At 42.8% G+C, this 144,179-nt stretch overlaps 1 protein-coding gene across 2 annotated transcripts; it reads left to right on the plus strand.

Moving 5' to 3' along the window:
* Nucleotides 1–550: 550 nt before the first annotated feature.
* On the plus strand, nucleotides 551–85,116 carry TTC21B (tetratricopeptide repeat domain 21B). 2 transcript variants are annotated; one of them, XM_075529507.1, is made up of 29 exons: nucleotides 551–670; nucleotides 4,885–5,014; nucleotides 5,107–5,217; nucleotides 7,212–7,381; nucleotides 16,104–16,226; nucleotides 20,860–21,017; nucleotides 25,153–25,237; nucleotides 26,431–26,529; nucleotides 27,852–28,044; nucleotides 28,948–29,045; nucleotides 29,341–29,541; nucleotides 38,297–38,426; nucleotides 39,802–39,959; nucleotides 40,741–40,965; nucleotides 42,462–42,700; nucleotides 44,173–44,245; nucleotides 44,842–44,952; nucleotides 46,360–46,498; nucleotides 53,804–53,910; nucleotides 55,526–55,714; nucleotides 57,717–57,827; nucleotides 59,185–59,266; nucleotides 64,397–64,547; nucleotides 64,754–64,915; nucleotides 67,992–68,187; nucleotides 72,988–73,212; nucleotides 77,990–78,110; nucleotides 81,708–81,775; nucleotides 84,481–85,116. In XM_075529507.1, the coding sequence occupies exons 1-29, from the start codon at nucleotides 650–652 to the stop codon at nucleotides 84,556–84,558; spliced, it is 3,954 nt and encodes a 1,317-aa protein (XP_075385622.1). In that variant the 5' UTR covers nucleotides 551–649; the 3' UTR covers nucleotides 84,559–85,116. The 2 variants fall into 2 exon arrangements, with proteins under 2 accessions (XP_075385622.1, XP_075385623.1); XM_075529508.1 differs by having other exon boundaries at nucleotides 67,995–68,187.
* The last annotated feature ends 59,063 nt before the right edge of the window (nucleotides 85,117–144,179 follow it).

A 144,179-nucleotide genomic window follows, 5' to 3' on the forward strand; every position in this document is an offset into this window, starting at 1 on the left:
TATCAGAACTGGCCACTCCGTACTACGTCAACACGTATCCTAACAACAAACGTTAGGTTGCAGCGATTTCGGCAAAGACCGGGCCCTCCAAGCTTTCCTGTGAAGAACTCGTGCTTTTTCAGCGCCGCCCTGCGGCCTCACAGCAGGGCTTCCGGGCGGACGTGGCCGGGCCGTCCGTGCGCTGGTCCTCCTCAGACACCGCACTGCGGGACTCCGTCTCCACGCCGACGGGCGGGAAACGGTGCCTTTCTTTTAGTGCGAGATCCGTCCTTTTCCTACTGCCTATTCCACTTCTTTTGTTCCTTAGCCGCGTGCAGGGCCACCGTTGATCTCCCCGTCCATCCTCACTACCTGGGCGCACCCGTCCGCCACGCTCTGTCCTCCGGGGGGCGCCCTCGCCTCTCTCCCACCTCAACCTCCGCCCCGCGGGCTCCTCCTGCGCGCCTCCTGCAATCCGGCCACGAGGGCCCGCCCCCCGCCGAGTAGCCAATGGCAGCGCGGCTAGGCCCCGCCCCGCCCGCGGGAGGGGCGTGTCCCCCGCGGGAGGCGGGCCTGGGCTCGAGAGCGGGGCGCTGTGCCCCCGGCTCTTCCGCCGCGCTGCGGGCGCGCACGCCCACTGACCCCGCGGCTCGGAGCTCTCGCGGGAGCCATGGACGCGCTAGGACTGAAGGTGAGCCGGGCGGCCGGCACCCGCGGCCTGGGTGCTGTTTGCGCCGGGAGGCGCCAGCGTGGGCCGTGCGGCGGGCGCGAGTGGGATTCACGAGGCCGTTATTACTCGGCTGTGCTCGTGGCACCCCGGCGCGTTAGGAGCCACCCCGCCTGGCTTGCGAGCCGGCCGCCTGGCTGGGGGATCCTGGGGACCGAAACGCGCCTAGGGTGCTGGGCCTCCAGCTGGTCGTGCTTGCTTTGATTTGCGCTGGATTTGTTGGAACACCTCATTAACGTTGGACCTCCTTGTCGGCTCCTCTTTCCATGGTCAAAACCAAAACCAAGCCCGGCCCACCGAGGCTTGGCGACCCCATAGAATAGAGTAGAAGTGCTCCCGTGGGTTTTGCCAGAATGTAAATCTGTACAGGAATAGAAAACCTTTCGCCCGTGTAGCAACTGGTAGTTTCGAACTGCTGACTTGTAGGTAGTAGCTCAACTCGTAACTACTACAACACCAAGGTTCCTAGGTGTAACCCACAAGTCTCCCAGAACACTTTTTTTCTCTCCATATATATATGAAAACAAAACAATGAAACCTGAAAAAGCAGCGCTGGATCATACATTAAGATAACCACAGACATCCTTGTGCCTACTTCCTAAAATTTATTTAATCGTTTTATTAGGGGCTCATACAACTTATCACAATCCATACATCCATCATTTGTTTAAAGCATATTTTTTACATTCATTGTCCTCATCATTCTCAAAACATTTGCTCTCCACTTAAGCTTCTGGCGTCAGCTCCTCATTTCCCCCCTCCCCCCTCAACCCCCTAACTCATGAACCCTTGCTAATTTATAAATTATTATTATTTTGTCATGTCTTACACCATCTGATATTTCCCTTAACCCACTTTTCTGTTGTCTGACCCCCAGGGAGGAGGCCAAATGTAGATCCTTATAATTGGTTCCCCCTTGCCAACCCACCCTCCCTCTGCTCTCCTAATATCGCCACTCACACCACTGGTCCTGAAGGGATCATCCGCCTTGAATTCCCTGTGTTTTCAATTCCTATCTGTACCAGTGTACATCCTCTGGTCTAGCCAGACTTGCAAGGTAGAATTGGGATCATGATAGTGGGGTGGGGGCATGGGGGAGAGGAAGCATTTAGGAATTAGAGCAAAGTTGTATGTTTCCTCATTGCTACATCGCACCCTGACTGGCTCATCTCCTCCCCAAGACCCTTCTGTAAGGGGATGTCCAGTAGCCGACAAATTGCTTTGGGTCTCCACTCCGCACTCCCAGCCCCTCATTCACTATAAGATTTTCTAGTAAATCAAAGACACACACACACCCCCAAAGGTCTGTATTTTATTGTAAATGACATTTTTATTCTTTTATCACTGATTCCTGCATTCAGCATCTAGGGATGAGAGTCTACTTAATAAATGGTGATATCGAAACAAAGACGTGATTTTTGAAAATAATAATGGCCTTCTCTCATTTGCTCGCTGGTTCACCTATTCATCAAGTATTTACTGCGCATTCCATTCGCTGAAAGCTGGGAGATCCAGTGAAGAGCACAACAGTTTCTGCCTTCACAGAGTGTACAACCCAAGGGCTGTGAAACACCAGTCTTCCTTAAATGCCTACCATCTGGCACTGGCCTAGGCACTGAAGACACTACACTGATGAAACTACGAAAAGCCCCTCCAATCTGAGCGTGCATGTTCGAATAAAGGGAGGCAGCAACAGTTTGAAACGACCACTCACTCCGCGGGAGAAAGATGGGACCTTTGGCTCCCATGAAATTTAGTCTCAGAAACCCAGACTGTCGTGTAGGGTCCTATGAGTCAGAATTGCCTCAGTGGCAGTGAGTATGACTGGTTTCAGGCTATGGAAATTATACAACCAGGTAGAGTGATTGTGACCCAGAAAGAGTGGTTATTCCACAAACCCTGAACTATTGGCTGTCTAGCCCTACAGCCCGCTACTGCTAACAAGCTCTGAAGTTTGAACCCACCAGTGTCTCCATAGGACAAAGAGGTGGCAGTCTGCTTATGTAACGTTTTACGCTCTGAGAAGTGCTTTAGGTCAGTTATACTCAATCTTGTAGGGTCTTTCTGAGCTAGGGTCAATTTGGAGACAATGAATTTGGTTGACTTTGTTTCTTCTATTTAGTCCTTTATAGAAGAAATTAGCTGAGCTTCTAAGCTAGGAAAAAAAGATGGAATCTGGAGCAGACAGGCAAATCTGAACCCAGGAAGCGATGACTACTTCATCCCTCTTTCTCACACCAGCTGTAGAATCCAACAAGGCTGATATAGGCTGACTCTCACTGGTTTGTGAGGTGACTCAGATGTCTCACAGTGAAGGCATTACCCTGATTTCTTTCTTTGATTATAAATTAGCCACCGAGTCTGAGTCACTTTCCTATGAAAAATGGCGTCAAACACAAGTCCACATAAAAAAGCATAGTCCTTTTGCATATCCACTCACTGCCACCCAGCCAATTCTGACTCAAAGCTATCCTATAGATCAGAGTAGAACTGTCCTTGTGGGTTACCAAGAATAGGCTCTACGAGAGTAGAAAACCTTGTCTTTCTCCCTCAGAGTGGCTGGTGGTTTTGAACTGCTGACCTTGAGCTTAGCAGCCCAACATGTCACCTCTATGCCACCAGGGAACCTCTCTGGATATTAATTTTCTGCATTGAAAATCTTAATACCATGAAAGGGCTTCAAAAAGTTTGTGGGAAAGTGGAATTAAAAAATTAGTATAATTTTTCCAGGAACCTTATGAAACTCCCTCATATAGTTTTCTATAAGATTAAAGACAAAGTTTCATGACCACAAACCAGGGATGTAAATAGCCTTACTGTCATCTAGAATGCAGTGGTCTTGTTTTTGTTATTTTTTTTCTGTATTTTGTTTTCTATGTTGTCTGTGCATAAAATGCAGAATGGGTAGAGTTATAGACTGACTGCATTGATGGTTTCTTGGAGGGTATGCCTGGGGATTTTGGGGGGCGATGGACAGGTGATGACAATGAATACAAGAAAGAAGTAAATGTTCTAAATGTGACTGTGGAGAAGACAGTACAACTCTAATATGATTAAACTATTGAATTGTATGATATGTGAAATGTATGCCAATAAACGGTGAGAATCCGGTGTGCAGAAGACGATGGATGATTCATTGTGGCACTACATAGGAAATAAGCCTCTGGTAAACTCCTACAATTGAGGGGTAGGAGGAGAATGGTTACTAAACAGAGATGAATATAGAGGATCAAAGGCATAAGTCTGACTTGAACAGTTACAATTTTGTCAGTTGATCCCCCTCTGATGCTTGCTGGACTTGATCTGGTTTTCAAAATCTATGTTTTTGGTTTATATTGTCTTGTTTGGTTTTTGTTTGTTCAGATTAGGGTGGATCTCGGAGGTGCTGTCATTGGAGGTCATCCTCTTGACCCTGTGTTATATGTTTTTTCCTGTTTTTCAGTATGTGACACCCAGGATTGCTGAATCTATAGGGACAGTAAATAGAATAAGGGATTCGAGGATAGGGGAGGCACAGTGGTAGTGGTGGGGTAAACGGGAGAAAATTTCAAGGAGTCCAGGAAGAGAAAGAAGGTTTGGGAATCTAATAGTACAATTCTACTTGATGTGATCGAACTGTGGACTGATAAGATGTATGTATCAACTCCCAATTAATAATAAATTAATAATTTTAAAAAACCTTTTTAACAAAAAGATTATACTATCATTTCAATTGGAAATGTTTTGATTATTCTTATTGCTAACCACTTGTGGCTGAACTCAGGAAATAATTAAGATAGTAGCAAATTGCTAATGACTTTTAATTTATTGTTATAAAATGAATATTTAAAAAGCTTGATTGTTTTTCTTAAAGCTACAGTCTAGTATTGATAGCCTCTTTGTTTGAGAATTTATTTTACTTTATTTTTCCCAAGAGTTTTGATAAGATATCACTCACATGTCCAATACTTTCATTGTTCATTCATATTTAAATGGGAGCCTATTTTTAAAATCCTTTTTCATTTCATTTTTCTAAAATTGATTAAAAATGTGGGCAAAAGAAGCATTTTGATTTAAACAAATTTGAAAGAAAACTCATACTTCCTGTAGATCATTCAGTATTTTGGATTAATATCTGTCTCCCAAGTACAGCAAATCATTGCAGGCTTTTTAAGCTTTTCGTTCTTATTTTCTCCCAGACTTTGATTAATTACTATTGTCAAGAGAGCTTGTTCCATCATGTGCTCATTGTTGCCAGTGAAGGCATGCGGCGATACGCCAGTGACCCCGTCTTCAGGTTTTACCACGCCTATGCTACACTGATGGAAGGTACGGGATCATCACCTAGCATCTTCCCCAAATGTCATCTCGTGCCTTGCACTTTGAACTCTTTTTCACGTCATAATCTGTTTGATTTTCAGGTAAAATTCAAGAAGCTCTTCGGGAATTTGAAGCTATTAAAAATAAACAAGATGTGTCACTTTGTTCTCTGATTGCCCTGATATATGCCCATAAAATGAGTCCTAACCCAGGTACAGTATGTTTAAGAACAAGCTTAGGACAGTGTGCCCTACTCAGTTTGATTTTACTTTAAAAATCAGTATAGCATTCATTGTGATCGTACGGTATTGCATGTTGGCTGTCGGTACTGTTTCTATTATACATATATATCATCTTCCTGGTTAGGCTTAAGAACTTGGCAAGTTTGTCCAGCACCAAGAACGTATGTCTTGCACTTCTATAATATTTCTTAGGGACTGTAGTTTATTAATTAGTACCTCGGGGTAGTGGGTTAAGTGTTGGGCAGTTCAGTAAACCACTCAGAATGAGAAGGATGAGGCTTGTTAGGCTTGTAAAGATTTTTAGCCTCAGAAAACCACAGGGGCAGTTAGTTCTCCTATGTGCTGGGGAGGGGGTGTCTCTCTGAGTCAGAATGGTCTCAATGACAGTGGGTTGGTTTTTTTTTTTTTAGAAAGAACATTATGTGTTAGCAATTGTTATGCAAAAGAGACCAGCCAAAACCAGATATATGCATACATTACTCTGCAGCTACTGACTTTACCACTTACAAATATTTACATATGGTAATTTCCCATTATCTTTTAATTCTATTTTCCACAAACTTTTTGATGCCCTTTTGTTTGCAACTATATATAGTTTACCCTTTCCATTATATTTTAAAGCTTTTAGCACCTAGACTATATTCAGCAGATTTTTAGCCAATAATTGAGAAATATGACTAATTATAGAAGGAATATTATGCATAAGTAAGGAATTATTTAAAATTATGTGAACTGCCTGAGTTTTTTAATGAGAAAGAAGAGTCAAAATATAAATAAAGGAAATAGATTTATATTCTTCCAAATATATACAGTAATAGCTAGTAGTATTGTAGATATAGAGCCTATTTTAAATTACTAAAATTATAATCAATTATTGTGGGATAGTTTCTTAATATTAGAAACAGTGTTTCCTAAGCAGAGAATTTTGTACCTCCTTCAACCTAACAAATGAGAGGCCTTCAAAAAGTTTATGGAAAAATTCCCTTATCTCTTAAGTCCATTTTTCAATGAGCTTTTTGAAGCCCTCAAAAATCTATACAAATCTCTGCATAAATCTATAAAAATTTATATATAAAGCCATGCTTTGAAAGTAAACAAATACAATGAGGTTTAGGGCCAAGAGAACCTAAAAGATATAGAAAGAAGGGTAAGAAGTGGTTCATTATGTCCAGCTTATAATAGTTGAGTAAAATATAAAATCTAAAATGATTAAATTTCAAGGTTGCAATTATTTAACTGTAATGTTATTTAACATTTTAAGAAGTAAAACCAGTGAATCCATAGTTAACTGAAAGTGACATGTACTGCTAATCCATATAAGTAATGGGTAGGGCTTCAGGTATGACGGGATTTACTATGGTCTTTGAAGGACAGATAGTATTGGAACAGGAGGACTTATTTTCTAGACCACAGAAAATTACCTGTGCAGTCAGGTGGCAGTGGTTCAGGATTAGGCTCTTGTTGATCCTCTTTCCTGTGCTCTAGGGAGCATATATTTAGTGGGAGCAGAGAATTTGTGTAAGAGAGTGGCAGTAAATCTAGAAAAACAAGATAGTACAACATAGTTGTTTTTGCACTGATTGGAATATTTACTAATGTTATAGACATATGTGTTGGTTCTGTTAGGCCTAAAAAGGTGGAGACAGAAATACTGGTTAGGGGCATCTGAGCACTGATTCTGCTTTCCACCATGAGTGGTGTTGAATGAACTTAAATTCTAGCAAGGTTCCGATATCTATAAATATTGCTATTAAAGGTCTAGGTTGTTAGTGTGTATTCTTCTGGAAAGCTGAGTTAAGTCCTGATTGTAAATGGGCTGGATGCTGTAATGATTTATGATCCGGCAAGAACCAGTTTTGTGTTGGCAGTGTCACTGCATCGCCCTGCCTGCTATTCATCTGTCTGACGTATTAGAAACATTGCTCTAGAGTTTGGTTTTTATTTGTTCCCGTTTCTCTTTGCAGATAGAGAAGCTATTCTGGAAGCAGAAGCCAGAATGAAGGAGCAACGGAAAGTGGCTGGACAGGACACGCTATACTATGCAGGCTTGTTTCTGTGGCACATGGGTCGGCATGAAAAAGCGAGAGAATATATTGACAGAATGATCAAAACATCAAGCTGCGGTACCAGAGAGGTACCTGATTTTCTCCAATTGAAATAGTAGAGTTAAAGGCAGCTTACCTTATTTATATGTTCAGTAGCATCAGCTGCTTAATGCTTTCTTATTCTCTTCTCATTCTATGCATAATAGTTTTATTTGAATATTTCACTATATTGAAAATTGTGATCCCTCCAGCATTTTATCAAATTCAACCTGGTGCCGGTGGGTTTGGTTTTTGACCTTAGAAGGTTGTTGATTTTTGTGCTGTTGATTAACTCTTGGAAAGACACCTCCCTCCTTTGATTACCCCTTCTCTCTCCACCCCCCCCATTTCTCTTTATTGAATAGTTCTAAGTACAAGTCACCATTATTTGTACTGTTAATGATGTAAAGTTGCCACCCCAAACAAACGCACTATCATTGAGTCAATTTTGATGCCTCTGACCCAATATGAAGGTTTCTGAGACCATAACTGTGCAGGACCAGACAGCCTCATCTTTCTTTCTCCGTCGGGATGGAAGGTTTGAAGCACTGACCTGATTAGGAGCCCAGTGCTTAGCCAAACTCAAAACTCAAACTTACTGCTGTTGAGTCCATTCTAACTCAGGGTGAGGTAGTTAGTTTATTGTGCCAGCCTGGCGGATAATTAAGTATTTAATTCATGTGAGTCCGTCGCATTAAGTCAGCCCTTGTTAGTCTGAACTGAACCCTGGCAGACGTGATCCACGTCAGCACAGGAAAGTAGAGCAAGGAAGAAGACAGGTCTTCTGTGCCAGGAGGTTCCTACTGTGTTAACTTGACCCCCAAGTACGGGCGTTTCTCTCAGTGTCTCTGCGACAGAGGCTAAGAGAGGATCTAAATCTTTATTTGGTTGGTTCAATGAAGCATGGACTGCCAGATGGCCTAGATTAGACCAACTTGAAGTACCCGACCTACCTGGGTACACTGTAGAGGAAGGCATCCAAAAGCCTAGAGAAATTGGTATGTTGGAATGATCTATCAGGATATTCCCATAGACCCAAAAATGGGGTGTCCTGAGGACATACCCTTTACCACAACCATAAGGAACAAGTTTGTGAAGTGGGCCCCAGCATCTCTGAAGGTTCCTGTGATTGCTATTTTATGTGCACCAGGATTAACAGTGGGCACTGCCCTAAGCGAACTCCGACATTTGCCCCCAGTGGGGCTGATTGGTCCGCGTGATGGTAGAGGGCAGGTGTCAGCCCTGAATCAACAGAGACAGGGTGAGTGTGGTTATAATAGACAACTAGGTTTCCATAGTAATCAAAGCAATCTGTCCCGTGTGGAATTATGGCACTGGCTACTTAGCCACGGTGTCCCTAGGAATGAAATAGATGGGAAACCTACTAAATATTTACGTGATCTGTACAGGCGAAAGAATGGTAGATCAGGTGAACAGCAGAATAGACAGTCACGATCGCTCAATCAATTCCCAGACCTGAGCCAGTTTACAAACCCACAACCCTTGAATGAGGGGGAGGCCGGGTCCCTTGGAAGAAGGATCCTGCTACATCACCGAAGGTCTATACTGTTAGTCTTTCTTCTAGCCTTCCCCAAAAGAACCTGCGGCCTTTCACAAGAGTGACTGTTCATTGGGGGAAAGGAAATAATCAAACTTTTCAGGGATTACTGGACATTGGCTCGGAACTGACACTCATTGCAGGAGACTCAACGTGTTTCAAAGGTCCACCAGTCAGAGTGGGGGCTTATGGAGGTCAAGTTATCAATGGAGTTTTAGCTCAGGTACACCTCACGGTGGGCCCTTGGACCCATCCTGTGGTTATTTCCCCAGTTCCAGATGCCTCATTGGAATAGACATACTTAATAACTGGCAGAACCCCCATATTGGATCCCTGAAATGTGGAATAAGGGCTATCATGGTAGGAAAATCAAGTGAACTGCCATTAACTAGGAAAATAGTAAACCAAAAGCAGTACCGCATTCCTGGAGGGATTGTAGAGATCAGTGCCACCATCAAAGACTTGAAAGATGCAGGGGTGGTGAGTCCTACTACATCCCCATTTAACTCACCTATCGCCTCCTGGGGGGTTCTTTACTATACTTTAACTGAAGACCAAAAAACTCATGCTTGGTTTACGGATGACTCTGCACGACATGCAGGTACCACTAGTAAGTGGACAGCAGCAGCACTACAGCCCCTTTCTGGGATCTCCCTAAAGGACAGTGTTGAAGGGAAATCTTCCCAGTAGGCAAAACTTTGAGCAGTGCACCTGGCCGTTCAGTTTGCATATAAGGTAAAATGGCCAGATGTGACTAATGGCTTGGAAAATTGGTGACAAGGAGGACCAATTTTGGAAGGATCATGATTGGAAAATTGGTGATAAGGAAGTGTGGGGAAGAGGTATGTGGATAGACCTCTGAATGGGCCAAGAAAGTAAAGATAATTGTATCTCACGTGAACCCTCACCAAAGGAGTACCTCTGAAGAGGAGGACTTTAATAATCAAGTGGATAAGATGACATGCGCTGTGGAGACTGGTCCTCCTCTTTCCTCTGCCACCCTGTTAACGCCTAATAGACACACGAACAAAGTGGACATGATGGCAGGGATGGAGGTTATGCTTGGGCACAGCAACATGGACTTCCACTCACCAAGGCTGACTTGGCCACTGCCACTGCTGAGTGCCCCATTTGCCAGCAGCAGAAATCAACATTAAGTCCAAGATATGGGACCATTCCTCGGGGAGATCAGCCAGCAACTTGGTGGCAGGTTCATTACATAGGACCACTTCCATTTTGGAGGGGACAGTGTTTTGTTCTTACTGGAATAGACACCTACTCTGGATATGGATTTGCCTTCCCTGTACGCATTGCTTCTACCCAAACTACTATTCGTGGACTCACAGAATGCCTCATCCACTGGCATGGCATCCCACATAGCATTGCTTCAGATTAAGGAACTCACTTCACAGCAAATGCAGTGCGGCAATGGGCCCATTCCCATGGAATCCACTGGTCGTATCATGTTCCTCATCATCCTGAAGCTGCCGACTTGATAGAACGATGGAATGGGCTCCTAAAGACACAATTACGGCGCCAACTAAGTGGCAACAACTTGCGGGGCTGGGGCAATGTTCTCCAGGAAGCTATATATACTCTAAACCAGCGGCCAATATATGGTGCTGTGTCTCTAATAGCCAGAATTCATGGGTCCTGGAACCAAGGGGTGGAAGCTGGAGTGGCACCATTCACTATTACTCCTAATGATCCACTTGCAGCATTTTTGCTTCCTGTCCCAGAAACCCTGGCTCCTCAGGCCTGGAGGTCCTGGTCCCGAAGAAAGGAACTCTCTCACCCGGAAACACAGCACGATTCCACTGAACTGGCAGCTGAGAATGCCCCCAGGCCACTTTGGGCTTCTCATGCCTTTGGATCAACAGGTCAGGAAGGGTGTCACTGTAATGAGTGGTGTGATTGATCCTAATTACCAAGGAGAAATTGGACTGGTGTTACATAATGGAGGTAAAGAGGAATATGTCTGGAATCCAGGAGATCCCATAGGCCGACTCTTAGTGTTACCATGCCCTGTGATTAAAGTAAATGGTAAGCTGCAGCAACCCAATCCTGACAGGACTTATAATGACCCAGACCCCTCAGGAATGAAGGTCTGGGTCACCCCACCATGCAGAAAATCACAGCCAGCTGAGGTGCTTGCTGAGGGCAAAGGTAATACAGAATGGGTAATAGAAGAAGGTAGTTATACTTATCAGCTGCGACCATGTGATCAATTCCAAAAGCGAGGTGTGTAATTGTCAGTGTGTTTTCTTTTTATGTGCTTATTGCATATCTTTCTTTGTTCAGGTATGATATATCAGATATAATTGGACTCTGTGTTTTCATTTATATGTATGATTGATGATAAGCATAAGTGTGATTTCATCAATGTCTGGAAATTATATGTGGCTAAAGAATTGTGTACAGGTGGTAGGTTGGCAAGGGGTAGATTGAAGTAGTTAGCTTATTGTGCCAGCCTGGCCAATAAACACATGTGGGATTAATTGAAGGGCGGAGCTATAAATGGCTCAGCGAGCCTCCCCTTTCTTGTCTCTCGCTCGTTGATCATCAGACCAGTGTGTGGCTGCCTTGCTTGTTCTGTGCCTCAATTTGCAAGCTACCCTACCTTTGGGACACCTAACCTGTGGACTGTGTCGCCGTAATATGAGGTTCCTTCAAGACCTGCTTCGCCACACAATTGGAATTTACATCTCTTGAACTGGGGACTGACTGTTGGTGACCTGACTGACTGTTGGTGACCTGTCTTGCTGTTTGCTGCTGTGCCTGGATAGCCTGAATTTCTCTACAGAAGTCTCTACAAGACTTGAGAGACAGCCAGTGTCTCACAATTGTCTCACAGGAGTGAGTTGTACTGAGCCATTTGTACTGCTTTATAATTTAACTTTTTATATCTTGTGTTATGTATCTATCTGTGTGTGTGTGTGTATATATATAATTATTAGCAGTCTGGATTTGTCTCTAGAGAACCTTGTCTAACACACAGGGTGACCCTCCGTGACAGAGTAGAACCCTGGGTTTTTGAGACTGTAACTCGTTACAGAAGTAGAAAGACTCATCTTTCTCCCACTGCTTAGCCAAATGTAACTATGGAGTCACTTCTGACTCACAGCAGCTCTGTGTAGGGTGACTGGGGCTGTACTCTTTTCAAGAGCAAGTGAGCTTCTTTTTTTGAGGAGCAGCTAGTGGGTTTGAACTGCCAACCTAGTAGTCCTACACTTACCCAACAGTAGTACCAGGGCACCCTAGATTAATAAATTCATGACCTTATTGCTGTCGAGCCGATGCTGACTCAGCGAGACCCTGTAGGACAGGGTAGAACTGCTCCTGTGGGTTTCCCAGACTGTATCTTTAAAGGAGTAGAAAGCCTTGTTCTCCTGTGGAGCGGCCATTGGTTTCAAAGTGCTGACCTTGTGGTTAGCAACATAACTCCTAACCCACTGTGCCCCCAGGGCTCCTTCGTTCATGAGAGCAGAGTGCCAACACTCCCTAGTCAAAGACATGTGACACGTAAACTCTACTCTGGAATACAAAACTTAACAGTGTCATAGAGCACACAAACAGCTAATATTGTACCGAATGAATTATAAAAGGCAAGAGAGAAGTGTTATTAAAGTGCTTGGGATAATAACATTTATTGTTCTCTTTGTGCTATTTTAAGTATTTAGGAAGGGATCATATCTTCAAGTGTTAGGAAGATGAAGAAGAATTTCTTTTTTAAAATAGTTTTATAATTCACATACCACACAATTTAATCCTATTAAGGTTTGTGTAATCACCACAATCAATTTCGGAACTTTTTTTCTTTTTAAAATTTTTCTTTATTTTTTTAATAAATCATTTTTTAGGGGGCTTGTACAACTCTTATCACAATCGATCCACACATACATTCATTGTGTCAACCACATTTGTACATTTGTTACCATCATCATTTTCGAAACATTTTCTTTCTACTTGAGCCCTTGGTAGCAGCTTCTCATTTTTCCCCCTCCCTCTCCTCCCCTCCCTCATGATAATTTATAATTTATAAAACTTTTTTCATGTCTTACACTGTCCAGTGTCTCCTTTCACCCACTTTTCTGTTGTCCGCCCCCCTGGGAGGGGGTTATATGTAGATTATTGTGATTGGCTCCCCCATTCTCCCCCTCCTTCCCTTTACCCTCCTGGTGTGGCTACTTTAATTATTGGTCCTGAGGGGTTTATCTGTCCTGGACTCCCTCTGTTTTCAGCTCTTATCTGTACCTGTGTACATGCTCTGTTCTAACCAGATTTGTAAGGTAGAATTGGAGCCATGATAGTGGGGTAGGGAGGAAGCATTAAAGAACTAGGAGAAAGTTGTATGTTTCATTGGTGCTGTCCTGCATCCTGACTGGCTCATCTCCTCCTTGTGACCCTTCTGTAAAGGGATGTCCAATTCCTATAGATGGGTTCCAGTCTCCACTGCGCTCCTCCTCATTCACATTGATATGATTTTTTGTTCTGGGTCTTTAATGCCTGATACCTCATCCTATCAACAACTCGTGATCACACCACCTGGTGTGCTTCTTCCATGTGGCCTTTGTTGCTTGTCAGCTAGATGGCCACTTGTTTATCTTCAAGCCTTTAAGACACCAGATGCTATATCTTTTGATAGCCGGACATCATAAGCTTTTCTCACAACAGTTGCTTATGCACCCGCTTTGTCTTCAGCGGTCGTGTCGGGAAGGGGAGCATCATGGAATGCCAGATTATTAGAACAAAGTGTTCTTGCATTGAAGGAATTCTTGTGTGGAGGCCCAATATCCATCTGCTACCTCAATACTAAACCTATAAATATATGCACATAGGTCTATTTCCCTATTATAATATATAAATATACTTACATATGTACATACCTGTATTTAGACCTCTATAAATGCCCTTTGCCTCCTAGTTCTTTCCTCTATTTCATTTTACTTTCTTCTTGTCCCACTATTATGTTCAGTCTTCATTTGGGTTTTAGTAATTCCTCCCGGTTACATTGCCCTTGATAAAGCCATGCCAGGCCTCTTACACCTTCCTTAACACTGATGTTGGATCACTTGTTGTTCCCTTGTCCCTGGGTTTGTTAACACCCACTGCTATTCCCCAGCCTCCTCGTCCCCGGGTCCCCCCAAAATTGTAGGTTCCATTGTTTTATCCGTATTGTTTATCTTCCCTATTTTATCTAGATAGACATGCAGAGACAATTATAAGCACAAAAACAAGACAGAGCAAAACAAAGCAACAAAACAACAACTTGACGAGAAAAAAAAGCCTATAAATAGTTCAAGGGCCGTTGACCTTTAGGAGTGTTTTCCGGTGGGGTCTAATGGGGTGCCATGCCCTGGCCCCACAGTCTATTTTTGGTGTTCCCCGGGATTTCAGAACATTTTCTTCTTGTACTCATTGTTGCTAGTTCCCTATTTTTCCTCAGTTTTCCCAGCCAGCCCCCCCAGTAATTATTAATCCTGTTGTCTCTATAGATTTACCTACCCTGGATTTAATATACAGAAAACATACAGAACATAAACAAGAAGCAAAAAAAGAAAAAAAGACAAAGCAAAACAAAAATCTCAATTGAAATAAAAGCAGAAAATATTAAAAGCTGAAACAACTTAAAAATGGATCAAAAGGGAAATCAAATGATAAGAAGTTACATCTTAACTGCAGTAGAGCCCCTACCTCAATGTTAATCTGTTCCAGAAGAAGCATCGAGAGGCGATGCAGTCAAGCTCCGAATCAATTTTTCACATAAGAAATAACTGAAAACCGATTCATCTGTTCTCAGCCAAGTTTTCACCCTAACCTTACCTTTTTATACAAAACATTACACAGGCATTTCATAGTAAATAAGTTCAGAGTTAAATATTAAAATTTAAGCACAATATTTAAGAAGTTCTTAACAACTACAGTATGGCCCCATACCTTGAGACGGATGAGGATCTGGATCTGTGGACACGGATGTGGAGAGGAGGATGGAGAGAGTCATTGTTTGGAAGAGGGATCCCTTCCATCACATCAACTGGTAGCTGCTCTTCGGAAGTTTTTCCTTCTTTGCCTTTTCTCAGTAGGACCTGGCTGGCTTTCTCGTAAAAGAAACCTGTCTAATGTGATCTGCTGTTGGCATTTCCTTAACTGTTTTCTAAAAGGGTTTACGAAATTATCATTAACAATATCGATAAATATGGTAACCATTTTCATATCATGATTCTTTTCAAAAAAAACTCTTTCTTAGGACCCATGTTTTTAATAAAAAAAACAGTACAAAAAGCCACAAAGCTAGGGAAATAATAGCAAAGTGCTTGGAACACAGCTGCAAAAGATTTAAACAACACGTACTAACAACGCCAACTAACGCCGAGTGATCGAAATGTGGACGCTTTTGTTTACAAAAATTATGTGCATCGGGTTGAATTCTGATGTTTTGTTTGAGCTCTGATGCAAAATTTTCTCGACATTTTGCGTCAAAACCCGAGTATTTTGAGTTCTAATGCGGCCGAGTACCAGGATTCTACGGTGCGTCTGCCAGAATGGACTTTACAGCACTCTCTACCTTACAGCAAGGCTGTTCACTCTTAGAGTGTGGTCAGAGCGATTCCCCAGGGCATCCTTCATGTGGGGATCCTGCAAATCCACCTTGGGCTTCCACTGTCATCCATAGCGTGGAAGGATGTCTCGAAGGAAGCAGCTTTTAAACTCGAGCCTGAGAGAAAGGCAAAGATTTTAGAGAAGTGGGTATTCCTAAGGTAGATAATAATAGATGGGAATAAGAAAAACAGATATGAAATAGTTCTGAGATAAGAACCTAAAATTTTACTGGAACACGGTACATCAATGAAGAGGTTAGGGAAGTGTGGAGGGGACAGGTTAGGACTAATTGAAGGTATGAATGTTTGTGTCTAATTTGATAGGCAACTGTTAACCTTCATTCAGTGGCTTAATGGAATATGTAACCTACTTCTTAATTAATATTGAACAAGGAAGTTGCCTTTAATGCTACATTTAAGAATGAGGCTGACAAAGGTTCAAAGGCTATTTTACTGTGTTCTGTTGTTCCTAAATCTGATAGAGTACTTTTTGTTACTTATATAAGAATATTATTTTTATTTAATTATGTAAGAGTAACATCAAAGTATCCTGTTTCATCATTTATTTTTTTCATTAAAAAATGGAACTGTGATTGGAAATCATTCCTTTTACAGGGACAGGTTTTGCGAGCATGGCTTGAAATTACAAGAGGAAAAGAACCTAATATTAAAAAAGCACTGAAGTGTTTTGAAGAGGCATTACAAGAAGGAAATGACATTTTTGCTCTGCTGGGTAAGGTAAGTTGGAGGTTACGGTAAATGAATCACGTATTGAAATTTACTCATCATGTAGCTAAAACCCAACCATACTAAGTAGAGATGATACTAATTTTCACGTAACTGCTGTCATCTCTTGGGAGCCCTGGTGACATAGAGAGTTAAGTTATAAGTTTGGATACTAACCTCAAGGTCTGCAGTTTGAAACCAGCAGCTGCTTCTCTAGAGTTTTACAGCTTTGGAAACTCAGAGGGGCGGTTCTACTCTGTCCAGTAGGGTTGCAGTGAGTCATGATTTACTCCATGTCAGTGAGTTTAGTTTGCTTGTCACTGTCTGAAGTGAAAGGGGGACTTGGATTTTGAAGGATGGTGAACAATGAACTAGGGAAATGTATATTCCCTACCAAAATAGCTCTGAGCTTTGGGATTGGTTTTGTTTCTTTCTTCTGTTCATCCATTCACTCTTTCCTTAATAAAAATGTGTAGGGTGATGTGTAAGACATAACTCTAGGCACTTGGGAAACCGCAAACAAAGCAAAACCTCTGTGGTGGAGTGAAATTTTGCAATCAGGCTCTTCTACTCATGTCTCCGTAACTCTCACTTTTACAGAGCTGGTATTCTATTGGTCGAAGCAGACAGTGCCTACGTGCAGTTGACCCCTGAGCAGCATGGTGTAAGGTACATCAACCTTTCACACTGTCAGAAATCCACGATAATTTAGAGTTGACCATTGGTCAGCACAGATTTACACTGTGCTATGGCAGTGAGCCCAAGTGTTTGGGTACCCGCTGAAACACCTGCAGAGGGGACTGCTCACACAGTGATTAAGGCCGCACAGCATTTTCAGCAGAACTTGCAACACCCCAGCTCATCAGGATGCCAACCAGAGGAAGATCCACGTGTACGTTGTTCTGTGCCATTCAAACACATGGCATTTGAGGGCCAACTGTAAATTACATATCAGAAGGTCAGAAGTGCAGTGGAAAAATAAAGCAGGGAAAAGGAAGAGGAGATCAGCTTAGTGTCAAGCTTGTAATATTTATATTTTAATTTTCTTGTGAATTGGGTGAAAGTTTACAGAGCAGATCAGTTTTCCATTCACACACTATTTAAAAAATATATTGACTACAATCTCCAAAATGAAATATTTCTCTTCCCATTCTCTTCTTTGGTCACATGCGCCATTTCATCTCAAAACCCAAACCCATCAAATCAATTCCAAGTCATAGTAACCCTGTTTAGGGTTTCTAAGACCATCAGTCTGTATAAGCATAGCCTCATTCCTGCTCCACTCCACATATCCCCTGGCAGAGTGGCTGATTGTTTTGAACCGATGACCTTGTGGTTAACAGCCCAGCACCTAACCTGCTAGGGCTCATAAACATGTGATTATAGTAAACAGTGCAAACCTCCTTAGTGTTACTGTTCGCCGTATAGACCTGTCAATTGCTTGGCTGAAAACTGAACCCTAGAGTCCCATTCTTGAAACCCGGCCCAAAGCCATCATCTGAGGGATTCCACCGGTCTCTATCTGACCAGTAATTATCATTTTACTCTGCTCAGAATCATTTCCCCCTCAGTTCAGGGATGTCTGTTGTGACTGCTTTGAGAGCCGCTTGTGGAAGGGAGCTGGTCACCGTCTAGTCCTTTCCTCTCAGAGTTCTGCAGACTGATCGTTCCTGTGCTCTGATTTTCCCTCAGACCAGTGGTTGCACTGTAGTCGGCTGCTCACACGCTTTCCCGACCCCAGTTAGTACTCACCAAAGGAGAATGTATGACATTGTCTGTGAGGGCTATGTGACACAGGGACCTCAGTGCCCTGGAGAATGTGGTCCTGACCCCCTGGATCCAGTGCCTCGGCCCCCCATTGGTGTGTGGGGTTGTGTCTGAGAAGTTTCACAGCATTGCTTCCTATCTGCTCCACCACATGCATGCATCTATTGACAGCAAAGCTAAGTAGTGTCATCAGAATATCCTGTCAGACCCACCTTCATTTGTGGGTATGCTCCCACGCCCCATGCCCCCCAACCCGCCTCCGCGTCTGTCCACGAGCAGCATCAGGGACCACTGCTGGTGCAGGAGTATGTCTGTGACAGCATTTACCTCTGTTGCCTTTCACTCTCGGCACTCCTCGCAGTGTTTCAACTTGCGTTGTTTTAATTAAGTCATCAGGAAAAAAGTGACTTGTTCAATTAGACATAGACGTGGTCACCTTGGGAAACCGCTGCAGAGAGAAGAAATGGCAAGAATGGGTGCTTTAAGATGTGTTCCAGGGAGTGCTAACTGACTGAAGTGAAATAAGCGAGGACAGGAGTAGAAATGGAAATCAAACTGAAAAACTTGATCCTATAGGACAGGGTAGAACTGCAGAGCACCAGGTCGTTTCAGACTGCCAACTGTAAAGTTAGCTGCTCAACTTGTAGTCCACGGTCCTGCCACGACTCCACTGAAGTGGGAGTTCGAGCAGGAGAGCAAAAGACAGCTGTAAAGGTTGGTGTTTCTGGGGAGGTGGGAGCCTAAGCAAATTCTGTAAAGTTTTGTCTTTTGAGTGAGCTAGAGAGCCGCTGGAGGTTTGAAGCAGAAATAGCATGATCTGACTTACAGACTAAGAGATGAGCAATTGACAGCATCATTATAAATCATTGATGTGTGGAAATATTTAATCAAACTTTAGAATCATTACTGACTTTTGGTGCCTTTTTTTGAATCAACAATAAATTAAAATTTTATCTTAAGAAAAACAAATTTGGGGAGATGCAAATGGAAAAAGAGGAGAGCATTACTGTCAAGGCTGTTAATTTACTTACATAACTCTGAGCAGCAACTTCTATTGGTAGTGAGTTCATGTTTCTGACACCAGTACAAGTTTTATCTAAAGGCACTTCGTAGGAATTGGGCATTTGGCAAGTTTTGATTTTTTTATAACAATTTTTTCTTGCTCATTTCTCCTTCTCAGTGTCTCTTAGAAGCTAGAGAAAGCTATTTCAGGTGATACTAGAAGCACCATAGGACGGAATGACTTTCCTGCTCCAATAATCAAGCTTGGCTTAATTTATTTCCTGGTATCATGCAAACTACTTTATTCTTACTTATTTTTCAGTTCGTTCAAGAGGGGGCTGCATTTGTCTCAGTCCAACCTAATAAATTTAGCTCTGTGTAATCCAGTGTTCTGAATTCAGATGGGGGATAGACTGTCAAATATTTTTCCTGCTTGGCAGCTCTCACTATTTAGGCATGTTCCTAGGATAAAACTAGTTTTAAAATTTGTCTCCACTAAGTTCCTTTCTATCACAGTCAACTATGTAGAAACATAAATAGTCACAATACTTTACTTTGACATATGCGCTGGCCAGCTCCAGGCGATTCTCCCCTAAAAATACAAAACTCACTGCCATCAAGTTCATTCTGAATCATAGCAACCTTAAAGGGTGGTAGAACTGCCCCCTGTGGGTTTCTCAGACTGCAACTATTCAGGAATAGAAAAGCCTCATCTTTCTCCGCAGAACGTGTAGTGGTTTTGAACTACTGATCTTGTGGCTGGCAGCCCAGTTAGTAACCTGGTTTGCCACCAGGACTCCAAGGTGATTCTAATGCTTTCCTTTATCTTATGTAACCTAAAACTGATTTTAGATGTACTTTCTAGTTTTACCATAGAACTCTTGGGGGTAAGTTCTCATTTCTCACCAAGATATACCAGTACTGCACTTGTTACCACAAGAGGTCTAGAAACTGATTTTTTTAAATGTAGCATGCAATAAATATGCCTTATTATTTGCTTCTAAGGTACTACCGATAATTATAGTTATTTTTATACAAAAATTATATGTGAGCATGGTGAAACAAACATTAAAAAATACAACAACATCTGACGGGGAAAACAAATGTCACTCCCAAGAGATAACTAGGCATATCATTTCATGTCCATAAAGCTAGATCTACAAACTACGTACAGTAATTATTGTTAATGTCTATCTTAAATTCTGTTAGCTGTGGTATTATTTAATCATGCAGACTCACATTGGGTTCCTTTTTCTATTATAAGGGAACAGTTCAGGCATAAATATCATCTGTATGCATCTTTGTAGTCTTGCCCAATTATTTCCTTAAGGTAAATTCCTACAAATGAAACTGTTGAGGTGAAGGGAGTTTGAACTTGATTTTGCATGCACTTTTAAAATTGTGTCTTTTTAAACCTGGATATAGTTCTGATGAAAAAAATTATTTAGCTTCAGATATTACCTACAAATGTTCTGTAAATGTTTTATTCAAGAAAAGGTAAGCATTGAACATAATTTTTCCTGTAGGCTGTTTCTGAAAGCATTTTCATGGTTTTTTAATCCTGGAATCATATTTCTCAGTTATTTGTAAATGGTTTTTAAATGCAACTGTTTTTTATAAAATATAATGTTTAAAAATTTAAAGAACAGTTATTACCACTTTTATAGTAAGAAAAAACAAAGTAAAAAAAAATTTTTTTTAATTACAAAGTAATGTTTAAAAATTTTCTTACTATAAAAGTGGTAATAACTGTTCTTTATGGAAAAGTTAAACACAAAACAAAAGTATAAACAGTATCAAACACCCATCAGAACCGTGTTCCACTTGGATATCTAGGGTCACTGCGTGATGTCACTTGTTTCTTTACTCTTTGTAGGCTCAGTGCCTCGAGATGCGGCAGAATTTCGTCGGTGCTCTGGAGACGTTGAACCAGATAACCGTGAGCTCTCCGAGCTTCCTGCCTGCTTTAGTAAAGAAAATGAAATTGCAGCTAACCTTACAGGAATGGGACCAGACCATTGAGACAGCTCAAAGGTTAAGTTTTAAAACAGTACAAAATTTGATGAAAACATCTTTAAATCCATAGTTCTTAACAATTGTGAGGAAATAAGAATTATGTATTTTTTACTGTAAGATTGTAAAAATTCCGTTTTTTAAAAACCGTATAGGACTGAAGGGATAACTGTTAACATTACATTGCCTTTAAGAAACGAATTTATTGCTGTGCATGAATTTATTGATTTTTTTTAAGTAGATATCCAAGTAATTATTATATGGCAGGCACTGTTGAGGCTAAGCAGAAATCATGCTTGGCTTCATATTAGAGCTCACCTTTAAGCGAGAGGAACCAAAGCAAAACAAGTAGGTGGATGATGTAGCCTGTTAGCAAGTGCTAAGTGCTATGGAGAAAAGTAAAGCAGAAGGAGAAACACAGAGTTCAGAGGCTTCATTTCACAGGGGTTTAGAGATGCCTGCACTGAGAGGAGGGCATTTGAAGAAAGACCTGCAGAAGGAAGGAGTAAGCAATGCAGAGAGAAGAGAGGAAGAGCATGCGTGTTGCCTTTGAGGCAGGGCAGTGCACTGTGTTGAGGAATGGAAGTAGTGAGAGACATGAGTGTGTGATGAGCTTGGAGAAGCAGGGTGGGAGGTGATGGAGGGTCTTGTCAGCCATTGTACAGATTTTGCATTTTCTTCTAAAATGTCAAAGGCACTGGAGGGTTCGGAGCCGAAGTGTAAAATGACATATTTTAAGAGCATCCGTCTGCTGTGTTGAAAGCAGGCTGCGTGGGAAGGAGTAATGCAGAGAGTGTTGCAGTAATGTGTATGAGAGGCATTAGTGGCAGGGATCAGGATCACTGAGAAGGTTTAACAAGTTGAAATGTGAACATGTTTTGACTCGAGATGGGGGAGAGGAAGTGTTGGTAATTCTAAGGTTTTTTGGCCTGAGCAACTAAAATATCGACAATCTGGTCAAACAGTAAAAATGATGAGCTGTTGTAAAGTGCTCAAAAGAGACCCTGCATACACCCTCCACTGGTGAGTCCACTCGCCTCCAAGTGACTCTTGGGCAGAGTAGAACTGTCCCACAGGAGTCCCAAGGCTCTTTATGGAAACAGCCTGTCATGTCCTTCTGCCTCAGAGTGGGTTTTGGGGTCAAACCCCAACCTTTGAGTAGCAGCTAAATCTTCAGCCTCTTTGACTCCAGAGTTCCACGTGGCACCTAGAAAGTGCTACATGTCCTGATGACAGGCCTACAAGGTGGGTACTATTAGCATCTCCAGTTTATAGATGAATGAACTAAAGCACAACAGTTTATCCCAAAGTCATACAGCTAGTTAATGGTAGAATCAGAATTCAAATTCATGGCACGACGGCCGATATCTGCTTTTGTACATTACACTGTTCTAAAAGGGCGGGGCCGGCTTCAGCTGAATAGGGAGACTGTTGAAGAGGAACGTTTTGGAAGGCGGGCCTGAACACATTAAGATTGAAATGCTTATTCAATGCCAAAGTAGAAATGGATATACAAGTTGGAAGTTGGATGAATCTGGCATTCCAGAAGGAGGTCTGGCCCGGGGATAGCGATCTGGGAGTTACTGGCAGATACATGCCATGTAGAACCAAAAGACTAAGATGAAAGCTATTAAGAGTCATAAATGAATGCTTTCTGACAAACAGACTCAGTCCTAGGTGATAACAGTAAGCTTTTAACAACGGAACAGAGCAGAGCCTCATCTTTTGCCCATGGAATGGCTCTCGTGGGTTTGAATGGCTGCCCTGTCGGTCGGTCAGCAGCCTAATGACCAAGCACAGTTCCAGCAGGACTCCTGAAATTACATTTTCGAAGTAATAGCGTGTTCTTGGTCAAGAGGCCCATAATACCTAGTTGTCTTTATGTGATGTTAGCAGGCATTCATATTCAATTCCCAGATGCTTCGTTGATGAGTGATTACAATGGGAATATACTTGAATTCTATTATTTTTCATTTCTTACCTAGAATACTTTTGTAAAGAAAACTTCTTACCTATTGATTAGGTATGTACTGGTACAAATCATAAAGAAAAAGTAGGATAAAGTCTTTCTTTCCATGTTAAAAATGTTTCCCCCTTACTGTCCTTCTGTGGTAACTGATAGTGGTTTGGGTTGATTTGTTTGTTTCTATGATATAGATTTAAACGTCAGTGTTATAAGTCCGTTTAGTTATTACGACTGCTCACGTTATCTCATTTCTGGCCACCAGGAGACTCTTCCTTTGACATACTCCTAAGAGCTTCTGATATTTTCCTTGCTATTTGGTATGACAGGAGTAACAGGTTCATTTTGTATGTTGACTGCCGTTTGTCTAGGGCAGTCCAATCTTTTTTAGTGGGAAATATTTGGATGTCATAGCTTAACACTAGTAACTTTTTGATGTTTATATCTTGCCGGGTAGTGTCTTCAGCACTATGTGTATGTTCTGTTTGTTTATATAATATATAAATAATACCTACTTGGGGGGGAGTTGGTTTTAGAAATTAAAATTTGTCCCCTGTTATAGTTTAAGTTTGTTTTATTTTTTAACTTATGAATATTTCATGAATATCGAATTATTTTTTGACATCTATATAGCACTCTACTACATACTTTATATAATTTTCCCCTCCTGGTGGGCATTCTGATTGGTTCCAGTTTTTCACTGTTATTTATAATGCAGTATATCACTGACACACACACACACACAATTTCTGTAGGATGGTTTACTAAACAGATTGTTGTATCAAAGGGTATTGCATTTTCTAAGGTAGAGAAAATCCAGCCCCACTGATAGCAGTCAATTCGACTGGTAGAATACCCTTGGCTCCTTTCGGTTTCTGAGCCTGTACATCTCTAGGGAAGCATGCTGCTTCGTCTTCGCCCTCAGAGCGGTTGCTGGGTTTGAACCCACCTACCTTGCAGTTAGCAGCCTAACACTCACATTAATTCACTGCACTACTGGGACTCCTTACAGTACACAAGACAGTGGTAAAAATTAGACATAAATGTAAAATGGTTCAACAATAGAATTTTTCACTTGGTAACAGTTTTGGTTGATTATTGCAAGTTTCCCCCTTTGATTTATTATTGTAAATTGGATTAATGCATTTTTAAATGTTCAGCAAATCCTTGCATTATTTAGGTGCCTGTAATAAATCTGCCTTATCAAGGTGACTTAAAAATATATTTATACTGTTATGTGTGGTTAGCTAATATTTCATCTGGGACGGTATAGGATTTCAAGAGATTGTGGGTATACAGGGAACTTCAAGAAGTTCCTGGAGAAATTCAGTTAATCTTTTAATTCCATTTTTCTGGCAAACTTTCTGAAGCCAACATGTGATTTTTTTAAAACCATATTAAAAATCAAGATAGAGGGATCTTTTTTTACAGATGCAGTGGAAACAAATTACATATCTTTTAGAGGTATAAGCAAAGAATCTTGTTAATGGCAAACAGCAGTTTGCAAGCAGAAGTAGGGACTCCTCACGGAGCACTCGTAAGAGCTCGGGATTGTAGCGAGCTATACAGCCCCTGGTGACAGGGTCTTGGTTGACCGCTTTTTGCAGGAGGTGACCTCCATGGCAAAAAGAATCAGAAAAATAAGATTGCTACAAGGCTTTTGAAGACATTCTAAAATTACAAGTACACCTTGAATACAGAGTATAGACCATATACTTATTTTAAAGGCATAAAATGACAGTATAGTTAGGGTTAAAGAATACGTTAGCTTAGCTGCCAAATTTTCCTGTTTAACACCAGATCTGATGCTATACTCGCTCAGGCTGAATGGACTGACTTGATAGTAGCAAAACAAAGTAGGACAGCCATATTTCCCTCCAGAAGCTGTTTGTAGCTAGGTGAAGGGAGCCGTTGAGATTATGCTGAGGTGCCAAATGTCGTGTGTGACAAAACAGAGCCATTTAGGACAAGTTCAGACCTCATCACAGTCTTTAGAAACATCAAGCCCTTGGATTTAAAATGTTCTTCCTAGGTGTAAATAGTGAGGCTGGTAATTGTCAAAAAGCAGATGTCATTGTATGAATCTCCAATCACTTATTTGGACAATGGGATGATAGACCAAGGAGTTGGCTTTTCAAGCCCACAAATTTTAAAAGATAATTATACTTCCACACTAACTATGTTTTCCTACAGGTTAATACTACAAGATAATAAAAATGTGGAAGGACTGAGAATACTGGCTCTTTACTATTTGTGTAGAGAGGGGGATATTGAGAAGGTAAGCTGTATTATTTAAATTCCCTTATTAAAAACATTTTCTTATAAATGAACACACACCTACCTTAAAACTTTGAAATGCTTTTAGAAAGTGCACATAGGTATTTTTAAATTGATATGTAGAAATTTACCCCAACAATAAGAGTAGCTTCTTTAAATCAACTAGTAAATCAAAGCTATGTGGTATAATTACCCTCGGGCATTCCTTAAACCATGAACTGCTGTCTATGTGGTTCTCTCTGTATAATGCCTATTCTGTCATCCATAGGATGCATGTCAGCAGTGTGAGTACATATAGATGAATACACATGTATCTTTGTTCTCTTGCCTTGTCCAAACAGGTAGTAGTACTTTAGTAAGCAGCTTGGTGACTTTAATAAGCAGCTTGATTTACTTATAGTTTAGGTAGGAATTAGATTTCTGACTTGAGTGAGTATTTACCAGCAATTTTGCTTTCTGTTCAGCAGTTCATGCGCACTATGTTTCAGGGACTGATGGCAGTCCCCCAAACAGAACAGCATTCTACCATTTTCTTTCTGGGTTTACCGCTGTGTTCATGATGTTCATCCTTCTGCCCTGTCCCTTCATCCTGTGCCGTCCTTTCCTGCCTTCCGAAGTTTGCCCCAGGGCAGATTGCATCATGCTTGGTTTCTCTGAGGTGGGGGGAGGGCGGGGGCTCTCTGGCGTCGTCATTCACCCTGTATCCCTGTCTCTTGTTGGCTGTACATTAAGCCAAGGGAGTGAGGTCAGTTCCAGTCCTGAAGAGTGACACAGGGAGGATTCCTTAGTCTCCATCAGACCAGTAAACAGTATATTTTTTATTATTTTGAGTTTTGTGCTCCATCTTTCCCACCCTGTGCAAGGCCCTCTGTTCAGAGCAGTCAGCAATAATACCCCGGCACCATCTAGTTCTTCTGCTCTCAGGGTAGTAAGAGGCTGAGGGTCTCATGGTTAATTGCTTAATTGTTACTGTGTATCTTTGATTTTCTTCACTCTTCTTTGATGTGGTTGGGATAGTATATGATTTAATTGGAAGAAAGGAAATTTGTAAAACTATAGGTCTTTTTACATAAAAATAATGATAAATCAATCTATCCATACAAGTAAATATTTTATTAATGTATATGTACATGTATTGTGCGTTTAATTTTTTTGTAGCACATTTAAAAATCATGCTGATTGTGTTTATTTCAGGCTACTTCCAAGCTGGAAAGCCTAGCAAATGCATTGGAAGCCATGGAACCCCAGAATGCTCAACTTTTTTATAAGATCACATTAGCCTTCAGTAGAACTGTAAGAGTACCTGCTATGTACCAGGGCTTTGTTATCTGTAATAGAGGGTATAAAATAAGTTCAAAGGCCATGTAGCCTAGAGTAAAAACACAGTGTGCACATGAGTAAAGTGAAATGCTCTTAAGAATGGATATTTGGAGGAGAATGTTTTCCAATTGAGCTGTAAAAGATAGAGAAATACATTCTAAGCAAAGGACATAGGAAGTGCTTTACTTCAATCAACAGAGGATAAATGAGTGGGGTTTTCTGTGTAATTTTGTTTGTAAGATGTTTACAAGCAAGAAAAGGAAGGTGGGTAGTAGATTGTTTGGGATATTGTTGATTACATATCTACCCATTCCACTGTTATTCGGTCAATTCTGACTCACAGTAGCCCTGTGTGGGGATGCCAAGGGTATTGAGCTTTGTGGAGCAGACAGCTCCACCTTTCTTCCTTGTAGAGGAGTGGGTTTGAGCTACCAACCTTAACATGCTAGAAGAAGGTTAACAGAAATGGAATAGAAAAAGTAGAAACTCAGAATCCATAAGGGGAATGAAAGGATTGAAAGCTGCATAACAAAACTCAAAAACCAAACAGCACACATAAAAATTGAAAGAAAAAAATATTGCTGATCAAATGCCTGAATAAACTCAAAATTCTAATTTGACAATAACGATTGTCAGGTTATGTGAATTTTAGGGGGTGGAAATCCCGGCAATTAAAAATAATTCAAGTGTGAGGATAATGGAGAGTTAGTAATAATGGGTACATGAATGAAGAATATGTTTTAAAATTGTTTATGGTGATGATTGTGAAACTTTAATATATTTAAATCATTGAATTGTATTTATGTGCATTAAATGTCAGTAAAATGGTTAAAAAATATTGTCTTGTGGGGAGATTAATTTACCTTTTTATTTGCCTTCCTGCCAAACATCATTTTAAATACTAGTGTTTAAAAAAAAACATAAAATTCAAAGACATCATTTTTTTTATTTGTCATCTTTGAAAGTTGTATATATTAATAACATCCTAGTTTTTTATTCAATAAAATATATTTTCTTGTCTGATTTTTTAAGATAATCTTTAGCAATTTGAAATAAGAGTTCTAAAAAATTGTGCAGCAGTATTATTAGAAAATGTGTACTTTTCAAGCTAGATATTTTTTAAAACACTACTCAAGATATTTAAGTTTTGATAGTGTATAAACTGAATATAATAATGTGTATTCCTTTTCTTTGTGCCGCATCTGTGAAGTACAAATAAATACTTAGAAAAACAAACCTTTAGCCTAAATAGAGGTGTTTGACATCAATTGTACTTTTTCTCTTTTTTTTTCTAGTGTGGACGTAATCAAGTGATCCTTCAAAAAATTCAAAGATTGTTAGAAAAAGCTTTTAGTTTAGCTCCTCGTCGTTCTGAATTTGCTACAGAACTTGCATACCAAATGATTTTACAAGGAAAAGTTAAAGAAGCCATAAACTGGTATAAGACTGCAATGACACTTGATGAGACTTGTATTTCTGCACTAATGGGTATGATCATTATTTCAACAAATAAGCCTCATAGAAATGCAAATCGCTGTCAATATTTGTCAGTAAAGAGAAAATGTAATTTATAGATATTTAGAGAATTTCAAGAAAAATAGCCTTTTAACTCTAATGGGCATATTATGTTAGTCCAAAAAAGAATAAAACTAAACCCAAAAAGCCAAGCAAACAAAAAAAATCAAACCAAATGCAGCTGCTGTGAGTTGATTCTGACCCATTGTGACCCTGGAGGACAAAATGGAAGGGCCCCGTATAGTTTCCAAGGACGTAACCATTACAGAAGCAGGCTGCCATCTCTTTCTCCCAGGGAGAAGCTGGTGGATTAGAACTACTGATCTTTTGGTTAGCAGCCAAACACTGTGCATCAAATGAATATCATTCTCTACTTTCCACAAGAAGGAGCCCTGGTGGCATGGTGGGTTATGGTTATGGTTTGGGCTGTCATCGTAAAGGTCAGCAGTGTGAACCCACCAGTTCCACTGAAAACAGATGAGGCTTTTTGCTCCCATGAAGATCGATAAGGTTCAGAAACCCGCAGGAGCAATTATTCGCTGTCCTGCAGGCTCACCGTGAACTGGAATTGACTCAATGGCAGTGAGTGAGTGCATGAACCACAACCAAAAAAAGTTACGTACCTTTAAAAAAATTAAAATTTTACTTTTTAAATGATATTTTGAGAATAGATTCTTTTGGACATAATTCATATAAATTATTAATTATTTAGTGTGTGATATGTGTCCAAAGCAGCCTATTTTATTTTCAACCTGTTTTTTCATAATACAAGATTTTAACTTGTGACAAGGCCCTTGTTTTATAATGTTTGTGAGCATGAAATGCATGTGCCTCAATTACTGTGGACCTGAACGATTTTGTCTTGTTTGCTGCTAGGACTAATCCGATGTCAATTAATTGAAGGGCAATTACAAGATGCAGATCATCAGTTAGAATTCTTTAGTGAAATTCAACAGTCCATTGGAAAATCTACGGTACAGTATAGTAACAAGATATTAATACCTATTTATAAAATGTAAAAATATAAATCATTTTTACTATTTAGTATTGACTTAAAAGACTAGTACACATTAGTTTGTTAAGTTTTCTTAGTTCTTTACCATCAAGAGAAATTATATTTTAAATATTCTGCTAAATGATTGTAATTTAATATTTGAGCTTGAAAAGAATCATTGCACCTGAACACCGTTTGTGTACATCTTCTACCTAAATAGAAAAAAATTAATTTAAAATCAAATGGCTAACTTATGAAAATTACTTATTTTCTAGGAATTAGCCTACTTACATGCAGTTCTGGCAATGAAGAAGAATAAGCCACAACAAGAAGTGATTCATTTGCTAAATGATGTCCTGGACATTCATTTTTCACATTTGGAAGAGTTACCATTTGGTATAGATTATTTTGAGAAGTTAAATCCTGATTTGGTAGTAGATGTTATTACACAATATCTGGATTTCTGTCCAATGCAGGTAATAATCCTGGGACATGTTTTCAGGAATACTGTCACACAGATGTTTTATAAATGATACTAGTACATTATCTTTCATATGTTAAATTATATAGGTATCTTAGAATGTTATGTTTATCTATTGTTAGGATAGCTTTTAATAAGAATATCTCTAGTCATGAATGCACTTAACTAATAAAGATATTAGGTTAAAGTTTTTGTAATTCATAGGATTTATAAATTGTTAGTTTATAAGAACTATTAGAAGTATATCTAATTCATCTAGCTACCTTACGTTTGAATTGATTGTATTAACATCAATGTCAAGTACATACCCAACCTCTGGACACTCGCAAAATGTGGAATTATTATGTACGACTTAGTGTGCAGTTGTTGGACTGCATTTCTTTTACTCAGGTCTCACATTTACTGATCTCTTTTTTGTTCTCTGGAGGGACAAAAAGCAAGGCAAAGTGAAGATAGTTTCTCATTTGTAAAACAGAACATGAGAGTTTGGATATTAACTTCCATATTACCCTAATTTTTTTTCTGTTTGCTGTAAAACTCTATGTTCTCAACACCCCCTGGTGGCATACACCGTGATTTTTTTTAATCACATAGTTTCCAGATCCCTGGTTTTGAGCCTCGGCATATCCTTTATTTTATATTTGTCTCTCATTAAGCTGTGTTCCTCTTAGGACCTGTCTGTCACTTACTGTGGTGGCTTGTGTTTGCTGTGATGCTGGCAGCTGTGACACTAGTATAACAAATACCAGCAGGGTCACCCCAAGTGAGCAGGTTTCAGGGGATCTTCCAGACTAAGAACAGACTGTGAACAAGGAATAGAGTGCCCACCTCCATGACAACCTTATGAATAGCCGTGGAACACTCAGATACCAAAGGCCTGCAGAATAAGCAGAACATTGTCAGAGAGAGTTCCAGAAGCTCGGAAGGCACTCGAAGTCTGACTGAGGACGAGCAGCCTTCTCAAAGTAGAGTCAACCATCATGACGTGTTTGGAGTTAAGCCTTCAAGAACTTCATTTGCTGATGGGACAGGACTCAAAATGAGCAGACACCACTGCTGGTGTCTATTAATAGAATTTGGAAAGTGCAAAGTATGGATCTAGGAAAATTGAAAGACATCAAAAATGAAATTGAACATATAGCTATTGACATCCTAGGTGTTAGTGAACTGAAATGTACTGATGGTGGCCATTTTGAATCAGACAATCTGATGCGGTTTCAATGCCAAGAGTGACAGGTGTAAGAGGAATGGCATCACATTCATTGTCAAAAAGGACTTTTCAAGATCTCCCTTGAGGTACAGTGCGGTCTGATGAGATAGTCTTTATCCACATACAAGGAAGTCCAATCAGTACAACTTTATTCAAATTATCCACCAACTACTAATACTAGTGATGCATAATTTGAAGAATCCTACCAACATCTTCAATCTGAAATCGATCAAACATGCAGTCAAGATGCATTGATAATCTTTGGTGATTGGAGTGTTCAAAGTTGGAAAGAAAAGGGAAGTTTTTGGAATTTATGGCCTTGGTGATAGAACTTTGCAAGATCAATGACTTCTTCGTCACGATTACCTTTTTTCCCCAACATAAAAGATGACTGCACAGGTGGACGTCTCAAGATCGAATACACAGAAATCAAGTTGACTACACCTTTGGGAAGAACAGATGGAGAATCTCAGTTTTAGCAGCTAAAACAAGGCGAGGGGCAGTTGTGGAAAAGATCATCAATTGCCCATCGGTAAGTTCAGGTAAAGCTGGAGAACAGAACAAGTTCATGAGAGCCAGAACACGACCTGGAGGTTTTCTTCACCTGAATTTGGAAACATCTCAAAAACAGATTTGCTACATAGAACGCCAATGGCCGGGCCGAATGAGCTGTGGGATGGCATCAAGATTATCATTCATGAAGGAAGCAAGAGGTGATTCAAAAGGGAAGAAGATCAAAGTGGATAACAGAAGAGACTCTGAAACTCACTCAATTCTGCAGTAGCTAAGGCAAATGGAAGAAACAAAGTCAACGGCTGAACTGAACATTTCAAAGGGCGGATTGAGAAGATAAAATATTGTAGTGAAAGGTGCAAAGACCTAGAGTTAGAAAACCAAAACAGAAGAGCATGCTCAGCATATAAGAACTCAAAAACAGTCAAGCCTTGAATTGTAATCTTGAAAGATTCTGCGGGCAAAATATTGAATGATGTGTGGGAGCCAGTAACTGAAGGGAATAATTAAACAGACATCGGATAGGCACGCAAGGGCTCCGCAGGGACCAGAGAGAGGGCACAAATGCTCTTTTTCACCGACTTAACATAGACACCTGCAAGCATGACAAGGTGGGTAACGTCCTAACCTAGATGTCCCCGATTTCACTGGGGAGTAAACTAACACCAGTGCTGGGGACAGTTAGTAGTGACTATCCCCTGAGTGGTCAGAACAATAGCAGTATGTCTACTCCTGTAAGTAAAGGAGGGGTCAGCCATGTGCTTGTAAGAGGTATGATACTTACATATGATAATGGAAGAAAAAGGTCAGGGCAATTTTTAACTATGAGACAGTGACTGGGACTCTTCTCCAACTCACAAATTCCACCTGGAAATCTGGCCTCCCAGGCTTCTTTAATCATGAACATGTGTGTACACTCTCTTCCCTATCCTCAGTTTCCCACAATGATGCAGGAAACATCAAAAGAATATTAAAACAATATACCGAGTCACTGTGCCAAAAAGAACGCGTCAACTTTCAACAATCTCAAGAGCCAATAGTACTAAAGGAAGAAGTCCAAGCTGCACTGAAGGCATTTGCCAAAAATAATGCTCTAGAAATTGACAGTACCAACTGACATATTTCAGCATGCTGATGAAGCACTAGAATACAGCATCACTCAATTAACTATGCCATGAACTTAGATGATAATTACTTGGCCAGTTAATTGAAAGAGATCCATGTTTTCACACATTTAAAAGACAGGTGACCAAATAGAAATGTGCTATTTATAAAACAGTATCATTGATACTGTTTACAGCTAAGTAAAATTTTGCTGCAGATCATCCAATAAAGGTTGAAACAGTACATTGATAGGGAGCTGCCAGAGGTTCAGGCCCAATTCGGAAGAGGGCTTAGACCATTGCTGATGTCAGATGGATCTCAGCTGAATGCAGATAATATCAGAAAGATGTCTATTTGTGTTTTATTAACTATGCAAAGACATTTGATTATGTGTATCATAGCAAACTATGCAGTCTTCAAAATAATAGGAATTCTCAAACCCTTGTGTTTATTGGGAACCTACTGTTGGAACAAGAGGCAATTTGTGTGAAAAGAATAAGGGGGATACTACATGTTCTAAATCAAGACAGGTATGGGTCAAGGTTATATCCTGTCACTATACGTCTCCAATCTGTATTCTAAGTAAATAATCAGAGAAGCTGAAATATATAAAAAGGAATACTTTTTAGCAACCTGTGATATGCAGATGATATAACCTTGCTTGCTCCAAGTGAGGAGGGCTTGAAGCACTTGATGAAGATCAGCGATTTCAGCCTTCAGTATAGATTACAACTCAATTGTGTTAGTCTGGGTAGACTAGTGAAACAGATTCATTGACACACATATGTGTATAAGAATGATTTATATACAAGAGCAATTAAACATTGAGAAAACATCCCAGACCAGACCAAGTCCATATGTCCAAGATTAACCCATATGTCTGATACCAGTCATTAAAGTCCTGTTCAGACTCAAAAAACACATGAAATTATGCCAAATGTGGAAGATCACAAGTCAGTGGGTAGGAAGTCTTTGGATCCACTGGCGTTGGAAACATCTCAGCGCTGGCAGGTGTCTCTACATGGCTTCTCCAGGACCCAGGGCTGCATCAGGGTGGGTTCATGTGTTTTGTCATCTACTATGTCTCCCAGGGTGTGAGCAATGAGTCTCCCACCTCCAAGGAGGAAATACTGGAGTTCCAAGAATCCTTAGGTGAAGGCTATGCCCACACAGAAGCCTCATTGGCTATGACCTGATTGACAGGCTAGACTCCACCCCTACACACTTACTTAATCCTTAAATTGACAATTATATAGCTACCACATCAATGTAAAGAAAACTAAAACCTTCACAACTAGACCAATAGGTAACATCATGATCAACAGAAAAGAATGAAGGCAGGGACTTTGCCTTGCTTGGACCCGCAAGTAGTGTTCATGGGAACAGCAGTTAGGAAATCAAATGGTGCATTGTCTTCAAGAGTTCAAATGATGCCCAAGACCTCTTTAGAGTGTTGCAAAGCAAGGCTGTTATTTTGAGGACTAAGGTATACCTGTGCCAAGTCATGGTATTGTCATTTGCCTCATATGAAAATGAAAACTGATCATTGAATAAGGAAAACCAAAGAAGAATTGATGCATTTGAACTATGCTGTTTGCAAAGAATTTTGAACGGACCGTGACCTGCAAAGAGAACAGACATCTATCTGTCTTGGAAGGAGTACAACCAGAATGCGCCATAGAAGCACAGATGGTGAGACTTCATGTGATGTACTTTGGACATGTCATCAAGAGAGACCAGACCCTGGAGGACATCATGCTTGGTAAAGTAAAGGGGCAGCAAAAAAGAGGAAAGCCAAGACAGATAGACACAGTGGCTGCAGCATATGGCGCAAACATAAGAACAGTTGTGAAAAGGTCCAGGACTAGTTAGTGTTTCATTATGTTGTACACAGGATTGCCATGAGTCAGAACCAACTCAACTACCTCAAACTACAACTCGAGATAGAGATATGGGGTTGACTTGCAAGACATGGAGTAAAACATCCTTCCTTACTCTTTATGTCATCCATCCATTATTTTTTAAATTTTTATTTTTAAAAATCATTTTATTGGGAGCTTGTACAGCTCTTTATCACAATCCATATGTATATCCATTGTGTTCAAGCTCATTTGTACATACATTGCCAAAATATCCTCTTTCTACTTGAAGCTTTGGTATCAGCTCATTTATCCCCCTACCCTCTCCTTCCTCCCTCATGAATCCTTGATAATATATATATATATTTTTTCATGTGTTACACTGATGTCTTCCTTCACTTACTTTTCTGTTGTCCATTTCCCTGGGTGGGGGTTATAGGTAGAGCATTGCGATCAGTTCCCCGTTTCTCCCCCCACCTTACCCTTCCTCCTTGTATTGCTACTTTCATTATTGGTCCTGATGTCTGTCCTGGATTCCCTGTGTTTCCAACTCTTAACTGTACCAGTGTACATGCTCTGGTCTAGCAGGATTTGCAAGGTAGAATTGGGTCATGATAGTGGAGGGGAGAGAGGAAGCATTAAAGAACTAGAGGAAAGAGTATGTTTCATTGGTGCTATACTACACCCTGATTGGCTAGTCTCTTTCTTGTGACCCTTCTGTAAGGAGATGTCCCATTGTTTACATATGGGCTTTGGATCTCCACTCTGTACTACCCTATATTCACATTGCTGTGATTTTTTGTTGTGCATCTTTGATGCCTGATACATGATCCCATCGACACCTCATGCTCACAATCTGGTGTGCTTCCATGTGAGCTTTGTGGCATGTCAGCTAGATGCCTGATTTTTTATCTTCAAACCTTTAAGACCCCAGATGCTATATCTTTTGATAGCTGGACACCATCAGCTTTCTTCACCACATTTGCTTATGCACCCATTTTGTCTTCAACAATTGTGTTGGCAAGGTAAGCTTCACGGAATGCCAGGTTATTAGAACAAAGTGTTTTTGTATGGAGGGAGTACTTGAATATAGTCCCAATGTCCTTCTGACGCTTTAATACCTATATATACATAGAGCTATTTCCCTATCATTATATATATGCATATGTACATGCCTTTTAGACCTCTATAAGTGTCATTTGTCCCCTATTTCTTTCCTCTCATTCCTTTTACTTTCCTCTTGTCCCTCTCATTTTCAGCCTTCATTCAGGTTTCAGTAATTCCTCTCGGCTACATTGGCCTTGATCAAGCCCCACCAGGCATCCTATATCCTCCTCACCATCAATATTAGATCATTTGTTCCCTTGTCCCTGAGTTAGGTGACACCTCTTTCCTTCCCCCATACCCCCTTCCTATTTTCCTCCTGGAATCGCCGGTCCCGTTGTTTTCTCCTCTGAATTGATTATCCATAGTTATTTTTCACAAATAGCATGACTGACATGTATTCACTTTCAAATGCATACATGAGGAGGAAAACAAAGATACAATAACTAGAGCATGAAAGGAATAGAATATTTGATCTCAGCTACAGCTTTTCCTGTCCTTCATTCCCAACCTCCCTTGTCCTTATTGTACTTTCCTGCCACGTGAATCCATCATCTGCATCCTTCACTGTTGTGCTCAGTATCCTGCAGTGGTTCCACACTGCCTTTAGGAGAGCATTCATTCAAAACCCTCTCCCTCTCTGTCTAAACTTCTCTCTAAGCCTTCCCTTCTAGGAACCAGTAACCCGAGTGGACCATGAAACCCCCATTGCTCCTCAAAATGCTTGGTATCATCACACCTCCCATGCCTGGCTCATGCCCTTGAGTCTCTAATTCTAGTCCCGCTCCTCTTCCTTTGTCTGATCTTGTCTTTTAATCACACTTTATATTTTGACTTCTATTCAGTTAATTCTTAACTAGTGCCCTTAAATTTATTACTAAAGTCATAGGACCTACATTTGTCCCCATGACATTTTATCTCATTAGATGCTTTTTGTAATTCCAAAGAATTGTATTTATTTTCAGCCTGTATGTCATACGGTGCGGGTGGGTGCGGGGAGGGCTTTAAAAGTGTAGGAAAATTGAATGGAAGATAAAGTGAGTTTTTCTATAAAATTTCAGAAGCCTCCTTGTAGATTAGTTTTCATGCTCATGGTCATCTATCTTTGCTGTATTTAGTGACAAGAGAGTTACTTATGAATATGAGTAGTGACATGATAGTTATTTTTGTGAATATTACGACATTTTTATATACAGAAACCTTTCCCCAAATGTTGCCAACCCATGAATTAGCAGGCCCTTTTTAAAGGGAGAAAAGAGATATAAACCACTTAACTTTATTATACCCAACATTTCAACCTAGGAATATCATGAGGTAAACTTTCAAATACTTTATCATTAAAAGCAGTTTTTAGCATTTTTTTATCTGCAGTCAATAACTGTATTAACATGAACATAGAGAAAATGACTTCTCAGGGAGCAAATTCTACATTTTTAATGATCATCATACTTTCTTTTTTTTAAAGAAAAACAAGAACAACCCTTCTAGAATTATGCTTTAAATTGTTCTTAGTCTTACTCTCTGTTAAGTTGCTTGGGAGTTGGAATCTATTTTTAAATACTCATTTAATACTCCAGATTCAATTAAATATTTATTGAGTAGTCATCACAGTATTAAGACACGAAAATATCCTTAACACCTGTAAAAGAAATAAGTTTAAATGGGAAACAGCTGTGGAACTGCATAAGATAGTATGTCATGCTGTTTGATTACTCAGAATTTAATGCTGAAGATAGGTATTCTAAGCAACAGTGGTCGTAATCCAAATATCTTTTTGAGAAAGGATTTTTTTCCCTTTCTCATTATACACGAGAACTGATACTGTTGCTTGCAGCATTAATGACTTGTTAGTCAGTTGTGAAGCGGGCACATCCAGTTGAGAATCTCTGTATGTGGAGAAGGGGGAGGGGTTTCCTTCATAGTAAGACAGAGAGTAGAAATGAACATTTGATATTTAGATTCTAATACATTTCTAAGTCATGATTAAATGACTGTTGTATAAAGATTGGTTGGATAGACAGCCCTTCAAAAAATAATAAAAATCTAAAAGTGTAAGCAAATATTGTACTACTGTATCATGATTACTATTAATCCATTAAAAACATTGAGGACATAGATGCCTGACAAAAAACGTGCAAACTGTGAAATAAAGCGACATTTGATATAGTATATGATAAATAAGGAAGACCAGGGGAGAACTGATGCATTGGCATTATAATGTGGGGCAAGAATATTCAAAGTACCGTGGACTGCAAACAATCCATCTTGAAAGAAATATAGCGAGGATGGTGAGACTTCATCTCATGTACTTTGGACATGTTTTCACGATAGACCAGCCCCTGACAAAGGGCGTCAGTAATGAGCTCAAGCATTGCTCCGCCTGCAAGGGGGGCACAGGACGCCTTGTCTCATTGTGTTGTCCACGGGTCGCTACTCGTCGGAACGGTTTCAACAGCACCCAACACAAATGGGCCTATCTTCTACCTTCCCGATTTTGCAAGATTTTTTAAAATGTGAATTCGTCAAAAGCTGAGCTTACGAGTACTGTACGGAGAGGAAGAGTTACGGATCTGAGTAAATCTCAAGTGAGACCTAGCACTAGAACTCAGATTGTCTTGCCTCTTCACTTTTAGCAAGAAACTACCTTTCTGTTATCTTTCCTTTGAACAGATCTTTCTCGATAACTTGCTGATTTGATATGTGCGTTCTGTATGTTATCAAATAAGTAATTATACAATAGTTATCATTTTGCTAACCAAATGCTACTACTTACATAGTTTCTTTGATAAGACTCACAGAAATAAATTAGTGTTATAAACACATAATAAAAATATTGAATATAGAAAGAGAACTTTAAGAAAAAAAGTTCTAGTTTTGCCAGCCCCCCTAAAGTGAATTTGTGTCAGCTGCATGCTATTGATCATGTGCCCCACAATGACTTGCTGATTTGTTTTGTCTAGCATGCAAGCCTCGGGCAGCCTCTTCTGTCATTCCTCAGACGCTGTACCTCAGTGCTTGAAATTGTTGTCAGAAATGTCCCAGGTCTTCTGCAAGCTATTTTTCTAATAGCAAAAGTGAACTATTTATCAGGTAGTGTATACTTTCAAAAATTTTATAATGTTCTGATATTGTTAGAAGCAAAGATAAATAACTGAAGCACTCTATGGAAAATAAAATGCACATTTTGCATGCATACAGATATTTAATTTTAATCCTAAATAAAATTGTTTATAGAGTTGTGGGTTTTTTCTTTTAATTACTATAAACATCTCTGGCTCAAGTAAATTTTTAGGGAAATGCACAGTACTACTTAAAAATAAACAACTAAGGCACAGCCTTCAAATGGTACTGCAACTTGCAATAAGAATTGATCATCTTTAATCCACAGCTATTGGTTTATTGAAGAATTTATTGAAGAGTTACAGTCTAAGAAACTTACCGGGGCAGTCAACCTATCCTATAGGGTCACTATGAGTCTGTATTGACTTAGTGTCCGTGAGTTTTGTTCCTTACAGATTCATTGATGTCATAAAATTTTAGGCAAACATGAGATGTGGTGTGATTGCCTAATTATTTCTAAATAAAAATCACTTTAGTGTTAACATTTTAGGACACAGACAAGTATGAAGACTAAACAGCAAAAGAGATCATTAAAAATAATTCATAATAGAACTTTTTTATATTTAAATCCATTTTTCCATGAACTTTTTGAACCATGTAGATGGTATCTAGAGCCATGTTTATGTTCCTAAGAAGCTAAGTTGTCCACAAGAACAGATATGTAGGACAGGCATGTCTTGGTTTTTCCCAAGGGAATTGGGGCTGCTGCTAGTTGCGACTATGATGGGGTGTGTGTGTGTCCCCTGTTTGCCAGCAGTTGGTGAGCCCTTTCTCCTTTGTAGACCCCAGCAGTCTTCGAGGTGCAACAGCACAGCTCCATTGTCTTTACACCCCAAGACAAGGAAGATTGTGATCGCTTTCTTACTCCAGTGTTCGTTCTGCTCAGCGTCTTTTTTTCCAACCTAAATTCACTTCCTGTGTGCTTTTCCCTCTTTGTAATATCCCTCCTGGGGTTATCGCCTTCACCCGGGTCTTTCCTAACAGCACAAAGGGTGGTCATTTGTCTCCCAAAAGTTCCTGTGCTTTAACCTTCCATGGCGTTCCTTGTTCTTCAGTCCCAATTCTTGGTGTTAGATTGCATCACAATAACAAATAACTCCCTATTAATGATTACGCTTGATGGCCCAGCGATGAGCTTTGATACTGTTTTAATAAGCTACTGTCCTACTCTCCCCATTTGTTTTTCGTGAAAACTCCTACCCCTGAGAAAAATGTTTTTTGTTTTTAGTCTCCAGGAAGGCTGAGCCTTTTGGGAAGTGGGCAGTGAAACGCCTCCCTTTCCCCCCCCCGGATCTCCTGTTCATAACAGTTTTCAGTGACAGCAGTGCTCTGTTTCCCTCATCAGGTGATGTGGACGCAGCTTTCAATAACCTGCAGCATTGCCTAGAACACAATGCTGCTTATGCAGATGCTCATCTCTTGATGGCTCGAGTTTATTTGTCTCAAGAAAAATTCCAGTTGTGTTGTCAGTCTCTTGAACTTTGTCTGAGCTATAATTTCAAGGTGAGTTTCCCGCACTGAAAGAAACCCTGGTGGCCCAGTGGCTAAGTGCCCGGCTGCTAACCGAGCGACTGGCACTCGGAGAGCCTACGGGTCGACCGCTTCCACCCAGGTCACAGCCTCGGGATCCCCAGGGGCAGCTCTACTCTTTTCACTACGTTTGCTCTGAATCAAATCGACCAGTCAGTCATGAGTGTTCCAGCTTGAAGTGGGTGAGATCTACTCTTAGCAGATGTGTCCACACTTCAATCCGTTTGAATTTTGCCCTGTAATACTTTACTAATAAATGTATTGACTGGAAGAACATGTTGGGAATCAGGAGCAATAGAAGAAGTAAATAAGAAACACCAGTGGCACAGTTTTAAAAAAAATCAACGAGAACTTTGAGAATAAATAATGCCTTATGGTCATGATAATTATATGTGATAATGATATGTTTACAACAATAATTCTATAACTCGGAACCTTCAGAAGTTTGTATGCGTTTGGTAAGCTTCTAAACTTTGTATTTTCTCATCTGTCATAACCGTATTTAGTCTACCTTTTGCTCATCTAGAAAGATCTTCAATGATTGTAATTTCCTTGAAACATAGAATCTTATTTAAATATAACAATCAGATGTGTTCTAAGAGGAGAGAAACAGACTTCCCATATACAATCACAGATAAAATCCGCAGAGATCCCCGTCCTCTCTGTGCCCGTGTAGTTGTAAAGTATTTGGTTTTTGTTGATGTTGTAAGGCATGCCAAGGACGTATTTCTACTCTTTCCTGCCCCCCCCCCAGGTGAGAGAAGATCCTTTATATCATTTAGTCAAAGCCCAGGCACAGAAGAAAATGGGAGAGATAGCAGAAGCTATGAAAACCCTGCATATGGCAATGAACTTACCTGGCATGAGGAGATTTGGAGCTTCTTCAACATCTAAAGGCCAGAAAACTGAAATTGATGCAAGTCATCGCTTATCAATCTTTCTTGAGTTGATAGAACTTCACCGCTTAAATGGCGAGCAGGTAGTCAAGTTGTACTTCCATCATTTATATGTGATAAAATATATGCCATAAAATAACTCTGTTATTCCAGTATATATATTGGTAGGTGCTGAAAAAGCTAAAGTTATTCCCTTGACTAAAGTGAAGAAGTTTAGAAAATGTATTTGTTATACGTTGAGCTGAAACGTGCTTTCTGCCAACACCTGCAAGGTGGACATAAATTACTTCATAAGTGGCTTTAAATCTCAGCATGATTCACCTTGACTGCTCTGAGACAGCATCATTCTGTTGTCACTGGGCATTTCCAAAAGGAGTCTCACGCACACACCCTCACATAGACACACAGGAAGCCCTACTGACAGAGCGGGTTACGTGTTCGGTTGCTAACTGCAAGCTCATCATTTGGAAACGGCTCTCTGCCCCTGTAAATATTCACAGCTTCAAAATTACTATGTAGGGTCTCAATGAGGTGATAGACATTTGATGGCCATGAGATCTGAGATACATGCCCACAAATAAATGTGTGCTTTTGTGCGTATATATATATATAGAGAGAGACAGAGAGAGGTAATTCTGAGAGAAATCCTTGTGGAAAACTGGGAACTTAACACCTTTTGGTTTATTTACATCCGTTGTTAATAATTTGCTTTCCATATTTCAATACAAATTGAGAAGGTCATCAATTTCTAGTTGTCAACTCACATGGAATTTCAATTCCATCACTCACCAAATCAAAACCTAACTCACTGCCATCAAGCCAGTGCTGATGCACGCGACCCTAAAGGATAGGCGGGAACAGATCAACATAAAACACATGGAATAAATTGGATCAGAACTACTCATGTAGGTAATTCAAAGGTGTATTTTTTTTTACATTTTAATATTCCTGAAGGTAGAACACCTTATAATATCTGAAGTTAAGTAAGTTTTAAGATAAGTAACATTTTAGATTTAGAAATGAACTCAATGTCCACTTGAGGGTAATTAAGAGGTTGCTCTGGGGGCAGGAATAGAGGCATATTCTATTTATAATGAAGCATTAGTGATCAGAGAGGCTGAAAGGGGCATTACTGACCTTTCTAAGAGTTTGGGCTTTAGAATCAAGCTGCCTGGGTTCGGACTCTAGTTCTCTTCACTTGTTCACTTTTTCACTCTGAAAATTCAAGTGTCCTTACCATAAGATGGAGCTAATGATAATAACCACAACAATAGGGTTGTTGTGGGAATGAAATGGGGTAGTACAATGCCTAGTGCAAAGGAAATATTTTGCTCAGCAAGTTATAGTAGTACAGGTCAGAAGTAGCTGTTTTCCTACTTACTTGTTTACTAGTTAACAAATATTTATAGTTTCATCTAAACTCATTCTCTGATTTTAGTTTTCAATTTTTAACTTTTGAAACTCCTATAAGTTTGTCTTACAGATATGAAAACTATGCTAGTGTTTACTGTTGTGTCTGTATTATTAGAGGGTAATTGGCTTATTGCTTTGAATAAATATTTCCATTTTGTCCTTGTAGCATGAGGCAGCAAAAGTTTTACAAGACGCCATCCATGAATTTTCAGGGACATCTGAAGAATTGCGGGTTACGATGGCTAATGCAGACCTCGCTCTGGCCCAAGGAGATACTGAGAGAGCCTTAAGCATGCTTCGAAACGTCACAACTCAACAACCGTATTTCATAGAAGCCAAAGAAAAAATGGCAGATATTTATCTCAAGTACAGAAAAGAGAAAATGCTCTATATCACTTGTTATAGGTAAGTTTTATTTCAACAAATTATACCGTGACGTATTTTACCTCCTGTCAAAGGGAGCCCTAGTATACCGCTGGCTACACCTTGGACTGGGAGCTCCAAGGCCACAGTTCTAACCCACCAGGCCCTCTGGGGGTGAAAGATGAGGCTGTCTGCTCCCACAGGGATTGACTGAGTCTCAGCAACCCCATAATTGCTGAAAAATCAGAATCAATTCGATGGCGGAGGGGAGTATTGATTTCCAGCTTCATTTTTTGTGTTTCTGCTCATTGCTTTGTGGATGCTTCACAGGTCTTTGCCTGATGTGTCCTTGCTTCATTGACCACCAACCCAATCACTCTTTACAAAACATAGTTATAATGACTTCAACCTGTGTCTTACTTTGCCCCTCAGGTTTCATCAAATGTTATCTCTAGCCCCTGAAAACCTTTGTTTCCTCTTCCTTCGTGGGTTCACCTATGCACATTTTATGTAACTGTCCACACTCAGATTCTTTGTAGATACTGAGTGATGCAGAGCAGCCGAGCAGCGCTCACATGCAGATGGATGACTGGAGTCCTCAGAGGGCATTTTCTGAGATGCTCCCAACAGATCAAGTACTAACCAACATCTCTTTCATGACGTGAAAAGATATTACTCTACTGTTGAATTGTTTCTGACACAATCAAATATAGTAGGTAAAGTCATACAGTTTTATTTCAGCCAAGTCTGAAAACAGTACCTCTACAGGTAAGGTTTGAACCTTAGCGTCATTGTTAAAATTGAGCTATAGTTCTCACAAGAGGTTTGGGACCATTTAAGTGAGACACTGTATGGTAACAACCTCGTGCCACACTTCCAAGATGGAAGGATAGTACTTTTTTAAAAATTAAAATACTTGTATTGGGGGTCTTACACCTTTTATCCCAATCCATCCATTGTGTCAAGCACATTTGTACATTTGTTGCCATCATCATTTTCAAAGCATTTTCTTTCTACTTGAGCCCTTGGTATCAGCTCCTCATTTCCTCCCCTTCCCCCGCCTTCCCTCCCTCATGAGCCCTCGGTAAGGTGTAGATAGTTATTTTCATTTCTTACATCGTCCTCTGTCACCCTTCACCCATGCCTCTGTTGTTCGTCCAGGTAGTCCTTTTTTAGATCCCTTACTTTAAAAAGCCTTTATTACTATGTCACTTCAAGACTAAACATGGCAAAAAAAGATTCCTTTCTGGATAATCATAAGTTATGTGTTTACTATCTACTGCAGCCTGTTAACCTTCATTTCAGAAACCACAAATGCTTCCTGGAAAAACCTAATCAGCCTGTGGGTGTGGATATGAGTGTGTTTCGTTTTTAAATAATATTGCACTAGTATATCTATAGGTGGTACTTTGAAGGACATCGGTTAATTGACAAATGAGCTTGCTTTTTACCTTACTGGTTCAGCAGAAGATGCTCTTGTGTAAGGTACTAAGCAGAGTTGATCTGATTTCCAGGGAGATGGCGGAGAGCCTGCCCTGCCCCCGGTCCTTCCTTCTTCTTGGTGACGCCTACATGGATATTCAAGAGGTAATGCTTCTGATGCTACTTTACTGAGAGCATTTTTGGTTTAAAAGAAGATCTCAAGCCTCCTCTTCATGATTAGTGTGGTCAGTATAATAGTCTACGAAAAGGAGTGTATTTGTTAAAATGTTTGCTTAGTAGCGGGTGATAGAGCGTCTTCAAGGTGAAAGGCACTTTTCCCAATGAAACATTCTGTTTTTTCCCTTCGCAAGTTGAGATCCAGTCATTTAGCCCTCTGACTGTTTGACCTAGAGGTGCGTGACATGCGTGTTAGGAGGCTCCTGTAAACAAACTTGGAGAGCTCCCGGGTAAGCTGGGAGTTTCTTCCCCAGACTGGGAACAGTTCTCTTTGACTGTAGCTGACTTTCCCGCCACTGCGAGAAGTAAGGAGCCCAAACGCTGTCTCTGAAAACATGGCCTGACTAACGTGAGTGAGGATTAGACTCATCAGTTACCCCACCCACCCTGGATACTAGGATCGCTCTGAAATTGGGGGATTAGTTTTACAAAGTATTTCAAATATAGAGCTTCACTATAGAAATGCCATTTAATGAGATCCAGTGAAAGCTTCTTAACGATTGCATATTTTTTGCCAATTTTAGCCTGAAGAAGCCATAGTAGCCTATGAGCAAGCACTGAATCAGAACCCAAATGATGGAACCGTGGCAAGAAAAATTGGGAAAGCCCTTGTTAAAACCCACAACTATTCAAAGGTAGGCATTTTATACTTGGAAATACCTGTACCTCGATATCTTTTATAGCTGCCTCTCTGTTAATAAACTGCTCTGTGGGGCGTTCTCAGCAGAGGCTGCCTTTTTCTTGGATCCGGACACAAAGCAAATGGCAGTTTGCATGGCAGGCTTTCTCAGATGGCGCTGTGCAGACTGCTTGAGCACCACCGCCGAATTCCGACTCTTGCCTGGCACCTCCATCCACGGCACCCAGTCAGTGGCAACACATTGCCTTTTATACACTCCTGTCATCGTAGGAGAAGGCCTCATGGATGCCCTTTCTGAGCGAATTTTAGAAAGCCACACGCTTCGTGTTTGTCTTTCCCCAGTAGAAAAAAATGGATGTTCCTGTAACTGTTAACGTTTTTCGTCCAATCCCGGTCACCACTGGCTTTGAGAAGGCTCCCTGGCCCTGTCCGCTTGCCTAGCACTGTCTTTTACCCAGTTGTTGTAAGAAATGTCAGTTGCCCTGTGTGATCATTGAATCTCTCAGAAGAACGTCCTGCTTCACCTGTCATGCAGGCATGTGCTGTGTCGCCTTAATTAGTGTTCTCTATTTGCCTCTCGACTTTCCAATATCCATTACAATGGCCACACAGAACACGGACAAAATTCAAAATTAAAGGACTTGTGAAGGAAGTCCACAGATTGTAATACCCGTGAGAAATGTTCAGGATAGTTGTTTGGCACAAAGCTTGCCAAAATTCTAAGAGGTCTGCAATTAAATGCCCACAGGGGCATACCACGCCGCTTTGAATCCCAACCTAAGGCATCCAGCTTCGGTTCCCTGGGCAGCAAACCCAGCTCCCTGAAGTAACTACATGGAGGCATCCAACTGCAGTCAACCTCAGCCAGAAGGCACTCAGCTGTGCCCGTGGGCCAGCCAGCCCAGCTTCCCAGTGAAGTACCCAGAGGCACCCTGCTCCACAAGCCAGCCTCCTGCACGAAAGCACTCAGCTGTCCTTGCTCTGTGGCTTGGGAGGCCCACCACTCTTCCTCCTGCTTCTGCTGCTGCTCCTCTGATGCTGTCGCTGTCTTCTCCATCCAGGAGGTTCGCTGCCTAGCGCTCTCAGGTCCAGAGGACACACTCCTGACTCTTGCTGGCAGTGAGATCCCTCCTCTGCTTCTCAGAGGGCTCATTTTATAAGCAGGAGGATGGCACTCCAGGGAAGCCTGTTCGCTGTCACCCAGAGGTGAATCCTGTCAGGATCTTCTCCCACTGTCTTACAAGAACCACACACAAAAGACTTTGGCTGGAAGAGCCGCATTAAATACACGTGGCTACCGCCTGTACTTCCAATTATGCAAATACTTTCAGTCTAGTGAATAAAATATATACTCTTGAATGCCGTAATTACCATTTTTCTAACTGAAACTGGTTTTGTTTAGGCAATCACTTACTATGAGACAGCTCTGAAAAATGGACAACATAATTATCTTGCCTGTGACATGGCTGAGCTTTTACTAAAACTGAAAATGTGTGAAAGAGCCGAAAACGTTCTTCAACATGCTTTGCCTCATGAACCTGGTATGAAATCTTATGATATTTTAAAAAAGAGATTACGCACACATATTTACATACATAATGGCACATATATGTAACATATGCATAGATATATACACGTAATTTATCATAATACCACTGTACTATAATAGATGTTTGAAAGCTAACTACAGATTTATGTGAAAGATATTTTATTTTCTAAAATAATCTAAAGGAAGTTTCCTATATATTACCACTGTCTTTGATGTTTGAGCATTTTTACAATCTACTTTCTGTTAAAAAGTAACAAGGTTATTTTTTAAAATACTGAAAGAAAACAAAATAAAAAAGCTAAAGTAATGTATAAGTCTTTTTGTACCTGCCATGAGTCCATTTGGCTATTCTCATATTAGCTCCCTAGAGGCAACTGATTTTGATATTTTTGTGTTTTACTCTCTATACAGTGTGTGTGTATATGTGTGTGTGTGTAAGTGTACTAAGTGTGTTGTTGTTGTTAGGTGTTGTCAAGTTGACTCCAACCCATAGCGACCCTGTGCATAGCAGAACCAAACACTGCATGGCCCTATGCCATCCTCACAATGGTTCCTATGCCGGGACCCATTGAAGCCATCCATCTCATTGAAGGCTTTCCTCTTGTTCACTGCCCTTCCACTTTATCCAACATGTTGTCCTTCTTCAGGGACTGGTCTCTCCTGACAGTATTCCCAAAGTACGTAAGAAGTCCTGCCACCCTTACCTTTAAGGAGCACTTGCCTTATTTCTTCCAACACGCCATGGTTCTTTCAGCATTTTTCTCCCGCTCCACAATCCCAATGCACCAACTCTTGTCCAGTCTTCCCTCCTCATTGTGCAACTTTCTCATCCATATGATGCAGTGGAGAATGCCATGGTTTGGGGTCAGGTGCGCCTTAGTATTCAAATCAACATCCTTGCTCTTCAATACTCTAAAGAGGTTTTGTGCAGCAGATTTACCCAATGCAAAGCATCTTTTGATCTTTCGACTGCTGTGTCCATGAGCATTGATTGTGGATCCATCTAAAATATAATCCTTGACAATGTCAGCCTTTTCCCCACTTATCAGGATGTCACCTGTTGTTTCCACTGGGAAGCAACTGGATGTTGACTTTCTTTATGTTGAATTGTAATTCATACTGAAGGCTACAGTCCTTGATATTCATCAACAGCTGCTTCAAGTCATACTTACTTTCAGCCATCAAGGTTGTGTTATCTGCATATTACAGGTTTTTAATAAGCCTTCCTCCAATCCTGATGCTGCAGTCTTCTCTATCTAATCCAGCTACTCTGTGGATGATTTGCTCAGCATACAGATTGAACAAGCATGGTGAGAAGATACAACCCTGATGCACACCTTTCCTAGTTTTAAACCATGCAGCATTCCCTTGTTCCGTGAGCACAACTGCCTCTTGATCCGTGTACAAGTTCTGCACGAACACTTCATTCCTCTCAAGGCTGTCTGTAGTTTGTTAGGACCACATAATCGAATGTCTTTGCATAGTCAATGAAACACACGTACACATCTTTCGGGTATTCTCTGCTCTCAGTCAAGATCCATCTGATTTTAGCTCCCTTTTTCCAAGTCCTCTTCTGAATATGGACTGAACTCTTGGCAGTTCCCTGACAGTATACTGCTGCAACTTGTGTTGGGTTGTCTTCAGCAGAAACTTACTTGCATGTTGTAGCAATGATACTGTTCTGTAATTAGTGCTTTTGATTGGGTCACCTTCTTTGGAATGGGTTCCAATGTAGATTTCCTGCAGTCAGTTGGCCAAGTACCTTGTCTTTCAAATTCCCTGGCATAGGAAGGTAAGTGCTTCTGGTGCTTCATCAGCTTGTGGAAACATTTCCATTTGTATTTCATCAATTCCTGGAGACTAATTTGGGGTTAATGTTTGAGTGCAGCTTGAACTTCTTCCTTCTGTACCATTGGTTCTTGCTCATGCTGCTGCCTCCTGAACTGGTAAAATGTTGACTAGTTCTTTTTTTGTACAGTGGCTCTGGGTATTTTTTCCATCTTCTTGGGATGCTTCCTGCATTATTCAACATTTGACCCATAGAATCTTTTAATATTGCAATTCAAGACTTGAATTGTCTCTTCATTTCTTTCCGTTGAAGACATGCTGAGAGTGGTCTTCCTTTTTGTGGTTTTCCTTTAAAGCTGCACATTTCATTATAAGACTTGACTTTGCCTTCTCGAGCTGCCCTCTGAAGTGGCTGTTCAGCTTCTTGACATCATCATTTCTTCCATTTGCCTCAGCTGCGCTGTGATTACGAGCATCTTCTTCTGCCGTCTATGAGTACTTTGATCTTTTCTTTCTTTCCTATTTAACAACCTGTTCCTTCATGAAGGAGGGCCCTGACACCCTCCCACGGCTCATCAGGTCTTCTGTCATTAGCGTTCAGAAGCAATTCTGTTCTTGGGAGGTTCTCAAAATTCAGGTGGGATAAACTGAAGATTGACCCTTGTGGAATTGTTTTAATTTTCCTCAACTCCCACCTGAACATGTGTATGAGCAGTTGATGATCTGTTCCACAGTCAGTCCCTGACCTCATTTTGGCTGCTAATATTGAGCTTCTCCTTGGCCTCTTGCCCCAGATTTAGTTAATCTGATTTCTGTGTGTTCCATCTGGAGAAGGCCATGTGTGTAGTCACTGTTTGTGTTGTTGAAAAAAGGTATTTGCTATGAACAGGTTTCTCGTTTTGCAAAATTCTATCATGTGATCTCCAGCTTCATTTCTATCACCAAGACCATATTTTCCTTTTTATTTCCAACTTTTCCATTCAAATCGCCAGTAATTATTAATGCATCTTGATTGTATGTTTGATCAATTTCAGATTGAAGACATTGGTTGAATTTTTGATTTCTTCATCACTAGCTTTTGTGGCTGGTGCATAAGTTTGAATAAGGGTTGTATTAAATGAATTTCCTTGAATGCAGACAGAGATAATTCTATCCCAGATTGCATTAAACTCCAAAAATAGATCTTGAAATGTCCTTTTGACTATGGGCTTGATTCCTCTTGATTGTGTCATTCCGTCATAGTAAAGCCGTGCTTTTCTGGTTAAAAATGTTCAGTACCAGTCCGTGTCAGCTCACTAACGTAACGCCTACGATATCAGTGCATTCCACCTCATTTTTGATGGCTGCCGATTTTCCTCGAGTCCTACTCTGTACATTCCAAGTTCCCATTATTAGGTTTTTTTCAGTTGTTTCTTCTGACCTTGGCTTGTGCCCCATCTGCAAATGAAGATCCCGAAGGCCCCGATCTCTCAGGCTTCACTCCATGTGCTTCACCACAGTGAGATGGTGCTTTGAGAAAACAGCTCCTTCCCATCTGATGTCGAGTGCCTTCCAACCCCACGGGCCCATCCCCTTCCAACCCCACGGGCCCATCCCCTGGCACTGTCTTGGACAACCTTCTGCGTCCGTTCATTAGGCTTTCAGTGTCTGACGGTACTTCAAAGCCACGCATAAGGTTTTCTGCAGCTAATGTCTCCAGAGTGGGCAGCCAAGTCCTCATAGGTAGTCCGACTGAGTCCGGGTGACCCTGCTGGCATTTAAAATACCAGTGACATCGCTTCCAGCATCTCAGCAGTGCACACGCCGTGACAGTAGGACAAGTCACATACAGATACACAGTGCTGCCATCAGGTCAGGCAACATCTAACTGCACGCGCATTGATGGCCACATGCAGGGCATTTCCAGAAGGAAAGCAGCGCTCCTTTTGTTTATTATTTCCCTCTGATGGTGTCGTCGTCCCCCACCCCTTCCCCGCCCCCAGTGATGGAATAGCAGGGCTCCAGAGCACATCCCAGTTCTCACAGCACCTCCTCCTTCCCTTTCTGCCTCCACTCACCTGCCCAGCAGCCTTTCCGTCCTGGTTCAGGGCCCCTGCTGGGAACACTCTGCTTCAGCAGCAGGCACTGGCAGGACCATCCCTTGTGAAAAGGGGTGTAGAGGGGGAGATGCTAAAAGAAAATCTATTTTGCCTACATTGGATGTATGTAACATTAAGTAATATAAATACTTTCATTTAATAAACATTTGCTAAGCACAAACCTATAGTATACCTAGATGATGCCATATACATTTCATGATATATTATTTTATTCATTTCTAATGCAAATATAATTTTCCCCATTAAAAAAAAAAATCAATGGCCTCCTGGCCCCGGGTAGCTTCTGTTTAGTGAGAGGCTTTGCTGTTTTGTTTTTTTTTTCCAATTTTTAAAAATTATTACATCATTTTATTGGGGGCTCATACAACTCTTTCCACAATCCATACATATATCCATTGTGTCAAGCACATTTGTACATTTGTTGCCATCATTATTCTCAAAGCATTTGCTTTCTCCTTGAGCCCTTGGTATCAGCTCCTCATTTTTTCCCTTCCCGCCCTGCCCCGCCTCCGTCATGAATCCTTAATAATTTATAAATTACTATTATTTTGTCACATCCTACACTGTCCAACATCTCTCTTCACCCACTTTTCTATTATCTATCCACTTGGGAGGGGGTTATAGGTAGATTCTTATTATTGGTTCCTCCTTTACACCCCACCTTCCCTCCACCCGCCTGGTATCACCACTCTTACCACTAGTCCTGAACGGATCATCTGTCCTGGATTCCCTGTGTTTCCAGTTCCTATCTGTACCAGTGTACATCCTCCGCTGTAGCTGGATTTGTAAGGTAGAATTGGGATCATGATGGGGGGGTGGGTAAGCATTTAAGAACTAGAGGAAAGTTGTATGTTTCATCGTTGCTACACTGCACCCTGACTGGCTCATCTCCTTGCGATCCTTCTGTAAGGAGATGTCCACTTGCCTACAGATGGGCTTTGGGTCCCCACTTCGCACTCCCCCTCATTCACAATGATATGTTTGTTTGTTCTTTGATGCCTGATACCTCATCCCTTCAATACCTCCTGATCACACAGGCTGGTGTGCTTATTCCTTGTGGGTTTTTTTGCTTCTCAGCTAAATGGCCACTTGTTTATCTTCAAGCCTTTAAGACCCCAGGCATTATATCTTTTGATAGCAGGACACTATCAGCTTTCTTCACCATACTTGGTTATGCGCCTGCTTGGTCTTCAGTGTCAGGAAGGTGAGCCTCAAGGAATGCCAGTTTAAGTGTTCTTGCATTGAGGGAGTACTTGTGTGGAGGCCCAATGTCCATCTGCTTGCCTTAATACTAAACCTATAAATAGATGCACATAGATCTATTTCCCCATCATCATATGTAAATATATTTACATATGTGCGTGCCTGTATTTAGACCTCTATAAATGACAAAAAAGAAAAGCCTGTAAATAGCTCAAGGTCTGTTTGTTGACCTTTAGGAGTGTTTTCCGGTCGAGTCTGATGGGATGTCATGCTGTGGCCCCAAAGTCTGTTTTGGTATTCCCTCGGGACTTCCTAGCTGTGCTCCCCTTGCTGTTCTGTTACACGCCCTTAGTGTTTTGCCTCAGTGTGGTGGGATCAGATCAGGTGCCATTCCCACACTGTGTCTCCAGTGTTGTCTCCTGTAGAGCTATGGGTCAGTAAGGGATGTTGTGTCGCATAGTGGGGCTGGCTATATGGCCCTCGCTGAATTTTCCCTATATTTTAGTGAGCAACCTGAGACTCAGTTTTCTTGATATGTGTATGTTTACCTAGCTAATAAATAGCACTGAGTTCTAATAGAGAACCCAAATGTGGTTGTCTAAATCAATACCCCTTAATCTGCCTTTGCCAGTCTGCTCCTCATTAAGCCTTCTTCAGCTCCTCAGTCACAACTTCATCTTTCTTTGGAATTGCTAAGAGCCCACATCTTTGGCCTTAGGGAGTCCACTTGACTTTACCTCAGAATATATTCAGAATACTGTGTGGTATTGAGCTGCTAACCACAGGTCAGCTCTTCGAAGCTACCATCTGCTCCTTGGAAGAAAGACATGGCTTTCTATTCCCATAAGGAGTTAGTCTTAGAAGCACACAGGGACAGTTCTACCTTCTCTTACACGGTCACTATGAGTCAGCATGGACTCGATAGCAGTGAGTATACTACACAGCGTCATGATTTCACTGTTTCCACTACTGTTGTCCTGTTAGTGAGCGGTCATCTTCTCTCCTCCCTGGTCTCCCGTGTCCATCTCTAGCTCCCACATCCCTGCGACTGCCTTTCTTAGCACAGAAGCAGGACAGACCCTTTAAGGAAAAAAAGGAAGACAGATGACATCATCGTCCTGCTGAAGCTCTGCATTGGCCCCTATTTCCCAGTTAAGCCAGAGTTTTTACCACAGCTGGCTGAAGTAGGTGGCTCTTCACGTGGGTCTCTCTGCTTCTCTGAGCATGCTTCTCTCACTCGCCCATTCTAGTGCAGCCTCTCTGCTCTCCCTTGAGAGAATAGTAACGCCTGCTCCTTGGGATCTTAAAGAAACAATGTATTATATATAATAATGTATATAAATAATGTATATTTGTAGTATGTCGAATGGACAGTGCACACAATAATAGAAGAAACATTTTTGCTAATTATCTTAGGCCCTCTTATTGCTCTTAGATCACAGAATAATAATACCAAGTACTTAAATACTACTTACCTTATCAGACCAGACTGACTTTACCAGGACTTACTTTATGGACCAGACTTTACTTCAAATGCATTTTAAATGCTGACTCATTTCCCAGTGTATACATGATTTCCCAAAGTGGGTGATGCCACCCCCAGGGGTACTGGACTGAGCTAGTAGGACTGCCGTCCTGCAATTCATAGTGACCCTATAGGACAGGCTAGAACTGCCCCTGTGGGTTTCTGAGACTAAGACTTTTTTTGAAACTAACTCTTTACATGCGTAGAAAGCCTCATCTTTCTCCAGCCAGAGTGGCTGGGGATTTGAAATGCCAACCTGGCAATTAGCAACAGGTATCGAGTTCAGAATTATAGAGGTGTAGGCACTTTTATTTTCGCTGGTTTATGAAGAAAAAGGACAGAAACTGAGCGTAAGTCCCTTCCTCAAATTTGAATTGCTAGTATGTGTGAAGCCTCCATTTGAAACCAGACTGGTTGACGCCAGCAGGAGCACTTGTGTCCACTGCAGAGTGTGGTACAATGTGCCAGTGCATTATTTTACAACACTGGTGGCTTGTTAGTTTCACCTACCAACACCCGCCATTTGTTATCTTCCCCTCTAACTCTGCTTCCAGTTAATTCTTATCCCAAATCTTAGTTTCAATTTGGTCATTCTACACATAAAAATATTATGTTTTATTTACTATTTTTAAAAAGAGTTCTTTAACATGTATTCCATGCAATGCATCTTATTCTTCCATAGTAAATGAACTGTCAGCTCTTATAGAAGATGGACGGACTCAAGTTCTTTTAGCAAAAATTTTTAGCAAGCTGGAAAGACTTGATGAAGCGCTCACCTCGTTACATCAGGTGATTACATTTGTCTGTGAATGTGAGTGTAACACAGGAGATGGGGGGAAGGAGGGGTCATGAGGAATATGCCACATGTCATTTGCTTTTGATCGACTTGTTTAATTTGCTATTATGAGAGTTATATTGAAATGCTTCACTGTGATTGCGGATTTGCCTTTACCCCATAAGTCTTGTTTAATTCATTTAATTAACTTTGTTCTATTTATTTAGAAGCTGTATTATTGGATCCACTCAGATTTAGAATTGTGACATTTTACCAAAGAATGAATTAGCCCCTCTGTAATTATAAAATGGCCTCCTTTATTTCTAGTGATGCTTCTTCCTGTAAAATCTCCTTTGTCTGATATTAAGATTAACAACATCAGTTTTCTTTTGCTTGGTGTTGTCATGATACATATTTTTAAAATCTGTTTACTTTCAATTTTTCTGTGCCCTTATTACCTTAAAGATCTTTGTTAAAAAATTAAGATATAATTGTGGGTTTTTTAAAGTTTCTAATCTATTATGATTATCTGAATTATATTAGAATATTTTGTTTGCATCTAATGTAAGTATGGATTATATTTTAATGTATCACTGGCATGTTACAGCCTTTTAAAATTTTCTCATTTTCTGCTAAGTTATTTTTGGTTTTGATTTTGTACCTTCCCAAGAATGAACCAGCCTGGGGAGCGGTATTGATTTAGGATGTTTTATTAGAACACTCTCCAGAAAGGTGGTTATTGTTGTTGGGGTGCCAGCGTGTGTATTCTGATGCACAGTGAGCGACCTCTTGTGACAGGCGCAGACTGCGGTGCAGGCTCTCTGGCCTTTCCAAAGCAGGTGATGAGGCCCGTGCGCTCGGAAACACTGTATGGGTTCAAACCACCAGCCTCGGACTGAGCAGTTAAGCCTGCGACTGTGTTACTGGGATCTCCTGCCAGAAGATTGAACTAGTGCTCATATGCCATCAACAATATATGAATATGCTTCCTCCCAGAAATGGTTCAAAATTAGGTTTCATCATTTTTATCTAGTTACAGTATTTTTAAAATTCTTGCAAGTGTAACACTTTACCCTTTTTACTCATGGAATCACAGCGTGTAAGTCTTTTTTCCAACTGTTTGTTTCAGGGTGTAATGCCCTGTCCGCGAGATGCCTGTGCATTTGCTTGTATCCCCGGAAGGGGGTGGGGACGGGGAACTCACCCTACAGTAAGCACTTTGGTGCTGGTAGTTCAGTGGCTACATGCTTGGCTGGCAGCATAAACTTGCCGGCCACTTCTCTGGAGAAGGCATGGCATTCTGCTTCCATAGGGAGCCTGGTCTAGGAAACCTTATGGGCAGTCTGTCTCTGTTCTGCGGGGCCTCTGTGCTGGAACTGATGTGATGGCAGTTGTTTATTTTTTTGTTTGCTTGTTTGTCTCATATGGAAAGATGTGCTCTTTTCTTTGGAAACAAGTGTGTATTTTAGAGCTCAAGAAGATGTTTTTTTCTCCATCAGACTTTGTGAGGTCACGGGTCAATAGTACTACTTAGATAAATCCTAAGTCAAATGATACTAGCTATGAGTTATCAAGACGGTGAAGTGTATTATCATTTTTTTGCTTCTCTTTACTCTCTCTTTTCCCTAGGCTCTTGAGCTGCAGGCTAGAATTCTGAAACGTGTTCAGATGGAGAAGCCAGATGCGGTTCCTGCGCAGAAACAATTCGCTGCTGACATTTGTTCAGAGATTGCAGCACATTTGGTGGCTCAGCGAGACTTTGAGAGAGCCATTAAGTTTTATAGAGAAGCTCTTGTTTATTGTGAAACCGATAATAAGGTCAGTACCATTGCACCAAAGTACACACCTTTCGTTCCAAATAATGTCATCTCATTTCCCCAAACGTTAGTCTTATCAGCTTATTGATCATGAAGTCAGGAGAAAATTAACAAAACTATAAGTTAAAAGATGTCATGGTGTCCAGAAAGCCTTTACAGTGCTTGCGTGACACAGCTTAAATTAACAAAGCTGGGTTTTAAATTGTTATCGTGCGGAATAGCACTCCTAAAATCTGTGTGCTCTTTGCTTTTTAATAAACCTTTTGTTTAAGAATTGTTTCCATTTCCTTCATCCCTCATAAATATTAATCTGCATTAGTCAGTTTAGTTGGTTACACCTCCGTTCTTCAGTTCCATTAAGACGCTAAGGATTCAGAAATGACACGAGACTGAATCTCTGACTGCAAGTGACATAGTATGGGAAGAGGTTGAAGACCATGTCAACATAGAACCATTACTTCTGCATAGGCTGGTTTCATATCTTATAGGAGTGATTTTTTTTTAATATTCTGATAATGGATAAATTCTTAAATTGATAAAGCAGAGAAACCACAGATAAGCTTTGTTAGTCTAGGTAGACTAAAGAAATCCATACTCATATGTGTATAAGAAAGAGCTTTATATACAAGAGCAGCTGAATATTGAGAAAACATCCCAGCCTAATGCCTATCAAGTCCATAAGGCCGATATTAGCCCATATGTCCAATACCAATCTATAAAGTCCTCTTCAGACTCATGAAATACATACAATGACGCTGAATGCAGGATGATCACAGGCCAGTGGGTGGAAGTCTTGTGGATCCAGTGGCATTGTAAGCATTTCAGCGCTGGCAGGGGTCTCCATGTGATTTCTCTGGCTTCAGAGATCTGGCTCCATCAGCCTCTTTTTCCATGTGTCTTCTCCACAGGGATGTCTCTCAGGGAGTGAGCTGAGAGAGAGAGAGAATCTCCCACCTCTAAATTAGAATACAGGAGTTCCCAGAATCCTCAGGAGAAGGCTTTGCCCACATAGAGGCCTCATTGGCTAGATCCTGATTGACAGGCTAGATTCCAACACCCCCTATACTCTTAATCCTCAAATCGACACCAGATTATGTAAATACCACACAAGCATAGTCTAGCATTGAAAGCTTAAGATGATCATTTTTTAATCGATATAACTCTTTGTGATGTAGGGTAAAAATAATCTCCGATAAGATGGGAGTGTGCAGGTACCGCTATCAGTGGTGCCCAGAACTAGAATCCTGGTCCTAAATGTGAACCTGTTTGATACTTTGTTAGCTTAGAAAGGAGAGAACAGTTCAGCGACGTAAGAACAACTTGGCCTCATCCTGAAGAAGCTGGGACTAGAATCCAATCTGCTTTTGCACTTTTTTTTCCTCCAAATTTACTGCATTCAAGACGATTCTTCCTCGCTATGGCCCTCGATAGGGTTCACGAGGATGTAAATCTTTTCCAGAGAAATATTGGCCTCCTCTTTCTCCTGTGGAGCAGGTGATGGATTTGAACTGCTGTCCTTGGGGTTAGCAATCAGCTGTGATTCCATAGCACCCCCAAGGCTCCTTGATTTAAAGACTGGTGTCCTTTTACCACTGTCTCGTGTCTACTTTTCAAGCTAGTTTGGTTACCATCTGTTATTTACTTTCTCTTCGGATTGAGAGAAAACAAATAAGCATGCCTTTAGCGTTCCTTTGGGAGCCCTGGTAGTGGGCCACATGTTGAGCTGCTCGCCATAAGGTGAGCGTTTTGAACCCACCAGTTGCTCTGCAAAAGAAACACAAGGCTGGCCACTTCCCCAGAGATTTAAAGGCCCGGGAGCTCCAAGGGACAGCTCTGCCTTGTCCTTTAAGGTTGCCATGAGTGAGAATTGACTCCATAGAGTTGGTCCGCTGCTTTAGTTCAGTCACTTTCAGTGTACAATTGTTTGATCCGGGCCCAGCCATTTTCCTCATTCCCTTTTTATTCCAAGCAGGTTCTGAAAGATCTTTCCTTTTTCTCTCTAGATAATCTTGGAACTGGCACGGTTATACCTGACACAGAATGACCTTGATGCCTGCCTACGGCAGTGTACGCTGCTTCTGCAGAGCGACCAAGAAAATGAAGCGGCCGTCATGGTGTGTCCCCAAGACCGCAGCGCTGCCCTGGGGTCCGCATGCACAGAGAGGCGGGGCCCCTTGTTGGCTCTTAGAATGCTATCGCATATCTAATAGCATTAGTGTGTTTTGGCAATAAAAGACAAAGAGTCATTAGCATGTTATTTTTAAGACTGAAACAAACTGAGTCCAGGCCTTTGTTTGCCTTTTTTTTTTTTCAAGCCAAGACAAAATTCCCACCAAATATATTCACTGCCACTGAGTCCATCCCAAGACTGTGTGAGCAGTCCCCTCTCTTTCTTACAGAGCACCTGGTGGGTTTGGACGGCCATCCTGTGGGTAGCAGTCCGCGGCTTGCTTAATCCACAGTGCCACCAGAGCTCCTTGCCATGTTAGCTCTTGTTCACTTTCCTTTTCACCCGAGGAGATGCTTTCTGAGGTGGGCTTCATGTGACAGAAGACTAAATTAAAAATTGCTGAAGACTGACTTGCTCAGACAGAGTGGACCGATTGAAACTTTCAGTAGGACTATGGGGTACAGAATCCACGTGCCATTCTATGACAATGTGTGGGAAATAAAGCGAGGTTGAGTCTTTCTTGCTTCCATATTGCTTTGCTGGAGAGGTGTTTGTTACTTGTCCAAATAGGCATGGATTCCAGTAGGTGGGGTTCACTCGAAGTTGCTGGTATAACTAAAGAGAGAAAGAAGTCTCTTTTTGCAATTAAAATCTCAGTACGTCTTCAATTCATTTGTAAAGATTCATGCTTTAAGAGATTTGGCTGTGTTTTTGTTTTTAACCATCTCCTGTCAGTCTTAACCCAGTCCAGTGAGGCATCTTTTTTTATGGTGGCGCTAAGAGTATGCAATTCACTTCTAATTCCTGTTGTGAAAATGACCCCTTTTTGCTAAAAACGGTGTGATCTGTTTCGCATCTTTGTTAAGCCAGTCACAGCTGCTCTCCTCAAGGCGTATCTGAACTTCACATGTTCACAAACTTTGCCCCGCCCCACTCCCCTCATATTTTTCATACGTAAAGGGAACTTTAAAGGCTTATTGGAAAAAACAGAATTAAAAGATGATAGAATTTTTCCATGACCTTTTTGGAAGCCCTTTTATATTTCCATAGTGCTACTTCCTGATAGGAAGATACCAAACACCAAAGTCACTGCCGTCTAGTCGATTCCTAATTACAGCGACCCTGTAAGCGCAGAGTACCACTGCCCCTGCCTGCTTCTGAGACTGAAAGTCTTGACAGGAGTAGAAAGTCTCTCCCTCCCAGGGAGAGATGGGTAGTTTCCCACTGCTGACCTGGCAGTGAGCGTCCCCCACGACACCACCACCATAGCAGTGTGTCTAAAACCAGCTTTCACCCCACAGATGATGGCTGAGCTCATGTTCCGAAAACAGGACTATGAACAAGCAGTGTTTCATTTACAGCAGCTTCTAGAACACAGCCCGGGTAAGTGTTCACCATTTATCATTTTGTTGTGTAGTTGGCACCCTTTCTCCTTCATATTTTGGCGGCTGTGTCCCGTAGGGAAGCCCCATCTAAGTAGACCCAGCTCTCCATTTACTGGGCACCTGCACGTACCTGAGCAGCTGGATGCCTGGAAGGAAACAGTACCACTGATTGGCCCCACTGCAAATTAGGATCACAGCCCTCCAGCCAGGAGGCCCTCGGAGCAGCCTGGCACTCCTAATTTTGCTGGTGAATTTTCACTCTGACTACTTTTCACACTTTCTGTTCTTGCTTCAGTTTCCAAACCCTTCTTGCTTCCTTGTTCCTCACCTAAAACCTGGCCCTTTTCTTCATGGAGAAACAGTGAGTGACGTCAAGAACTTTCCATCTCCTGTCAAGGATCCTAGCTGCCTCAGCCGCCGCACATTTCACAGTCTCCCGCGATCTCCTCCAGCCCCTCCCCACGTGCACGGAGACCACCGCTTACCTGCTTCAAGGGCTTGACCCCCACAGCTATTCTAACCCCCCCCCCACATCCATTTCTTCTTCTTCTTCATCATCATCATCCATTTCTTCTTAATCCTAGAAAAATGCTGTGTAATCTCCCTTTGGATAAATCAATCAATTAAAAACAAAAAAAGACCCAGCTCTTACGTCTGCATCCTCTCCCAGGCTTGCTCCATGGCTCTGTTCTCCTCAGCACACATTTCCGTGAAGACACTGCATGGCAGGCACACTGCCTTCCCTTCGTCTCCTGCAGGCTCTCTCCGACCCTGTGCTACGGAGGCTGCTTCTGCAGCGTGGTGCTGCCCTCCCTGTTTCAATCCCGTATTGGACCTGTCATCTTTATTGGATCCAATTTATTATTTTCCTCCATCATGAAAGGTGTTCTTCGCTTCTCTTCTGCGATGCTAGCCTTGCCTGTGTTTGGGGTTTTTCTCTCCCTTGTCCTTTACTTTTTTCAGTCTCTTTTGTTATCTCCATCTTTTATGTCCTTTAAAACTGGCACCATGGAGGCCGCAGTTCCGCTTCTCTTCTTTCTAGACATTCACCCCCAGGTGACTTCCTCCTGGCTCTCCGCCCATGGATGTGCTGATGGCAGCCACAGGTCCGTCAGTCTTCCGTATAGCATCGCTCACTTGCGTTTGCACTCAGAAGTCCAGGAGAGTCTCAAAGTTCACATTTCAAAAATGGAATGCTTGATCTTTTCCCTCCAAATTCCTTCCTCTGTTTCAACTCTGCCAGCACTGTCAGGTAAACATTGGACTACTAACTGAAAGGTTGGTGGTTTAAATCTGCCAGCTGCTCCTTGGGAGAAAGATGAGGCTCTATGCGCCCATAAAACTTTACAGCCTCAGAAAATCTGTGCAGGGTCGCAATGAGTTGCAGTGGACTCCATGACAATGGAATTAGGCTTTCTGAAATTTGTTTTGTTTCGTCTGATTGTCTCATCTGAGTCAGTGGTACCCCCATTCAGTCACTCCTTCAATTCCCAAACTTGCACTTACTCTTGCTTCACCTTTCTCTCCTACATCACATGCTGCCACTAGCAAATATCTATCAGTGCAGACCTACTGCTGTTTCAGGAACCCCGTCACTTTTTATCACCCCCCCTCTGTACCGCCCGGAAGAGGAAAGGAATGCAGGGAGCCAGGGAGGAAGGGCAGGAGAACAGGGAAGTGAAGCAGGGAAAGAGGAAGTTTTGCAAAGTGCCAATGAGAACCTGTCATTCATTTGTATCACTAAGGGCTTAACACTGCAGGGGAAGTACCAAAGTGTTGTTGCTAATCTAGACTCAAAGGCCTTCATGTTAGGCTGAAAGCACAGGCAGGATATCCTGGCTGCTGGTCGCAGCAGTGTGGACACAGCTGGCTGGACTTCAAGCAGGCAATTTAAAGAACAAAATGTACTCTTGTGCTATATTTACCAATGCTTTGAATGATAGGTTTGAATTTAGAGAACAGCACTTTCTACCCCAAAAAATAAGCTCCCAGTGAAGGCAATGATTGAAAGAAAAACATCCTGATTTTATAGTAGTAAGATCACTCTTGTAATTTTCTTTTCTTTAATCATTATTATATTTTTAAATTTTCTCCCAACTTTGGACTGTCAGACCATTCTGTTGTGTCTTTTTCATTTGATTCTAGCTTCCAGAAAGACATTAAATGAGCACTGTCAGTTACTTTACCATCTTAGCTTCTTCATTCAGAATCCAAAATATGGACATTTCTGCTCACTCCCCCTTGCCGAAGCCTTCCTATAGCTGAGTGTTTAATTCCTGGTGAAAGTCTCCAGGCCAGTTCAGTCTCGTCTGGCACGTTCCACACATGGGGTTCAGTGACAGTCCTTGCCCGTGTTACATGTGTCACCGCACCGTCCTCCTCAGTTGTCTTCTGTTTGGTCCATTTCCGGTTCTCTGGTTTTCCTGCCCCCTCCCTTATCTTCTCATCTTTGCTTTGGGGTAATTCTTGATTACTTTGATCTTATGCCCATGATTCTGTGGGCCAGCGATCTTATCAGTAATGCCCATATTTTGTGAGCCACTCTGCCATTTCCGTCAAAGGCGAACTTAGGGGAAAAGCTTACGTCGAGGCTTGAACTGCCGCACATGCAGTGTCCGTCCGTTCTGTACTGTTCCGGTGTCTCTTGTAAACTTAGGATTTGACTTCTGCCTCATATTTTTCTCCTGTCCCATCAGGGACCATCTATTGTGCCCCAGCCAGCACAGTCTTTGTGGTAGCCGGGCACCATCTAGTTTTTCTGCTCTCAAGGAAGATGCGCATGTCACTCATGTGGCTGTTTGTTCTCTGAACTCCTGGCCTCTTGTTGACGTTCCTCAGGCCTGCATCATGTTTCTCAGCATTGCCACCCTGAGTCCCAGACTCAAGCTGAGCTTGAGCTGCCACAAGAGCTGCCACCAGAGGGGATATGCATAATATTTTCAGTCTATCTCACGTTGTCCCTGTTTCACAGCTCTTCCTTCCAAATGAATAAGCAGGTCTGTTGATTTTTCAAACAAGCACACAGACAGACCTCTTTACTGTAAATACTGTTAGCACCATTGACATCATCATCGACTATCCTCAGACACCATAGTTTGTAAGATTTGAAGACTCCTTGGTGTGTCATATAAATTTCATCTCTTCCCCGACATCTGCTACTTGGTATATGCGGTTTTTTGTTTATTTGTTTTTTCAAATCAGGACTAACAAAACTGGCTTAGTAGACTGGCTACTTTGGGATGCCTACTTATCAACAAAGTATAGAATAAGTTATTCAGAAATTCAGTATGATGACTTTTCATTTCAGTCAAGCCAAATTACTTACAACCTTCAAGTTTTTATGCCCCCATGCTTTGGCCTATAATGAACTTTTCCCTTCTTATGGTTCCTCCCTGTCTTTCCCAACATGTAACTCAAAATATCCACTCACTCCTCTTAAAAAAATAAGCCACTCTAACCCTACTGCCGTCACGCCCATTGTTAACTGCTTTATCTGATTCCAGTAGGGCAACTAACGGGGGTGGTTTGTCTAGCGCGCAGAGGTTTTCTGGGACCCAGGGCCCTCGTGACTAAGGGAACGAAAGTCCCAGGCAAGTGGGGATGATCTTGTAGCCGTAATCCTGAGACATTGCATGTAGTTACTTCCTTGCCCTTCCTATTTTGCATTAAACTGCAGAGTTCTCACATCCACGGATCATATCAGATTCCTCCCACGTCCCCCCCCCCCCGCCCAGTATCGGACACCACGGCAGACATGTAGAGGGCAAAGTAAATGTTTTTTTTTTATTATTGTTACATGGGTCAAGTGAATGAGTTTGAAATACCAAACTCATTAAAAATTTCAAGGAAAGTTTTGGCTTTCATGTTTTTAACCTTGATGGGTTTTGCCCCATTCCTTGTAGGTGTTTGCAAACTCACTCGCTGGCTTATTTCATCAGAATTGCTCCAGAGCCTAGTTCCACCCTTACTTGATGTGCGTGCATCCTCCAGGAGCACGTTGCTTTCTTCAGACTCTGCCTTAGCTCACTTAAAAATGGACTGTCCAACTTAATTGAACGTCGTTAATTGAAAAATCCTCCTTTTTGATTTAATTACTGCTCTTGTGACAAATTATGCCCTTTCACTCCCCAGATCTCCAAATCTTCTTCAGTTCCCCTCTGCCACACTAATTGGTAACAAGTCCAATTAGTCCTGGATAACCAACTCTCCTCGCTCCGCATCCTCTCCCACGGCTCTAATTAAGGCCTAGCGCCACTCATCTGGAGGAACTTGGAGTTTCCCCACTAATCATCTGGCCTTTATGAGACTATTGTAATGACTCTCAAACTCAAAAAAAAGTATGTCTGTACTGAAAAAGTAAAGATGATTTCTAACATTTATGTTATAGCATTATTTTAATAATAACATGCCCCCAATTATTCTTCCATTCGTGTGTCCTGTCTGTCTTCTTCCACCATAATCTCCAATAATATCGAAGTGATCCTTCCCTGCCTCAGTAATTCCACAGGCCATCTGCTACTTGGAATCCCTTTGGAGGTACAGTTAAAGCACGTCCTGGGTTGACTCTCTCCAGAGACACCCTCACTGCCTTCAAGTCTGCTCTGACTCCTCTTGACCTGCTGTGACAGAGCAGAAGGGTGCCATAGGATTTCTGAAGCAGAGAGCCTCCTCTTTCTCCCACACAGCAATTACTGGGAGGGCTCAACCCCCAACCTTTGGATGAGTGTCCCCTGCCTTCTCCTTAGCTACAGTAACTTGGAAAAGGGGACCTCGAAGGTAGATAGTGACTAACCTCCTTCAATCCACTTAGAATTTTCTGGGTAGAAGCTATTACCCGGGCAGAGACTCTTCCTAGGTTTGGGTCTCGGAAATAAATAAGAAGTGAGTAACAGCAAAGAGGTATATTTCTATTGTTTTATAGATTTGCCTGTGTAGACCAGCCCAGCTCCAACCACATCATGACTTCATCAAAGGGAGGATAGTCTCTTTGGGGAGTTTGAACCCCATGAGGCATTTCTTTGCTTGTCTTTTAATTTGCTTCCTTGTAAATAAATTATACTTTAATGGGTTGATAGCCATCCAAGTAAAAGTTATAACATGCCATATGTGACATATTCCCTGTTTCTAGATAACTACGTGTCATTATCTCGTTTAATTGATCTTCTAAGAAGATGTGGAAAACTTGAAGAAGTTCCAAGACTCTTCATAATGGCTGAGAAGCATAACACTAGAGCAAAATTTGAATCAGGATTCTACTACTGTAAAGGACTATATCACTGGTAACTGTATTAACAAATGAATCCTTCATAGTAGTGTTTCTTTTATTCATTATGGATAAACCAGAATAAACTATTTTGTTTTCGGAAACATCTAATGTTAAATATCCTCCTAGTTGGGTTTACCATATAGATTATAAATTAAAGTTTGTAATCAGTATTTCAAATAAGTTATTTTATTTATGTATTTATTTTTGACATGTAACTAGGTATACTGGAGAACCGAATGACGCCATCCGACATTTTAATAAAGCTCGTAAAGATAGAGAATGGGGCCAAAATGCCCTTTACAACATGATAGAAATCTGTTTGAATCCAGATAATGAAACCGTTGGAGGTGAAGTATTTGAAAATTTGGATGGAGACCAGGGGTGCGTAGTGCCCAATCCATTAATCGTGTGTGTGTGTGTGTGTGTGTGTGTGTTGTGTATTTGAAAAACGTGTTCGGCTTAATAAGTAGGGATACTTTACAGAAGATAACTGTGGTAAATTCTGGTATTACACTAATGGGGTTTAGTGAAATTAATGTTTGCTGATAAAACTGTTCTCAGAACAAAATCATACCAATGTGAATGGGGCGGGGGGGGGGGGCATGGAGTAGAGACCCAAAGCCCATCTGTAGACAATTGGACATCCCCTTATAGAAAGGCCACAAGGAAGAGATGAGCCAGTCAGGGTGCAATACAGCATCAATGAAACATAGCTTTCTTTTAGTTCTTTAATGCTTCCTCCCCTAACCCCTAGCCCTTTCCCAACTCTTTTGACTCCAGTGCTACCTTACAAATCTACCTAAACCAGAGCATGTGCACGGGTGCAGATAAGAGCTGGAAACACAGGGAATTCAGGACAGATAAACCCCTCAGTACCCATATTGAGTATAGCGATACCAGGAAGGTATGCGGAAGGTGGGAGAAGAAAGGGGGAACCGTTCACAACTACAGATAACCCCCTCACAGAGGGACGGACAGCAGAAAAGTGGGTGAAGAGAGACAGCAGTCAGTGTAAGGCGTGAAAAAAATAATAATTTATAAATTATCAAGGGTTCGTGAGGGAGGGAGGGAGGGGAAAAATGAGAAGCTGATACCAAGGGCTCAAGTAGAAAGAAAATATTTGAAAATGATGATGGCAACAAATGTAAAAATGTGCTAGGTGTATGGATTGTGATAAGAGCTATACAAGTCCCCAATAAATGATTTAAAAAATTAATCACTTAAAAATAAAAATTAAATAAAAGAACGAAAATGTTCTGAAATTGATTGTGGTGATGATTACAGAAACCTTAACATGATTAAATGATTAAATGAGACGAGCCAGTCAGAGTGCAGTACAGCACCGATGAAATATACAATTTTCTTCTAGTTCTTTAATGCTTCCTTCCCCCCAGTATCAAGACCTCATTTTTGCCTTACAAATCAAATTAGATCAGAACATGCACACTGCTACAGATAAGAGCCCGAAACACAGGGAATCCAGGATAGAAAAATCCCTCAGGACCAACAATGAGAAGAGAGATACCAGGAGGATAAGGGGAAGGTGGGGGAAGAAAGAGGAAATCTATCTCAAGGATCAATATACAACCCCCTCCAGGGGAATGAACAACAGAAATGTGGGTGAAGGGTGACAGAAGAAGATATAAGATTTGAAAATAATCTATAACTTATCAAGGGTTCATCGGGGGAGGGAAAAATTGAGGATCTGATATCAAGGGCTCAAGTAGAAAGAAAATGCTCTGAAAATGATGATGGCAACATAAGAGCAAATGTGCTTGACTCAATAGATGAATGTATGGATTGTGATAAAGATATAAGAACCCCCAACAAAAGTATTTTAAAAAGAGGGATTTCCTAAATTAGAGTAGACCCAGTGCTGTTGAGTGCAGCACTCTGCGACCCTATGAGGCAGGGTGTCCAAGGCTCTAAATCTCTGGAAGCTGAATGCCACCATGTTGGGTTTGAATTGCCACCCTTTTGGTTGGTAGCCATGTGCTTAATCTCTGCACCACTAGGGAGCCCTATTTTTATATTTTATAAAATATTTTATATTTATTAAGTAGCTACTTAATAAATGGTAGTTATCTGAGGGGATTCAGAGCCTAAAGTGTGGGAATCTGGTTTGCTGTGGATGACTGGAGCCCAAGATTCATTTGGGGAACTACATAGGAAGTAAGCCTCTGGTGAACTTCCTCTATCCACAGTTGAGGGATGGGAGGAAAGGGGCTACTAAACAGTGCATTAGAGAGTACAGAAGATCAAAGGCAAAACCTGGTCTGGAACAGTGTAACCTTTGTCGGCAGATCCTCCTCTGATGCAGGCTGGACCTGATCTGGTTTCCAAAATTTTCTGTATGTTTGGTTTGTATTGTTTTGTTTGTTTATATCAGGGTGTATCTCAGGGGTAGTATGTTATTGGGGGTCACTCTCTGGAAGCTGTGTTATATATTTTTTGATATAAGAAACCCAAGATTGGTGAACCTACAGAGACAGCAAGTAGAGTAAGGGTTGGGGGGGGAGGGGCTACGGTGGTGGCATGGGGTAAAGGGGAGACGAGGTTAAAGAGTCAAGTGGAATGTTTGGAAAACTGATTAGAGTAGCAGTTGTACAATTCTGCTGGATGTGATTGAACTATGGAATCATGATAGCTGTATTAAATCCCAATTAATTAAAAAATTAATTTGAAAAGGCTTCAAATTCCATGATCCTTTAATTCCATTTTCCACAAATATTTGAAGATCCGCTCAAATGTCAATGCCTGTGTATTCTCGTATGATACAATAGTATTGTGAAATAAACCTTACTCTCCCTGTGTGTTTTATGAAATAATAAAATTGATATTCAATGCTTAAGTTTATTGTAGTTGAAGTACACAACCTTTTGAAAAATATGTAATTTTGTTTCTGAAAGGAAACACGAGAATAGTTTGCATATCTAACAAACTTATTAGCTATTCTACTTTTGGCAAATGATGTTGCCTGTGTGAGTCTCAGTTTTCTCGTGTAAAAATGGTTTGATGTAGGTTAATGAAATAATACAGTGTTTGGAACATAGTAGGTCCCCCAGCAAGGTTAATCTCCTTTTCCCTCTTGTTCCTTTCCTCTTCCATGTAATTACATTATGTGGCAATTATTTGTATGTTCAACTTAACAAATCCTACAACAGGTTACAGTTTTATATTAACTGAATTACTCCATTCACTTCCTGTAGATATTGTCTGATTTTTAATTCATTTTAGAGTAAATTAATGTTAAGTTGTGTTTCACTGAGACTAGATTTATTTTGTTTAAAAAAATACATAGTGACAGCATTTCAATTTATTGGAAGAGAATTTAGACATTCTTCCAACAGGATTAATTCTAAATAAAACAAGACATCAATCATATGCTTTAGAGAATTCTCATCTCGATGTTTACTTCTGAGTAGCAAGTGAGATGTTTCCTTTCGATTGTCTACAGCAGTTCAACTGAGAAGCAAGAGTCTGTGCAGTTAGCAGTGAGAACAGCAGAAAAACTCATCAAAGAGCTAAAACCTCAGACCGTTCAGGGTCACATTCAGCTTCGCATTATGGAAAACTATTGCCTCATGGCTTCCAAACAGAAATCGAATGTTGAGCAAGCACTAAGTACCTTCACCGAAATAGCAACGTCTGAGGTTAGTAGATTTTCTTTTCAATTTAGTGTATTTTCTTTCCATGGTAGTTTGGTAATATGTAGCGTGATCAGCTGTGTATTTCCTGAAAATAATCCTAATTATTTTTATTAAACATTTTAAATTAAAAATTAGATATATGGCTTTGACATAGTCTCATACAATGTACCGTTGTTTCCAGAAGAGAAACTTACTGTTTTGATACTTTTAAAATCTCTTTTGGACTGCAGAATTCTAGAGAAGGGGAATTTTTCTGAAAAGTGTAAGTTAACTCTCAAAGGAACTGCCTTATCCTCTGGAGACTGTGTGTTGTGGGTATGTTGTTGTTAGGTACCACAGAGTCGGTTCTGACCCACAGCAAGCCTAGGCACAACAAAACGAAGCCCCGCCTGGTCCTGGGCCATCCTCACAGTTGTCCCCAGGCCTGAGCCCATTGCAGCAGCCACAGCACCAATCCATCTCATTGAGACCTTCCCCTCTTCTGCTGCCCCTCCAATTTCACCCAGCATGCTGTCCTTCTCCAGGGACTGGTCTCTCCTGGCAGCATGTCCAGAGTAAGTGAGAAGAAGTCTTGCCATCTTGCCTCTAAGGAGTACTCTGGCTGTGCTTCTTCGGACACGGATCGGTTTGTCCTTTGAGCAGCTCGTGGTACTTTCAGTGTTCTTCCCACAGCATCACAATTCAGATGCATCGATTCTGCTTCAGGCACCCGTGCTCACTGTCCGTTTCACATGCGTAGCAGGCAATGGAAAACGCCATGGCTTGGGCCTGGTGCACCTGAGTCCTCTAAGTAGCATCTCTGCTTTCCCCAGCAACACACAAGCCACAGTGTGACAAACTGACGGACAGGCCACCTGTGTTAACTTAGAAAGTCAAAAACCTGACTGTCTTCTTATTTCACATTCTGTCTTATGTTCAGCTTTAATACTGAATAAGCTCGATACTGATAAGCATACATTTCAGATTTGTAAATAATGTTGTTCTTTAGCAACACTGAAGTAATCCCTGTAATCTAAAGTAACAAATTTTCCTTTCTTTTTATTATTCTTGTAAGAATCTTACCCTTCTTTACAGCCCACTCATGCCCATGTCCCTCTTTAATCTGAGTTTTGCAGTTTTTCCTTCCCTATACTATATTGTCTTCATTAGAAGATATTACAAACGGAATTCTAGGTCCCCATCCCATAACCTCTAGAGGTCAGTGCACAGCCCTATGGGTCTCTACGCTGGAATGCGCTCCGTGGTAGTGGGTGTCCTGCCCCCATCAGCAGTTGGCAGTAGCTGGTTCTAAGAGAGTTCGTTGCTTCCATGGTCTTTCTTCCTAGCCTGAAATGTCCGAAGCCGCCAGCAGCTCAGCATTGTGCTGCGTGTCCTTGGGGCTCAAAAGTTACATTCATAGCCATAAACTATTAGAAATCCTCAGGGGGAGGCTCGGGACCCTGGAGGAGATGCAGATGCCAAGAGATTATTAGGAAGGCTGCGGCTCCTAGTGCCGCGTGGGCATGGTTTTCCGGGGCAGCTGCATCATCCCTGTGAGCGCTCCCTCATGCAAAGCAGCGTGGACTTCGGCCGAGGTCCGTCCTCCCGCAGAGCCTTGTATGCCGCCGTTGGAGTGATGTTCTCACAGGGACGTCTGCTGAGCTGGGCGGGTGTGGAAGATGGATGGCAGCTGCTGAGTGAGCAGAGAACAGAAATAGGACAATCATGTATGTCTAAGGAAATCTGTAAGAGCATGATTAACATCCGTTTCGAGTGAAGTGTCACAGCTACTGAATGATGCTATGGAGTGGCATTCGATCACATCACAATGCACGAGTTTATTTCGAGCAAACCCATTGTTCTTACTGTTCAAGCCAGAAACCGCAAAGTGACATTACACCCTTTCCTGAAAAATAGCACTGGTTTTCTTTATTGATGGGCTTGCACTGGCTTTTCTCATCATTCGCACATTTGGGACCTGTAGGAGTAGTCGTCTCCTCTGCTCTGTTCACCTAATCAAATGAACCGTTAGCCCAGGATCGGTGCAGGAGCTGCACTTTCTTCCACACTGAATTTCATCCTGCCCTTTTGTCTTTGAACCCGTAGGCTGCCTACACGCAGTCTCATGAGTGTCGATCGCTCAGCCAGCGGGGGTGGAGCGCCGTGAGACCACAGCGATACAGAACCTGCAGCCCCTTTTTTCAAGTTTCTCGGTCTCAGAAAGACGAGAACGCGTGCTGATTGCAGCACAAAGCAAAGTATATTGAGGTCCATCCTAAAGTTGCCGATGCAAATTAAGGAGAGTCGGTGGAGCCTTTTGTAGGGAAAGTGTGGTGGAAGAAGGCAGGCCCAGGGTAAACTGCTCATCGAGGCAGACAGTGCGTTCTGTGAGTTCAGGGAAGACGTGGCTGAAAGGGTAGGGTATGGTCCCAGCATTTAAGGAGCTCTGGTGGCTTGTGGGTTAGGACCGTAGTTCAACACCACCAATTGCTCCATGGGGGAAAGTTGAAGCAATCTGCTCCCATAAAGCTTTGCAGTCTTGGAAATACTGTAGGGTCACCAAGACTTGGAATCAACTCAATGGCAGTGGATTTATGAGGAATTCAAAGAATTGCTGATGGCCCCATGTCTAAAACGCTGCTAACCCTAAGGCTGGCAGTTCAAACCCACCCATTGCTCTGTGGGGAAAATGTACAACAGTCTGCTTTTGTAATGATTTACAGCCTTGAGAAGCCTCTGGTGCAGTACTGCCCCATCCTAGAGTTTGAATCCGTTTGAAGAAGGCAGTGGTCAGTGTACAGTCTTAGCTAATAGTCTCTAATGTACTTCTCTAGTTTTCTAACAACCATTGCAATGGACACCCAGGAACTCACAGACAAACTCCATGGTTAAAGGGTTTATTAAGGACGTTAACAAATTTATAATGCAGGTGAGAAATGCTCAGGGGAGTTGCTTACCAGGACATGTTATAGTATGTCAGATCTGCTAATAAATGCCCAAAGGAACCTACCACCCTGCTGTAGGCCTCGGCCCTAAGGTGGTCAGCATGAATGAAGTGCCCAGGGACACTCCACTGCATTGAGCATCAGCCCAAAGGTACTCACTCCGTTGCACTTATGTGGGTCAGTAAGCCCAGCTCCCTGAATTAACTGCCCAGAGACACCCTCTATGCAAGCCAGCCTCCGACACAACTGCACTCAACTTCCTGGAGATTTGGCAAGCCCATCAGCGCTGGCTCCTGGTTCTGCTGGTGCTCCTCTGATAGTAGAGCAGTCCTCTGCAGCCAGGAGGCTCACTTCACAGGGCTCTCGGGGCCAGGGGACACACTCCACTCCTCGCTCTTGCTAGTTGAGAGCACAGTTTCCTTCTCCTTGTCTCCTCATTTTACACACAGCCGGAATCCTCTGAGTATCAGCCCCGCCTTCTTACCTGCCCCGGCAGGGAAAGGCTGTTTGCTGGGAGTTGGAGACTGAATACAAGAGCCATATTAAATAATTCTCTGCCCCAGCAGGTGGTGAATAAAGGATTCCAAGCAACTGAAAAAGAGACATAAGACAGGAAGTCATGATTGTGTGTGGTGGTGTTGGGGGTGGGGGTGTTAGAGATACAGTACGCTGCGCAGACAAGTGTTTCCACTTGTTTTCTTCTTGAGTCATAGAAGTGCACATCTAAATCTTGCCTAACATAGACTGAAACCATTATCCTTCAGAGCAGTGGGTCTCAACCTTCCTAATGCCAGGACTTTTTAATACAATTCTTCATGCTGTGGTGAAACACCCCCCCAACCAGAAAATTATTTTCATTGCTACTTTATAACTGTAACTTTGCTACTGTTATGAATCAGGCGACCCCTATGAAAGGGTTGTTCAACCCCCAAAGGGGTCTCGACCCACAGGTTGAGAACTGCTGGTTTAGAGGAATTGAGAGTAGCTGGCTGAACGTCTGAGCACATCTGCCCTGGGAAAGACAGGATAGGTCTCCTGCAGGGGTTAGAACACTGCTTGGCAATTTTAGAAATATTCCTCAGGTCACTTAGGAGTTATCAAGCTGTGAAAAATGATTTGTTCTAATCAAACTCGGGGTATGTGCTTTTAAGAGTGAAGAGCTGTTAGATGGATGGTCTCGGGATGTTTTAATGTGTGAATAAAGGTTAGACTTTTCAACACTCTTCTCATTTTTTGTCCATCCTGGGACTTGCCTGACTTACAAGTACATTGCAAGCCTCTAATGTCCTCCTCCCTTCCAGCCCTATCCCAGAACTGTAAACATTTAGAGAAGCAGGCAGCCTCCTCATCTGCTCTTGCAGAGCAGCTGGTAGGTTTGAACCACCAACCTTGTGGGTGGCAACCTAATGCTTAGCCCACCAGGGCTTCTTCATCTGGGGAAGGAATATCAGGATGATTTGCAGATGAATAATTTTGTCATTCTTCCTTTTTAACAGGTGGAAGAACTAAGGAGACAAAAATGACCCTCAATCACAAACTGTTCCATGAGGGTTGTAGTGAAGTAGTATCTTTGTTTATCTTTGTTGAATTTTGGTCTGGTTTTGCATACAACACAGCTAGCTACCCAAACTCATTCATACTTGTTGGGATTTTGTGGTTATGCTTTCTGCGTAGTTAGTGAATTATCTCCCCCACACGGTAAACACGACCATGTGCCCCATGATTGCCATCGTCACTGTCATCTGTGATGACACCAGAGGTAGCATCCTTAGGCCATGGCTTACACCGTACAGAACTCACTGCTCCACACCTTTCCCTTTAAACATAGAAAGTGTACATGATGGTGTGTCTGGGAGTCTGCAGTCTTGTTTTCCCACAGAAAGATAACATCCCAGCACTCTTGGGAATGGCAACAGCGTATATGATCTTGAAACAGACGCCAAGAGCCAGAAACCAGTTGAAGCGGATTGCAAAAATGAATTGGAATCCTATTGATGCTGAGGATTTTGAGAAGAGTTGGTTGCTGCTTGCTGATATTTATATTCAGTCAGCAAAGTATGACATGGCAGAGGAGCTGCTGAAACGGTGCCTGCGCCACAACAGGGTGGGTGACAGAAGAGTACCTAGTAATGTGTATGGTTTTTTATAATAGATTATGAATTAATAGATTATTAGCCTTCATTGTATAGTTTTTTATAATTATTAGCAAGTGCTGACCCATTTCTAAAGGCTCCTGTGTGTGATTTAAATGAACCCGTTTTTCTTACACAATCAGGAAAGAATAAGGAAGAAGCCATTTGCACTGGAGGTAAAGGGGGTGGGGTGGTGGTGGTGGTGTTACATTTCAGCTGTGCCGATGCCCTACTTACTGAAAGTGTTCTTGGAATATTAAGCACTTGCCTATGATTAGCCATCTTATTCTAGAACTAATGAAAATTACCGAAGAGCATTAATTACAGATGCTTGTTCCTCTCATTAAGGAAAACTCTTGATGAACTTTCTGCAGCTGGGTGTCATTTCTGCTCTATTGGAATACACTTTGCATAATATACTCTGTGGAGAAAAGATCTCTCCAGCTTGTAATTTGTTTAGTAAAAAGTTCTCTTCTTCAGGTAGAAAGCTAAGCTATAGTGTTTAACCACACTATATTTTTATGTTTAATCATTAACAGCTATTAAAACAGCATTTTAAGTTCTGAATTTAGGTTGCAGTTTAATGAGAAATAACTTATTTGGCTTGGAAACTTGAGCCTGCTTTTCTTTGAAGATTAAATTATTTTAAAATCTTAATCACACTATAGATTTTAATATTGCGGCACAAATAAGATTGCAAAACAGATCACTTGTTTTTCTAAAAGAGGAGTGAGTCATGATCATCTCATACTCTTAAGCTACTTTCTTAGGAACCTGTAAACCTCAAGCATCAAGTCATTTATGAATCTCTAGAATTTCATAAATGATAAATTGGGTAGGATTTTAGGGTGTGATGCAGGCCCCATTTCTGTTTGCTGTAATGCTGACAGCAGTACATTGCATAGTGCAATACGAGGGGTTTCCAGCCCCCAAAAATTTGCATAAGAGTGTGGGACAAAAAAGGCCTGATTTGTGACAACGGGACTGATTTTGCCACCACAACAAGGCGCCTGCTCACACAGCCATCTCAGTGTGCCGGTTTGGGGCAGAAACCAGCATGGATCTCTTGCCCACGCACCATACTCACCTGACCTCACTCCATGCGACTTCTTTTTGTATCTGCGAATGAAGGGGGCCATGAAAAGATAGCAATTAGACAATGCAGAAGAGGTGAAGAACAAAACAAGGGAGGCCAAGAGCTGGCTATCATCCATCCAAACAGATGAGTTTGAAAAATGTTTCCCAAGAATGAAATCATAGAGTTGACAAATGGATTAAGTGTAATGGAGAGTACTTTGAAGGTGATAAGGTTATTTTGTAAAATAAATAAATAAATACATGTCTTTATACATGTCTTTAAGAGGGGAAAAAATTCTGGGTTTTTTTGTACTCCCTCGTATGATGACTACCATATATACTCGAATATAAGCCAACCCGAGTATAAGCCAAGGTACCTAATTATTACCTGGGAAACCAGAAAAACTGATTGACTCGAGTATAAGCCTAGGTTGGAAAATGCAGAAGCTATTGGTGAGCTTCAATAATCAAAGCAAATGAAAATAAAATGCTAAAAACTGAGACATCAGTGGGGTAATGTATTTAAATATTTATTTTAAATAAAAAACATAAATAAAAGGACAAGTCATTTAACATTAGTAAACTAGCGCAGTAAGTGGAAAATAGGTTCAACAAAAACAATAAGGTATCCACAATGATACCTTAAGAGTACTATTCCCTGAGCTCAATCAGCAATCAAGCTAAAATGTAAAGAATTAAAATCCTTCAAAACTGGATTCCTCATCATCATCCATATCCCAATGCAGAGCTTCAGCTGGTGTGAGGTCATCATAGACGCTGTCCTCACTGAGATCGCCGTCATCACCATCACTGCTGTCATTTTCATACTAAGAGCAGTTTTCACTGCCATCCATAGCATTACTAATACTACATTTCTGGAAGGCATGTCGCACCATGTCTTCTGGAATGGCTTCCCATGCATCTCGAACCCACTTTGCTATTAACTCTAGGTCAGGCTTCATGAGATTTCCTTCTTTTGTTAGTCCGGCTTGACCAGATGACATCCATTCATGCCATTGACCCGTGCATAAGCCGAACCCCCATTTTTCAGCACATTTTTTGTGCTGAAAAACTCGGCTTTTGCACGAGTATATACGGTACTTCAGAAACTTAAGTCTGGTAGATTAAACATAGTTAGATACTAGAAGTATAACATCCAGAAACGTGTAGAAACCTTGAGATATTGAATTCAAAAATGAAACTCTACCTGAACCAAACCTGGAGTAGGAATTATATAAGATGCAGTTAGATCATCTTGTCTTACCAGATGGCAAAGAATTATGATTAACATCCTTGCAAGAACTCAGAAGCCAATCCCGAGACACTCGCACTAGCCAATGTTGGCACCATTAAACTTCCAATAGGAAAACTAACTGCAACAGATTGAAGCACAATCAAATACACCTCAGTCCAATAATTTGTCCAAAGTTCCAAAATAGAAAAGAGCTTCTATTTGATCCCCACAGTTGTGCTAATGAATTCACTATTCCTCCTAAAGCTGACAAATAAAGGGGGAAATTGCATATTTAGCCTGCCTTTCTACTGCATAGCCAAGGAGGACCTTCCAATTACAAAGGTTTTCTAGACAACAAATGAACAAAGAATGATGGAGTGTCCCAATCATTCCATCTCGAGGGATGATGGCTGTGGGATAGCTTCCCAGGGAGAGCGAGCCCCGGTCGTTGTGAACCCTGGGCTGGCATGCAATGGGGACAGCACTTGCTTCAGCATCAGAACTGAAGGGCACACAGAAGCTCAGGAGTCAATTTAAATACTATGTTAATGAAGTTTATGTAAAAAAAGAAAGAAATCCACAGTGACCAAAATTTCAAAATGTTAAAGACAGTCTGAGGACCATACTGGATCCTGGAGCAAAAGAAAAACTGCATGCCTTTAAAAAAAATTATAATAAATTGGGCTCGCGTGTAAATAAAATATTTAAAATTAAACATGGCATAAATTTTAGTAAGCTGACTCTTCACTTTCTGAGTATTTTAATGTTAATTATTCTGGGGGAATGAGCCAGGGGGAATGAGCCATTAAAAATTACATATATAACTCACTACTGCCAAGAAGTCAATTCTGACTCGTCCAGCCCAGTAGCAGTGCGCCTGGGGCTCTGCAACTGCTCATCTGTGAGGGAACGGGACCCCTCAATGCGGGGAGCACATGTTCCCTTCTGCCTTGGGCTCAAGAATGGCCCCAGCCAGGCGGTATCTTCACCCCGCTCCTCCAGTGTCACATCAGAACTCTACACTTCATCGCAGTTTCCAGGAAGTTGCGATGGCACGGGGCCACATTATGCACCGCCCCCAGGGTAGGGGTGCTATGGAAGTGGGAAGCTGGAGCAGCAGAGGAATGGGTAAGCTGCTGGATAGCCATGTATGGGATAGTAGGGGCGATACATACTGCAATATAGATGAACCCTGGAAACATTAAGCCCCACGAGGTAAGTCAGACACAAAAGGGAAAACATGTGATCCCACTTAATATGAAATGTCTAGAACAGACAGATGCGCGGTCACTGGAGGCTGGGATTCGGGAGGATGGGCTGCGACTGCTTAGTGAGCGTGGGGTTTCTGGCTGGGGTGGGGAGCATTGCACAACAGTGTGAATGTAATGTCACTGGATGGGATATTTGAAAATGGTTAAAATGGTAAGCTTCCTATTAAGTATAGTTTACCGTGGTTAAAAAGATCATACTTCAGAGACATTCCAACCCACTGCAGTGTGTGGCCCTCAGATAATGGATATAAAACGATCCCATGTGGATCCCTATTCTGAGAAACTATTAAGAGTCTCTGTGAAAATTGAGAATTTTCTGAAGCAGACAAACCTATCCCCATCCCGGTGATTGTGATTCACAGCAAGCCTACAGAATAGCAGGGAACTGTGCTTTAGGCTTCAAGCCCGCAAATCTTCACGATAGAAGCAGACTGTCAAATCTTTCTCCCACGAGGTAGCCTGGTGGGCTCAAACTGCTGACCTTTTAACTAGTCACCAAATACTTCACCACTGTGCCACCAGTACCGACTGGATAATTGGTGATATTAAAGAGTTGTTCATGAGTGGGGAATTAGGGTTTTTTTTAAAAAAACAGTTCTGAATTTTGAAAATGTATGCCAAACTAATTGAGTAAATTGATAAAAAAATTATTTTCTGATAATATGCAAAGATGAAATGAGATGGGATATGGACAAAACAGCTTGGTCCTGAATTTAATTGTTTGAAGCTAAGCTATGGTTTCTTTGGCTTTATTGTTTTCTCTATATTTCTATACCCTTGAAATTGTTCATATTAAGGAGTATGCATACAGAGAGCTCCAGAAAGATTATGAAAGATTTCCATTATCTTGTGATTCCATTTTTCCATGAACCTTTTAAATCATACTTGTATATGTATGCATGTAAAATACACATAGACATATACGTGTTCTGACCGATTGCCCTAATAAATCTCGATTCCTTAGGGTAAGGATGAGACTTAGCATCCGAATTTTAATTAGGTTTATTACATTCCATAGATGATTTGTTCGCTAGAGGAAGGTTGGAAATTATTGTCTTATGCACCATTTAGATAGATCGATATGGTTGGGCTCTATAGTCACAAATGTCCTTTAAAATCTTAGTGCTTTTGAGCTTGATCTCTTGATGCATTTCCATTCTTCCTCAGTCTTGCTGCAAAGCTTATGAATATATGGGGTACATTATGGAGAAAGAACAAGCATATTCAGATGCTGCCCTCAACTACGAGATGGCATGGAAGCTTGGCAATCAGACGAATCCGGCAGTAGGTGAGTAGAACAAAGGAGGCTTTTGATGCTCACACGACACTTGCGTTTTATTTATAAATACGTATTTACATGCATTTGGTTTTGTCCAGAATTAAATATACAATAATAGCCAACTTCCACTGTGAACCTTTCTGGATAAACTTTATCATTGATGCCTAATTACTAATAGTCATTAAATACAGTTTCCTGAAGTTCAGCCCTTAGCTTCTGTCTGGTTCAGAGGTCGGCAAACAGTATCACTCAAGCCGTATGCGGCTCTTTTGGTATGTACATGTGGTTCAAAGTAAAACGGAAAATCAGAATAAAACTCATAATTTCATTTATAGTATTACTTTACATTATCCTTATTTGTGAAAATATATTTATGGCTTGGTTAATTTTTTTGTTTTGTTCTGAGAGCCAGGGTTGGCTCTTCTGACCCAAAAGTTTGCCAACCCCTGGTCTAGTCTGACCCGACCTCTTTCCTTTCACTCAATGCTGTTTCTCAATTGATCGTGTTGTGAAGGAAAGGTGTCCCACTGTCCGTTAGTTATGAAAAGACAGTGGGTAAATCCAGTGATGTAAATTTCTATACGATGGATTTTCCAGGTTTTTTTAAATATATGTTGTGACCATGGAACGTTTTTTTCCTTCTAAGCACCTTCTAGTTTGAGTGTTTGTAGAACTACTGTTAGGGAAATGCTAGGCGATAAGTCCCTAACAAATGGGCGTCTGGAATATGCCTAGTGCCTGCCTCCCCCCACAGTGTGAGTGTGCTCACGTCATTCAGCCTCTGCGCGTGCTTCTGTCAATATCGAGCTGCAACGGGCTCCGTGGAAACCCTCAGGGCTGCCTTTGGAGGAACCCACAGGAGCCTCTCTCTCTTCCATGTAAATCTAAAACCCTCCCCGCCCCTGCAAAAAAAACAGAGCTATCCACAGGGCCCTGCCGCTTCTTTGTGCCACGGGCAGCGGAGCCTGCAGCCTGGGAGAGCGTCTGGCCACTAGCTGCCGCGCCATCCGGGCTCTTGTACACAGTGATGACATCGCTCCTCCCTCTCCAATGTCTCTCTTCTCCAGACCAGCTTCGGGGGCCTGTCCATCAGTCTCGCTCACTGCTGTCTCCTGAAAGCGCTACACTCGTGTTTCCCAAACTAGGGAGAGTTGACCAAGTTCGTTCTTTAAAGCAAAGGAAAGAAAACAAAGCAGAGGGATGGGGGCAGGCCCTTGAATTCCCTGGCCAGCTAAAGTTCAAGAATGCTGTTCCATGGTTCCACCTCCTCACTAATGTGCTGTAACCAGAAATGAATGCATTCTTGCATAGGCTCCGGCTAGTTGTCGGTGTAATGAGTCTTTATTTCTGATTAGACACTTTTTGTTAATTCACCCTGAGGTGGCTTTTAGCAGCCTTGTCACAGTATGGGCTCAGAAGTAATTTGCAGACAGATAAGTCATCCTCCCTGGAATTGCTATCAGCTCGGTCCTGCCCCCATCCGACGCGGCGCCACAGTCTCTTCCTGGACTGCACAGGTAGGGAGCCAAGGAGCTGACCTATTGACAGTGTTACCCCACCCCAGCCATGGTGCAGCTTATGTGGATGGTGAGCCCTAAATTCCGTTTGTTTCAATGAGGATTGTTTGAATACACCATTAAATATATATATATATATACATACACTGTTGGTACCTAACAACAACAGGAATTTTGACACAGTTTCACAGAAAAAATGCATTTAAAAGTTGAGTCATTTCAATATTCCAGTTTGTGGGGAGACACCAGTACATTTATAGCTCCAACTCACAAATGCCTTCACTGGGTCGTCTTTGGTTTTTGTAGACGATTGTATCAGTTCCTTCAACTCTTGTTAGGAAGCTTTGCTCTGAAATCTTCCCTTATTTCCTTCCTTCCTTGCAGTCGTCAATGCCTCCAACACCCCTAGCCTTGCAAGAACAGCCTTAAAACCAGATTCCTTAAGAGTTGTACAAGCCCCAATAAAATGATTAAAAAAACAAACAGACTCCGGTTCTTCCACGGGGTACCGGGTTGGTGGTTTCAGGTTTATTTCTCTCCACGATCAAAAACCCAGGTCCATTGAGTTGATTCCGGCTCATAATGACCCTGTATAGGGTTTCCAAGACTGTCAATTTCTACGGGAGTAAGATACGGTATTAGTCCGGGTAGACTAGAGAAACAAATTCACATACACTCATGGGTGTAGGAAAGAGCTTTCTTTTTTTTTTTTCATGGAAAGAGCTTTCTGTAAAGAGTAACTGTACATTAAGAAAACGTGTATACAATGCAAATATTCTAACTTTTAGATAATTCTTATTGCTTACATTTTCTAGTGACTCCATCTGAATACATTGTGTAGTTATTTTTATGCATTTGTGTGAAATTTTAAAACGCTGTTGGGTATTAAGATTAGCTTCTGAAAGTTCTCTATTTCATATTTCTAAGATAGCTGGCAAACTATTTAATTGAGTTCATATTACTATATCTTATATTATCATATATGTGGGCGATTCAAAAAGTTAATGGATGGGGGAGGGAGAGGAAAATGAGCTTATACCAAGGGTTCAAGTAGAAATGTTTGGAAATGATGATGGCAAGATATGTACAGATATGCTTCATATAATTGACACTGATGTATGGAATGTTATAAGAGCTGTAGGAGCCCCCAATAAAATGATTTTTACAAAAAGTTCCCAGGACATGGAATTCCATCAACTTTTCATCTTCCCACAAACTTTGTGAAGCTCTTCCACGTATTCATGGGACACACCATTGCGGTTCTTGTCTCGTTAGTTTGCCTTCTCTAATATTGAAGAGAAGGCATTTAGGAAAATCTTAAAACTTTCTTTTAAACTGTACAAATTCCTTTTAAATACAAATTTCTTTATCAGTAATTATGGTAATTCTTACTAAAAATTGATAGGGAATTTCTGATGACTGATCCACTGCTCTGCCAGTCTCTTCTTAGCTCTGCCCTCCACTGTGTATTTGTGGCTCTGGTGGCTCTGGTGGTGCAGTGGTTATGCCTTGGACTGCTGACCACAGGTCCGAAGTCCGAAGATAGACACCGCCAGCTGCTCTGCTCTCATAAGGAGTTACAGTCTTAGCAACCCACAGGGGCAGCTGTGCCCTGCCCTACAGGGCCACTGTCAGTCAGACTGGACTCCATCACAGTGAGAGTATTTGAGCTGGTTCCTTCTGTATCCTTCTACCACCGGCCTTTACACAGGCAGTTCCTGTCCCCTTGTAATTTATGTAATCTCTCTCCTAATTGTAAACCATGGCTGTAGGAACCAGTGTACCTGACAAGTTAAGTGCTGAAGAAATCTTGACTGCATAATTGAGTATCTGTGTTGTCGTTTACTGTGCTTTGATGAGATTTTACTGTAAAATGGAAAAAAAAGAACTCTGGGAAATTAAAGGAAGCATACTTTGGGGTTCGCACTCTTCTAAACGTATGACCTACTCCGAGCTGCCCAAAGCCACGTTCTCTTTCTGTTCTGCTCTCGCGTCTCTCTGCCGTTCTTCAGTCACTCGCCCTGCTTCTGAGTCCACTGGCAATGTGATCTATAGTATCCTATCACTGTGTCCTTTTTTGTCTTAACAGGATATAAATTGGCATTTAATTACTTAAAAGGGAAAAAATATGTGGACGCAATTGATGTATGTCACCAGGTAAGCACTTTACATTCAGATTTCTTCAAAATTCAGATATTCCGTTTCTACCATTGGCTAATCATAAGGTGGACTCTACCTACAGTAGATATATTGTGAATGTATTCTTTGTCCATAAGCAAAAGATGTAGTATTTGGGGTGAATGGCGTAGCAAATGCACCGTGGAGAGATTGTCACCTTTAAAAGCTTAGAAAATAATAACAGTTTCTTAAAGATGTGTTTTAAAGTAGGGCTCAAACAATATTTCAATGTTCAGTTAATAAGAGAGGCTAGAAAGAGATGGAAGTAGCATAAATAAAACAGTCTTTAAGTCAGAATATATATGAAGATTATATGTAGATATACTTCACATCATCCTGAATAAAAGTCCTATGAATATGTCTAAATTTGGTTATTAAAGAATTCAGATTTATACATTAGAGATTGTGTTAGGCTGGGTTGACTAGAGAAACAAACCCAGGGACACTCATATATGTGTAATAAATAAATTTATATCAAGAAGTGATTGTATGTCAAGCAAACATTGCAGCATAGTCCAGATCAAGTCCATAAGTTCAGTACTAGTCCAGAGTCCCTCTGCAGACTCATGCAGCCACATGCAGTGATGCAGAATGCACGAAGAGCACAGGCCGGTGGAAGCAAAGTCAGGTGGATCCAAGGGTAGTGGCCACATCACAAGGCTTGCAGCAACCAGGTTCCACCAGCAGGAAATGAAGGCAAAGAGAGGTGGGGGGTAGATTCCCAGGACCTGCATTATGAGTGGACCATGCCCACAAGAAGGTACCATCTGGCTGTGACCTTATTGACAGGCTAGACTCCACCCCTACAACTTCTGTATAGCAAGTTGACATGAAATTACTTCTGTAATTTAAAAGCCATTTGACTATATTCCTTGATCTCTTTCTAGAATGGCAACCATTTAAGTTACAGTTTTAGAAATTTCAGAATTTATATGTGCATTATGTCATTGATATAAGATATTATACTAAGCATTATGAAGAGCACCAAGAATATATGAACGGATTATGTAATATTCCTTATCCCAGATATTGTGGGATGAGTATAAGTACCATCTTAGTGCATTTTTATCCTAGTGATTGCTGTTGATTATTGGAAAGCTGATTTTTCTCACTATGATAACCAAAACCTCACTACCACTGAGTCATTTCTGACTCACAGCAACCTTGCAGGGCAGGGTAGAACTGCCCCTGTGGGTTTCTGAGACAGTAACTATTTATGGGAACAGAAATCCTCCTCTTTCTCCCTCGATAGTGCCGGTAGATTCAAACTGCTGACCTTGTGGTTAGCAGCCCAACTCATATCCACTATACTTCCAGGGCTTGGTCATACAGTGATGTAAGGTGATATATTGGAATCATTTGTGGAGGGTTTTTTGTTTTGCGTTCTTTTTTTTCATCCACATCTTCCCACTCCCTAGTTTGAGTAGACCTAGAAATGTGTACAAAATGTGCTACAAAAATCATTCTCTATCCCTGGTGGTACTGTCAGCTAAGCTTTGGACTGCTGACCAGAGGTTGGCAGTTCAAACCTACCAGCTGCTCCCCCAGTGAAAAATGAGGTTGTCTGCTCTCAGAAATGCTATATAGCAGTGGTTCTCAACCTTCCTAATACTGTGACCCTTTAGTGCAGTTTCTCATGATATGGTGACCCCCAACCATAAAATTATTTTCGTTGCTACTTCATAACTGTCATTTTGCTACTGTTGTGAATCTGGCAACCCCTGTGAAAGGGTCGTTTGACCCCCAAAGGGGTCACAATCCACAGGTTGAGAACTGCTGCTATATAGGGTCACAGTGAGTTGGAATCAAGTTGATGGTAATAGGTGTGGGTAGGGCTTATTAAATGTAATTCATAAATAAATGATAATATTTCTAATACAATAAGTATTAGAAATTATTAAAATATTTTAAATTGTTGATACATAAATGTTTTTAGAAGATGCCATGTTATAAAGGTAATCTATATGTTATTACTACTATACAGGCAGTAATAATTCTATAATTATTATTATTATTACTATAAGGCAGTGTGCAAATTATAAACACGTTCTCTTTCTAAACCTGTAAGATAAATTTATGTTTTAATTGAAACAGTTTGTGTTTAGCATCATTTAGTCAAATGTTTGACTTAGTAAAGAAAGAGTGTAGGAACACTTTCAGGTGCACTGAAGCATCTTAACATAATCCAGTAACGATCATCCATCGCTGCACAAAAAGTAACAACTGTGTTTTATTATGAACCGTTATATGACTGAAGTTTTAATAAAATAAGGTTTATAGGGGTTGGTTCAAGGGCCCTGGTACCCTAGGGGTTATGCTTTAGGCTGCAGTCCGCAAGGTCAGCAGTTTTAAGTCACCCTCACCTACAAGGGAGAAAGACGAGGCTTTCCACTCCAAACCGTGACCTCCTCAGAAACCCACGGGGGCAGTTCTACACTGTCCTACGGGGTCACTGTGAGTGGCTGTGAGGTTGCTTATTTTTGTTTGTGTATTTGTTTTTATGGGGGTTTGCTGGAACTCCGCATGAGTGAGGTGTCAGTAACCCGACAACCTCCAATAAAGATTCAGTTCACAACTCATATTACCTTTAAAAAGGTTTGTTGCAGTTTTCATGTAATGAAATCTCTGTGCTTGATCGTTAATTGCAAGTTGTTGTTTCACTTTATTTTGTTTTAATTTTGCAGGTTCTTGAAACCCATCCAACTTATCCAAAAATCAGGAAGGATATACTTGATAAGGCCCGTGCATCTCTAAGACCATGAATATGATCGTAACTAGCTGGTTGGTTAAACAAAACGAAAGGAATTTTAGCTCCTCCAGTTGAAAACAGATTTGAGCGAGGGCGTTGTCCTAAGAGCATACTTTTCTTTCTCCAGCAGAGGGCGCTGCTGCACTTAGAGTGCGGTATCAGATGGTGCTTCCTAATGGAGCAGCTGAAGAGGGCTGGTCTATTTAATGGACTCTTGATTCGTCACAGATTTGACAGCTCCAAGATAAAGATTCTAACCTGTTTGCAAATGCATGTTTTGTTAAAAATCTCATTAATTAAGTATAATCCCATGTCATTTAAAAATAATTTCATTGGGGGCTCATACAACTCTTATCACCATCCATATATACATCAATTGTATAAAGCACATTTGTACATTCGTTACCCTATATCATTTTAATTTAATATTATTTGTGTATAGTGTTATTGTTACGTTAAGAAACTTTGAAATGTTTCATTTTTGTTTTTAAGATTTGAGCACATCTCGTAATAATTTGTGAAAAGGTAAATATGTATATTTTAATAAAGATTCGTGAATTTGTGGCCTGTACGCTTTCTCTTAGAACGCAAAAGATGTAGATTTGCAAAACATGTATAAATTACGTGTGCAGTAATGTGACGTTTTACAATGTGACTTTCTTTGGGGGAAAATTTGTTTTCTTAAGAATGTTTTAGACTGTCTACTTCCCTTATCTTTGTAGATCTCCTCCTCCTTGCTATTTGTTGTTTTTTTTTATCATTTTATTGAGGGCTCATACAGCTCTTATCACAATCCATACATCCACTTTATCAAGCACATTTGTACATTTGTTGCCATCATAATTTTCAAAACACTTGATTTCTACTTGAATCCTTGGTAATTGCTCCTCTTTCACGTACACACACCCCTCGTGAACCCTTGATAATTTATTATTTTTTCATGTCTTACACTGACCCATGTCTCTCTTCACATTTTTATTGCCTGAACTCCCGGGATGGGGTTACATGTAGATCATTGTGATCGGTTCCCCCTTTCTCCTTCCATCTCTCCCTTACCCTCCTGGTATCGCTACTCTCATTATTGGTTCTGAGGGGTTTATCTGTCCTGGGTTCCATGTGTTTCTAACCCTTATCTGTACCCAGATACCTGATCTGGTCTAGCCAGATTTGTAAGGTAGAATTGGGGTCGTGATAGTTGGGGGGAGGAAGCATTAAAGAACTAGGGGAAAGTTGTATGTTTTATCAGTGCTATCCTGCACCCTGACTCTCATCTCTTTCTTGTGACCCTTTTGTAAGAGGATGTCCAATTGTCTACAGATGGACTTTGGGGCTCCATTCTGCACTCCCCCTCATTCACATTGATGGGATTTCTTGTTCTGGGTCTTTGATGCCTAATACCTGATCCCATCGCCACCCTCCTTCTTAAGCAATAATCATGACCTGAAGTCAGTTGGAATAGGTGAATGTGTATAGCAATGCTTCCTCTTCTCCCAGGAAACTGGTCACTTGGTGTCATGGCAGACATTTTTGTATCTATAGGAAGGAGAAGGCTGTCATTGGCTTCTCTCGTGGGGTGTAGCGCTGCTTCCTCTATCAGCGCCCCCCCCCCCAGCCCTCTTAGTCTCTGCTGCACCCACCATGGCCAGCACAGCTTTCACCCCTAATGCCAAATTTAATTCTTTTTTACTTGTAACCTACATTTTTTCAGTTGTCAAAAAAAAATCCAAGAACAGAGTTCAATTTTATTTGCAATTAAGAAAAGATGTCTTTTCTAAAAGCCATATGCTGCTTTTTAAAATTGTTCCTTGTTTATTTCTTCAATACCACATTCTCTTTCTTTTTAATCACTTCTTGGATTTTCCCATGTCCTTTTTGTTCCAACTGAATGTTACACAGTTTTAATTCTTCATTGCTCACCTACCTTTTATCCAAGGCACTTCATGGAAATGTTTAATAACATTTTAGGGCCATTTTAAACCTGCGGAAACACTTTCCCAGCTCTTGCTACATTTGATCCGTGCCACCCTATAACCTGGGTACCATTCCCCCTATTGTCCCAATGGGACCAGTGGCACATGGTCTCTCTCTCTCTCTCTCTTGACTCAAGAAAAACCACTCTGTCTGACAATGCCTCTAGGAGTCCCGTGAGCTTGTGCCACAGGGTGTTAGAGTCAGGGAGATTAGATAGAAAAAGATGATCTGTCCTTCCAAGACGAGATTTCCAAATCAGTTCTCCTATCTGCACCATGAGTGTTTTGTTTTTGTGTCAAAAGCACCTGTTTACTTTGCACTCACCATTGGCTGGATGCTATAATTCTGGGGGCTTTTCTTAAAGTATGTCTTAATCATTCTCATCCAACTCTCCAGATCAGTATATTTTCAGATAAAGAAAATGAGATCCAGGTTTACTGTGACCCAGGTCACAAATCCAGGAGCCCCTGTGATGCAGTGGTGACATGTTGGGCCGCAATCCACATGGTGGGCAGTTTGAAGCCACCATCAGCTCCTCAGGAGAAAGACTGGGTTTTCCACTCCCCTCAGCAGTGACAGTCTCGGAAACCCACCTGGGTGGTTGTGAGTCGGCACTGACTTGGTGGCAGTGAGTTTTTGAGAAGGCCCCATAGTGAGTGTCAGGACATTGGGTCCACACTGACCCGATGACTCCAAAACCTCTGTCCTATTTCCTGTACTAACATGCCTTCTGGAAATCACGTCTAGATACAAAACACCTGTCTCTATCTGCCTGGCATATGAAGCAAGTTACCTTACCTGTCATGCTGTAACAGACCTGAGTGCCGAAAAACAAGAACTGAGTGGACTGAGCTGTTCTGACAGATGCACAAGCTACCCGAGAAGCCTGCGGGACGGACAGTGCCGGGAGCAGGTAGGAATATGGATTTGAAGTCCGATGGGCAGAATTTGAATTGTGCTCTCCCACTCACTAAACGATCTTGATAACGTACTGAATGATCTCTTGGGTTTCCGTTTTCTCATCCCTAAGGAAGCATAGAAGGCTAATACCTGCCTCGGGTTATTGTAGGGATTAGCAGAGAACATCTTTAAAAGCCATCGTGGTCCTGGCTCAGGCCCTTACAAAGTAGTTGCTCTGCGTATCCATTATACATGGAACAATGCCAAGTGGGAATTGCAACCAAGGACAGAAATGCTCACAGTAGGAAACAGGCAGGAGTGCACAGAGAGGAAAAGGGATGAGTACGTTTCCCGGGGGAGTTCTCCTTCTCCACCTACCCACCCCCCAAGCCCAGCCACGAAGCCAGTCTAGTTTTGACCATCTTGGACACTCTTGGTCTTGCCTTTTCTGCCACCCCACCCACCCCCGAGAGTCTTGAATTCTCTCCCTTTCAGTTGTTCCTGCCATGCCTGCTTCCTATCTCCAATCTTTTTTTTCTTTCTTTTTCTAAGCTTGCGCTTTGTGTGCATTCAGGTTTCATTTTATTTTTGACGCCTCTGTGAGGCCATTGTCAGGCCTGCAACCCAAAGCCGCCAGTCCGCCATTCTGTATTGTTGGGTGGCCGTTCCTCTCTGCGCTTTTTCTGTTCACTCGTTTATTAGTTCTGCCTCACATCAGATGTGGGAAGTGTACTGATGGTGGGAACTCTGTCTTCTCCAAACCTAGCAGAGTGCCTGGCATAGAAAATGCCTGCCTGTTGTTTACTCAGTTGGTGAACCTTCTCATGAGCTCTGCCATTAGGATGCTCACCGTGTAGAGGCAGGAATGTAGGCACTAAGGACTAGTGAAGGTGATAGCCAAGGTCACACCCACCTAGGAAGGCTGGAAGTCAAGCTGCACCCAACCATGACTTGAAGAAATCAGTGCCCATGACATGTTACACGAAAGCTTGGAATCTGCTCTGAATGAAGTGGGAGGCTACACAACAGGAATGAAGTCTTTTTTTATTTTTTTGCCAACCTAAGACCTATATAACTTCCCTTACAATTGCAAGAGGCAGTTGGAACTTTAATGCACTTTTGACCGTAAGCTAGCTAGGATGTGAACTAGGTCTTAAGAGGAAATGGCCTTATTTCCCAGGGGTCAAGAGGCTAGAGCCATTCTGTATGCGGTTTGTGCACAGACAGCTGAGGAAGTGAGGGGGAACTTGAGGGTGAAAGGAGCAAACGAACTCCCTTTGGAAACCCAAATCTTCACTGAGAACCCGACCTCTGACAGGAGTTAGCCCATTTCAGAGCTAGAGAGGACCGTTGAATCACTGCAAGCAGGATAGTGGTGTGACAGCACTGGTGTCAATAAATTAGGCTTCTTTTTTTTTCAGAAGGTGACAATTGTGCATGGAAACCCCCAGATTGATGCAGTCCATCCAGACATGTCATGCATGCAGTCTTTATGAAGGGCAGCTTGGGAGGACAAAGCAAGACCCTTACAATCATGCATGACCTCTGACCCAGTAATCTTACTTAGAAAACACTTCCATAAGAAACTTCAGGAATGTTTCCAAAATTTAAGTTTTAAAAGATACAGTACCACGAAACGGGAACAACATGCACAGCAAAAGAAAGGGTGCTGTCAAATATGTTCCAGTTTCTCCCAAGTGGAGCCTGTGGGGTCACTGAGGAGCCCTGGCGGTGGCATGGTTACCGTCTAGCTGCTCACCACGAGGCCAGCAGTTCCAAATCCCTAGCCCAGCGGTTCTCCACCTGTGGATCACGACCCCTTTGGGGGTTGGATGACCCTTTCACGGGGTCATCCAATTCATAACTGTAGTGAAATGACAGTGATGAAGTGGCAACAAAAATAATGTTATGGTTGGGGGTCACCTCCACATGAGGAACTGTATGAAAGGGTCGTAGCATGAGGAAGGTTGAGAACCACTGCACTAGCTGTTCTGTGGGAGAGAGATAGGGCTTTTGACCCCCGTAAAGAGTTACAGCCTCGTCCGTTCTGCCCCGCCCTCTGTCGTCAGGATAAGTCTGCATCCACTCAGTCAATGGCAATGAGTTGGGTTTGGGTTTGGTGTAGTCATCAAATACTCTTCAAGACTCTTTTAAAAAGCCTTTTCACTGATAATTGTTAAAATTCTCATAAAATAGTGAGTGAAAAGGCAGGAAGCATAGCTATACATGTAATACCTCAGTTAAAAAATAACTTTCAAGTCTATACATAGATACGGATACATGCACAACTAGAACAAAATGAAGCCAAAATGTTAACAGTAGTTAGAGCTGGTGAAATATCAGGGAGTTTCTTTCCCATTTTGGGAGTTGACTGCACAGAACATATTCCACCCTAGGGAAAATACATATGTTTTTAGAGTAACCTTTCCAAAGTTACTTTTTGCTAACTGTTCAAAGCTGATTTGGAAAGAAGAATAAAAATACACACAAGAGCTGTTGGGTTTTTTGTTTTCTTTGTTGTTGTTTTTCAAATCTCACATTGACTGCTCATTGTTTACACAGATTAATATGGTTGACTTCATTTTCTGGAACAGCGGTTCGAGAAGTAGAAGGTGAGTGCAAGCAAGAGTCCTCTCGAAACTGGCCGCAGGAACAGAATCGAGGTAGCACCAAGGAGAGGGCGTCGTAGTGACGTGATCACTGGAACCTGCTGGCATACGGAGTGCAGCCTGCGGGGCGTGTCCACCCCATCCTAGCGAAGGTAAGTCCCAAAGTGATGACACTAGGGTTCCAGGTCCCACCCGCACAGCTGTCTTTCCGGCAAAACGTGTTTAAGCGTGTCTCCACCATCCGTGGACTGTGGCAGACCATATTGTCTCCAACATACACCTGCCTTCGTCTTGATAAGGTGTCTAAAAAAAATCAGTCCACTGAAAATAGTAGCTGCTGAGGGGATCTGTGGGCCGGTTAAAATCAAGGCGGGGAGTAAGGTCTGAACATTATAGTGAGGTTTTTCGGGATCCCAAACGGGTTGTCCTAATAGTTTCTCAAGAGCTGGGAAGAAGTTTGGAGAAAATGAAAACCTGCATTGGTGAGGGCAAAAAGTGTGGGAAAGGGCACCTAGGAATGTCTGCCCAACGCAACCATGCACTTGCCCTTTCCTCTCGGGCAGCCAGGCGTTACTACAAGAATGCCCTTGGGAACAGAATTTCAAATTCCCATGGGCTCCAGTAAAGGCTGCCTAAACTGACCTGAGGTCATCTTTAAACCAGAAACCTAAAAAGGTCCCCAGTATTTTCTTTAAACCAAACTTACTCCCATTGTGTCAATTCTGACTCATATGGATCCTATAGAAAACATTCCTACTGCCCCGCTGGGCTCCTGAGACTACCTATTTCACAGAGGAAAAAACCGTCATCTTTCTCACCTGAAGTAGCTGGTTCTTTTAAACTGCTGGCCTTGCCGTCGGCAGCCGAGCACACGCTGTGCCACCCGGGCTCCTTTGAAGCCAAGCAAGTGTCCTAGCTCGGTGTCCTCAGGTCACTCCCAACTCATGGTGACCCTGTGTACAACAGAGGGAAACACCCGCCCGCCCGGCCGCATCTTCACAGTTGTTATGTTGAGCCCATTGTGGCCGCTCTGTCCATCTCTTTTGTTGAGGTTCTTCCTCTTTTGCCCTGCCCCTCCGCTTTACCGGGCACAATGTCCTTCTCCAGAGACTGGTTTCTCCGATAGTGTGTCCAAAGTTGGCGAGATGAAGTCTCCTCATCCTCGTGTCGCAGGAGCATCCTGGCTGTACTCCTTCCCAGACGGATCGGTTTGTTATTTTGGTTGTCCACAGTACTTTCAGTACTCTTCGCCAGCACCTTCCTTCAAATGCCTGGTTTTCCTTCCATCTTTTTAATTTACTGGCCACCTTTCACATGCAGAGGAGGTGATTGTAACTGCCAGGGCCAGGCATACCTTGGTCTTTGAAGTAGCATCCTCGCTTTTCAACACCGTAAAGAGGTCGTGCGCAGCACATTTACCCAGTGCCATGTGCCCTTTGATCTCTTGACTGCTGCTTCCAAATAACAGTCTAGCTTAACTAGTGTCTACTCCTCCCTTGAGTGTATTCTCTCTTAACAACCATCTATGTGGGAGCAAAGTGACAGCAGCAACTCAGAAGATAGGTAACGAGCAGACCAGTGGACTGCTGTAAACAGAGAAGGTACAACTCGACCATAAAGATGTCCAGCCTCAGAAACCTGATACAGGATCACTATGATGGTAGTGGGTTTGGTTGGACTTGGGGGGGTCCCAATGAAAGTTTTAATGATGATTAAATAAAATTTAAAAACAGTAGAAGTAAATTGCAAAGGGCCAAGGACAGATAGGTGTGCAGTTGAGGGGGAAGAGCTGATGCTGAAATCCAGCCCTCCGGTCTTGACTGCCAGAGCCCCACCCTCCTGAGGAGGAGAGCCCCTTTCCTAGACACGGCTTCTTTGTAGGCTAGGGCTCGCCTGTGAGTGCGAGATGGGGGCTGCAGGAGATGCTGAGAACATCTTGGGGAAGTGTTGAAGGTCAGAGGGGTGACTGGAGAAGGAGACTACATGTGGGTTTTGATTGGCTTTTATTTAGGCCTTTGTCCTTTGAATGTAGAAGCTACTTGAGCATCTTGAAATACTTAGAGGCTAAAACCAGAAAGAGATGAAATAAGCAAGAAGAGAAAACCTGCCCAGGAAAAGGGTGGAGTCCCAGCGACTTTTAGGAAGACTTAGAATTAGGAGCAAGGACGTGTGATTTTTGTGACGAGAGTGAAGGAAAAAGAACTGCACAAATAGGTGCGGGAGCTGAAGGGGGCATCAGGAAAGAGTGTGCTAAGTGGCTCAGAGAGTTTGATACATCAGTCAGTCAACGTTGACCTCAGGGCAGACCCTTCCTTCCTCCACATGGGGTTCTTGTCTTCTGTTTTCCTTGGACTCCAAAGTGTTTCTCACTTATTTCCAGGTTCCTGTTTGCAGTTTCTGGAAGCCAGATTGGGGGTGGGGTGGAGTACTGTAACATAATAAATAAAGTTATGACCAAAAAAAAAGTGCTACCGACTTTTTCCCTAATACCTTTATTCTGATACTCGTACAAACCAGATGTTTTTCAGAAACGCGCTTCCGTCTAATCTGCCTCACAGTGCACATCAATGGCCGGCTCCTCTCCCACCAGAGCAACTTGATCCCGTAAATGAGGGAGGCTAGTAATGGGCAGGTTCCAAACGCCTTCCTCCAGAGTAGCGACATAACCTGAGAATCCCTGCACTTTTCATGCCATGCTGTTTTCAAATAGTATAGAAGTTATTTTTATCTTCCTCCAAATTCTCTTGGCAATGTAGAGGAGACCCTGGACAAAACAAACATACCAGTATTTTCAGGAGGTAATTACTATTTCCGTTTCCTCCAAAGGCAGCCTAGTCTTATTTTTATTTTTTAATGGAAATGATGTAAGAATCCGAAAACCCCGCTGAAACCTCAAGAGCCGAGCTGTCAGGTTTCCGTAGTGTCCTCACTCTAATGGGTGTGGGTGACAGGACCGATTGCACAGCTGCAATTCCTGCTTTCTTTGAAAAATACACTCAGCTTAAGAACTTTAAAGGGGGGGAAAATGTACCACGATGCAAAGCAGTTACATGTATATTCATACCAACAGTTAGAATAACCCTCTAGCCCATGAATGAAAATGTCTCGCTGATATATAATTCCTTGAAAAGTCTCCGACCACGTTTTTTTATGTTGCCTAACTCGGGTTTCCATTCTCAACCCCCCTTTCAACAGAGACGTTTGCAACCCGGGAAAACGCTGGCCAGAAATGCCTCAGATGCATGACACTCTTGATTTTGAATTAATGTTGGGCTGTTGGCCGTTCAGAAACCATTTGCTGTTCCCCAATTTTTCACGACCCCCACATGCGGTTACACAACCGCATACGGAGCCTCGCCCCACTGTTCAAGAAGTCTTGAGTCACACAGTGACTTAGAGGAATTTTAGAAGGAAGGGACGACAAGAGGGGGAACCAATCCAAAATCTTGGGGGAAGCACAGAGCAGGTAGAATGAACACACGCTGCCCAAAGGCAGAGCAGCACTTGACCAGTGAAATGTGCTTGCGTTCCATAACCTAGTGCCGCTTAGCACCCATTTCTGCCGTCGCGTTCGGAAGCATGGGTTTCACACGGCGCGAATCGTTAGGGACACAGACTGCCACGCTCCTGCAGAGCTGCTGGTGGTTGTAAGCAGCAGCCCTTCCCAGGATGGTAACCTGTGCTTTAACCACTGCGCCACCACAGCCCTCTCGAGTGTCATTTTGTGTTGGGTCTCTTCGGCTGTGATTTGTCATAGACGTCTTAAAATAGTAAATAGTCATTATTTCAGATCCTATGAAAATGGTTTTCATCTTTGGTTTCACCAAAGGACAAGACAACAAAGCAAACCAAACTACCTACCCGATTCCTTTTGGGGTTGATTTTTTTTTTTAATTTAGAAATAATTTTAAACTGAAAAAAAGAGTTGTGAAGGTAAGTCTATAAAGAACAAACACAAGTGTTTTGCCTAGCTACAGAGCAAAGTACTGTTAGCGTTTTATCTCGTTCTGCTTTCTGTACGGTGTGTAGCCCATTGCACACACGTTTTACACACATCTTACATGCACGGAGGCGTCAGTAAGTTTGTGGGAAGACACGTTTAGCCATTTATGCCATTTGCAGCTCCCTCGAACGTGTTGTGGGAGTAGCTCCTCCCTCACAGTGACTTCATGTGTAACAGAGGAAATGTTGACCCTCTCCGTCCTCTTTAAAATCATTGCTATGTGCAGAAGCAACAAAGCCCACTTGGAAGAAGCACACCAGCCTGTGTGACCACTAGGTGGCAAAGAGATCAGGTATAAGGCATCAAAAAACAAAAAATCATATCATTGTGAATGAGGAGGAGGGCACACTGGGAACCCAAAGCCCATCTGTAGGCAACTGGACATCTCTGTAAGGAAGGATCGTGGGGAGATGAGCCAGTCAGGGTGCAGTGTAGCAACGATGAAACATACAACATTCCTCTAGTTGTTAAATGCTTCCTCCCCCAACCCACTATCATGATCCCAATTCTACCTTACAAATCTGACTAGACCAGAGGCTGTACATTGGTTCAGATAGGAACTGGAAACACAGGGAATCCAGGACAGGTGATCCCTTCAGGACCACTAGTGACAGTGGCAATACTGGGAGGGTGGAGGGTAGGTGGGATAGAAAGGAGGGACCGATTACAAGGTTCTACATCTAACCTCCTCCCTGTGGGACGGACAAAAGAAATGTGGGTGAAGGGAGATGTCGGGCAGTATAAGATATGACAAAATAATAATTTATAAACTATAAAGGGTTTATGAGGGAGTGGGGCATAGGGAGGGAAGGGGAAAATGGAATGACGATCTGATGCCAAAGACTCAAGTAGAAAGGAAATGTTTTGAGAATGATGATGGCAACAAATGTACAAACATGCTTGACACAATGGATTGATGTATGGATTGTGATAAGACTTACGTGAGCCCCCAAGAAAATGATATATAAAATAAAAATCAAACAAAAAAATCAATGCTATGTTTAAGCCCTTTGTGGACACCACGGTTTCAGTCTATCATGCACCCCCCTTTTTTGTGGAATCAGGTGGAAGTTTCCAGAGATGAACATCAGTTTCACATTCAAGAATTTCCCTGCATTTTGTTTCATGTCACCCGTCACACTCTTCTCAGTGTAACATCACATATCCTACTTCCCTGTCTTACCTGTTTCCATGCAATGCTGCCCTTTTGAACTCACAAGTTTTCCTATCTACGTGTGCAGACTTCACTAGTGATATTGTGCCGGTGTAGACCTTTCTGATGTTTGGGCTGGAAACGGAGCCGGAAGGGTGAGTTCAGTTCCCAAACTGAAGGGTGACTAAGGGCCCTAGTCTCAGGAGCTCCACTCGGCTCCATCCCATCCATCAGCCTGATCTCTTGTAATAGGCTCATGTCCATTTGCCTGGCCCGGGACCCTAACATAGCAGTGTCAACTCCCTGATGGGATCTTCTGTGAAGCAGTCAAGCAGTTGTGGGGAGAATCGGGGTATGCCCCCCTCCCCACCTTAAAAGGAAGAAAGCTCCATTGGGTGGAGGTTTCATGGTATGCATTTTTCCTGCTAGGCAAGCACTAAGCAGCCCACTCTGAGTTAGTGCACCCAGTGGAGTCGCCTGGTAAGGTTCTCTGGTCACAGTGAATAATTTCCTACAAGCAGTTTCACTAGAACCTTGCTTTTTGTGGTGGCTGCTTTAAAAGAACAGCGTGCAGCTGTGAGATTTTGTTTCCTACTCGGGGAGAAATGCTGTAGAAACTGTTGTGATGTTGAACACAGCTTACAATGAGAGTGCTAGGGAAAAACTCAAGTGTAAGTGTAGTTTTCTCATTTCAAAAAAATGAAGTGTGGATTGATGGCATACCTTGTTCTGGACATCTGTCAACTTCCTGAAAGGACAAAAACATTGACCAAATTCATGCTCTTATGCTAGAAGCCCAAGGGACCATTGAAGAGATGGGGACGTTACCTGGATGATCTTGGAACTTGGTTCATTAATTTTTTAAAATCATTTTATCAGGGGCTCATACAACTGTTTTCACAATCCATATGTACATATATCAATTGTGTAAAGCACATTTGTAAGTTCATTGCCCACATCATTCTCAAAACATTTACTCTCCACCTAAGCCCCTGGTATCAGGTCCTCATTAACCCCCCTCCCTGCCTGCTCCCCCCCCCATGAACCCTTGATAATTTATAAATTATTATTTTGTCATATCTTACACTACCCGACCTCTCCTTTCACCCACTTTTCTATTGTCCATCCCCCAGGGAGGAGGTTATATATAGATCCTTGTAATCGGTTCCCCCTTTGCACCCCACCCTCCCTCCACCCTCTGGTCCTGAAGGTATCATCCACCCTGGATTCCCTGTGTTTCCAGTTCCTATCTGAACCAGTGTACATCCTCTGGTCTAGTCAGATTTGTAAGGTAGAATTGGGATCATGATAGTAGGTGGGGGGAGGAAGCATTTAGGAACTAGAGGAACGTTGTATGTTTCATCGTTGCTACACTGCACCCTGACTGGCTCATCTCCTCCCCACAACCCTTCCATAAGGGGATGTACAGTTGTCTACAGATGGACTTTGGGTCTCTACCCCGCACTCCCCATCATTCACAATGATATTATTTTTTGTTCTGATGATGCCTGATACCTGATCCCTTCAAAACCTCGTGATCACACAGGCTGGTGTGCTTCTTCCTTGTGGGCTTTGTTGCTTCTCAGCTAGATAGCCGCTTGTTTACCTTTAAGCCTTTAAGAACCAGACGCTATATCTTTTGAGAGACCGGCACCATCAGTTTTCTTCGCCACATTTGTTTATACACTGGCTTTGTCTTCAGCAATTGTGTTGGGAAGGTGAGCATCATGGAATGCCAGTTTAATTAAACCAAGTATTCTTGCATTGAGGGAGTACTTGAGTGGAGGCCCATTGTCCATCTGCTACCTTAGTACTAAACCTATAAATAGATGCACATATATCTATTTCCACATCCTCTTATATTAATATATTTACATATGCACATGCCTGTATTTAGGCCTCTATAAATTCCCTTTACCTCCTAACTCTTTCCTCTATTTCCTTTGACTTTCCTCAAGTCCCACTATCATGCTCAGCCTTCATTTGGGTTATTGTAATTCCTCTCGGTTACATTACCCTTGTTTATGCCCTACCAGGCCTCCTATTCCCTCCTCACCACCAATTTGGATCATTTGTTGTTCCCTTGTCCCTGGGTTTGTTAACACCACTACCTTTCCCCCTACCGCCCCCTCTCCCCTGTCCCCCTGGAACTGTCCATCCATTGGTTCATTAATTTTAACACAAAATTTTCTAATGAGAAGGTTCACTGGGAAATTTGTGCCTCGGGTTCTGACTGACCAGGAAAAGAGCATTGAATAGAAACATGCCATCCTTTGAAACAACAGCCCAGAAGCGACCCAAACTTTTTCCCCAAGGTCATTACTGGTGATGAGACACGGTGCTATTTTCATGACCCCAAAAGGAAACATCATTCAAGCCAGTGGAAGACACCATCTTCACCTCACCAAGAAAAAGCACACCAAGTGAAATCAAAGATCAAGATGATGCTTTTTTTTTTTTTAATGTGAGGCGGGATAGGGCATTTGGAGTTTGTTCCACCAGGTCAGACTGTTAATCAAGCTTTAATATTTAGGGGTTCTGAAAAGATTGCATAACAGTGTATGACCAAAATGGCAGGCAGGGCACTGGTTTTGCCTCCACGACAATGCGCTTGTTCATGCAGCCATCTCTGTGCGTTAGTTTGGGGCCAGTAACAGCATGCCTCTCTTGTCCCATGCACCATACTAACCTGAGCTCTCTCTATGAAACTTCTTTTTGTTTATGAAAGTGAAGAGGGACATGAAAGGACAGTGATTTGACAATGTAGAAGTGGTGAAGAAAAAAACAAGGAAGGTGCTGTCAGTCATCCAAACAGATGAGTCTGAAAAATGTTTCCAAGAATGGAATCGCATATTTGACAAATGTATTAAGTGTAATGGAGACTGCTTTGAAGGTGATACGGTTGTTTTGTTAAAAAAAAATTTTAATGTATAGCTTTGAAAAATAATCCTGTTTTGGGGGGGTTTCCCCCTTGTAGACATAGACCTCCCTAATCTAGTCACCACCTGGATACAATTGAGAGAGTTCAGCATGTGGCCTTCTCTTAGTATACATGCACAGTGTGTGGAAGCTAGCTCACTTCTATGGCCAGACCCATATCCTGCCTCTGCTGTGTCAACCTTTTGTTATTTTACTTGCTGATCCCAGGAGCCATCAATGGACTGCTGACCTGGGATCCATTCAGGCCATCTCTGAGCCATTCACTTGGTCCTCCAACCAACTGTGGGCTCCCTGCTTCATCTTCCTGATTCCTGTTCGCCAGCCCCTGACATCTGACCCACAGACTTGAACCAGACTGAGCTTACCCACTTCTACATTGTGTAAGCCATTCCTTGATGTGTCTTTTTCTACATGCATACACGCAGAAGCTCTGGTGACATAATAGTTACATGTTGGGCTGCTAATTACAAGGTCAGCAGTTTGAAACCACCAGCTGCTCATTGGAAGACAGATGGGGCTTTCTACTCCCATAAAGAGTAGAAGCTCACAGGGTCAGTGTTATCCTGCCTATAGGGTCGTTATTCCCACAAAGACTTATAGTATCAGAAAATCACGGGCAATTCCATAGTCGCCGTGAGTTGGCATGGACTTGATGACAGTGAGTTTGAGTTTTGTTTGTTTTTGTGTAGGGTCTCTCTGATTTGGCATGGATTCAATGACAGTAAGTTTGTTTGTTTTTGTATTATCCATATACTTGCAAGCATCCCTGGTTTTGCTTCACTACCGAACCCTTCCGAATACACCTCTTTTATGGTTTTGATGCACCACACTGATGAAATTAATTTTGATTGTTCAGTCAAGATGTTGTTTGAGTTCTTCACTGCATGGTGTTTTCATATGGAATTCTGGTGGTATAGCGGATTACCTACTGAGCTGCTAACCAAGAGCTCCCCAGGTTGAATCCATCTGTCGATCTGTGGCGAGAAACATGAGGCTGTCTGCTCTGGTCTGGTAGACATTTTGTCTCAAAAACCCAAAGGGTTGTTCTCCACAGTCCTAGAGGGCTTCTATAAGATGGAATCTACCTGATAGACACACACACACACACACCCCAAAGGGGTTGTTCTCCACAGTCCTAGAGGGCTTCTATAAGATGGAATCTACTTGATAGACACACACACCACCACCACCACCACCCCTAGTCCTCCAATTCCCACCTATCCCTTAGTGGTTCTTTCTTACATTGCTACTGTTTCTGTTGTGTGTTTCTTCTCCCACACTGAGCACCCTGGTTCCCAGCAATTTTAACGTACTTGCTTATTTCCATTCATTGACTCACAAGTGACCCTGTAAGCACAAAGAACAGCCCCGCATGGGTCCTGGGAATGTGGCACCTTGCTGGAAGCAGACTGCCCCATCCTTCTTCTGTGGGGTAGCTGGTGGGTTCAAACTGCCAACCTTTCCATTAGCAGCTGAGCCCTTTGTGCCGGAATGACCAGGGCTTCTTTTTCAAGCACATAATTCATCTAAAATAGTTTGAGCATTGCTTCACCCAAAGTACTGAAGAAAAAAAAAACACGCAAAAAAAATGTGATCCGGCTGCGTTGGCTGCTCTCCCTTCAAGGCCACCCATGTGAATTGACTTTTCAGGTTGACATTCTCAACAACCGGTCCTGCTCTGTGGCCTTAATGACTTCCCAGTGGTATGCAAGCTTTTCAGAGTCACACTAAATCATTTATTGCTGACAACAGTGGCTGTTCTTCCCCACAGGCTAGCTTTGCTGTTGCTCTCCAAACATTCAGCTCCTGGCAAAGTAGACCCTGCCCTTTCCCACACAGTGTCAACTGAATGGGGAGCTGCAGCGGGAGAGTGGGGGGGGTCAGGCGTCCCGCAAACCATCCTGGCACGGGGCTCGAGAATTAGGGTTCCTGTTATCTGCCTAGGCCTGCTGCACACGGCTCTGTATTTTTGTTTGTTTGTTTGTTTGTTTGTTTGCCCTGACCTTTTTACCGACATTTTCCCTATAATAGTTGACATGGCAGTCATAGTCCATATTTTAAGAGTAGGTGAGGAAAATGGTCCTCCTATGGTATCCGAAACACAAAGCTCAGCTTCATAGAGGCTGCCACTATTTTTATCCCTCAGTCCTGCCTGTTTCCTTTTCTCCACAGAGTAAATCTTGGCCTCTGCTTGAAAGTTAAATGTATTTCCTCTATTGTTTAGTATGATATGTACATTGCACATCTCGGTTGTTTTTTTTAGTCGACTGCCTCATAAGAATTGGAGGGCTGCAGAGATGATGGGGAGGTCAGGGATGCTAATTTCTAAGAGCCCCAGTCTTCAGTGTGAGGTTGCCTAGCAACCGACTCTCAGGCCTCCTTTGTGGGAGCCAGAAGAGGAAGCAATTCTTCTGCACACTCTCAAGCAGAGATGGTGTTATAATATGAAAAACCTTTCGCAGAGGACCCAGCACAACCCCTGTCTCTCCTGCCCACTGTGCACTCTGCACACTGATGAGAGAACGATGCATTCATCCTTTGATACCTCGATCTGACACAGGTATAAAACGGAGCTAAACAAGATACGGTCAGGCAATGAAAAAGACCTACATCCCTATGTTAAATTGCGACACGTTAATTAAACTGTGCCTCTCTCCCTTTCTCTTACATGAATGCATGCTTTTCCCCTCAAGTTCTAAAAGCCAGTGATGCTAAATGAGACTGCAACTGCCTGCTGAGCATCAGTTACCATAGCAACGGGAGCCAGGAGTGGTGTTCTCCTCCTTAGGCGCGGGATGGCTGAAATGTGTTCAACCAGAGGATTCAAGGAGCCTGCGGACGGCAAATCAGGCATCGGGGAAGAGCCTGCTCTGTGAAGTTTTCTCCACACTAAGTTGAAAAATTAACTCACCCTCCTGGTATTCTCCCAAAGCTATCACTTTCTTAGGACCGCATTTCAGTGGGTGGCAGAGGTGCCCTACTTTGGACACTAAGAAATGGGGAGCAGCAATTGCTGCCAGTAAAGCCCCCTTCAGCAGCTGACAGGGGAAGAGGAAAGTGCTAGAGATGACATGCTACCTTTCCAACCCCCCTGAGAAGATGACGATAAATGACCAGCTAGACAGGTGTGTGCTTCCACATTCTAAAAAGACAGATGTCATGTTTTGAACTATGTATTCTCTGACAGTAGGTTTTTCCAACAGCCGTCTGTGAGTTTGCTGCCCTGTGGTGGCCTGTGTGTTGCCCTGCTGTGGGAAGCTATGCTGACAGGGTCGCCTATGGTGGACAGACTCCACCAGCACATCCCAACTAAGGCAGATGAGGAAGAAAGGCCTGGCGGGCTACTTCTGAACATAGTTGTTGCTGGCTGCCAACAGGATGATTCTGGTTCCTGGTGACCCGTGTGTTTGTGTGTGAGCCGGGTCACCTCTCTCCATAGTTCTTGGCTGTAATATCCATGGAAGCAGATCCCCGGCCGTTTCTTCTATAGGACCTCTAGGTGAGTCCCAACCCCCAACTTCAGATTTAAGGTCACATTGGGACCCATTTGCACCCCCTCCTTTGGAAACCTACTAGCTCACAGCGGAACACTGTCCGACTCACCGGGTTTGACACGTCCCTGCAGAGGGTCCGTGGCCTGGTTTGTGTGGTGCAGCAAAAGAGTCCAAGGAGGGCGAGCAAGACCCTTGGAGAGATGGACTGGCACACTCGTCGCAAGGCTGGGCTGAGACAAGCTGGTGATTGTGAGGATGGTGCAGCGCCAGCCCATGTTCTTCCCTGTTGTATGTGCATCACTCAATATGAAATGGAATGGACCCAACAGCAGTTATGCAATGTTATTTTCCAGTGATGGTGCCATGGGGGTTACGAATTGGGCTGTAAACCTCAAGGTTGGCAGTTTAAAAGCACCATGCACTTCATGAAAGGAAGAAGGGGCTTTCTACTCCCGTCTCAGAACCCCACAGAGGCAGTTCTACCCTGCATGGTAGGTTTGCTATGCATTGGCATCAACTGCATGACAGTGAGCTAGAGTTGAGTTTATTAGTTGGTTTAAACCAGTATAAGGGGAAATGGCTTTGAGTCATCCTGGGAGCCTCTACTTACGCCCGAGAAGGTAAGGCAGTGTCGCGCCGTGGGGTTTGGAGTCAAACCGGCAGCTTCTGCCTTCACTGCCTCTACTAACAGTGTGATTTGGAGCACACCTTCCTGAGTCCCAGTGTAAAAGGAATGCTGACCGTGCAAAACATGGGGAAACCTGTGAAAGCACCTGGCATCTGGAAGGCCTCGAACTCTGATAACAGTCCTTGTGAGTTTTTTTTAAACTTTGTTTTATCGTGAATTGGTGGCATGCTTACAGAGGAGATGATCAGTTTCACGTTCAACCATTCACACACATTGTGCTTCATCTCATCCACCGTAACCCCCTCCATGCCGCCTCACTCACCCCAGCTCTTTCCAGTGTCTCCTGACGTCCCTTTCCCATGTCTCATAGCCCCTGTCTGGGTGAAGGCTGCTCCCTGCGTGGTTGATTATGCTAAGGTCTGGCCACCTCACTAGCGTTGTTATTCACCACCCAGTGCCTGCTGAATCCCTGGTACCTGTCCAGCATGAGGCTTGTTGCGGGGAGGGATTTTGAGGTAAGACAGGCACGAGTCCCATTCAAAAAGAGGGCAGCCCAATCTGGGCACCCCTGCGTCAGGTTATCCCCTGCTCTGACCCTGACTTTGGTGTGTGATCATCACCAGTGTTCCAGCCACTCTGACACTCCAGACAGCACTACCCAGGAAAAAGTCTCCCCTTTACAGCTATGGAAGAGCACTGGTGGCATAGTGGTTATGTGTTGGGCTGTGATCCACAAGGTCAGCGGTTCAAAATCACCAGCCTCTCCACAGCAGATAAATGAGGCTTTCTATTACTGCCAAGAGTTACAGTCTTGGAAATCCACAGGGCAGCTCTATCCTGTCCTAAGGGTTGCCATGAGTTGGAATCAATTTGATGGCAGTGAGTTTGGCCGTTTTTACAGTTTTGCCTGACTTCTCTAAAACCAGCACATTCATCACACTGGAGTGCTACGTCCACGGAGGGAGTCCAAAGAACATGCGACCTCCTCTGCTGAGCTGTTATCCAGTAAGGCTGTCAATCCCCCTCGTGTACTGAACCTCACTGTGTCTAACTACTATCCAAGGTCTGTGAATCCCCAACGTGCAGTGACCATCGCTGTGTACAGTAACTGTGTTATATGAAGTATATCGATCGCCAACATGTAGTGACCATCACTGTGTATAGCTGTGTTATACGGTAAGTATGGCAATCCCCAACATGTATGACCATCACGGTTTATAACTGTGTTATCCAAAGTATGTGAATCCCCAACGTGTACTGAATATCACTGTGCATACTGGTGTTATACGGTAAGTATGTGAACCCCAGCGTGTAGTGACTATCACTGCATATAATTGTGTTATACTGTGAAGATGTCAGTCACCAACATGTCGTGAATATTACTATGTATAACTGTGTTATACGGTAAGTATGTCAACCCCCATCGTGTAGTGAATGTCATGGTGTAGAACTATGTGATACAGTAAGTATGTGAATCCCCATCGTGTAGTGAATATCATAGTGTAGAACTATGTGATACAGTAAGTATGTGAATCCCCATAGTGTAGTGACTATCACAGCGTTTAGCTGTGTTACACGGTAAGGATGTGAGTCCCTGATGTGTAGTGAACGGCTCTGGACCAGCAGAAGACTCCTAGGGCAGGAGTTGCTCACTTGGATACAAGCTCCAGTGAAAACTCCGCTTCTGAGAGGTCACCGGCGGATTTTTCTGGCACACATTTGTAGAAGATATATCATTATAAACTTGCTCAGGGGAGAATGGGGGGAAAAGAGGAGCTGATCCCAAGGGCTCAAGTAGACAGAAAATGTGTGGGAAATGATGAGCGCAGCATATGTTTGATACAATGGTTACGTGGATTTTTATAAGAGCTGGAAGAGCCCCCAATAAAATGAATTATTAAAATAAATAAAATATAAAATCCATTGAAACATAAAGAAGAAAAAATAAAGTTGCTTGTGGTGCTACCTATGTAGCTATAACAACCTCCCCTTAAGCCTCCATTCATAATCAATGTGGTCATGTATTTTCTTTGCTCTTATCCCTCCCCCAAGGAAAAACTATTACTCTTCTTGTTTCTGTATAAGATATTTTGTTGATGCTACAAATTCTCTTAACTTGGCTTCTAGTCATTTTGTCCTCTTTCTTAGACCTTATCTAACCTCTGGCCCCCAAGATAGACCCTGATGCACCACCATCAGACACAAATATCTAAATAGCAAAAACAAGCAAGCAAACAACACATGTCTCTATTTGCTCCAAGGTGGGGCGAGTTTGAACTCCAAGCCATCCCAGTGCATCAAGGGACAAGAAGTAAAGCAGAACAGCCGTTCCCATATTAAAATACTAGGAACATTCATCTCTGGCCACAATTCAAAGACTATGATGGGGGAATTGGAGAAGTAAAAATCGTGCGGGCGTTGAGTTCGTGAATTGTGCCGGTCTTCCTTCCTCAATCATTTCCCCTTTGCATGTTGATGGGCCCAGTCTGTCCTGGACCTCCATCTGTCATCACAAGAACACTGCCATCTGGAGTCAGTACAGATCCTCAATCCTTCAACGTACACAAGCTCTTTTGATTTTCATCTCTTTGGGGCATAATTCAACCAAGACATCTTCTTTCACTTCCTGCGGTGGTGCTGCCTGATGTCTCTTGTAGATCCACTGCAACTCAGAGCAAAGAAAGAGAGGGATACCAAGAGGACTTACCCCAAACTCACTGCCTCCCAGTCAACTCTGACTCATAGAGGAAAGACTAGAACTGCCCCTGTGGGTTTCCGAGGCTGTAAAGCTTGATGGGAGCAGAAGACCTCATCTTCTTCCCATGAAGCAGCTGGTGGTTTTGAACTGCTGGCCTGTGGTTAGCAGCCCAACTTATAACCCACTACCCCACCAAGGTGCTTTCCGTGACATTTTAGGAGTCTGCATGATGCCTTGTGGCTGCTGTAACAAATTACTTTAACCCGTTGTTAGCTGCCACTGCACTCATTGGTCCTCGACTCACGATAGATGACCTCAAGTGTTAAAGAATCGAACTGATCCACAGTGGTTTCGTAGCTGTGACCTTTGATGCAAGCAACTCGCCAGATCCTTCTGTAGACTGGCTGGGTGAGTTTGAACAATTGACCTTCGGAGAATTGCACCCTTACCACCAACTTAGTGGGTTGCATCCTTACCATAAACGTAGTGGCATATGAGTTTATTAACTTAAAATTCCAGCAGTCGGAAGTCAAAATGGGTTCTGGGGGGGCTAAAGTTATGTCCACAGAACAGCGTTTCTTCTGAAGGTTCCAGAGAATTCATTCCTTGCCTTCTCCAGCTTCTAGACGTTTCTTTTACTCCTGGGTTCATAGCTGCATCTCTGATTTTTACTTCTGCCATCACATCATCCCTCCTGACTCTCCCAGTGCCCTTTTCCCTTCTCAAAGCCTTTGGGATTACATTGGGTCTGCCTGCACAGCAACCCAGGCTAGCCTGCCCATGACAAGATTCGAAATCCCTGCTGCAAAGCACCTTTGCTGTCACCACAGTAGCGTGTCCCCAGGTTACTCTGTGAGCATCAGTATGTATGCGGAGTTAGTACATGAGCATTTTGCAGGGAGAATTTTCCGCTCTGATGAAGTCAGAGTTACACTTTCATGAAAGACGAGAACCTTTAAATGACTAGGAAGGTCAATCGGCTATGGCTTTGGGGTGATTGGTATCTGGCTCTTTACCTTTGGCTTACGTGTCTGTAGCTTCAACATCGGTAGGGTGTTACGAAGAGAAACATTCATTTGAAGTCAGACCTAACCTGTGTTCACATGTCTGCCAGTCAGCAACTCGGAGACCTTGGGCCAGTCCCTCAGCCTCCCTGACCTTCACTTTGCAGCTCTCTGGGGTGTGGCTCGGAGCCCTGGTGGCATAGCAGTTACCTATTGTGCTGTTAACTTCAAGGTCAACAGATTGAAATCACCAGCCTCTCCATGGTTGGAAAACTGGGGTTTTTACTTTAGGAAAGGGTTCCAATCTCAGAAACTCACAGGGGGCAGTTCCGTCCTGTCCTACAGGGGGTCACTATGAGTTGTTGACATCTTGACAGCAGTGAGTTTGGGTTTTGGAGGATGGGGACAAGGAGCTCTGGGGGTGAAGTAGTTAAGCTACTAACTGAAAGGTCAGGAGTTTGAACTTACCAACTGCCCCATGATAGAACAAGACAGCAGTTAGGTTCCCTAAAGATGACAGCCTTAGAGACTCTATAGTCAGTTCAAATCATTGAATCCATAAATCGTAGAAGCCCAGCATGCAACTGTGCTGCTACCTACTAGGCTTTCTTACACATAAACTTAATCACATAACTAGTACTGAGTTTTGGGTTGTCTTTTTTGTATCCTCTTAAATTTTGCTTCTAAGACCAAAATTCCTTACCTGCCTTAACCTAGTCCCTTCCCTGCACAATACATAGGGACAACGCTTGAACTGGAGAAGAATTTGCTGAATGGGCCTCAGCTGTGAGTCAGCAGGGGCCAATAGTCCTGGCACATGGAGGAATGACTGTCGGGTTTAAGAAAGGAGTGGGGCTGGGACAGATGGGGCACCACAGATTTATTATATACCTACTTGCCTTATCATGGATATTCACTGTTGCGATGGAAAGATAGTTATGAAGCTGGGGGAAGACGTATGTGACTGCTCAAACTAATTGGTGGCGTGAGGACAATGCCAACCAGGCCTTGGTATGGCCTTTCTTCCTGGTTCCCAGAACATCTGACCGAAAGGCCCAGATAATTTATTTAGACCCAAGACTGCTATTAATATTGCTGTCAACAAATTGTTTTGATCTGTGACTTAATAGCTTTGGTTGTGGTCGCTAAGCTCGTAAGCCAAAGTGGAACTTCATTCTGTTCCAAGGACTGTCTAGACCCTTAACCTCTGATGACCTTCTTATGCCAATGGTCACAACCAAGCTGGTGGAACGGCATACATCTTTCAGTGCGACGGGGAGAACGCATTCTAAGTGCAAGCCCGACCGAATAGAAGTCAGTGGAAGCCGTTGGTGCACCTAGCCTATACACTTCATGTCCTAGATTCTAGGACAAATTGAATCTAGAAGTTTGTTAATCTGGCATTAAAAAACATGGATATACTTTATCTTCATTTATAGAGCCTGATTTTCAAAGGGAGAAGGGCTTATAGCCCCTGAGGGGCAAATCTAGATGGCCTAAGGACGCCGTTGAACTCTTTAAGTCTCCCTTGTCTTTGTCCGCTGGAGAGAAATCTAAACACATTTTCAGCTACAAAGGGTTTTGTGAGCTCAGTAATGAGTTATGGATGGGAGAACACCATTTACAGCAACTACATTGAGTCTTCCAAGGCTGGGAATCTGTCAGGAGATGAAATTGTTGACGCAAATACAGCCACGCCTTGGCATGGCTTCGTAAAATTAACTGTCACGCCGAGTGACATTTTGCCACATGAAAAATACAACCGCAGCTTTTCCCAGGCCAAGTCTAAAACACAGCTATTGAATGGTGTTGAAAGAGTGCTTCCTTTACAGGGACCATCTTTTCCAGGAACCCCAGAGAGTTTAACTTTTACTAGATGGCTGGAAGAAGGAGATGCCTTTTTAATATTGCCCTGAGCACTCCACGTGGGGAACCGGCACTGCTGACACTCCCTTTGCTGCTTGGCTTCTGCACCAGTTCTCTCACTTTCTTGTTTCCTCCTACTTCTTTAAAAAAAACAAACCTCTGACATGGATCTGGAAGAAAGAAGTAACAGAATTTCTGGACCCCGCGTACTCCTTAGAGAACGCACCCCCACAATCACTCCGCTGCTTCCAAAATGTAGATCATTTAGCAACGCGTGCCTTCTAAAATTAATTGTGTCCATTTTTTTCTCTCTTCATTTATTAGGGTGGGGAGCCCCTTTCCTTTGGAAAGTTTTCCCTCTGGGTTTTTAGCATCTTCTGGGGGTAAGGTGGTGGCATTCTATATTTATTTTTAAAACATTTTTTTTACTCTGCCTGCCTTTTACACCCAACTGTCCTCTTGCTATCCTCGTGATCATCATTTCTTTTAGGATCTGAAAGCCCTCTGTGTTATTTTGTTTCCTCCCCCTCTCTCTCTGTAACCCCAGTTGAGTACACAGTATCTTCATTGTGGCTCAGTGCATACCGTTTTCGAAGTTTCCGCCTCTGGGTGCCCCAGGCCTGAGGAACTTCTGCCTTGGCCACTGAAGAAAGGTCGGACTGTCACTAGTGCCCTGAACTAGTGACCGTGCTGTCAGACAGCTAAATTCCAGTGCTGTCAGACACCTGTGTCTGTAGATGACTTGATGTAGGATACACTTCAGAGTCACCCCTGTAGAGCGTCAAAGACTTCTTTGACCTCGCTTTCCTTAAGGAGGGGAAAGAAAGAAAATATCAAATAAGTTAGTTAAGAGGAGAACTGGCTGTTATCTTTCCGTGAGTATTTTCCTGCCCCATTGCCCCTGGGTGTCAACCAAGCCAGTGGCGAGCAGAATGGGCGCGCTCGTTCCTCGCGCAGGTGCTTGTAAAAGCAATTCTTCCTACAGGTGGAGGAGAAAACACTTGCATTTTTCAGAAACCTGGAAAGAATCCACCTTTTAGCCCGGAAGCTTCTAGAAATGGAGGTGCTGGTCAGGTAATCATGCAAGTATCCTATAAATTCCACGATTTATAGTTTTTTCCATTGTTATTCCATGGATTATGGTTGCCTTATAACAGAGAATGTGATGATGTTCTTATTGGGCTTTCTGATTTATAGATGCTTAAATTGTTGCTTTCAAAATGTCATCTCACTGAGCATTCTCAGGTAAGGTTAAACCTCACATTGCTGTGTTAATTACTACTATGTTGATCAGTTATGCAGATGAGCATATCAAAAGACAACAAATATGTTTGCACATGTACTTCCATTGATCTTCATATGTGCCATGCCTGAAAGGAAAGGTTCAGAGAACATAAAAAAAACCGAATGTGCCCGTGTCGAATCTGTCACTTCTGCCACGAACGGCCAACTGAGCTCATTACCTCTCCTGTTTATTTCCGTCATTAAAAATTGTCATCTGTCAGTTCTTGGCAATCTTGGCCCAAATGCTCCAGCTCTGGAATTTTCCCAAATGCTTTGTCACTTTTAAAGGAAGATATTTCTTTGGAGGAACTATCCATTATGTGGGAAATTGTGTTGTAACTACATTTGTGGCTTCAGGGTACAATGAAAATGCCAAATTTATATGGAAATATCGACATCACGGTTGACTGCACACCATTATTTACTAATGGTAAAGAAAGGAGAGTAGGAATTAGAGGATAATCTTCTACATTCATTCCTTTCCTGGAAATACCTCATGAGCACTGAAAAAGGACTCAGTTAATGCTCGTTTCAGACATCATTAGACCGGCGTGTAGTTGTAGGAGCCCAGCATATGTCATGTGTGCTCTTTAACCCCATTCAGTGTTTCTATCCACACGTACCTTTTGGCTGGGCTCCTGTACCGAGAGTAATTCACACAGACATTCAATTGTCCTCGCCCTGTTCTGGCGGTCACATGATGGAATGGGCAGCATATTACATGGTGCATAGCACAGACCATTCAAAACCAGTTCATTCACTGCCATCAAGTTGATGGTGACTCATAGACACCCTATAGGACAGGGCAGAAATTCCCGTGAGCATTCCCAAGACTGTACCTCTTTTCCGGAGTAGAAAGTCCCATATTGCAGTTGCTGACCTTGCAGTTACCAGCCCAAACATCTCAGCTGTGCCACCCAGGATCCTTGCCCCAAACCTCAGGGAACTCTATGGCACTTCCAAAAATAAGAATGCTGTTGTTATTTTTTTCTAAAAATTAGACATAAATGTTCCCCTAGCACTGATCTTTTTTAGGATTGAGGAAAAGCATATGGTGTTCTATTATTTATTGAATAAACCAAGCCCATTGTCATCAAGTCAGTTCAGGCTCATAATGACCCTGCAGGACAGAGTGGAAGTACCCCATTGGGTTTCCAAAGCTGTGCATCTTTTCCAAGGCAGACTGCAACCTCTTTCTCCCGAGGAGGGACTGCCAGGTTCAAACTCTGAACATCTTTATTAGTAGATAGGTCCTCAGCCAGTGATCAACAGATCTCGCCAACTATAGAGTAGCGACTGTGTATGAAGCCGAGCCCTGGTGGCGCTGGGCTGGTGGTTTGAAACCAACAGTAGCTCTGAAGCAGAAAGATGAGGCTCCCTGCTTCTGGAAAGAGTGACAGTGTCGGCAGCCCGCAGGGGCAGTCCTGCCCTGCCCTACAGGTCACTGGGAATTGGCGTGGACCTGATGGAAGAGAGCGCTGTTCTTGCTGTTGAGAGACAGTGTAAGCACTGCTGGTCATGCTAATCGCCCGAGGCAGAGAACGTCCCGTGAAAGCTCGTCATCGCCGTTTCATTACCATCTGGCTGTTAAATAGGTTGGCAAGGCTTCATTCCCGAGGCTCACTTTCTGTATCTGGAGAGTTGCAATCCTGCGAAGATTTTTTTTTTTTTTTGGTAACCCTTTGGATGAAGTAATGTTTGTATCTTCCGCTGCTACGTTTCGCTATTGCTATAACTAAAACCAAACAAGATCCAGAGCCCCTGAGCCTTGGGGAGTTCTGGCATTAGCGGACAAAAGCGGGTGGTGTTGGGGGGAATTCCGTAGCAAAATTGGAGAGCTGTGAAGATATAAGGAAGATAAAATTCTATCCTGCTTTTGTCTAATTGTTTGGAGTGCAATGACTCTGAGCACTGCTACGGCTCTAAGTAGACAGGAAAATCCTGATGAAAACGGTGACAGTTTGATTGAAGATCATTTGGAACAGACAGGATTTCCTGCTCCAGTTACCACTAAGCCTTTAGAATTACCCTTGGGTATTTATTTGAATTAGGTACGCCAACCCTGAAGTAAGAAAAAAAATAACTTCTCTACAAGCTTGTCTCAAAGCCATAACACTTCTCTTTGCCCCATCTGTAGGAAAGGAAAATGGAAAAGCCAAAAATGTAAGGCAGAATGTGCCGGCAGAAAACATAGGGAAGATATCTCTCACGGCAGAGTGAGTATAAGCAGCACAGGTTCAGGGCAATGTGTATCATGCCACGTTCCAGTGGCCTTGCAGGAAGGACTGAGCTCAGTCTGTAAAATGGTTGGTGACGAGCTGGAATTCGATGCCTACTGGTGTAGAGCGGATTTCTATTTACTGCATAGCGAGAAAATGCTACTGCAAGCAGTTGGATTCCTTTAAAAATTCTACTCCCAGTGCCTAGATTTTTTAGAATTTTAAGAAATCATTGGTAGACTGTCAACAATTGCCGCACGTGCAGTCCAGTGACGCTGAGTGGGCCTCAGCCTCCCATCACGACAGTGCAGATGTGCGGTTTCTGAGCACAAGTCTAGGTCAGGGGGTGGCAAGCTGCAGCCCACAAGCCATAGGCGGCTCTTTCAGAATGTACAGGTGGCTCTGAAGTAAAATTGGGGAAAAAAAGATATTTTTAAAAGAATCATGGTGATTTGCTTTGTCAACATATATTTATGCCTCTCAAATAATTTTTAAATTGTGTGAAAAATGGGGTCGACTCTTCTATCTCAAAGGTTTGCTGACTCCTGGTCTAGGTGACTCCACACCTGTGCTCTGAGCTCTCTTGCTAGTCTGCTTCCTTACTGAACCAGAAGAGCAAAGAGCTAGCATGTATTAGGTCCTCGGTACCCATCAGGCACTACTGTGCTGAGCTTGTACACAAGATAGGTGTATTTACACCCACTTGACAGGTGAGGAAGCTGAGGCCAGAAGGTAATCAATCCCTTGCTCAACACCACACAGCTAATAAGTGGTAGCACTGGCCTTTGGGCCCAGTGGCATCTTGCATCAAAGGCTCTTCCTTACCCACTAAGTTATTTGAGCTCATGGTAAACTTTCCATGATGGTTGTGATATGCAAGGCGGGATTTCAGCTATTGCATTTAGCCCTAAGTTCTTCACTTCCTGTCTTTGGGCTGTAAAATCCAGGGCCCGCCCTAGCTGAGTCCTCTCCTCTCCAAACAGCAGCAAAAGGTGTCGGCCTTCATCTGCACCTGTGAACCCACTGCTGCCCTGCCACCAGGAACTTAAGAGCCTGGGCACCAGGAAGGGCTGTGAAAGCTGAGTGTCACCTCTGAAGAGGATCTCCTCGCTGCCTTTGCTTTCACCGTGCTCACCATTACTCCACTTTGTTGAGAGGCAAAGGGGAAAAAAATGGATCGTAAAATAGAGAAGTAGAGTCCACGTGGAGCGGTAGGGAGCAGAGGACATGAACACGCAGCATCGAGTATAACCTGTGGCAGGACAGTGGCCAGATTGAAATCAAAGCGGTGGCTGAACCTGACATTAAGCACTCATGCTGTAAGAGGACATTCCAGATGCCCATGGGCAAGCAAGGCAACGCTACCAGGACACTGGTCTGAATGGCCCTCCTTGGATCGTTTTTTCTCTGTAGCCCACTTTGTGCACAAGTGCAAATAAGAGCTCTTGGGGCTGAGTGCACCTGTGCAGGACAGTCTAGAGCGACTCACACACATGCATAGACTGCCCGCCCCCCCCCTTCTTCCCCTGTGTCCACCCCTATATGCACAGACCTCAGGGACAAGGCCTGCAAATGCATGCACACAGCAGGAGCATGCACTGGTACCAAGCACACAGGACAACGTCCAGATGCCGCAGACCCTGGAGAAGGACGCATGGACAAGCAGCATGGAGACACAGTGGGACAGACCCCCAGAGGCACACACACTTGGCACACATATAAGGGAATAAAAGTGGACTCTTGTGGTTAACACAATGGTGTTGCCAGGTGGATAAAATGCCTAAAATTAAATTCTGCCTCCATCCCTCAAAACAAACAAAAGCCTTAAGCCTAATTAAACATCTTGTAACCGTCTAGATTCCTGAGTCACGCCAAGCTCCTAGACCAATGCACGACTTGTATTGTGTGAGCCAATCAGAAATCAGCTGCTGCTTTTTCTTCCTGTCCGTGACAGCCGAGCACTGAGGCACTCAGCTGGGGCAATCTTGATTGTGAGCTTTCTTCCAATAAACCTCATCCAACAGACGAATGTTAAATAAGTAAATAATAAAAATATAAATACAGAAGCATGAGGTCAAGTGATGAATTGATTATCTCATTTATACCCCCGCCAAGCAAAATAAGTTCTTAATATTTTCTTGTAATTGTTAAGAATATAAACAAACGAGCATACAATCTCTACATATAGAATCTGCTGACATTGTCCAAGCCGGCAGCAGTTCTCATCCACCTTCCTCATTTGTTCCACCTCATTCCATCCACTGGCATCCCTGAATCTTTCAAGTTCCTGTTGTCAGTCTGATCCCACATAGATAATTCTTTAAAAAGCACTAGGCTTTCAGCAGATAGTCATCTTTAATTGAGCAAAATTATTCTCTAGGTTAAAGAAGTCTTCAGAGTTGATATTTAGTTTAAGGTTTAAGGCTCGGAGATCATCTGACTCTGATTTCATCTAATTTCCATGGCTTCCCCAAATATGGATTCCACAAGACCTTGACATTTAGTTTGCATTCTCCCCCTTTTTATCAGAATTCTTCTACAGAATCTGGTTCTTCAGGTCTCAGGGCAAAGGAGGCACTTGTTCCTGAAAGCAATTAAGTGCACATACCATTTCCGCCTCCTGTCCTTGACTCTTCTCCTTCCTCTGCTGTGCCAGGGGAATAAAGAGCGATTGTTGTACCTCAGAGGACAGCTTGCAAGCTTCCGTGACCCCGAACACTACCCAACAGATTAAGGGGGGCTGAAGGGGGAAGCAGAAGCAATAAAAGGACATCAGGTAACTAAGTGGGATGGAAACTGAAACCATAAACTGCAGAGGCAAGGCTATCAGGCCTGCCTTTTAACAATAAATTCTCTAAATTCAGCAACAACGATGAAAAGCACAAAAAGAAAAAGAAACATTAAATACTGGAGACCTGTCAAAGATTGGATTGTGTCCTCCAAAATTATGTGTCAGCTGGGCTAGGTCTTGAGTTCCAGTATTATGTGTCTGCTTTCCACTTTGTCATCGGATTCTCTCCTTTCTAAATACTAACTCGGCGAGTGTTCGTGGAGAGAGAGGAAGGGGAGACGGCATCTCCCATCGTTCGGACACGTTATTTCTCTGGAAAAGGACATCCTGTTTGGTAAAAGTAGCTGGTCAGTGAGAAAGAAGGAAACTCTCAACAGACCACTTGCCTTCTGCCTTGTAAGTGATTCTTCCACCATCCAGATGCAATCGAAGACGCGGGGGACCATATTGGATTGCCTCGGGCTTCTCCGTTGCCATGAAGCAGGGGCCAACATGCCTCCGTGCGCCATCCTTCTTCACCTGTTCTGACACGAACCATTCCTCCCACAGCACTGCACTATGCTAGGTTCCCCAATTCCTTGCAGTGGCCACGCGGAACCCACAGATAATTCTCACAATCAAGGCTGTTTAGAAAGGAAGTTAACAGATCACCACAAGCCAGGATCAGAAAAGAGCAAGGACACAGTCATTTGTCTGCAGCCACACTGCTCCTCAAGCACAGCCAAGTGTTTCTCCAGTCTTCGATTTGTCAACCTCATGGCCCATCGGCCTTTGCCTCCCGGGGCCGGGAAGCCAGCCCACCTCCTGTTCTGTCGCATAGTTCAATAGTCTTGGCCAGATGGTGGGAGGACCGCACAGTCGTGGCGCTGCTCCTTTTGGATCTTCTTGCCGTCGTCTGTGGTGCTCCTGGACCTGCTCTGGGTAGGGTCTTAGGTGGGCTCCTCCAAATGGTCCCGCGCTTTCTCTCTCTGCTGTTGCTTCAAAGATCCTTACAGCCAGGGGGTGATAACAAAAACTGACCAATCCCCTCTCTTAGTGTAGCATGTACCCTCTTTGCATAGGCTTGGCAATCATTTGGTGGGAGTTACAGAGACTGGGGTAGAACCAAAAATCCAAACTTACTGTGTTAGTCTGGGTTGACTAGAGAAACAAATTCACAGACATATGTGTGTAAGAGAGAACTTTATATCAGAGAGCAATTGTACATTAAGAAAAAAATGAGGACCTGATGCCAGGGGCTTAAGTGGAGAGCAAATGTTTTGAGAATGATGAGGGCAATGAATGTACAAATGTGCTTTACACAATTGATGTATGTATGAATTGTGATAAGAGTTGTATGAGCCCCTAATAAAACGATTTAAAAAAATCCCAGCCCAGTACAGATCAAGTTCATAAGTTCAATATTACCCCATATGTCAATACTAGTCCATAAACTCCAGATCAAGTCCATAAGTTCGATATCACCCCATATGTTGATAATAGTCCATAAATCCCTCTTTAGACTCACACAGCCATGCAATGATGCTGAATGAAGGAAGATCACAGGCAAGTGGGTGGAAAGTCTTGTGGATCCAGTAGTAGTGGAAGCATCTCAGCACTGGTATGGTCTTCCACGTGGCTCCTGGGCTCTGGCTCTATCAGCATAGCTCCATGTGGCTTCTCGATAGGAATGTCTCACAGGTAGTGAGTGTATCTGGCCTCCAGTGAGCTATTTATCTCCACTGTACCTCCAAATGTGGTCATCTAGCTGCAACCTGGTTGAATGGCTAAATGCCACCCCATCACTCTAAATAGTCTCAAGTTGACACCAGATTATGTAACTACCACAACTCACTGCCATTAAATCATTGCTGAGTCATAACCAGCCCCTGTGGGTTTCTGAGACAAGAACTCTTTAGGGGATTAGAAAGCCCCATCTTTCTCCCTTGAAGCTGCTGGTGATTTCAAACCGTTGATCTTGTAGATTGCAGCCCAACACAAAACCACTACACCACTAGGACTCCTTGAGACTTGGATAAAAGAGCCATATTAAGAAATTTCACTCCACCACACCTGGTAGCCTTCAAAAAAATGTTGCCTTTTCTACGTGTGAAGTTATTCTTGACTTATAAAAGTGGTATCATATAGTATTTGCCCCTTTGTGGTTGATTTATTTCACTCAGCACAATGTCCTCCAGATTCATCCATACTATGTTTACCAGATTTGTCATCATTCTTTATTGTTCCGTAGTATTCCATTGATGCACGGACCACCTTGTCTTCATCCATTCATCTGTTGAACGGACACATCCATCTTTTTGCTATTGGTAATGATGCTGCAGTGTACATGGTTGTGTATGTTTCTTCATGTCATTGCTCTAATTTCTCAAGGATATTTACCATATATACTTGTATATAAGCCGAGTTTTCCAGCACATTTTTAATGCAGTTTTTGTGGTAAAATTAGGTGTCTTGGCTGATATTTGGATCATCTTATACTTGAGTATATACAGTACCTAGAACTGGGATTGCTGGATTATATGGTATTTATATTTCAATTTTTGAAGATGCCACATACCATCTTTTATAGTGTGTATCTGATTTTATAATCCCATCGATAGTATGCAAGAATTCTAATCCCCCCACTTTGTTGTCTGAACAGGAAAATATCTTTTAATTCATCTAATTTTTTTCTTTTTCCTTCATTTAATCCTTGCCAAAATAAGTGAACATGGTCAGCCAAATCTAATACTTACAGTAGAATATACATCCTCAAATTTATAGTCAAGGGCAATAATTGTAACTAGGACAAGCACGTGTATCCTGTATTTTCTGTTTTGTTTGGTTGGCTTGCTATTATTTGTTGATTCGTGAATTCATTTATAATTTCTAGCTTCTTGAGTTCTGGAGTCTCTCAGTGGTACAAGCTGTTAACATACGAAACTGTTGTGGTTGAAGATTAAGTCATTCAGAGACTCCTTTAAAGACCAAGAAACTTACTTTTGAAATACAAGTCATTGAATACTCTGGGGCACTGTTTAACTTTGATATACAAAGGGTAGCTAAGAACCAGGGTGTACTTAATGGCAAGTGATGTGACGGAACTCTAACAATCTGAGTAGTATATATCTTCTGGACCTGGGTGAAGTGAAAGTTCTTGGTAGGACTCTTCTACCTAGAGGCTTTGTAACTCTCACACAATGAATGAGTGCAATTATTCAGACAAGGTGTAGGGCACTCTGGCTTGTCAGGAGACTGGTCAGTTTTGCCATTTCTGCTGGATAGAAAAATGAGGCCTCTCAGAATTAAGAGTAGATGAATCCCACAGCCATCAGGAAAAAAGAACCACTAGTGGAGTGCATGTAAGACCCCTGCCTGAAGCGATAGAGGCAGCAGAAGCACTGGAGACCACAGCACCAAGACCATGAAGCAGAGCAGAGAAGTAGGGCTGAGACCGTGAGGTGAGGCAGAGCGGATGGACTCCCTGGTCCATGGAATGAGTAAAAGTTGAGTTCCCTCAGGCTGAAGGCTAGCTTGCACAGTAGCATGCCCATTCAGTATTTATTAACACTAAAAAAAGTTTATGGAGCCCTGCTGGTGTAGTGATTATGTATTGGGCTGTAGTCCAGATGTTCGGTAGTTCGAAACCACTAGCAGATTTGTAGGAGAAAGATTGGGCTTTCTATTCTCAGAAACAGTTACAAACTCGGAAACCCACAGAAGGTCACTGTGAGTCAGCATTGCCATGATGGCAGCGAGTGAGTGAGTGAGTGAGTGAGTGAATGAGTGAGTGAGTCAGTGAGTGAGTGAGTCAGTGAGTGAGTGAGTGAGTGAGAGTGAGTGAGTGAGTGAGTCAGTGAGTGAGTGAGTGAGAGTGAGTGAGTGAGTGAGTGAGAGTGAGTGAGTGAGTCAGTGAGTGAGAGTGAGTGAGTGAGTGAGTGAAAGTGTATATTACTTGCCCAAGCAAGGCAGAGGCCAAGAGACCCCGCGCCTGAGAAGCCAAGGACCAGAGAGAGATATAACTACAAGTAGGTCTGAGAAGCAGCACTTCAGACCAAAAGAAATGTATCCTTAACATTCTGTAACCTGTCAACTTCCGTCTGAACCCTCAGCATCGTACTGTCTGTGAGTTCTGGGTGACCGTGGCAATGACTTGTCAAACCCAGCAGAGAGTGGGGACTGGTGTTGGAGCAGAATGATGAAGGCGGATGGAGGAGCCGGTCTGAACTCGGCCTCATGGGAGTCATATTTGGGCAACTCTGAAGTTGGATTCTCCTCCCCATCGTGTAGCCAGAGCAGGTGAGATGTGGCATCCCGACCGTCTCCTCCGGGCCTGTGTCTAAGCAATGCCATATGCATGGGATTAATTGGAGCTCCTCCAGGGAATTTCTTCCTTGGTAATGCAAATATATCAAGCTAGAAATCTCTTTCTTTGGTGTATTTTGGTTTGCTGTGATGCTGTCCACGTGGTCTCAGAGCTTTGGTTGGGCAGTATAGGATAGAGAAGCAGGGTGCAGTTAAGACTGAGATCTCTTCGGGTTGTTTGCACATAGAGTAGTAACTTACCACAAGATTATTCTGCCCACGTGGAATGATACAGTCAGATTCTTGTCCATGCAGACATGACTAATGCATATGTTCTAGCACCTTGCCAACATATTTTTCACCATACTTTTTTCCAAACACAAATCTGAGAAATTAGCAACTTTAGTTTAAAGAAAAACATTGTTTCTTCTGTTCCCCTAAGTACTTGAAGATGCAATTTTATCATGTGATTCATCTTCCAGATAAAAATTGTATACTCAATGAGGTCAGCATAAGCTCTTTGGTGAATAACAATAGACCTTTGCTCCACAATGTTTTAAATTGTTCTGGTTTTTAAAACTCAAGTGCTATGAAATGAGTTAATCATACCCTTCAGTTAAAAATGCATAATCATTATCAGTCTGGGCAAGACCCCTCTTGTTTTCCTTCATATATTTTATTCTTTCAATTTAATCCCTGATCCCTCACCTCCCACATGGGCAGCCAGTCTAGTAGATTTAATATTTACCATTGGATATAAAGACATCTTTGAAAAAGATATAAATTTGTATATGAATGTATATTTTAATTTATAAATATGCTATTGTAAAATCAGTTTCATTCTTGATCAGACTGAATTAATTTCATACTATATTTAAGATGTAGCCACAGCAAATAACAAAAAAGCAAAACAGGCTGCATAACCCACTCTTTCGCCAGGATTCCGTAAAACTTCTCAAAACTAAATCCACTACCATCTAGTTGATTCTGACTCATAGAGAACCTGTATAGGATTTCCAAGACTAGAAGTCTATTTGGGAGAAAAGAGCCTCATTTTTCCCTTGTGAAGTGGCTGGTGGGTTTGAACCGCTGACCTTGAGGTTAGTAATACAACACTTACCTGACAGTGCCACCACAGCTCCTTTAAAACACCTCATATATACCTCTAATTCCCCTTTCTCCAGGCAATGCATTATTTCACAGTGTACATCTAATACATATTTACTTATCCATTCCTTGAGAATCAATCTAGGTTGCTACCACCTCCCAGCCTCTACAAACTGGGCAGTGGACGCCAGTGCGAAGTCTAGGGTCTCCAAGGAATTCACTGCCATCAAGTTGATTCTGACATACGATAGCCGCATAGGTCAGAATCGAACTGCTCCTGTGGCTTTCCATGGCTGGAAATCCTCACAGGAACAAAAATCCTTGTCTTTTTCCTGTGGACTAACTGGTGGGTTTGAACCCCTGATCTTGTGGTTAGTAAACCAATGTCACCAGAGCTCCTTAGTCTAGGTCTTTATACATACTAAATTTCCCCCTTAGTTTACCAACCGATGTCATCAGATCTAGACACTGATTCACCTTTAAGACCGTTCCCAGGTCTTAAAGTTTCACCGACACTTGATATTATTGAAATTTCCCATTTTTTATCAATTTGGTGAGTACAAAGTAGGTCCGCTTATCACCTTGCATTTCTCCGATGACTGGGACGAGGAGCACATCACCACCCTTGTATTCCTAGTCCTTTCGGATGACTCTCATGTGCGAACTGCCTTTTGACATCCTGTCCACATCTTCAAATTGCTCTCACTCCAGAGTGTAGTCATTATTTTGAAAGTATACAATGATTGGAGTGAATCAGAATAGAGATGGTTATTTATCTAATGTCTCTGGGCTTAAAACATGTCACAAAAGTTAGAAATTAGATTATGTAGGGGCATCTCAAGATAGCGAGAGAGCTGTTAAATATGAATGTGATTCATAGGTTCATCACTTTATTGCTGAGTCACTTGGGCAAAGTATTTCTCTGGGTGGGTCTGTGTGCGCGTGTGCATAGAAAATGGGAGAACACTTGAAGTTAATCATGAGAATTAAGAAATATAATTGCTTCTGTAAATGATTCAGTTCCGTGGATGCCCATTGTAGGTGTCCCACAAATACCTGTTCCTTCCCACACTGACGGGCATATAGGACGAACTTCACAAACAGAAGCGCATCACTTTCATGCCGTCAGCATTGCCATGTGTTTCACAAAACATACGCAAAGCATCTACAAATCTTGTCCAGGCTGTTCAAGGGAGTTGAAAGAGGGCAGGGAAGAATTCCATGATCTTTTAGTTCCTATTTTCCCACGAACTTTTTGAAGCACAGCCCCCGCCCAAGTAGGTTCACAGTATCCACCCCTACACGTTTGCCTTCGCCTTAATGATGTTGCCTTGTCAGATTTCTTACATTACCTCGTAGGCCAGATGTTATTGGGTGCCATGGAGTTGGCTCTGCTTCTATAACCCTCAGGGCTATGGAGACACTGCCTGGGATGGCACCATCCTCACCCCGTCCCCTTGTTGGAGCGCATTGTTGCAGCCAGTGTGTCACTCCATTTCCTCGAGGTCTTCTGCTTTTCCCATGATCCCCCATTTGCACGATAGTCTTTTTATAAATTGTTATTATTTTGTCATGTCTTACACTGTCCAGTGTCTCCCTTCACCCACTTTCCTATTGTCTGTTTGCCAGGGAGGAGGTTATATGTAGATCCTTGTGATAAGTTCCCCCTTCTACCCCGCCTTCCTTCGCCCTCCCAGTATCACCACTCTCACCACTGGTCCTGAAGGGTTCATCTGTTCTGGATTCCCTGTTTCCAATTTCTATCTGTACCTGTGTACATCCTCTGGTCCAGCTGCATTTGTAAGGTAGAATTAGGATCATGATAGTAGGGGGTGGGGGGCAGGCAGGAAACATTAAAGAACTAGAGGAAAGCTGTATGTTTCATCGTTGCTACACTGCACCCTGACTGGCTCGTCCATTTCTTTTCTTAACTGCTGCTTCCATGAGCATTGATCCAAGCACAGTGAAATCCTAAACGTTGCTGCTTTCTCATTTATCATGAGGACGGGGATGTTTGTTTGCTCTACATGATTTTGGAATCCACCATGAAGACTGCAGGCTTTGCTCCCCGTCAGTAGGGGTTCCATGTCCTCCTGGCTTTCAGCAAGCAAGGTTGTGCTATCTGCAGAGTGCTAGCTGATAAACGGCCTTCCTACCATCCTGGCCAGTTCTTCAAATAGTCCGGACTCTCCGGTTCTTTGTTCAGCATACAGATTGAATAAGTACGGTGAAAACATATAACACTCACACACTTTTTGTGATTTGAAACATGCAGTATCTCTTTATTCTGTTTGAAGTACTACCTCTGGCCTATGGACAGGTTCTGTATGAGCACAATGAAGTGTTCTGGAATTTGGATTCTTCGTCATGCAATCCACACTTTGTTATGAGCCCCACAAATGCCTTCGTAGAGTCAATGAAGCGCAAGTAATTTCCTCCTGATGTCTGCTTTCAGGCAGGATTCATCGGACAGTGCTAAGGGTCTCCCTTTGCCACGTCCCCTTGTGAGTCTGCTTTGATTTTCAGCCAGTTGTCAATGGGCTGCTACAACCATTGTTGAATTGTTCCCTTGTGAGTCTGCTTTGATTTTCAGCCAGTTCTCTGTCAATCTACTGCTACACCATCTTCAGCAAAATTTTACTTGCTTCTGCTATTAATTATATTATTCGATAATTGTCACTGGGTCAACCAGGTAGCCGTCTTCCAAATTTCTTGGCATACCCTAGCACGTGCTCCCGGTGCTGCTTCCGATTTTGGAAACATTTCAAATAGCATTTAGTCCATTTGGGGGCCTTGCTTTCCATTAATGCCTGTATTGCAGCTTGGCTACTATTTGTCATTTTCTTGAAATCTGATACTTTCTTTGGGTGTTTGCTACACTGATTCAAAAAACTGTCAAACTAAACCCAGAGAAAAGGCATCCAGAAACTTTGACTGAAGCTTTATTTAGGCCTTTCCCTGTTTCCTCCGTTCTCTCTCTCTTTCGGGGGAAGGAGGTGCCCGTTGCTGCTTTGGTAGCTTCTTTAGCACATAACAGCTCATGCTCCTTTTAGTTTTCTGGGGAACCAACTTCCACAAAACAACACCTGTCTGTTATCTCTCCGTGGGTCAGGAGTTTGGACTCAGTTTAGCTGGGCCCTCCTCTGTTTGGAGTCTCACACGGTGACAGGCAAGGTGTTCACCAGGCGATGGGGGCCTGGGCAAACTCTGTTCCCACAGGGAGGTGGTTGGCAGGGCTCGTTGCCTGTAGTCACAGTCTTGAGCACACTGGCCACTTCTGGCTGAAAGCTCCGTGTCTTGGGAGACCTTCCTGTTTTTCTCAGACGAGCTTTCCCACACGGCTGCTGCCTTCACCGGGTCAGCGAGGAGCTCTCGAGGGAACCTGCCAGCATGGCAGAGTTTTATATAATGCAAGGTAATCATAACGTGACATCTGATTAGAAGCAAGTCATACCCAGCCCTACATGTCGAGGCAAACCCACTGCCTTGGAGCTGATTCTGATCCAGAGGACCCTACTTAGGGTTTCCAGGACTGTCTCCAAGAGAAGGCAGCCTCTGTGTCTTGTGCAGTTGAGTGTTTTGTGGGTTTGAAACACTGATATTTCTTTCTTTGTATCCCCAGGGTTAACTGACTTGTTAAATCATTTCCTTGGGGGCTCTTACAGCTCTTACAACCTTCCATACATCAACTGGATCAAGCATATTTGTTCCCATCATCATTTTCTAAACATTTACTCTCTGTTTCAGCCTTTGATATCAGTTCTTTTACCCCTCCCCATCCCTCTTTCAATAACCCTTGATAAACTATTATTGCTTTCATATCTTACACTGACTGCTGTCCCACGTTTCTGTTGTTCATCCCCCTGGGAGTGGGGAGTAATGCTTCCATCATCGAGTGGAGAGCAATGCTATGTTCGGTTTCCCCTCCTCCCCGCACCTTTCCCTCCCGCCCCTCTGGCATTGCTACTCCCATTTCTGTTCCTGAGGGGGGTTTCTGACCTGGGTTCCATGATTCTGCGTGTTTTGTGCTCTTAGCTGTACCAGAAAACAACCATCTTGAGGTCAGCAGTCCCATGCTTCTCTAAACTCACTGCCTTCTAGTCCACGCTGATCCATAGTGACTCCTGTAGGTTTCCAAGACTGTAACCGTTTACCAGAGTAGAAAACCCACAACCCACAGAACTGCTGCTGGCGGGGGACAGGGGTGTGGTGGGGGTGGTTTCAAACTTCTGACCATGCAGATCCCAGACCAATGCATAAGCACTCCGCCACTAGGGCTCTGAGGCTTATTTCGGGGGAAGGTAATGGCATAAAGGCATGAGCATCAGGAGGAAACAACATGGTGGGACCTTAAAGAGTGTCTGCCACACGCTCTGAACACTAGAAAACACACATAGACACGCTTCTGTACGCAGACACATAGACAGTCCTATGACGCATGCTATGCCCTGTCATGTTTCAAAATGCAGCTCACACTCGCTGCCGTCCAGCTGACTCTGACTCAGAGCGACCCTACAGGACACAGTAGAACTGCCCCTGTGGGTTTTAGAGACTGTAACTTTATGGGAGTAGAAAGCCTCATCTTTCGCCTGTGGTTTGGCTGATGGTCTCAAACTACCAACTTTGTGGCTTCCAGTCCAACGTGAACACTCCACCATCTGGCAAATTAGGCTTCCTGTCCTTAGCAGCCCGAGTTACCCCCACCACGCCACCAGACTCCACCAAATGGGGCATCTGTACGCTTATTTCTGCTTCTAATTCTTCCTGTGCACACATTTTCCATCCTCGTTTTCCATCCTTATTCTATTGGAGTACCTTCCTCCCTCTGCTTCTGTCCTTCTGCACAAACCATTCACCATTCAGCTACCAACCAGGAAACAACCTGGAGATCTACTTTCTACAGGCTGAATAAAACAAGATGAGGCTGTCACTATTGAGTTATTTCAACTGCTCCGTAGGGGGTCCTTGATTTCATCTTTACTGAAGCAGATCACCAGGGCTTTTCTTCAGCCGTGCTCCCGGGTGTTTGAGACCACCAACTTTTAGCTTAGTAACCCAGGGCAAACGAAGATGAAAACAGCATGGGGATGTGTGTTTGGCTGCCATTTGGCAAGGTTGGCAGTTTACCCCTCCTGGCCACTGCGCAGGAGAAAGATGAGGCGTCTGACCTGTACAGATGACAACCTTGGAGGGGCGACCCCATTCTGCCCTATCAGGTTACTATGAGTCAGAATTAGCTCCATCACCATGGGCTTTTCAGGGACAGGAAACGATATAGACAATTACAATATAACCGCATACGCACGATCAAAGAGCAAGGCTAAGGTGAAAGGTATGCCCACAGGAGGGCGAGCAAAGCCTTCTGGAGGGGAATAGGAGGTTTCCCAGGGGACCTGACCACAGTGGCTCATCGAAAGGCCTAGGAGAATGGTTAAACCTCAGTAAGTAAGGACTCAATGGAGAACGTATTAGCATCGAGTTAGCAAGAGTAGATTACATGAACAAGTTCACAAAGTATGAATTTGTATTACCATAATCATTTAATAAGCATTATTAGCTGTTTAAATCTGGGCCAAACACTTTACTTTTCCCCGCCTCTCCATTATTTTGTTCGTAACATTGGACTTGGGCTAGGTCATTTTGCGGGTATTTAGCTGGTGCTAAACTTGATGGCTTCATGAGTCGCTATGGGGTGAGAATGGCATTGCTGATGCGAATGGTGGTACTCACCCACTGCCATCGAGTCAGCGCTGACCCGGAGTGATTTCCGAGGTTATAACTGCTTACAGAAGTTAAAAGCCCAGTCTTTTTCAGGCGGAGGCTTTGAACTAGCAAGCCCATGCATCACAGCCCAACACATTACCATTACACCACCAAGAAAGTGTTAACCAAGATCCAGGCTCAGGTCTCTTCCGGTCTCCCCTAACCAGGCCTTTGTGTGAATTGTCAAAAGGCGCCCCCTGCTGGTAGATACGCTACAGCTCAATGAGGTCAGGATGTCAAGCCTCCAGAAGTGCTGATGAAGAATCATGATGACCCAGATTCCACAGTGGTTTCTGGCCCAAGTTTGACCATTTAAGGCTCTAGCGTCACAAGAAACCAGAAGAGACCTGGAAAAAGTGGAGCTAGTGATTTGTCTGCACTGATATCCCCCTCAAATACATGAAACTTTCAGAAACACCCCAGTTCAGAAAAGGAAGGGCTCTTGGCTTTGTAAAAATGATATTTACCCGGACCCCTCACATCTTTGAAGACAGAACTGTATGTTTGCATGAACAGATCCATCTCCTTCTTTGCCCCATTCAGACTTTTGCTCTGGTATAACCCCACCCGAGGCACGCTGGGAACAGCATATTTATCAGCAGTATGAGGCGAAGGCCACCATCAGGTAAATGTGCTATTTGCACCTTCTGGGGGTGGCTTCGGTCACTGTCCCTCCTCTGGCCCAGAGCCATCAGCACTTCCTCCCCTTCCTGAGACCCCAGACACAGTTGTGCCTCCTCCCTGGGCCTTGCTGCCCTGCCTCACCCTGTGACTCATCTCCCCAGGGCGGCGACCTCACCAGTTGCCTGGTGGGTGTACAGGAATCATTCTGCCTGTTTAAATCCCCACTGGGCTCAAAGGCTCAGAAGAGGCAGGCCCCACCCGGCAGGCTTGTCTCCTTTTAACAAGGCTCATTTAGGCTTTCCAAGTGCCCAGGAAATTAAAAATGTCTCGTTGGTTGCCTCATCAATTGGCAGGTGATAGACTGTATTTCTTGTTCTTCTTCGGGCCTGGGCTGCTTCGTTAGGGGCTGGGCAAGTCCGGGACGGAACCAACTTGAATCCAGCAGTCCTGCCAGAATACTGTATTGCCTCCTTCAGCCCAGCCCAGCCCAAAAGCACCCATTTCCACCACACACCATGGCTTGAGCAGGGGCTTTTTAAATCAAAGTATGAGATGGGCAATAGATATGTTAAGGATCAGAAACCACTTTGCATCATTTATTCTTGTGATATCTTACAGAGATTGAGCTCAGAGGGGTGACCAACTTCAATGATCCTTCTCGCCGGTGTGTCATTGAATCAAACCGGATGCTGTAGGGTTGATTTAGACTCACGACAGCCCCACGTATTGCACATCAGCCCTCTGAGCCAGAGGGCTCTCAAGGGCTGGGATCTCTCAGAAGTCGATCGCCAGACCTTTCTTCAGCCTTGTCTTTAGTCGCTGAGTGCATAACCGTTGGCACCACCCAAGAACCCCAGCGTCGTTGTTGTGGTAGTTGTTAGGGGCCATCGAGCCAGGGCTGACTCGTAGTGACTCATGTACAACAGAGTGAAACACTGATCACTCATTCGCCATCCTCACAGTTGTTCTAATATTTGATGTCCTTGTTGCAGCCACCGCGTCAATCCGTCCTGTGGAGGGCTTCCTCTGTTCTGCGGCCCCTCTACTTGACCCAGCATGATGTCCTTCTCCAGGGACTGGTCTCTCTTGACAACATGTTCAAAGGACGTGACATGAGGTGTCGCCAGCCTGGCCTCTAAGCAGCATTCTGGATGGACTTCTTCCAAAATGGATTTCTTTGTTCTTTCTGCGGCCCGCGGTGCTTTCCTGTGTCACCGTGGCCGATAGTTATTGGTTGTATACTGTGTGTGCGTCCGACTTTTTTCCTAAGCGCTTTTCTGTATTAGCTAAAGCGGTTCTCGCAAGGCTGAGAACCGGTGCTGTTCCAGCTTAATTTTGAGGCCAGGGTCCTTGGTTGAACGGTCTCCTCCTGCTTGAGGAGTAAAACTATTTAAGTGGTGTCCTAGAAGGGCTTACCAAGTGAGATCGATGACGAGGGATGAACTTGGACAGATGTTCAAGAGATATTCTGAATTAGAAACAAAGCCAAAAAGCTCTTGCAAGAAAGCTGCTTTTCGGTGTTTTTTAACATCTACCAAAAACTGGTATTGTGTTTTGTTAAAGAGGGGGGGATGTCTACATCACTACACTAAAAACTATTTATGCACAAGGAAGGGGACTTTGAACTGCGCCTCTCGTTATAGTCAGGTGTTGGGTCTGGCCTGGAGTCGACTCAGTGATGCCCACTGCCATCATCTCTACAGAAGCTGTTCGCCAGGCCTGTGCCCTGTGGTGCTGGGTAGTGGGTTTGAACCGTCAGTCTTTCCGTTACCAGCTGAGCACGTCACCGTTTTGACACTAGGCTTCTTTGCATAGAACTATACAGTAAAACCCCAGTATTAGTCCGCATAAATCCCCGACATAATCAGATTTCAATGTGAAATGTCAAGAAAATGTTGCATCGGAGCTCGAACAAAACATCGGATTCTGACCCGAAGCACGTGACTTTTATAAGCAAAAGCAGTTCGTGTCTCGGTCACTGGGCATTGGTTGCTGTTGTTAGTACACGTTGTTCAAACCTTTTGTGACTGTGTCCCAAGCGTTTTGCTATACTCTTCTTAGTTCTTGTAGCTGTTTTGTTACTCCTTTTAGATAAAACACATGGGTTCTATCTTGAAGGAGTTATTTTTTAACAGAATCATCATGAAAAGGAACTGGTCAACCATGCTATAGATAGTGTTGATGATAATTTAGTAAACTCTTTTAGGAAACAGTTAAGGAAACACCAACAACAGAGCACATTAGACAGATTTTTTTTTAGAGAAAGCCAGCCAGGTCCTAGTGAAAACACTCCTGAAAAGCAGCTGCCAGTTGATTTGATGGAAGGGGATTCCCTTCCACACAATGACTCTCTCTCCAGACCACCTCTCCACATCCCTGTCCACAAATCTGGATCCTCATAATGTTCAAGGTTGGGCCTTACTGTCGTTGTTAAAACTTTTTAAATGTTGTGTTTCTTATTTAAATTATACAATTTAACTCTGAAACTTTGAAACTTCTGTGCAATGTTTTGTATAGAAAGGCAAGGTTAAGGTTAAAAACTTGGTGGTCAAGAACAGATTAATCCACTTTCAGTTATTTCTTATGGGAAAAGTTGATTCGGAACTCGACTGCATCACATCTGGATGCTCCTTTGAGAACAGATTAGCATCCAGGTCCGGGGTTCTACTGTAGTTCATTCTAAAGAATGGAGGCAGGGGGTAGGAATGGGGGGAGTGGCTGCACCTCTTTCGCTTTGCCTATGTCTTTAAAATTGCTATTTATTTTAATTACAAACATGATAGTGATGTTTGTAATAGAGAATTTTAAAAGAGACTTGTATAGGTGACTGAATAAAAGAGGCCCCTAATCTCATCAGGATCCCAAGTGACATAGTGGGCTAGATGATAGGCTGCTATCCGCAAGCTCAGCAGTTCAAAACCACCAACCGCTCCTCTGCAGAAAGAAAGAAGGACTTTCTTCTCTGTGAAGCTCTGCCCTGTCCTGTTGGTCGCTGTGAGTTCGAATGCAATCAATGCCAGCAAGTTTGTTATTTTGAGCCTCATTCAGGCTTACGTATTTTACAGCATTTATACCCAAATGGGTATTTCAGCTAAGCTTTAAAGTTTCAACATAATGGCATTCATAATGGACTAAAGCGGAGTAAACCTAGCAAAAGTTTTGAAGTCTGTATCTGTTTTTTAATTGACCTAAGTAGATTGATCTAAGTGGAGTATGCTGGCAGTTAGCCAATTCCTTTATGATAAGTTAAGGATGATGATACTTATAATCAACATTTATATAGCACTTTTCAGATTTGCAGACTTTTTAAAAATCATGGTCACTTATATTTTCATTTGGCTCTATAATGTTCCTTCAAGGAGATATTTTATCCCAATAATACCAACACCCACACCACCCACTGCAATTGAGTCAATTCTGTTTCTTAGCAACCATCTGGACAGAATAGAGTTGCTCCATGGGGTTTGTGAAACTTAAATCTATACATGAACAGAGAGCCTCATACTTTTCCAAATCCTAATAATAGCCATAAATTAGTCACTTGTATCCCGTGTGCCTGGAAGTATGCAAGTCCCTACACGTGATTTTCTGTTTAACCATGTAATCAGCCCTATAGATTCACCTAGGTTCACCAGGAAGCTACAAAAACTCGAGAAAAGAAGGGCTCGGACAAAATATAAATACTTTGTTTCTTTCTTGAGACGCCTGGGTACATGATTTATGGCTTTCGGAATGAGTTTGTAATTGCAAGGGACCCTCTGCTGGTCTCAACATCCCCTGGTCTACATTCTCATGGTTCACTATGACTGCTCACCTCCACCCAGCACACGTGCATTCCAGCCAACAGAAAAAAAGAAAAGGGAAGTGAAAGGGCATCCTCCTTCCTCCCTATGAAACATTTCCTAGGATTTCCAGGAACTTCTATTTTCACCCTTTGGGCCCCAAAATAATCTCATACACACATGTAGCTGTAAGAGAGGCTGGGAAGGTGGGCTTCCTGGTAGGCCTGGGTGTGGAGGGCTTCTAGTGCTGAAGAAGGGGAGCCGAATGATGGCTGTCAGTCATAGCACGCTATCCTTCTGCTCTCAACGAGGACGCTGATGCACTGCAAAGTGACTAATGGCGCCCAGTGCTTCAGAGCTAGTGAGTAGTGGAGTCCCGTTTGCTTGACTCTGAAGCCCAGGCTGTTTCCACCCTAGTATACTCAAGACAGAACTCAACTAGCCAGGCCAAAAAACACTCTTTATAACAAAAGGCCAACTGCTAGAGCTTGTGTTTGCACTCAGTACCACTCCATAACCTTAGTCCTTCTGATGACCAGGAATGACTAAATGCCCATGCATGGGCACTGTGGGTTAATTGGTTTAAAAATAGGAATTCCCGCAATGAATTAAAATGTTTCTATCTAATAGTTATAAAAGCGACCTTTTACAAAGGATGTCTAGGAAATTCTCTGGTAAAGAGAAATAGCCCCCCTATACTCACCCTGAGGGCTGGCCTGAATCTTAGTATTAAAAGCTGATATATACAAGGTTGTATGAAACCGGATACAATGATGAGCTGGCACTGCCTTAATCATGACTGCAATATCAAGGCAATGTGATTACTGAAACAATTGAATGCTGGACTTTATGTGATTCATTGTCTTAATTTTCCTGCTCTTCAGCAACGAAAGGTGACATGTGTCTGGACACAGTGTGGTCTGCAGAGCTCAGGAATGATGGTGAGTCCCAGCTGGGCTATGCTGTAAGTGGAAATACACATAGGCTTTTGAAGACATAGTACGAAAAGAAGAATGTACTATACCTCACGAATCATTTTTGTATTCATTATATAACAAAATGATATTTTAGACATGTTGAGTTAGACAGAACAGATCATCAACTTTAAATTCACCTGTTTTATTTTGTTTTTACTTTGAAAAATAAGGCTACTAAAATAGCTACTAAAAAGCCCAAATGTGTGGCTTATATCGCATTTTTTTGGACAGTGGTGTCTACAAAAGAGCACTGGTGGCATAGTGGTTACCTGTTGGTCAGCTAACTGAAGGTGACCAGTTCAATACCACCAGCCTCTCTTTGGGAAAAAATGACGAGGCTTTTTATTCCTGTAAAGAGTTACAGGCTTGGAAAGTCACTGGGACAATTCTACCCCTCCTTAGAGGGTCGCTATGAGTCAGAATGGACTTGTTGGCAGTGAGCTTAGTTTTTGAATCTATAAAAAGAGAAGGAAGGGATAAAGGGAAGGACTCCACTATAATCTTAAAAAAAAAAAAAAAAGGCCTTGCTCAGAAGTGCCTTGAATTTCCCAATGGCCTCAGAGGAGTTCTATTTCTGGGTGGTACTATTACATTATGGAACAGCCAAAATGAGACAATGCAGCAGTTGACACGGTGTGAAAAACCAATGTATTTACTTGACTGATGTCACTGAACAATGTGTGTAGAAATTGTTAAGTAGAAACCTAATCTGTTGTCTGTCCATTCACCCAAACCTAATACAACAAAGAAAAGATAGAAAACAAAAAATAAAACCTTTTTGAGAAACGATCCCATTCATTTTAAAACAACTTTACCCTTAGAAAGAGGGATTGAGATTGAGAGAGAAAGAATATTCTAAGGACTAATTTCACTTTCTCAATCGTCTGATAGGCATCCTGGTGACACAGTAGGGTATGCATTGGTTTGCAGCAACTTAAATCCACCAGCTGGAGAAAGATGAGGCTTTCTGTTGTCATACATTTTCACAGTCTTGCCAACTCTCAGGGGGCAGTTCTACTCTGTTCCACAGGGTCTTTACAAGTCAGAATTGACTCAATGACAGTGAGTTTTGTTTTGTCTCCCCAACCCCCAACCTTGTTTTAGATATTACCATATGGGAAGGAATGTCTGAAAACACAAGAAAAAAGTATTCTGATTACAGAAAAGAAAATGTCCTCCTGAAAGTAAAAGCAGTTACAACTTTCCAAAATATCATCATATCACCCCCTGACTATTTCCTAGGCTTTGGGTACCCTTCGTTTATTCAATAACCATCTTGAGCACTTACAGTGTGTCAGGTAAAACCCAGTTCTTGGCCTTTGGAGCCTGCTGTCTCTGTCTCTTATTATATAAAATAGATGCTTGCAATTCAGATTCTCAATGCTGTGGAAACAGTAAGGCTCTTTAGGTCTTAGGGACAGAGAGGCCAAACTGAGTTGAGAAAGCCAGCCTGGTCAGTCCTAGTCGTGCCCTTCCTGATGTGACTCCCTCAATGACTAAGGCTCCTGGAACTGTGTGGTGTTTCAAGTCAGATGTCTTCATCAAAAGAAGAGAGTGAGACTTTAATTCTCCCAATTAAATTGTTTTTCTTTCTGCCATGAAGTTTTCTGTGAAATTCTGTCTTCAAAGACTGGATAATTCCAGGCCAGTATTAGCAAGAATAACAAGATCATATGATACACACCCACCAAATTACCTTTGACTCTTTTGACTCTGATTCATAGCAACCCCACATGTGTCAGAGGCTGACATAAATCTTCAGGACCTTTTCTAAGGGGCTCTGTGTAGATTTGAACTTCCAACCTTACCCTTAGTAGCTGAATGGTAGTAGCACCCTATGATGCTTCATGTGAGATAAAATCAAACCCACTGCCATCAAGTTGATTCCAAGTTACAGCTACCCCATGGAGGATTGCCAAGGCTGTCAATCTTTACTGGCGCAGAGAGCCTCACCTTTCTTGTGAGAAGTGGCTGGTGGTTTGAACTGCTGACCTTGCTGCTCACCACATAGTCCAAAGCTTACCTGACGACACCATCAGGATTCCTTCGTGTAATAAAGGCGCTAAAAAAAAGTAGGAGAAGCCATGTTGGCAGAGTGGGTTGGACTGTTAACTACAAGGTCAGCAGTTTGACACCACCAGTCCATGTCTTGTCAGGAGGTATGTGGGGGGAGGTCAGATGCTTATAGACATCCTCCCTAAGACAGTCAGTCACCAGACTACTGTAGCCCTGCTCTCTGCTTCTTAAGAACAATGGACAGGTCCACAGTCATGGATTTGGTTCCTGTAGGTGGAGTTCACACCCTACTAATAATAGTCTCTATTAGTGGAGTCAGGGGCCAGGTCAAAACAGCTCTGTGACATCCAAAGTTATACTGTCATCCTGTATCAAGGATCCGCCCATCTCGTCACATGTATACCCCCAATCCCTCCTCTTCCTATTGAGTGGATGCCCCTAGATCACCCCCTCCCATTACTGTAGTACCTAAAGCACAACCCCTTCCTGTGACATATGTCTTCACCTATAATTAGGGGGTTTGCATGTCCCCAGAGAAAATAAAAGCCTTGGTTAGCATTAAATATCTCTCTCCATGTGGACCACCAAGCGGGAATGAGGTGAGCAATGATACCATGAAATGTGTCTGACTCCATTAGTTCAATCTCTCTCTCTTTTATCTCTCATGCTCTCTATGACTTTACTATAATTTTTACTTATGATCGCTGTAGAATTGCGCCTACTGGACCCGTGATGATGTGTTAGGGGCAGGTACCCTGGCATAGGTAGATGAGGTTTCCTACGCCTGGAAAGAGTTACAGTCTCAGAAACCTACAGGGGAAGTTCAATCCTGCCTTATAGGACCACCATGAGTCAAAATTGACTCAATGGCAATGAGTTAGTTTGGGGGGTTTTTTGGGTAAGGTATTCGACTTAATTCTAAAACAATTTCTTACCATACTTGGAATTAAAATAAAAAGCAAACAACCCATTGCAGTTGAATCGATTATGACTCTCTAGCAAGATTAGAAGAGAAGTGACTTCCCCCTACTTGTGACCAGGGACCAAGAGAGAAAGGGAGAAGTCACGAGGACGACTGGCTTCCTCACGGCCGACTCCGCACAGATCAGGAAGCGTAACATTTCCCAAGGGTCCGAGCAGCTCCTTGAGCTTCTTGCAGGTGAGTGTAGAGTCGACGTCAAAGCGTTTTAGAGCAGTCTAAGGGGAAGTGGCTATTGATTTTGGGGTGGCCTGCTCAAAATCCTCCAATGGAATTCTACTGAGCTACCGGAAGTTCAGTGAAGTGCAGTTCTTGGGCACGGGTCTTCTAGTCGTAGTCTTCGGAACTCCCGCTGAAGGACTGGATGGGTAGGATCGTGCAAATCATGCAAATAAGACATAGCGGACTCTACCTCAGAGGCTGCTCAGTATGGCCGCTCCCCGCCAGCCCCCGGAGTAAAACAGTGAGCCATCTCAGACGGAGGCCGAGGAGTCCCACAGCATCAAGACAGAAGGGCCAGCTGTGCAGCCTGCGTGAGCTCCCTGCCTAAAGCGGCAGAGGCAGCAGAGGCCACAGCACCCAGAGCATGAGACATTGCGGAGGCGCAGCGCTGACTCTGCGGCAGAGTGGTGGGCTGGCTTCCCGGTCCACAGATGAAGACAGGCTGAGGGGACCAGAAAGAGACAGGTCTGCCCGCATAACTGAACAGAGATGCTTCCGACAAAAGATCTGCATCTTCAACATTTTGCAACCTGTCAGCTTTCCCAATTTCACACCCCCACCCCCACCCCCCGGTCATCATTGTGAGTATTGTCTGTGAGCTCAGTGTGGCCACTGGACGGGACTGTGGAACCCAGCGGGGACATTAGGCATTGTGGGAGGAATGGTGGATGTCAGAATCAGCTCAAGATAAGATGGAGGGTGGCTGGGTGTTTGACGTCTGGCATGCGGGCAATCTGCTGGTGTGGGCTGGATTCTTCTCCTCCCTGGTGTAGCCGCAGGAGTCCAGACCTGGTCCCCACACAATTTATTCAGGAAGTGCTCATGGGAGACTACTCTGTTCCTTCCCTCCAGCTCTCAGCCTTGGAAGATGGCACTGACGAGTAATACAAGTTACTGTTCTTATTAATGCTTCAAGTTTGGAGCTCCTCCCTCTTGACTATGAAGGAGTCCTGGTGATGCTGCAGGTAGGCATGAGATAGCCACTTTCAGGGTTGGTGGTTCAAACCCACCAGCCATTCTGTGGGAGATTAACAGGGCTCTCTGCGCCTGTAAAGATGTATAGCCGTGGAATCCCTGTGTAAGGTTGCTGAGTCAGAATCCACTCAATGGCAGTGAGGTTGACCTTGTTACAATCTTACATTTACAGCCTGGTGGTATGGCAGTGGAGCGTTCCACTGCCAGCTGAAAGGTGAGCAGTTCGAACCCAGTCAACAACTCCATGGGAGAAAAATCTGGACATCTGTTCCCAAAAAGTTCCCAGCTAAGAAACTCCGGGGAGCAGCCCAACTCTGTCATATAGGTCGCTGTGGGTCGGACGCAACCTGGTGGTGTGCGTACGTCCTTGGTGCAGAGGGAGGAGATGGGCATGAAGTGAGGGACCCATGACAAGTGAGGGCTTCCTTTCTCCCAAACATCTCCTCTTCATGTTCTGTCATTCTTCCCTGGTCTCCTTTCACCTCTCTCAGAATGAGAACAACGCAGAAGCTCTCAGTGAGAAACGCGCAAAGAGCTCCCAAACCACAAGAGGTGCCAACGCTGGCATTTCTACCACGGGGATCACGCAGTCCTTTGGCATCATGTTTTATCTCTCAATGATATACAGATGACCTTGAGAGAGATGGCAATTTGGCCTTTGCATTTTGGGCTTTCCTGAATGTACCTTTCAAGAGAAGAATACTGAGACCATGAAGGTACTCTCTGAGGTGTTCATGTCATCGGGTCATTTCGACTCACAGAGTCCCTGTAGGACAGCCTGTGGGCTGCTGAGACTGTACGTCTGTTTTGGTTTTTTTAAAATCATTTTATTGGGGCTCTTACAGATCTTATCACAATCCATACATCTATCCATTCTGTCAAGCACTTGAGACTGTAAATCTTTACCGGACTAGAAAGCCTTCTTTTCCTCCCAGTGTCAGTGGTAGACAGGGCTATAAAAAAAAATAAATTTTTTTTTGAATCTCAAGAAAAACCTTTGCCTACTGAAATTGTGGACAGGGTTGCCCTTAGGACTTTACTTTTTGCCTCTTTCTTGAGACTAGAGAGGGATTTAGGAATGTTATATAATCACACTAAGTGTTTGCATTAATATCTAGTGCTATCAACCTTTGTTGACCTTTTTTTCTTGATCTAAGGTGTGTGTGTGGAAACTTAGCTGTCAAAATCTTATCCACTCTTGAAATTAATTCGTAATACTGTTTTTTATTCAGGTACCCCAGGGTTCTTAGACCAGCTTTTCCGCTTGTGAGCTATATTACTTCACTTCGTAGAGTTTCTCTCTCTCTCTCTCTCTCTCATTAAAGAGGTGAATAAAGAGCGAGCGTGATGCAGGAGTTTGGGCAGGAGGAAGGTAAAAGGAAACAAGGAATGATCGAGGAAGCAAAGCTATGGATGGAGGTATAAACATAGGTATGTAAATACATTAATTCATTAAAAATTGAGGTATTGGCTTAGGTACATATATTTATATAGAAATATGCTGAGGGAGTGGATGGACTTCAGGCCTCTGTTTATGCCTTCCCTCAATGCAAGAACACTTGGTTCAATAACCTGGCATTCTGGGAAGCTCACCCTCCTGGCACAATCACTGAAGGCAAAGTGGGTGCATAAGTAAATGTGGTGAAGAAAGCAGATGGTGTCCAGCTATCAAAAGATATAGAATCTGGGGTCTTCAAGGCTTGAAGTTAAACAAGCAGCCATCTAGCAGAGAAGCAACAAGCCCACATGGAAGCACAAGCAAGAAGCATATCGGCCTGTGCTATCATGCGGTGTCAATGGGACCAGGCATCAGAAGACCCAAAACATTATGGAAGAATTATCAGTCCAGTGTCTCCCAAGCCACTGATATCATAGCTTAGCCAGGATGATGTGTTACATTAAACATCACAGAGAGTTTAAGTGCCCTTCGAAATTGACATCTATAGTCCCATTAAGTATTCTTTTCAATCTTCCTGTCCAGGCTGTCATGGGTCACCTACACCCCCATTGGAACATTCGTCTTTGCTAAGAGAGAAAGAATTCAGAGATGTGGTTAGGGACTGTGGAGTCGGCCCCATCTCCTCGTGACCCATGCACGGCAGAAGGGCACGCTGCTCAGCGGGCCCATCCTCATAATAGCTGTCATATTGGCCCCTTGGTTCAGTCATTGTGTCCATCCATCTCATGGAGGCTCTTCTTCCTTTTGGCCCTCTACCAAGCACGATGCCCTTTCCCTGGAACTAATCTCTTCGGAGAACATGTCCAAAGTAGGAGAGAAGAAATCTTGCCATCCTCGTTTCCTTTTATTTTTTTAATGTAGGAATTATGGTTTGGCTAGAGGTATTTCTTACTTCTTTTTCTTTTAAATCATTTTTTATTAGGGGCTCATGCAGCTCTTATCACAATCCATACATACATCAATTGTGTAAAGCACATTTGTACATTCATTGTCCTCATCATTCCCAAAATATTTGCTCTCCACCTACGTCCCTGGCTTCAGCTCCTCATTATTTTCCCCTCCCTCCCCACTCCTCCCTCCCTCGTGAACTCGTTTCTAAGGAGTCCTGGCTATGCTTTCTCCGTTCTTTTGACAATCCTCGGTACTTTTAATATTCTTTGCCAACAATGTACTTTAGATACATACACTTTCCTATAGTCTTTCCTATCTTTCATTGTCCACCTTTCACATGCACATGAGGCAATTGAAAAAATTATGATTTGGGTCAGGTGATCCTTAGTCCTCCAAAGTGACACTTTAAAGAACTCTCGTCCAGCAGATTCCCCCAATGCAATATGTCTTTGATTTCTAGAGCTAGAAAGTAGAAAGTTAGTACAAATGAAAATGGCTGCGTCTAAAATTCTAGTTGGAAGGTCTGCTGGTAGCCATCTGCTTGGGACACCACCTCAATTGGCAAAGCAAGCACGCTGATACACTGATTATCTTATGGTTGTAGTTGTGTGTGGGCAGAACAATGTTAAGGAAGCTGATGGAGACTCTGGGAGAAGAGCACACACACACACACACACACACACACACAATACCATAGCTACTGAGTGCAGTTGGTCCCTGAGGTTATTTAAACATATATTGACTCTAACTTGCTGTACACATTCTTTCACAGTATCCATAGTGGTCACGCAGTGCCTATATTCATGCATAGGGGATGAAATCCCATACGTGACGCAATGAAAGTCAAACCAGGTACTCACAAGGCCGCTCAGTTTGGGGTGGTATTCTCCCCAAGCCCCAAGCCTTCCCATGTCCTTTGTGTCCCGGTGGATGGTACATTACTTCCATTACTTCAGAATGTCAGTTCTTTTTTCCATGGAAAGGGTTAGTGTGGTTAAAGATGCAGGCTGTGAATGAACACACCTAGGTATCATGCAAGGTGTCCTCAGGGAGCTGGCTGTTGAGCACTGGTTAATAGTTAAGGAGGAGAGTGGAGGCTAAAACAAACCTATTGTCTGCTGACCATGCCATGGAAACTTAACTCTGGGCTTGATCTGTCTAGGGATGGGGACTTTTTAATTTCCCCAAAGGTTCTCTGGTGGCATTGTATTCTGTCACTATATCTAAGTTGGAAGTACATTTCCCCGAATTCCCTTTCTTGCGTGGTTCTGGGTTAGTACTGGCTCTGAGAGACTGTGCACAGGATTTGGAAGACAGAATGCAAGCAGCCTCTGTATTTCTATGGCACAGGCAGCATATCGTGCTGTACACATTGCCCCTAACCTGCTGACTCCCATGGCTGCCATGGGCCAGCACCCGTACCCACAGACATTCCAGCTCCTGCCAGATCTCGGCCTGAAGCTTCCAGGGGCGCAGGCTAGCACCTGAGCAGCCCGATGGGAAAGAGTCCCGGGGTTTCCTGCAGACCACCCGTGCCACCAAGTGAGTGGGGAGACAGGTCTGAGCTCGTTTGCCCTCAAGCGTTCCCATTTGCTTGTTGCTCCCAATTAGTCTATGTGGATTTGGCTCTAATTTTGCTTGCTCTTGTCTAATCCAACTTTCCTTCACAATCATTTGTTTACCAGATTGATAGCAATTTAGGGTTCAACACTGAATGGAGAGCCTGACTTGACTGCTCCACTAGCTCCCACAATTGCAAAATGTCTAACATCTATGAACTATCCATTCTTCTTATTATTATAATTATTTTACCAGGAATTAGATAAAGGCTTACAGATAGATCCATTTTCCATTTAACAATCCATACACATTTTGTTCCATGTCATTGACTGCAGTCCTGTGGTAGTTACACAATTTCATGGCAACTTGATAAAAGAAAGAAGGGTGAAGTCTAGCCTGTCAGTCAGGTCATAGCCTGATGATCCCTCCTTGTGGGCGTTGCCATCTCATGAGGATACTGAGAACTCTCTCTCTCTCTCTCTCTCTCTCTGCTTCACCTTCTTGTTCACAAGCCACATGGAGCCACACTGATGGCAGCCAGAGCCCTGGAGCTGCTTCCACTGCCATTGGATCCACAGGACTTTCTGCCCACCGGCCTGTGATCTTCCTGCAGTCAGCAGGAATTCTTGGGTTATTATTAGACTCATGGGAAAATGTCAAACTTATGGACTTAATCTGGACTAGGCTCCTGTGTTTTATTGATGCATGATTACTTCTTAATATAAAGTTGTCTCTTACACATAATATGAGTGTCAATGAATTTGTTTCTCTAGTCAACCAAGAATAACACAAATCCCTACAAGAAAACATCTCTTATTCTACTTCCCTTCTCTATTTCCTGTTTCCCTTCCTCCCTCTTTACAATCACATCAGAAGAATATTGTCTTTTGGTGAATGCCACCCTTTTATCTCAAATAGTTGATTGTCCCAAGGTTTATGGACCTCAGAGTGCCATTATTGTTGCCCCTGTCCATTTGTCTATTGTTTGACTGAAAATTGAGCCATGGAGGTGAGGTCACTTCTCGACCTGAAGGGGAGCTCAGGGTCACAGACAACTGCAGAGGCCCCACTAGCCTCTATCTGATCAGCCAGCCTGCTCTTGTTTTAGGAGGTAAATAGTCCATGTCACTCATTGGAGTTCCGCTTGTCTGAATCTAACCTGATGCAGGCACCATACGGTCTACCAGTGGCCCTGGACGTATACAGTGACTGGTCCAGGATCAAGGACAGACCAAAGTGAATATTCAAATGCAGTTATGTAACTGCTAGTTGGGCTTATCATTTTATAAGCAAACAAACAAAGTGCTAATACCAAGGATGTATGGGAATGTTACACTTTAACCTTCATGGGGGACTAGGGGTCTGTTCAAATTTCCATGGTAGGCAAGAACTCTATAAAACATGAACAATATGAATGTAAAACTGGTGATGTGCTCTGTAAACCTTCACCTAAATTACAATGAAAAGTTAAAATATAACAGTGAACCATCTCCCAAGTCTATGGCATGTGGCTGTTAAGTCTGCACCCGAAACCCACCCTATCCTTCAGAGGGAAATTCTCACTGCCATACAGTCAGTTCAGACTTGCAGGACCTTATATCACCAGGTACTGACTAAGAGGCCTACTGTAGCTTTCATGAGGCAATGAACTATTTCTGTTTTGCACACAGTCCTCCTGGTTTTAGCAGTGAAAGTGGCTCGACCCAGGAAGCCTCCAAGTCCTAGGAAAATGGATGGTTGACCCATTATTTAGACTCTTGGTGTATTCGTTTCTTTAAATGTAGACGTAGTACAGGTACATTGTGGCCTTGTTAATATAATTGAAGGTAATGTATATAGAGGGGGATTACTATCCTGTGTATAGAACAACAATCTGGCTGATTTTGTCTCCGGTGACTTTAAGTCACTTTTTGTCTTAGGCTAAAGAAGCAAAACCACCAACACACACACACACACACACACACACACGAGAGCAAATGTATATTAAGGAAACAGTTCACATAATTTTACAAGTGGACAAGTCCAAATTCAGGAGGCTTCTCTTGTCTTGCATGGATGTGGACACTGATGAACTCAGGAGTCAGACGACTGGTGGGTGCAGAGAATTCAAGATCAACAAGTCAGGTTTGTGAATGGATGGAATGACGGTCACCCACTGATGGCTCCCAGGAGGCAGGCTATTGGCTCAAGTCCAAAGCACCAAAGGCTGATGAGTTACATGTAAGATGAGACCCAGCAAAGAGCAAGCAGGTTTTTCAGCAGTCTCTACTTATATTGGAAGTAGGCCACACCCTCCATCAATTGATTACCTCAAGGCTGAGTCCTGAGTAAGGGGGGTCGTGTCACCTAATCTTACAACTGACTGCCTGTGATTACATTGCATTACGTCAGACAACTGGGGGATTACTCGTGCCAAACCACTGAGAATCCTGGCCCAGCTAATTAACACAAACCTATCACATTTTGATGTCATTTTCCATGGAAACTCGTACACTATTCCAGAATGTAAGCGATTCCTCCTACAACGACTTGGCTTTGCTGTTTGTTTTCGTATTTATTGGAAAGCTCACGGTATTTATAGTCCTTCATAATGATCCCTTTGATTACTTGACTGGAGTGACTGTTTAAGTGTGGTGCTGACGTTAGCAACGTCAATATCACCGGGGAAATTGTTGGAAATGTCTGTTCTTGGGCTCCACCCCAGACTTACTGAATCCGTACAGCGGTGTCCCATCCAGTCGGCCTAGTGAGTCTCATGCATATTTGAGGACCTTCACTGTGCTCCAAGGTTTACCACGGCCGGGACCATGCTCTGTAGCCAGGGGCCTCAGGAGGAAATAGTGACTGGAAACATTTTAGATAAAGTAAAGCTTCAAAAAGTGCAATTCTTTTCTACTTGAATGGAAATCACCTCAGGGTAGCTTTTCATCCTCTGCCTGTTCTCAGAAGCAGAACTTGACTGCTGAAACTGGGAAGATTGTTCACAATAGTTTCAACACACATCTTCGATGTGATTTACACTAACTTCTCCACTGTTTCCCGAAATCAAACAAGATTAGAATAGGCTGATGGTTCCCTGCTAACATAGAGGTGAAGCACTCCACCGTTCACGGAAAGATCAGCTGCTGGACCCCACCGATTGCTTTCCTCACAGGAGAAAGATGTGGCACTCAGCTCCCAGAATAATCACAGCCTCGAAAATCCTGGAGGGCAGAGCTGCTGTTTTATCGGTTCCGGAAGAACTGGAATTGACCGTGTGGTATGCAGTATTTTCAACCCAAACTTGCCCTCCCAGCCCATCCTTACTGCCATCACGTCTATTCCAACTCATAGAAACCCCATACAGTAGCGGTTCTCAAGCTGTTGGTCGAATGACCCTTTCCAGGGGTCGCCTGATTTATAACAGTAGCAAAATTATAGTTATGAAGTAGCAACAAAAATAATCTTATGGTTGCGGGGGGGGCGGGGGGGAAGGGGGGCCCACACAACAAGAGGAACTGTATTAAAGGGTCGCAGCATTAGGAAGGTTGAGAACCACTGCCATAGAGCAAGATAGAACTGTCACTGTGAGTTTCTGAGACTGTAACTGTACGGGAGTAGAAAGCTTCATTTTTCTCCCATTGAATGGCTTTTGACCTTGCACTTCGTAGCCGAACATGTAACCCACTACACCAAGGCTCCAGTTCTGAAATATTTTTAATAAGCCCATAGTGCCATGCTCAATAAGTTGCATTGGACAGTTAAGAGTTGAATGGCTGATTTCACTGTTGATGGCTGTTTAAATTTAATCATCTCAATTTAGAAGCTTAGTGACCTTTCTCCCCTGTGAGATCTCGCTGACTAGTCTCTGCTTCTACCCTTCCTGGCAACTATGACTTCTTTGTGGGCAGGAGTCTAATTTCCTTCTCAGTGGTGGAAATAAAATAATCTGTGAAATGTAAACAATGTCTATTGACTTGAATAAATATGTTTTAGACATAAAGTCTCTGCCACCCTGTACAAAGTCCAAAATTACCGTCACAGTGTAAGAGCTATATTATCCATTAAACAAATATAGGCTTAACAATTATGTTACACATGACTTAACATCTGGTTCCCCGTTCTTAAAAATGAAACCTAAGTGTTTGTGGACATCTCTCTTCAAATGGTTGCTTTATCTTCTGAGTTGGCTTCTCTGGCATTCTCAGCTCACTCTTCCCGGAATGTGACGCACCCCCGAGTCGCCAAGCCATCGCCCTTTGCTGAAATCCTGCCTCAGGAACAGGAATGGGCTCAGATGAACTTAAATGAGTGAGAGAACTGAAGAGATACAAAGAGAAAAAGAGCATTATTGACCAGGTAACAACTTCACGGCTCATTGTAGTTCATTGAGCACGATGCAGTGATCTTTTAGCACATAGTGGGCCATCGTCGCTCCTTCCCCCAGAGTTGTGATTCTCTGATCTATTTTGAACAGGAAAAAATGGACAAGCAATGTTATGCCTATGGAGAATCCAACAAGGGTGCTGCCTTCCATAGATTTTAAAGGCATGAGACTGGGAGGCCATTTTCTTGACGAGTCATTGAAATGAAATGTACCAGCCACGGGATCTGACGCTGGGTGAGCCTTACTCAAGGCGCTGCTGCCTAACAAGCTCTTGCCCTGGGTCCTGCTAGTCAGGACCTGTTAATGCCCTGTTGTTCCTGTTATCGCCCTCCCTACGTGTCAGCTATTCACTGCTGTAAGACTTGGTGACATACATCAACAGCATTCATTTGTCAGTGTTATTTCTCATGGTTTGAAGGCTGACTGGTCTCAGCGATGTAGCTCCCCCCGGAGTCTTCTCATGTGATTGCAGGCAAGGCTTGAAAGCACCGATGGTCCTCAGCATCTTCCTCTGTCATTCTGTGGTCGTCTTTTCAGTGGCTTCAGATCGTTTTATTTCTGAAAAGGCAGCACAGGGCTCCAAAGGTACAAATTAGGCTTCTAATCAGTCTTTTAGTAGCTCATTGTTAAATACAGTGAATCAGAGCTGACAAAATGGCAGTTCATTTGCTTTTGGTTTATTCCATATGAAGATAGAGTTAATGATCACTAAGTAGTTGAGGAAATGACTAAGACAAAAGACTAAGACAAAAGCCAAAACAATACCACCACAACAATACATAAAGAAAAAAATCAAATGGAACCAAGAGAAAATGGCTAGAAAGACATATTACATAAGCTTGCTATTCACCAAGGAAGAGGCTCTGGTGGCAGAGTGGTTAAGCATCGGGCGGTTAAATGTAACATTTTCTGTTCGATGACACTAGTTGCTTTTTCCAAAGGAGAGAAATATAACAGTCTGCTCCTGTAAATATTTACTGCTTTGGGAACCACAATGGGCAGTTTTACTCCACCCTATGGGGTTGTTATGAATCAGAATGGATTTAATGTCAATGTTTTTTCTATTTTC

Source organism: Tenrec ecaudatus, chromosome 13 (genome assembly GCF_050624435.1).
Source record: "Tenrec ecaudatus isolate mTenEca1 chromosome 13, mTenEca1.hap1, whole genome shotgun sequence".
Lineage (NCBI taxonomy): Eukaryota > Metazoa > Chordata > Mammalia > Afrosoricida > Tenrecidae > Tenrec > Tenrec ecaudatus.

Coding starts and splice junctions, on each gene's coding strand:
- TTC21B (XM_075529507.1), top strand. CDS start 650: ATGGACGCGCTAGGACTGAAG. Junction 26,530..27,851: donor CATTAGCCTTCAGTAGAACT/GTAAGAGTACCT, acceptor TTTTTTTTCTAG/TGTGGACGTAATCAAGTGAT. Junction 28,045..28,947: donor TTGTATTTCTGCACTAATGG/GTATGATCATTA, acceptor GTTTGCTGCTAG/GACTAATCCGATGTCAATTA.